At 39.3% G+C, this 144,179-nt stretch overlaps 6 protein-coding genes and 1 non-coding gene across 20 annotated transcripts in view; 4 read left to right on the plus strand and 3 right to left on the minus strand.

The window, feature by feature from the left end:
- Positions 1-5,444: 5,444 nt before the first annotated feature.
- Positions 5,445-9,999, minus strand: ACTRT3 (actin related protein T3). The gene is made up of 2 exons (XM_019735557.3): positions 9,268-9,999; positions 5,445-8,688 (listed from the first exon to the last, which is right to left on the minus strand). The coding sequence occupies exons 1-2, from the start codon at positions 9,465-9,467 to the stop codon at positions 7,770-7,772; spliced, it is 1,119 nt and encodes a 372-aa protein (XP_019591116.2). The 5' UTR covers positions 9,468-9,999; the 3' UTR covers positions 5,445-7,769.
- A 1,000-nt stretch (positions 10,000-10,999) lies between these two features.
- On the plus strand, positions 11,000-11,072 carry TRNAV-AAC (transfer RNA valine (anticodon AAC)). Its single transcript has one exon. It is a non-coding gene; the product is annotated as a tRNA-Val (tRNA).
- Positions 11,073-12,190: 1,118 nt separating this feature from the next.
- Positions 12,191-27,432, plus strand: MYNN (myoneurin). Of its 4 annotated transcripts, XM_019735543.3 has the most exons (9): positions 12,361-12,462; positions 12,584-12,724; positions 13,567-13,863; positions 17,822-18,615; positions 19,362-19,521; positions 21,380-21,558; positions 22,407-22,490; positions 23,687-23,773; positions 25,830-27,432. In XM_019735543.3, exons 2-9 carry the CDS (start codon positions 12,603-12,605, stop codon positions 26,090-26,092), a joined length of 1,986 nt encoding a protein of 661 aa, XP_019591102.1. In that variant the 5' UTR covers positions 12,361-12,462; positions 12,584-12,602; the 3' UTR covers positions 26,093-27,432. The 4 variants fall into 4 exon arrangements, with proteins under 4 accessions (XP_074183745.1, XP_019591095.3, XP_019591076.3 ...); XM_019735517.3 differs by having other exon boundaries at positions 12,244-12,724; XM_074327644.2 differs by lacking the exon at positions 13,567-13,863 and having other exon boundaries at positions 12,191-12,724.
- On the minus strand, positions 24,498-58,552 carry LRRC34 (leucine rich repeat containing 34). 8 transcript variants are annotated; one of them, XR_016019795.1, is made up of 15 exons: positions 51,609-52,052; positions 48,775-48,798; positions 48,377-48,497; positions 47,761-47,879; positions 47,599-47,663; positions 46,537-46,620; positions 41,875-42,003; positions 39,040-39,135; positions 36,596-36,750; positions 36,035-36,190; positions 35,285-35,411; positions 34,148-34,333; positions 31,404-31,487; positions 30,756-31,093; positions 24,498-24,751 (listed from the first exon to the last, which is right to left on the minus strand). XR_016019795.1 is itself a non-coding variant. In XM_074327679.2 (14 exons), the coding sequence occupies exons 1-14, from the start codon at positions 51,709-51,711 to the stop codon at positions 30,992-30,994; spliced, it is 1,551 nt and encodes a 516-aa protein (XP_074183780.2). In that variant the 5' UTR covers positions 51,712-52,052; the 3' UTR covers positions 30,594-30,991. The 8 variants fall into 8 exon arrangements, 7 of the variants coding, with proteins under 7 accessions (XP_074183780.2, XP_074183808.2, XP_074183788.2 ...); XM_074327679.2 differs by lacking the exon at positions 24,498-24,751 and having other exon boundaries at positions 30,594-31,093; XM_074327707.2 differs by lacking the exons at positions 24,498-24,751; positions 48,775-48,798; positions 51,609-52,052 and adding an exon at positions 58,425-58,552 and having other exon boundaries at positions 30,594-31,093.
- Positions 57,718-77,069, plus strand: LRRIQ4 (leucine rich repeats and IQ motif containing 4). Of its 4 annotated transcripts, XM_074327665.2 has the most exons (6): positions 57,718-58,765; positions 60,981-61,154; positions 62,407-62,545; positions 63,579-63,775; positions 67,619-67,793; positions 76,958-77,069. In XM_074327665.2, the coding sequence occupies exons 1-5, from the start codon at positions 57,746-57,748 to the stop codon at positions 67,769-67,771; spliced, it is 1,683 nt and encodes a 560-aa protein (XP_074183766.1). In that variant the 5' UTR covers positions 57,718-57,745; the 3' UTR covers positions 67,772-67,793; positions 76,958-77,069. The 4 variants fall into 4 exon arrangements, with proteins under 4 accessions (XP_074183766.1, XP_019591045.2, XP_088650551.1 ...); XM_019735486.3 differs by lacking the exon at positions 76,958-77,069 and having other exon boundaries at positions 67,619-67,926; XM_088794425.1 differs by lacking the exons at positions 63,579-63,775; positions 76,958-77,069 and having other exon boundaries at positions 67,619-67,926.
- Positions 68,501-89,001, minus strand: LRRC31 (leucine rich repeat containing 31). The gene is made up of 9 exons (XM_074327652.2): positions 88,466-89,001; positions 83,165-83,308; positions 81,298-81,465; positions 78,624-78,791; positions 78,226-78,393; positions 76,965-77,132; positions 75,047-75,214; positions 71,357-71,524; positions 68,501-68,832 (listed from the first exon to the last, which is right to left on the minus strand). The coding sequence occupies exons 1-9, from the start codon at positions 88,653-88,655 to the stop codon at positions 68,501-68,503; spliced, it is 1,674 nt and encodes a 557-aa protein (XP_074183753.2). The 5' UTR covers positions 88,656-89,001.
- Positions 89,002-123,225: 34,224 nt separating this feature from the next.
- Positions 123,226-144,179, plus strand: part of SAMD7 (sterile alpha motif domain containing 7) — a 21,110-nt gene continuing 156 nt past the window's right edge. Inside the window, exons 1-8 of the mRNA XM_019735016.3 lie at positions 123,226-123,328; positions 125,416-125,542; positions 127,159-127,283; positions 130,614-130,692; positions 132,422-133,053; positions 134,603-134,724; positions 138,625-138,735; positions 142,816-144,179. The exon at positions 142,816-144,179 is cut by the window's right edge and continues 156 nt beyond it. Coding sequence (XP_019590575.3) covers positions 123,226-123,328; positions 125,416-125,542; positions 127,159-127,283; positions 130,614-130,692; positions 132,422-133,053; positions 134,603-134,724; positions 138,625-138,735; positions 142,816-143,010 — 1,494 coding nt within the window. The 3' untranslated portion in view covers positions 143,011-144,179. The remainder of the gene's footprint in view (positions 123,329-125,415; positions 125,543-127,158; positions 127,284-130,613; positions 130,693-132,421; positions 133,054-134,602; positions 134,725-138,624; positions 138,736-142,815) is intronic.

Consider the following 144,179-nt stretch of genomic DNA (forward strand, 5'->3'; position numbering starts at 1 on the left):
TCCACAAGAATGCCCTTACTTCACACACCAGCCACATGTTCGGGGGTCCACAGTCTACCTTTGCTTCTGACCAACTGGCTACAAATTCAGAGGTTCCCACTACCCCCCTCAGGTTTGATAATTTACTAGAATGACTCACAGAATTTAGGAGAGTGTAACACTGATGATTACAGTTGTATTGTAGCAAAAGGATTCAAATCAGTACCAGCCAGAGGGACAGATGCATAGGGTGAGCTCAGGGAGGGTCCCAAATGGGAAGCTTCCATTGTTCTCTCCTGTGTCCTCAGGGACACATCCTCCCAACACATTGATATGTGAGAATACAGAGTATTGCTAATAGGGAAGCTCATAGATTTCAGTGTCTAGTTTTTACTGGGGCTTCATTACATTGGCATGATTGGTTGAATCATTGGTTGAATCACATAACTCAGTTTCTGGGCCCCCAGGGAGTCAGAATGATAATCCCATGTTTAGTGTTTCTGGTGTGACCAGCCCCATCATAAGTCATCTCATAAACTATTAGATGTAGTCTGAGGGGCCCACCATGAAAAAGAAAGGCACTCCTATCACTGGGGAAATCCTAGGGAACGGAAGCTACTTCCCAGGACCCAGGACGCAGGAATGACGGCCAGCCAAATTCTTTACTATAGAACCACACAATATTCAAATTTTAGCTCACATTAGCTACCAACATTTAAAAATCGGTGTTCACATAAAAATCTAAGCTTTTTGTCTTCTCCTTTAGTACTGGCAATGTTAGGCCTCCATTCCCACAGGCTGCTTCCCCTTTTAAAGGGACGCTCATTCTCTCCACTGTCTCCATCGTCTCTGTTCCTTATTCTTGGTGTGAATCCTGCCTGTTTCCTTCATGTCCACTGCAGACATTTAAATTTCTAAACCCTGGCCTAAGCCTTCTGTATTTTTGCTGTTTTTACTTCCATCACACATTACTACCTTAAAAGAATAAATGGGAGAAGGAATGACAATTACCTTTTGTCATTTTCATTCTCATCTTAGTTTAGAAGCACTCTTCTTCCTCTGACACTTTGTGTGAGCGGGGATGAATGTGTGAGACATGTATGCCTGTGCCATCTGTCTCTTCAATCTTGAGCCAGGCTCGTAAGAAATTTTTGACTGCAGAAGCAGGACAGGCTGAATTAAAACTCATGTCATCTTCAAAGTCAGGAACTACAGCCAACCCAGCACTGTAGAAAAAAAGCCTCTCATTCTGAAGACAAAACAAACTTGTGTCTCAATATTTTTAAAGCTACAGCTTCCATCATAAGCCTAAAATTCTCACATTCTCTTTTGTTAACAGAAACTCAACATAAGTAACACAAAATAATTGGGATAAATATTGTTATTTTCAAACTCCATATACCCCTTCTCCCATACACTCTTTCGCAAATCACTTGTTAAATAATATAAAAGGCATGAAAGAAGCCCCTACTTCAGGGACCACGTGGACACCTACAGGCGCTCTCAGGTACAGGTGTCACATAGACCTGGAAGTACAGATCCTCAGTATTCATGGATTCCGTATCTGTGAATTCACCTACTCACTAAAATTTATTTATAATCCCAAAATCAATACCTGCAATGTTTTCATAATCATTTATGGACATGTGTAGAGCAGTGAAACATTTGACTCACCTGATATGAAGGTTGCCAGCTGAGGTCAAACAAGGTAACACTATCTTCCTGTTCCAAAAAAGAACACTGTAAACAAGTGCCCTTTTTGTGGTCTGTTTACTGACTTTTTTTTTTTTTTTTTTTTTTTTTGCATTTTGGTGCTTTTTGTTGGTGATTTTGCTGTTTATAATGACTGCCAAACGCTGAAGTGCTGTCTGGTGCTCCTAAGTGCAAGAAGGCTGTGATATGTCTTATAGAGAAAATACTTAGGTTAGAAAAGCTTTTAAGCTTTGTAAAGGAATGAGTCATGCTGTTGCACATGAGTTCAATGTTAATGAATCAATAATATATATTAAATAAGGTGTCTTTAAACAGAAACACAAATAAAACAAGATTATGCATTGATCAGTTGATGAAAATGTGACCAGAAGCTCACAGGAACATAATTCTGTATTTCCCCTAGGAGAAATGATTCAGTATTCACTCACTCAGTGTTTATTGTGACTTTATAGAACATAACTACCACAAATGGCAAAGATCAACTGCCCTTTTAAAATAGTTAAAACACACATTGGCCTTTCCAGTATAAAAATCACAGCAAAGAAGGTTGTGGAGGCAGGAGGGAGGGGTTTGGGGATCGAAGCTAAGCTCACAGGCAAGTAACCATCATAGATGTTATTTTAAACCAGAAATGATGGAGTTAATGTTAGTCATCTCTCCCAGGCAAATCAAAGCAGCATTAAGGTACCACACAGTAAATAGAACCCTGGACTTGAAGTTGGGAGGTCTTGTTGCTGGTTCCAACTCAGCAAATAATTAAGCAAGTCATTTAAACCCATCTAAGCATCAATGTATTCATCTGTAGAGGGATTTAAATCTTGTGGTAATAAGAAGTTCCATTTGCCATAATTCTTTATTATCTGCAAAAGGTTTTCATGTAAACTACCTCATTGGGTGAACTTGAAGGCCTCTCCTTTCTCCAAAATTATTTAACTTAAGAGAATAATTTTGCCAAAACAGAATATATCAAATGTTTGTAATGCTAAGAATTTCCCTTTGTAATGTTTACAAGACAGAGGGAGGATTTCAAACATAAGAACTAGACTACAACTATGGGCTTATTTTTTAATTGTATTTATTAAATCACTATTTTCTTTTTAAAAATGAGGAAAGTACTCCCAGATGGCCATCCTTTGCCTCAGTCCCCACACCATCACACACTTTCCAAATGCGGAGAAACAAAAGTACCACTAGATGGAGCAGGAACAAAAGCCATCTATTTGTATTTCAGGGAACCCTGGCAGTCTTCAACAGATCTCAAAAGATCACCTTCTGAGTAAAAGGAAGTTTAGTGAAGCTAGTTACTTCAAGAAACTATAACATCAGAACTAAAACTTCATTCAGTTACCCCATGCTCTTTCCCGCAAAGCATGCTGACTGGGGAAATTCTTTTTCCTCCTTACTGAGAACATTACCAGTAACCATTCATGACTCAGGCTGGGTATCACCCTGATAATTTGCCTTTATAATGCAGGCGGCGGGCTACTCTCAACAACTGCCCCCAGAAAAGCTCCCTTAAGGACGTGAAAGCACTGACTTAGGATGTAGCCACACTAAGCCTGAAGCGAGGTTTTGGGGATGAGTGGGCAGAAGGGCCTGTGGGTTGTACCTAGTGAGCCATCAGTTTATTTTCTGAAAGGAAAAACCAGACCCAATTCTTTGGGGCTAGGGGTATATATGTTTCCTTGTAAACTTATTTTATCTGACACCACTTAGTACTTTGCGTCCAAAGGCAAAGATGAAAATCAACGACCATTAAGAAACAGTTTTCAGTTTTGAGAACACACTAGACCTTCTAGTTAACGAATACTTATGTTTAATTGTCTCACACACACACACAAAATCACTGCTCTTCCACACACGATTCAGGGGACTGGTCAGGATCTACTTTGCGAGCGGCAAAAACCTAAACAAAATCCCCAGAACAGGAACTGATAATATGGTTAAGAGGCAACAAAACCAGACGAGGGGGATTAGGAAAACAAGCCCCATGTAGGACCGGTGGCAGGCTACTCAGCTCAATTCACTGCCGATTCATTTGGGCCAATTTGGAAGTACCCTCACGTGTCCTCCTGCACTTTGCACGCACCCAGGTCCCATCTGGGTCCACAGGCCCACCGCTGACGGTGAAAGGAAACGGACGCGCACAATCAGAGCTGCCTTCCAGTGGGAAAGCCGACTGCGCACCCCCCCCCCCCCCCCCGCCCCGCAGCCCCTCAGCAAACTCCGTATGTTTGAGCTCAGTCCCGGATGCAAATCCCACAGCTCAGGGAAATGCACCACGCGCGGGGACCCGCTCCGTTACTCTCCCTGCGGCCAGAGCCTCTCCCTTGGCCCCCGAGAAACCCGCGGCTGACAGAGTCCAACTCTTCGCGGCGGCATCGGGAACATCCGGGGAAGTCCCAGGCCGACCGCGGCCTCCAGGCGGGGCGCGGGGACCGGGCAGGCGAGCACCACAGGTTGCTGGGAGGGGTGAGCTGGCCAGCCGCTGACATTTTTTTGTTTGATCTAGACTGCATGGTGGACAGGGGTAGGCCAAGGCTTTTCCGCCCGCTGAAAGTCAGCGAGAAAAACAACGGGCGGGGAGCAAAAGCACGGCGCCTACACCCCTCTATACTAGGGTTAGGGACAAAAGACCTTCACCCGACCCAGACCAGCCGCGCACCCGCGGCATCTCCTTATAAAGGAGCGGCTGCCGCGGGAGCCGATTGGCCGAGGTCCCACCGGGGCTCTCGCGATATCTGGCCTCTCAAAAAGTTTTTTTTTTTTTCCTCCAAAGTTCTATTTCCGGCCATGAGGTCAGTGGCTGCCCTTCCCCCACGTCTGTTTAGGGGAGCCCTTGGGTCTCCCGGAGTACTTTAAAGGAAGGTAAAAATTTGATTTGTGCTTCAGAGTTCCCTTTTCCATACGCTATGGACCAGGCGCGGTGCACTACGTTAAAAAAAAATGGAGTTCACAGAAAAAGTCTTCGGCCGGGACACAGAAGTGATTCTCAACTCTGATCGTCACAATTGCTAGAGAATTTTACAAAAATAAATTCCCCGGCAGCACTGACTAAATCAGAATCCTGACTCGGCTCGTTGGGCAGACTCCGACTTCCTGACCTGCTCCCTTCTTCTTAGAATGCATTCTCTTCATCTCATTGAGAAGAGGATGGGTTTTATTCACTCTAACTACTGCATTCTTTATCTTAACCTGAAGAACTGAATCTACCTTTTAGTAGGAAAAAAATGTTCACAATCGTTGGCTTTGCTTTAATGTGTCGAGATTAGCTTTTTTAAAAAAGGTACAATCTACCATAAATAGTGGGGTTTTTGTGGGGTTTTTTTGTTTTAATAATGGCGGGTATAATGCTGTTTTACATATAACTGGCTGATCTTAATCAGTTGGGTGAACTCCGCGGAGTTGCTATTGGCGCCTCAATCTAAGAGAAAAGTAAAATGTTGGGGGCGGGGGGGTTCTGATGATTGTAAAGGCAGTGAAAATATGAACGGAATTTTCACTTTATTCCCTATCCCTAGATTACCTGAAAAGGATCATCTATGACCTGATGTTAGAGGCTGGAGTCTGTATAGGATGTTCCTGGACGAGTGTTGGGTTAACTACCTAAGAGACAACAGTTAAGGATTGTGTGCCTGCCTAATCTAGCAAACTACCTGGGAATCACTTAGACTTCAATCTCTTAACCTGTTTACATCTCAATTTCTTAATTTGTAAAATGGGAATAACACCTGTCCATCTTTCTGGGCTCATGTTTAAATTAGATAAATATACGGTTAGCTCTATTTTTCTTTTAGGGAAAAAAAGCACTTTTGTTACATAGGACAAGGGTCTCAAAAAAGTCTGGGCAGTTCTCATTAAATGCTTTTTTTGCTAAATGTTAAAATGTAGCACAGTATTTTGCAGAGGCAGCTATAAATAGGATGAGCACAGGAACCCAACCGGATTAGTGTAGCCAAACTGCAAAAACCAAGGGATTAGTGTAGCCAAACTGCAAAGAAGAAATCAATATGTAATTAACCAAATAGTCTATGTAAGCAGTGGCTAAAGCTCCTTTCTGAGACACAAAGCTCTCTTTGTGAATCAGTTGTCTCCTTTACTTGCTGCAAGTAAATAAAACTACTTCACAACAACTATGTCTCCCTCTTGAATGGGACACCCCAAGTGGTGAACCCCTTGAGTTCCATAACATTTTAAGAATTCTAAAGTGAGGGGTTGGGATCAATCTCTCTACAGTGCTTATGAATCTATTGAGTGCATGATCAATTCAAACTGCCCTCATTTTCTACACCTTATCCGATCTTGTCTTGCTTTACAATCACTAAAATGGGAGACACATGCCAAGGAGTGAAATGCACATCTTCACAAATGCTTGACTCCGGCCAAACTGAGTTACTTACTGCTACTTGTATATACCCATTATTTTTACACCTTGGAGCCTTTCCCTAATGTTCCCTCTGCAGGAATATGCTTCTGGTGAAGTCTCCATACATACCTACTGGGAGTGCACCATAGAAGGCATCAGGGAATGGGACAGAGATGAAAAGGGAAAGCCTCAATCCCTGTCTTCTAAGAACATATCTAGTGAGGAATAAAAACAAGCAAACCAAATGGTAAGGCTGCATAAATTAAATGGCCAATAGAAGTACAAGGAATATGTGCTGGAGGACATAATTTAAGACTCTATGGAAGAAGTAGCACCTGAGCTGGACCTATGAATTCTCTAATTCTATAAGCAAAAGAGTGCCTTAGGGACATTATCTCATTTAAACGTCACAATGACATTGTGAGACAGGTAGGGATTAGCAATCCCACTTCATGGATGAGGAACTTGATTTTCAAAATGTTTAAACAATGTGCTTAAATCGTGCCCCTGGTAGGTGGCAGGGCCTGCATCTAAACTCAGATATGCTGCTCCTAAATTCAGGGGGAAGGGCACTCCATTAGATTTAAATTCCAGGTGTCCTTCAAGTCCAGCCCCAAAGCCAAATCTATCAAAAAGTCTTTCTTGAGCCCTCAAGGTATTCTTCCTCCTAGGAACCCCTATAGAAGCATTTCATACTTCTCTTAGGACACACTCATTATCTATGTTGTATTATTGTAATTAAGGTATGAATCTCACCACTTATACTAGACCGCTGGCTTTCCTTGGGACAGGATCTGACTGCTGACTTAGCACTCAATTGCTCTTAGCACAGTGGTTTGCACAGAGCAGATACTAAATACTTTGAGTTATATCAATACTGCCATCATTCTTTCAATCACACAGGTCATTTCAGACCCTTCTTTCCCCCTTCACACCTATCTAATTAGGCACCAAGACTTGTCAGTTTTTCGTAATTTCTTTATAATTCCTATTGCCTATAATCTCAAGTACAAGACTTGACTACTTTATGTCTAGACTAATAACTTTTTAACTGATCACCAAATCTTCGGGGCCTTCCCAGTACAATTTATCCTCCAAACTATTGCCACATTAATTTCTTTATATCTCCTGCTTTTAAATCTTTAATTGTTCTCCTTTGCCTACAGAACACTGAACACAAAGCCTTCCATTCCCTGGCCTTAATTTATCTCCATACTACTTATTGCTCTTAGTCTATTCCATATAAGCTCTTCATTTTAACAAAACCATTCTATTGAGCATACCTTGGCTATGCTTTGTTCATTTTCATCTCTAGCCCCTTGCTCATTTCCATTATGCTTTTCTGGATATCTGCCCTCTTCCCCTCTCCCTCTACATATCCATGTTGGCATACCTCCACTATGAAATCTTTCCTCATAGCAACCTTCTTTCCTTAAATGTTATCAAACTTAAATCTATATCACTCATTTGCTCTCACTCCAAGGAAAATGTAAGATCTACAAAGTCAAGAATAATGCTTCCTCTAGTATTAAATTTGGTCCTACTCAAGAAACATCTGTTTGACTGCTTCACCATTATTTCCCATTACAGAAATGCAACAAAGATATGGACATTCCACTAATTGAAATATTTTCTGTTCGCCCAGAAACATAATATCCAAAGTTTTCTCTCCCATACTCAAAACATTTTCTTCTAACCATTTTATCTGTATTCAGAAGCATCTTTGATGTACGATGTTGGGTCCGACTTCTTTAAATTCTGCAGCAGTGATCCACATGTCCTGGAAGGCAGACAAGGATGCAAGAATAGAGCCTCCCATCCACACCGATATTTTCCTTTCTGGGGGAGCTATAACCTGCACAGGGGTATTGGCAGGCACCACCTTTGCTATATCTTTAACTAGTCGCTTTTCTAAACCAGAGAACAAGGTTGATCCCCCAGCAAGGATAATATTGGAGAAAAAGGAATTCCTCAGATCTGTATCACATTGCATTATGCTGCTGAAGCACATCTTATCAATGCCAGGAGTTGCAATGTTCATGAGAGATGGAGAGAAGAGGGCCTCCGGACACTGAAAGAGCTGGTCATGGAGCTTGATCGTCTTCCCATCAGGTAGTTGGTAAACTTTCTCTATACTAGCAGGTTTCTTGGCCATTTCCTCCTCATAGTTCATTGCCACATAACAAGCTATTTCCTTAATGTCTGCCACAATCTGTCTGTCTGCAGCACTAAGCAGCATGATTCCATGGTCCTTCAACAGCAACATGAGGTGGTTGGTGAGGTCAAGGCCTGCCAGATTTAGCTGCTGGACAGCATGAGGCAGACAGTAACCTTCAAAGATGGGCACACACTGGGTAACTCCAGCACCTGCACTCATCACAAAGCCAGTAGTGAAGCCAGCAGCAAAGAGAGCCAGCACCCCCTGGATGGACATATAGAAGGCAGGAACCTCCAGGTGCTCAAAAAACACTTCAGTGATCTGTTGTCGGTTGGCCAGTGGGTTTAGTGCTGGTTCTGTAATCAAGACTGGGCCATCACAGGGCTTTAGCTTCAGGTTATGGTCATAGATATGTTTCCATGTGATTTCCATGTCTCTCCAGGAAGTAACGAGACCACGCTCCACTGGGTAGCTGTAGGAAGAGCAATAACATAAATGACAGCTTTAATTTTTCCAGTTTCTACCCTTCAAACCTGGGTTTATCTCCATATTTATTACCAGTATCCATTTATGGGCAGTGACTGCCTCACAGAGAAGGTAACTGCCAGCAAAACTTACCACAGCTACCTTCCTCTGCAATTTTTGTTTCTTTCCACCCCCACCACCCTCCTTGGAAGACCCTTTGTGACTTTAAAAAAATTGGGGGTTAGGGTGGGGTGAAATCTTCACATAATAGTTTTAATGTCAGTTAATTGAAGAAAAAAACACCCAAATGACAAAGGTACCATAATTAAGTAACATCCTTAAATGAACGTGTATTTTCTGAACGATAACTTTACACGTTTGAGTACATTAGTGTAGTCAAAGAGCAAGTGATATTCACTCAGATGTTTGGCACCCTCAGAGATTTGTGGCCCACGCGTTTGCAATAACGTTGTCCTGTAGAAACTTGCCTGGCTTCCTTACCCTCTCTCTCACCCTGGCATCCCCCATCTGGGCTTTCCCTCCTTCCCCTCCACGCGGGGTCCTGCCAGCCGGAAGAAGGCGGTACCTGATGGACAGAGAGCTTCTCCTGGCCTGCGCTTGGTGGCCCAAGCACAGCTCCCCCGCGCCCTCGGCAGCACAGCTCCCACCCTTATCGCGGCCGATAATGTTTGGGTAGACAAACTGGGGCTCCCGGGACCCAGCCAGGCCCGCCTTGATCACTCCGGAGCCGTTGTCGATCACAACCGGTAGCTGGTAGTAGCTCATGCCGCCGCCGCCGCCTCTGGTCCCCCGGCCGCTCGCGCTGTCCTCGCCGACCAAGGAGGGCGCACAGTGCGCGGCGCAGCCCCTGGGAAGCCTTACAAGGTTCCAGTGATGCGCGGGGGGCTGAGGCCTGGACGCCGCGTCACAAAGGCCCCCTCATGGCCCCTCGGGGACTGAGGCCAACTGGTACGGATCGAGGCAGAAACAACTCAGGGCCCATAGACTCTCCCGAGGCTCGGAGCGCTCCAAACCACCGCCGGTCTTTGGGTCTCACTGGGCCGGGTGACTCCCTGCGCTCTGGAATCTCCGAATGCCATGATCAGGAAAACCCGACTTTCCTCCCTAAAGATACAAATCTAACCTTTAACAAAAGGCTTTCTCTGATACTTCGATGAGCTATGAAAATTGTATTTCCCAAAGCCATTGGTTGAATTCTGGTTATTACAGGTGTCTGTTCAAGGACCTGCAGAAAACTCTGGAATACGCCCTTGAAATTGGGAAAAGGTGGAGATTTGACAGGGGAAAGTTGTCGCAGAGGGGAAGCACGGTCCGTGCTTCTGAAACCCTCGTGAACTTCTGAACAGAAGGGGGAGGAGGTAGGGAAATGCTAGGATTTAAAGTAGTTTTTAAAAAACTTTTATCATTGTTTTTATGTAGTGGACAGTACTTTGTCGTGATTCTTTCCTGCGGTTTCCATGCAAAATGTATTCAAAACCAAAATGGTAGGATCTCGCTTTTTATTTATTTTAGCAATCTCATCAGGTTATCTCCCGGGGTAGTATGGAAGCCCATTCTCATTCCCTAAAAATTCTTGATTTTTAGGCCTAAGAATGTGTCTGCTTCTTTGCAGGAAAAGTGATATTCCTTAAGTCATAGGAAGTTCAGGCTTAGAAAAATTTAAGCACCTAAAAATTTAAGTGCCAAAACGTGCATCTTGGTGTGTGGTTTTTTTACCTTCTCAATTTTGTACACCTTGTAGAGCGAATTTTAAAGTAAGTATGCAAATTAGAAATTCCTGGTTAGTCTACAGAAGCAGGGAAAGAAATTCAAAAACTTATGTACAAGTCCCTCCACCAGGGGCTGGAAGAGTCGCTTTCTTGCTGACTAAAACACAGTGTTGGAGTTCGGTGTTGCGAACCGAACAGGAGCCGCTGCAGGAGCAGGGACTCCAGGATCCGCGAGCCTCCTGCTCTCCTAGGCCCACCGAAGCCCCATAACTCGCCTGAGATTCTCAGCAGCGCGATGCGGGTGAAAGATACATAATCAAACACTTCTTTCCCATTGAAGAAAGTGTACCCCAACGAAGGGCAACTAGCGGGTGGCTGGTTTCTACAGCAGTACCTACGGGGCTTTGAAAAAGTCACGCAAATTCCAAATTTTGATATGGTAGCACTACTTAATTGGACATACGTTATTTTCCCTTGTCTGGGTTTATTTTTTCTTTCTGTGCGAAGGGACAATAATCTTAACTTACAGTTCATAAACTGCGTGTTACATCTATATCTAGGAGTTTCTGAAAAGCAGCCACCAGCAAAGTTTCCGTAGTGTAGTGGTTATCACGTTCGCCTAACACGCGAAAGGTCCCCGGTTCGAAACCGGGCGGAAACAAGCTTCATTTTCTTTCTTAAAATGAATTCTGGCATTTTAAAAGATATAATCTTGATAATAACTTGCCAATCCTTGGAAAATTGAACTTTCAGTTTGGGTGATATTTTATTTGTTCACCAAATGTTTTTACTGACGGCTTGCCATGTGCAAGAAGTGTTCCAGAATTAAAAATTTTTTTGAGTTCAACTTACAACCTGATATTGGAAAAATGTGATGTACAGCCTGGAAGGGGATATCAAATAGTGTAAAAACTCAGCCTGTGTCCTCCTGAGCACTGTATTACAAGTCATTTGATTCTCCATTAGTTTTCCCTTGAAATTGCAGATTTCTCTAAACGCCAGAGACCACGCTTTATTCTTATTCTATATACTTAGTGTCATGCTTGGCACCTGGTACTCATAAATTTGTATTTCTGAATTAATAAATTACCTAAAAGGGTTCCGACAAAAAATGAAACTGGAATCAGAAAGAAAACTCAGAAATATGAAATCAAGAAAGAACGAGCCTCAAATGTTTTCGTTATAAATAAACAACGGCTTTATGCACAAATGTGGTTCTTACTGAGTAGACAAATAAGTTATAAAAAGAGCAAACGGAATCTGGAAAAAAAATCTCAGGAAAGAAGAAACGAATAAATTCAAGTTGAGATTGTCCTTTAAAATAAAGTCGCGAGTAAATTTCCTATGATCCTGACATAACTTCTATCAATAAAAAATGTTGAAGTTTTGGTTTTCTGAGATTTATGCTGTCCGCGGGCACTAGGGAAGAATCCACCCTAACATAACACTGCTTATCTTATCTTATTGTTCCTGCGCCTCTTGTATATTACGCAGCTAACTGGCGTCCCTTTCCTTCACCGTACAAAACCTGAATTCATTGTAAATAATTGTATTAAAATTTTTCGAGTTCAGACTTAGAACCTTTTCGGTACAATGACCGCCTGCCTCCAACGTTGCGCATGCCCAGCTAGCCCTATAGCTTTGCTCCGCTTTAGTTCATTAGAGGTCTGTCACCAGGTTAAGAGTATCCCGGAAACTGGGCTATCGTTGGCTGATGCAAACAAAACCCAGGGAGTCCCAAGAGCTTTCGAGCATGTAAACTAAAAAGGGGTGATCAGTCTCAACTCAAAAATTCCCGATGGCGGAGAGCCCGAGTACACGTGCAGCTGTTTCCACTCGTGGGGTCCTGAGGAAGGGGAGGATAATGGGAGAAGACAAGCAACTACAAGCCCCAGGATGCAGTGCGCAATTTGGCTCTTGGAAAGAGGCCTGCGATGCAGCGCTACCTGTCCTGAGCCCAAAATGCGGGCCAAGCGCGAGACGCCGACTGTCGGGCGATCAGAATGCTGAGAATGAGGAACACAGGCGGGGCGCTGTGAGCGAGCCCTCAGGTCTCGTATCTTTGACGCTCGTTATTTCGGGGGGAGAGGGTGCTTGGCATGCTAGCGAGTGCAGTCTCTGGGGGCCAGTCTGTTCAGCCCAGACTGGCGCTGGACCTCCACGATCCTATAGCCTCCAGGGTTACCTCTGGATGCCTGGAGCCGGATGTGACGTCGTCGTGGAGGACAGGAGGGGAGGAGCGTGGCGTGGTGACGTCCTCCCAAGATGGCGGAGAGAGAGTGAAGAAATTGTGATCCCCGTTGGATTGTTTAAGTGAGTTCTGTCTTCACTCCCAGCGCGCTATCCCGGCACTCTCCAGACCCTGGGCCATTGTGGGGCGCGCACCATGACGTTCGAGCGCGGGTCGGGCGACGGTGTTAACGTGGAAGGCTTGTGCGAGGCAGCCCTGCTGTTGGCCTTGGCTACAGCCTCTGTTGTGGGAGTTCGGGGGAGTAGGAGCTGGAGCTGGGAGAAGGGCAGGGCGGCAGAAGCCCGGAGAGACTGGCTTTGGTTGCCACTCTCCGATGCCAACTCTAGTGGAGAAGGGGAAAGTGAGGGGGTGTGGCCTCTGCGGGGCGAGGGACGGAACCTTTGACAGCCTTTGGCCCTGTTCATTCTCCGTCCCCTGGACACACGCCTTGCGTTTCGGAGCAACTGTGTGCACCGCGGAAGCTAACAGGTTTCGGTGATTTGAGAGCAGTCTTGAACTTGTACCGTGTTTTTCCTCCATGTGTCCCAAGGAATCTTTTCTGTTTTTTCTTAACATCTGTATGCCTACTGAGCATGAAGGTCTGAAGGTTCAGTTGGTGCAAAAGCATGAAATTTTGCAATGCTTTTTTCAGCTTGTGGTAGTGTTTTCACTCATCGCTATTTATTGATGTGTCCGAAGGATTGTGTTAATTGGCCAAGATGAAACAGAGATAGAAAGGCACTCTTCTTTTCAGCATTTTTAACCATATCTGTTTGATAAGAATTTTTTTTTGGGGGGGCAGGATAAAATCAGAACTCTTATTCTTGTTTATGTTACGTCCTACCGGTATGTCCCTTCTCCCCTTGGGTGAAACGTTTGATGGAAAGTTAGGGTTACTGATTTACTATTTCTTTTTGTCTTTTAGAACAAGGGTAAAATTCCATTCTGATATCAAAATGCAGTATTCGCACCACTGTGAGCACCTTTTAGAGAGACTGAACAAACAACGGGAAGCAGGTTTTCTTTGCGACTGCACCATAGTGATTGGGGAATTCCAGTTTAAAGCTCATAGGAATGTGCTTGCGTCGTTTAGTGAGTATTTTGGTGCGATCTACAGAAGCACTTCTGAGAACAATGTCTTTCTTGATCAGAGTCAGGTGAAGGCTGATGGATTTAAGAAACTGTTGGAGTTTATATACACAGGAACTTTAAATCTTGACAGGTAAAGTACACATTTTATTTTTAAAAGCTAGTCAATAGTCTTTGGAGCCAAAGGAGATTTTTCAGCCCCTGAACTCAGAGTCTTCAAATATTGATGTGCAGTATTACTATTTTCTGTTTGTTTATTTATTTTAAGGAGTCAGTATCACTGATTTGGGATGAACAGACTACAGTTTTAAGCACCAAAAGAACAGAGAAGACCAATAAAGCCTTGTTCACTCACATTTGATTTACCTAGTGAAATGAAGTCTGTGATTTCAGTTATGTAAACTTGGAGATCAAGCACAATGAATTCTAAGTAAATTCCAGTTTCTCCTGCTTCTTGGTCTTTATATTCCTCAGGTCTTCTCTCCCCCTCACTCTCTGTCCCCTTCCTCATAAGGTGTTTGGGGTGAGGGAGTGTAGATGGGAGAACAAAGGAAAAACCTGTGTTCATTTAATGGTGCTGCTTATAGTTGGAACTAGGAATAGCAATGTTCAGGGCCTCTTCCTGATCTTGATTCAGGAAAATAATGTCATGGGAGTGTAAATGGCAGTGACTCCTGTTACCTCTCTAAAGTTACCAATACTAATGTTTAAGTTAGGTTCAAGGTGTTAGAATGCTTCTCGAAGATGCTTAATGCTGTCACTGCACTAACAAGAAGTAGGTTCTGAGGAATCTCACACATAATGAAATATATAATTAGCTTAATACAAATGCATTGGGGGAAAAATAGGGAGGGGATAAAAGGAAAGAGAATCCACTCAAATTACCCGTCTTCTTTCTTTATTATGAAAGTGTGAACATGAATAGGTCATAATTTTCTGACATAGAAAGATTATGGGCTTTAGAATTAGATCTTGCCTGTCAGTCACTTTGTCTCTTTGAGCAAGATGCAACCTCTTTGGGCCTCAGTTTCCCCATCTGTAAAAATGAGATGGTAATAACTACCTTGGTGTTACTATTAAGTTTAAGGATTTACTTGAAGGCCCATCTCCCAATGAACATTAGTTTCCTTTATAGTCTCTTCTGCACCCTCCTCTCCTGATTAATTCCACATTTCTTGGAGAAAAATTAGAAAAAGACATAAAGGAAACACCTGAAATTCTGCCACCTACTGATAACCACTGTTAACATTTTGATAAATATTCTTTCATTCTTTTCCAGATGATCTCTAAGATATATGCACATGCACATTAAGCAAAATCCTCCCCTCCCTTTTACATTGCAGCTTATCATGGAAATAATTCATCTTTAAAAACCTAGAATCATGATGTTCCTTATTACTTTTGAAAAGCAAACATGCTGTTTTGGAATTGTTTTTTAAATGGTGTAATGCAATCTTTGAATCAGTTCTGTATAAGTTGATTAAAGGAACGGAGCAGTGTCATAGATTAATCTCACATGATAAATTATTTAAATTTACTGAATAGTTGACTATACCAAATGACTGATTAAAAATTCAGAATACTTAATATAAAATAACCACAAAACCAGTAAATTTTGGTTGCTCTTCAATTTAGTTTTTTCACTTTCTGAATTAACTTCGCTGGGAAAATCTTGAGTTGATCTCAACACACTGAGGAGCATCTTACTTTGAGCTTTCATGCAAAGAACCAATGTGAAGAACAGCCAGATGTTTTGCTCAGTCATTTTTGGTACATATCTTTTCTGGGGAGCTAATTGAGCCCAGCCACAAATAGAAGATTTATACCAAAAATAGAAAGTCTGTGATTTAGTGATTAAGAAAACAAAATAATAGAGAATTAAGTAGACCCAAGAGTTAGATTACCTTGGCCAAATTTTAGTTCTAACACTGTGATCTAGGAAAAGTTATTTCTTTAGCCACCCATATATCTGCAGTTTGTAATTAAATGACTTTCAATGACTGTTCAAAAGGTAAAAGCAAGTTTTCATGCACGGTAACTTCATGGTTATAAACAAAAGCAGATCATTTATTGTCATAAACAAATGCTGATTGGTTTTTTTTAACTGTAACAGATTATAGGCTGTCTATGAAATAGATAAGTAATTTATATGGATTGCTGTTTTAGTACTGAACAGTTAATTAGTGTGTGACTCAATGCTAGTTTATATTAGTCTTAAAGACTACCTGACCTTGTTATCTGTTTGATGGTTCATTTTATGGAGCACTAAGCACAATTATAATTTGAGACCTAAGTGTAAAAAATGATAAGAGTAAATTTGGCTTTCATTCTAATGGTGTCTCATTTATTGTAACTTAATAGATTATGTAACAATTAATAAAAATGCTTAAGAAATATAATGTTTTTAGAGAATGATAACGCTATATACATGGAAGAAACATACAAAAGATGAATAAGATTGTATTTATATCTTGGGCATTTGTGCTATATCTTTGCAGATAGAGAATTAACTTTTTTACAGAGATCATTCATTATATATATTACAAAATTAAGGCAAGGGCCATAAGAAAAGAATATCTTAAGTAATGTTTCCTTACCTAGGGGAAAGAACAGATTATGTTCCAAAAGTTTATTTGTAATATGTTTAGGAACTTGGGATGAATTTTCCTAGAGAATATAATGTTCCTTAAACTGGTGTTTAGGTTTCCAAACTAGCCTATAAATCTATTCGAGAATCAGCTGAAAATGATTATGTTTATAATAAAAGACAAATTTTTAAAAGCCATTGTAATGCTAAATTTAAAAAGAGGAAACACAGGTGGTACTTGAGGAAAAGCAGGTTTAACTAGATGAGAAAATGGGTAGAGATTTATAGATACTATAGTGTGTATATATGTATACGTTAAATGACCTGAAAGATACATGACACTGGTTATTTTTTATTTCATTTCAAATTTTACTCCTTTTTTAATAAAGATGTATTAATAGCACTATATATTATTAGCTATGATTAAAACCCTTTTCTGGTTCATACATATGATGAATAGTGAAAAGAGATTTTTTTCCCCCTGGAAAATTGAATATGTGGGAAAATGGCAAGTAGGAAGGTTACTTGAGTGAGAGGTGTGTGTGTGTGTGTCCTCACTAATTAAAAGGGTCATATTTTTAGTGGTAATAGCAACTCAACTTGCTGATTTTACAGCTGAGAAAATTGAAGCATCCAAAGTATGGTGACAGCCAGTGCTAATCAGCGTTTCACTACATCGTAAACTTCTGGAGCACAGGGACTGTTTGATGTTTCTTAATATCCCTCTTAGTACCATCCGTGGTAGAGGGTCAGTAAACGTTGACTGGAATGTTGCTCAGGTGACTTAAGTTGTTCTATATAATTGTAACACGGCAAACTCACCAGTTAACTTTGGTTGATATCACACACACACACAAAAGTGGGAGGGTTGCAAGAGAGAACTTAGCACATTCTAAAACCTTGTTCCTGCAAGAGTGATGATGGACCAAGCAACATTGGCCACACCGGGAAGTGCGGTAGAAATGCAGACATTCACCACAGAATTAGTGAATCTCACATTTCACAAGATCTCTTGCTGATTCACATGCATAGGAAAGTTTGAGAAGCACCGTTAAAGTCCCTCGCAGAGGGAGGGGAGCACAGGAGGACAATAGGAAACAAGTTTTTTAGACTCTTCCTGTTGCCAGTCCAGAAACTGGTTGATATCTGAAGAGGTCTCAGGATGAATGGGAAGAGGCAGTAAGTTGCCAGTAGTACATTTGTGTTCCAAGAGTTTTTTAAAACAGGTGGAAACTTTAACATTTTATTTGTCTGTAGTAGTACATAGGTAGCTGTGAATAACCATTATTTTTCATCTTTTCAAGTTCTGTAAAGGGGGGAATTTTTGCCTAAACATTATTGTGAGTGAATGAATTTTGTAAATTTGTTATTTCTTTTAGTTATGCCTTTTTCATCATTCTGCTTTGTTAGTTCTTTAAAAGATTTTGAAATATATGTGCAGCTCTGTTTCAAAAACAGTTTTTCTTTGATCAGAATATTGTAATTTAGCCTTGTTTCCTTACAGTTGGAATGTTAAAGAAATTCATCAGGCTGCTGACTATCTCAAAGTGGAAGAGGTGGTCACTAAATGTAAAATAAAGATGGAAGATTTTGCTTTTATTGCTAATCCCTCTTCTACAGAGATATCTAGTATTACTGGAAACATTGAATTGAATCAACAGACTTGTCTCCTTACTCTACGAGATTATAACAGTCGGGAGAAATCAGAAGTGTCTGCAGATTTAGTTCAGGCAAATCCTAAACAAGTGGCTTTAGCAAAGAAGTCATCTCAAACTAAAAGGAAAAAGAAGGCTTTCAATTCCCAGAAAACAGGGCAGAATAAAACAGTGCAATATCCCAGTGACGTTTTAGAGAATGCATCTGTTGAATTATTCCTAGATGCAACTAAATTATCCACACCTGTGATAGAACAGGTTGCACAAAGAAATGATAATTCAGAACTCGAGTTGACATCAGTTGTGGAAAATACTTTTCCAGCACAAGATATTGTGCAAACTGTTACAGTGAAACGGAAACGTGGAAAATCACAGCCAAACTGTGCTCTGAAAGAACACTCTATGTCTAATATAGCCAGTGTCAAGAACTCTTATGAGCTGGAAAGCTCTGGGGAAGAGCTGGATCAGAGGTATTCCAAGGCCAAGCCAATGTGTAACACATGTGGGAAAGTGTTTTCAGAAGCCAGCAGCTTGAGAAGGCACATGAGAATACATAAAGGCGTCAAACCTTATGTTTGCCACTTGTGTGGAAAGGCATTTACCCAGTGTAACCAGCTGAAAACGCATGTAAGGACGCACACAGGTAAGACTGGTTTGTGGGAGATATAATTTTTGTTATACTGTGACTGAAATAATACTTTTCTAGAGAACATATTAATATACAGTGTTGACTATTTGTGACCAAAATTTGATCCATACTTGTATTCATAATAGAATTTAGCATGTTAGACTGTTGAAAATTTCTTTGTAATTGGGACCCAGTATTTAATGGCTGTTTTATTGTGATAAGTACTCTCAAGTCCTAATACATGAGCTCTTTATACCATTTTCTGTCATAGTTAAAATAAGCATAAATTTGGTTCTAGCTTACTATTTAACAGAGAAAGATACTAAAATTGGTGAAGAGTAAAAGTAGTTACAACCCAGGCCAATTCTCAGCTTTTGCCAACGTATCTCACCACCTGCTTCCTAGACTTTGTTGACTTCTAGAACATGTTTGTTAGCGTTACACATACATTCCTTCCTCAGCTTCTACATTTACCTTTATTGGTGTACTTACGTTTGTACTTTTTAAGATGCAATGTGTATTCTTTCCTTGATGACTTTTCACTGTTACAAATTGAGAAACACTCGTTTCTTTTAACTCCACCAGTGTTTTCAATAGTCAATCAGGAAGAAGCGATCCTATTTGCTTTTTTCTAGCAATTGACATTTTCTGAACACCGAAACTAGTACTGTTGAGGAACTCTTGTGAAAGCTTATATGGCTTATGCAAATAAAACAGAATATTTGTTTCTAAACATAGATTTTATTTACTACTTCTTTTAGGTGAGAAGCCATACAAATGTGAATTGTGTGATAAAGGATTTGCTCAGAAATGCCAGCTAGTCTTCCATAGTCGCATGCATCATGGTGAGGAAAAACCCTATAAATGTGATGTATGCAACTTACAATTTGCAACTTCTAGCAATCTCAAGATTCATGCAAGGTAAAAAACAAAAACAAGAACTGTTTGATCTCTGAGTCTGGCATTCATCATAGTCTTATGAATAGACTACTGTATTAGAATTCAGGGCAGTAGCGTTCCAATTGTGGTTCCACCAGCCAATATTCTCAGCACAGTCAAGGAACCACAAGGAGGGAGGCCATGGGGGCTGGAGGGGAATGAGTGAGTGAGGGAATAAGATCAGAATGGTGATAAGGCGTCCAGATGGTGTAGGGTTTTGTAGGCCATTATAAAGCTTTCACTCGTGAGACTGAGAAATGAGTGATGTGATCTTGCTTGCCTCTTCAGAGGATGACTCTGGCTGCTATATTAGGGAAAGATTATAGGGTCACAGAGTGGAAGTAAAGTTACCAGTTAGGAAGTTCTAGATAAAACACAAGTAAAAGTGATGTTGGTTCAGCCAGAGAGGTAGCAATGGAAAAGATAAGTATTAGTCGGATTCTGGACATATTGTTAAATGAAGGACAAACAGAATTTCCTGCAGATTGGATGGGGCGTATGAAAGAGAAAAATCAAAGATAATTTTGAGGTTTTGAGCCTGGCCACCTGAAAAGATGGTATTGCCATGAACTGAAATGGAGAAATTTTGTGGATAGAGCAGTTTAAGCAGGAGTACAGGAGTCATTGGAGTTCTGAATGTTAAATTTGAGATGACTGGTGGAGATCTCAGTGGAGATATACAATAGACGGTTGGTTCTGTACATCTGGAGTTAAGGGGGCTGCTTTGAGCTAAAGATATAAATTTGGGGGTTATCAACATACAGATAATATTCAAAGCCGTCACACTGGATGAGGTCACCAAGAGAGTGATTGTGGATAGAAAAAGAGATCAAAGGACTGAGTCATGGGCATTCTAATTAAGAGTTCTGGGAGATGGGCAAGAACCAGCAGAGGTGACTAGGAAGGAGCAGCCAATACAGGAGAAAATCCAAAAGAGTGGGTTGCCTTGGAATCCAAGTGAAGGAAATGACTCCCGAAGGGAATGATCAGCTGTGTCAAATCCTGATGCCAGGGAGATGAAGACTGAGAATTGACTTGGATTTAGCAAAGTGAGAGGTCGGCAGTGCTCTTGATGAAAGCAGTGTTTTAGCAGAGGCGAGAAGAGAGAAGAAGTGAAAGTAGAACAGTTGAAAATTCAAGGTTTTGGTAAGCAGGAACAGAAAAATGAAGGAGCAAGTGAAGTCAAGGGTCTGTATTGTGTTGTTTTTTTAAGGTGGGAAACATCAGTATATTTGTATGCTACAATCCAATGGGGTGGGAAAAATGGGTGATGGAGAATGGAGGAAATTGCAGGAGTGATATCACTGAGTAGGCAAGGGGATAGTGTTTTAAGTATACAAAATGGGAGTAGTTGGATTCAGATGAACTGTCACCCTCAGAATTAGCAAGAAGGAAAGTAAAATCTATAGGTACAGATGTCTAGATAGAAAGTTGTGGTGATAGGAATTTTCTGATTGCTTGAAATTTTTCTCAGTGAAACCGGAAGCAAGGACATCAGCTAAGAGAAGATGGGTGAGGAGGTGCTGGAAGTTTGAGGGAAGAGTTGTGAAGAGTCAGTGAATGCACAAGCAAAAATAATTGCCTGCAGTATTAGGGATGCACTTGACAACCATATAAAGATGATGGCAAAACTTTTGGAACTGGTCTCAGAGCTAACGTTTTTATAACAACCAAAACATTTATTTTTGACTGTATACATCGAAACTTGGTTTTAAATACATATGCTAGATCTGTTAAGATGAAATGAAATAAAATATTGTATGAAAAATGCTTGCTATATAGACTGACCTCCAAATTGTTTTACTTACCAACATAAAACTTTATATTTACCTACTAACAGGAAGCATAGTGGAGAGAAGCCATATGTTTGTGATAGGTGTGGACAGAGATTTGCCCAGGCCAGCACACTGACCTATCACGTGCGTAGGCATACTGGAGAGAAGCCTTATGTATGTGATACTTGTGGGAAGGCATTTGCTGTCTCTAGTTCTCTTATCACTCATTCTCGAAAACACACAGGTAAGAATTTGACATGGAGAGACTGCTTAAAATAAGGAAAGTTGTAAGAAAAAGAAGTTAAGCCTTTATAGAAAGTATATTGCAGACTTTGTAGTTACATATCTGTTGTGTTTGCACTTCTTGAATCTTTTTATGTTTATGATTTTCAGATATATATTAGATTAAAAAACAGACTTATTTCTAGTAGGTGAAATACATGGTGGGTGAAATTTTTTATCATATAACTTAATTTTGATAGTGTATAAATTTGAGATATTTTATGACCTTAGACAAACTCTTAGCCTCTTGAAGTTTCATTTTCCTTAGATAAAACTATGGGATGAAATTAAGGGGTGGGGGTGGGTTTGGGTAGAACACTGATTTTGTTATAACTTCTTAGGACTTTTCATACAGACATTCTAAGATTTGCAAATTAAACAGATACTTCAAATGCTAAGTATCAGTTTTGAAAAATTCTGTTCAAAGATTCTAGCTTTTTGTAAGGTACATTTTTAATAGATTTATTCTAAATGAGTTTATTCATCTTTTAGTAATATAATAGACAGCAAGAATTGAAATACGGATCGATGAATGTATGTGTTTTTAATCATATAAAAATCAAACTTCTTGCCCAACTAGAAGGACATTTGCAGAAATAAAGTTTTATTATATTAAAAGCATCAGATTACATGAACAGGGTAAAATAATTACTAATATTCATTTAGGTTGGATCACACTGAAAATACCTCTGAAGTACAATATAAAGAGGTTTTAATTTAATATTTTAGAACAGCTTACTTAGATATTGTAATTGATAAATATTATATTGGTATAGTACACCACTTCGCTATCTTTTATTTTCCATCTAGGTGAAAAACCATACATATGTGGTATTTGTGGGAAAAGTTTTATTTCCTCAGGAGAACTCAACAAACACTTTCGATCCCATACAGGTCTGTGTTTAGGGAGAACGTATTATTTTTTGTTCTCTCTAATTTCTTTTTATGTAAACCTTGACTTTTAAACCATTTTGGACTATATGGTATCTAGTCACACTCTATCTATATCAATATTTTAATGTATAATATCAACTTTCTATTTGCTTCTTTAGTTTTTTTAGTTGTTTGGAGTGTGAATTAAATTTGGTTGAGAATTTTGTAGATTTTCTAAGAAATATGCCAGATTATCAGTAGTTTTTAAAAATGATTTGGATTAAATTGCACAGATATAGGAAGAAATGAAAAGGAAAAGATAATAACAAGATAATATTAGATATTTTTAACAGTGTTCAGTATGCAAGTTTTAGGAATAAATTTTAATAGTGACATGTTTATTATAAGGTAATAAGTAGTATGAAGAAAATATTGAAGGTAAAAAAAATTTTAAACAGGAAAATGCCACTTTGAAAATACGTTGTTTTGACTTTTCTTTTTAAAAATTATTCCTCATAATTCCTATCTAGAATAGTGTGAGCACCTAGGAGACATTTGATAAATTTATTGGCAACTTCTGTATTCTCATGCTCTTTAGTTTGCATTATAAAGCATTGTTCTTATTTCAACAGAATTATGTTGTAGCATTTTATTCTGTCAGTATTTTTTAAGGATTTTCTAATTTGTAATCCTCCTGAGAGCAGAAACCGTAATTATGCTCCCCTTCTCCCCCCCAGGTACTGTGTTTCCCCAAAAATAAGACTGGGTCTTACGTTAATTTTTGCTCCAAAAGACGCATTAGGCCTTATGTTCAGGGGATGTCATCCTGAACAATCATGCTAGGGCTTATTTTCTGGTTAGGTCTTATTTTCGGGGAAACACAGTGTATCTCTCATCCGGGTCTGGCATATAATTGGCACTCACTAAATGTCTGATAGAAATAAAATATTATTCTTTTAGTTTAAAATTTCTGTTAATAAAAATGCTCGGTTTTCCCTGAAATGGCGATACTTTATGTACTTTATGTAAAGTAAAGGAGTACCAGTGTATGTAGAAGTTTTCATTTCACTACATTAAAACCAAGTGATTAAAATGGTAATATGAAACTAAATCTAAACAGTATAGTAAGGTTTGCAATGTGTTCATAAACGTTGATATTTTTGTCTTAGTTAACTTCCAAAACACTGAGGTTTTAAACTTTTTAACTTGTTTTTCAGGAGAAAGACCATTTATCTGTGAATTATGTGGAAATTCTTACACAGATATTAAAAATTTAAAGAAGCACAAAACAAAAGTCCATTCTGGTAAGTGCTTATGTTTCTTAAAACATTTGGGGCTCTCATGTTGGTGCTATTTCTTAAAATGTTGAGATGCACATTATAACAGTTTAAATTAGATTTTTTAAAAACTAGATATACATATGAGGAAGGTAGTTTTATAATTTGCACATAAGTTCACTCTGAATTTCTTTTCTTATTGACCTTCTAATAAATAATATTAAAATAAGGAAATATTTTGTCCTTTAAATATCTGATTTATGAACAGTTTCAAAAATGAAGGACTGTATAGGCAAACTGTGTATCACGTTCCCCACACCAGAGTCTGGGTTGCCTAGAGTTTACTGTGGTTATATGAAGAAGGGCATCGTGAACACTAGTCCAGAAATATATCAGAGGAAATAAGGAAACGGGTAGTCCCAAAATGTTGTAATATATAAAAATAGAAAGCCAGACTACAAAATTTTAAGTCTGTTGCTTAAAATGAATCCTTGAAAAAGTTTCATTGTGTTTACCATTTTCTTTCATCATGATTAGGAACACACTTCTTTAGTGTGAAGAGAGGATAGTAAGTCTTTGATAGTAAATATAAATATAAAGATTTAATTAGTAACATCTGAAAATTGTATTGAATCATTAATTCAACAAACATTTATTAAACACCTGTAGTGTACACATAACTGCAGGGTATATGAAGTTGAATAAGGCATAGTCCTAATCCTCCAAGAATTTATAATCTGGTGTGGGAGAACAGAAATCTACATAAATATGATTACAAGACAAAATGTAGGATATAATAGAGACACAGAAGTGCTGAAGAAGAGATTAAGTACTTCTGAGACGAGTATTGAAAGTCTTAATCCTGGAGAATTTGCAGGACGGAAAAGAGTTCAGAGCATGGAAATAGGAAAGGAAGGGTTCCTTCCAAGCAAAAAGGACATTGTGAAGAGAATCACTGGGATGAGAAAGCGCAGGCTATATTCTTGGCTGGTTAAACTGAAAAGTCTGCAAGAACAGAGAGAATTACAATTTTATGAAAGCAAATCACAGTTTTGTCTAATGAGGACAGTGAGATTGAAATGTCAGTACTTTGCAGTGTCAGGAGTATAGTAAAGCTAGTGGAAAATTTGAAGGTTGTACCTTTAGTCAGTGTGATAACTATTCCTTTAAGTAGAGCAGAATTTGTTACCTCTGAAAATATATGAAAGTGCCATACCTCTGAACTTGAACTTAGAGAATAGTATGAACAACTCATTAATACAGTCAGTGAACAAATAGAGTATTTATTAAGTGTATAGCACTCTTGGGTGCTTTGAAGAAATTAGAGAAGTGTAACTTGACATTTACCCTCAAGGAATTTACAGTCTAGTAACTGTAAATTCAGGGCATACCTGAGTGTTAAAGAGCGATGAGAGAGAGAGAGAGAGGACCAGCCCTGTGGCTCAGGTGGTTGGAGAGCTGTGCTCCTAACGCCGAGGTCACCAGTTCGATTCTCACATGGGCCAGTGAGCTGTGCCCTCTACAGCTAAGACTGTGAACAACGGCTCTCCCTGGAGTTGGGCTGCTGTGTGCTGCCATGAGCGGCCAGTGGCCAGCATGAGTGGCCAGCAGCCGGCGAGAACTGCCGTGAGCTGATGACTGACGACTGGCGACCAACTGCCTCAGCCTGGGGGAGCGCAAGGCTCATAATACCAGCGTGGGCCAGGGAGCTGTGTCCTACACAGCTAGACTGAGAAACAAGGGCTTGAACCAGAGTGGAGGGGAGACGGAAGAAAGGTGGGGGGGAAGATATCACAAGGCACTATATGAAACATTGACAAATGTGTGACAAAACAGATGAGAAACAGTTCACCCTGGTCTAGAATATTAAGTCCATTTTTATAATGGAGCTGGTGCTTGAACCTAGTCTGGAGGTCCATGTTAGATTTGTATTGGTAATGAGGAGGGCAAATCAGCAAAGAGAAACAGCATGAGTAAAAGGTCTGGTGGTTGGAGTGCAAGTTCTGGGAATGGTAAGATTCTACCTCAAGGTTTTTGTTTTGTTTTTAAAGATAATACAGATTTTTTTCCCCTTCCATTTCAGGGGCAGATAAAATTCTAGATTCTAGTGTAGAGGATCATCCCTTGAGTGAACAAGATTCCATACAAAAAAGCCCTTTATCAGAAACTTTGGATGTGAAGCCTTCTGATATGACTTTACCACTAGCTCTTCCGCTTGGGACTGAGGATCACCACGTGCTTCTGCCTGTCACAGATAACCAGTCTCCTACATCGGATACATTGTTGAGGTCAACAGTGAATGGATATTCAGAACCACAGTTGATTTTTTTACAGCAATTGTACTGACTTTGTGAGGATTTATGGACTTGCTAAGACATCTCTGGTAGTAAACAAATATTTCTGGTAAAGTGCATATACTCAAATTACCTTTCATTTGAGTTGTGACCATTATTTTTCATTCACTGAAGTAAAAGTACCTGATGCTGCATCATAACTGTGCAATGCCTGTTTTGATTTTTGGCTTTTATGTCTAGCTTATACACACAGCTTCTTAAGGACTGAATTATACTACAGTAGCACTATTTTAGGTGGTTACGTTTGATTTTCTCTTAGAGCTGCCTTAATTCCATTTTTATTTTGCGTTTTACAATTGCCTTTCATTTATTAAAAGTGGAACCTGTCAGTTGATACAATTCAGTTTTGACCTGTGGCATTTAAAATTTTTCTTCCCCTCAAAATTGAAGCAAAATCCATGATGGTATCAGTCCAAGAGTGTTGCTGTTACCAAGCCCCATAGACCAATAATGTAAACTATGAGGGAAAATATAAAATTTCATATTTCTGCCTAAGAAAATTTAGGTACTGAGTAAGAATTGTGCTATTTCGCTATTAATATACTTCATTGAAGGTAACTTTTCTAATGAAACAAAAATATGTGTTTCTCTTACAAGGTAAAAAAAGTATATAAAAATTTAGAACTCAATATTCTGGAGAAAACCAGTGGTCAGTACTTTTGATTTGGGTTATCTGAAACTACATTTTCAACATGAATTTAAATAGATATTTGGTGTTTTTACCTTGTTAAAAGACAGTTTCAAAATTTGATCAGTTTTCTAGATTACGGAAGATGAGGAAAATATACTAAGTTTCTAAAAATTTTCATAAGCCTCTCATACCTGTCATGCACTTTTTAAAATATTAAATTCTAAAAATTTAATATTTTAAATATAAGTATATTCTAAATATAAATTTAATGCATACCATGAATCACTTGGCTTCTGAATTTGACACATTACATAGATTTAAGAAATTAATTTCAATTACAAGTAAACATTTGAGTTATCAGAAAGCCAATTTATTAAACATTTTATATTTATGTTTTCTATAAGTTTTGAGTTTTAAAATTTTATAAATTATACCACATTTTGTTGTTGTTGTAGTTTCACAGTAGTCCTTTTCCTTCCTAATGAACGTAGAAAATTCAGTATTGTTCTGGTATTTCCCCATCCCATTTTTCCCACAGACTGATTTATTTTACTGCCTGATCTTTGGACATTAAATTATCAGTTCCACAAAGTCATTTCTACTGCTGATCAAACTCCATGGTGACTCTTATTTCTGCCATGCATTAGTTATGACTTGTTTTTTGTTTTAAACTACACCTGTAATAAAGTTAATGTATTTTCTATTGGTATTGATTTCTTTAATTGTATTTTCTCTGAGGTCCTAGTCATAGGAGCCAACTAGAGGACATAATAAAACTACATAATTCTTACAAACTAGAGAAATCGTCACCATATCACAGCACACTCAACATTTTCACAATAAATTGCCACCAGTGGGATAGACTTAATTGAATACTTTGAAATATTGCCTTATATTTCCATCAAACAGTATTATTCATATAAGAAATCTAATTATGCATGTGTATTAATACACTGGGTTTAAATACAATTTATAGTTATAAAATGTTCAACTAATCTATTCTGGCTTAAATTTAATAGCAACTTATTGGAATGTGAAGAAATTAAAGAAAACTAAAGACTCAGCCTCTTTAAGAAGACTGCTGAAATGGAGAGGTTATATTTAATTCACATCTTCATTAATCCAAGCATCTAATGAACAAAATTTCTTTTTAAAACTACTACAGTGATGCCATAATTCTATGAGAGCAGTAGTTACCAAATTTCCTCTAATATGATGGTAATTAGCATTTTGCCTTTGTATAGATTAGCCTTCAAATCTATTTTTAGTATTATTGTATTGGAGTGCCTAAGGTTGATTTACTGTGCTTTTCTTCATCACACCTGCTTCTTAACTACAATAATTTCATTTTTAAATTAACATGGCTTGATGCTCTTCCAGAATGACAGGTAAAGAAAGACTGAAGACTGAATATCATATCTTGTCATTCTTCTCATAATGCCATCCTATTCTTTATCATAATATGCATATATTTTAGTTGTATCTGGTATCATTCTAACATTCATACTTATCATTTTAGTTAAGGCCATCATTAAATACATTTGTTATAATGCAGTGTTTTGAGAAAGTGATAAATAATTAAGAATCGACCTAAGTTTTTTTAGTGTTTAGGATGCTGAAGATCTTACTGAGAAACAAATTGTTTTCTAAATTTTGTTTTATACTTGTATATTTTTCCTACTGTATTTGTTAGAGATTAGACTTTTTAAAAAGTCTAATGTTTTAATGCAGTTTCTGTTATTTTCAGGGAAACATGGTATATATGCTGGCAAAGCCCCACGGCCAATTTTAATGTATGCCACACATTGAGAACTATTATCCTAAACATTTCTTGATGTTCTTCCTTTGCCAAGCATTTATAAAATGAAGATCTTGATAAAATTTTCCATCTTTACTCAGAGATTTTAAGTCTTTAGAACTTAGCTAGAAATACCACTAAGTAAAAAAGAGATATGTTTTAATGCAGTTTCTGTAAATTCTACATTTTTACTCATTACTTATGAACAATATTGGGATTTTGTTATTGGATCATTAACTACTTGAGACAGTAAAATGGTCTGACCTTCTGTCTTCGGCATCCCCTACATGCATTCATTCTAGAGAGATTTGGTGTATTTATTTAAGGAATTAGGTAATTATATAAATATAGTAAACATCCAGAAATATGGTATTCAGTTTCAAGAAGAATATATTACAATAAACACCATCGTTGTGAACAGATACTTGGATTAAAATACCTGGTATTTCAAATGCTAGGAAGTTATTGTAATAATACATAAAGCTACAAAGATAAATACAACAAATTTCACCTGTAAGTTTACAGTCAAATGGGAAAGACAAGCCTGAATGTAACTTGGAATAAAACAAGTCAGAATGTTCAGTTATAGGGAAAGAAGGCAGAAAGGAAATGCTGAGCAGTCAAAAGGAGTTGAATGGACAAAGAAAGGACCATCGTTCTCGTGGATAGGCGAACCAGATGGCTGATGGAAGCAATTTGCACACAGCTGACTGAGACAGGCAGAATGGAAAGTATGAAACGGGAAGGAGAAGGAAGCCCAAGGCATACCCAGCTCTCTATCCCATCATACTTGAAATTGTACTCTACCCTTAGCCCATGCTGAAGGAATGGGATTAGATAGCCAAGTTTATAACTTATGTTCGCACACACCCACCCTGAGCTAGTTAGGTTCTTTCTCCAGAATTTGAACTATGAAATTCTGACACTTAGGTATACACGTAAGTGAAAAGATCAGTTAGAACTGGCCCAGAGTCAGTGAAGCAAGACAAAGTCTAAAGGAAATTATGAATTAGCAGAGAAAACTGATCTATAGAGCAAGGAGATGAAATAGGTTTGCAGAACCAAACCTATTTCAAATTGAGGCCCTGTGGCCTGGGTTTCTAGTTTTGCAGTCCTTGAGGTGGCACAGCTATGCTTCATTTCTTTGTCCCTGGATGCCACTGATTTTTATTTTTATGTATTTATTTATTTATTGCCTGTTAAATCCTTAGAGTAAATCCCCTTTTTCCAAAACAGGCTTGAGTCAGTTTCTGTTCCTTGCAGTTAGACAGCCCCAACTTAGACACCTAAGTTTTGATCCTTACTGAAATGATGCCATTACTGTGATAGGGAAGATGAGGAGGAGGTTAATGGAAGAGAAGACTAGAATGGACTGAATTTGGTGGTGAGATAGCCACGTGAAAATAGTCTAGCAGAAGTTGGAAACAGGCCTGAAACCCAGGAGAGGTTAACACGAGATACAGATCTTGCAGCATAAGGCTAATAAGTATTGAGAAGAATTATTAAGGCAGGCCTGGGAGCTGGTACAGAAGAAAATAAAATGATGAGAACAAAATCTTGGGGGAAATGCATTTAAAGAAAAGCAAAAGAGAAAAGGCGATGGAAAGTGATAACAGGAAAAAAAACAGGGTGGTGCAAGTTTCATGAAGACAAGTGGTTTTGTACTGGTCACATGGTACAGAGAAATAGACGCCAATCAAAGACAACATTGTGTTGGGTAATGGGGAGTAGAAGCTAAGTGGGTGTGGTTTGAGTAGTAGATAAGACATAATGAGTACTATTTAGTTTGAAAAGCAGTGTGTGGTGCGAACAAGATTATTTTATCAAATATCTAAAAAGTATAAACCACTCTATATCTTGCTTTTTTGCTTTCAAATTTGAAACACTGTAAATTGACCATAATGTGATCTGCAGCACTGCAATACGACACTTGGTTCTTAAAGGATGATTGCTAAGAGGAAAATGGAAGGAAACAACATATATAGTTGCATATTTACTGATTACAGTTCAAATGTACAAAGGAAACGGAGTTTTGCTTCTTGAGCTCCCACCAATGGGAAGTCTGGGAAAAATTAACTTTTAGTCCTAACCACTTTAAAACCCAGCCTGATACATAGGAGACATAATTTATAATATAGTAAGGCAATGCTTAAACTCTTGGAGTGTTGCTCATATTCCTGTGCTTTGTCTTCTAAAATGGTGTCCAGCTATGTGGAGGGGGCTTACCTGACATAATGGCACCAGGGAAGTCTGTCTTCAGCTCTTTCATTCTCTGGGCATCCTATTGGCCTCATGGTTCTCTTAGGTGTAGAAAACTCAGACTTCTGCAACTCTGTCTCAAGCAGTCCAATGTAGGTCAGGTTACAGGTTTAGCACATGCAGGGTCTCTGGTCCCGCTCCCGGCAGTGGACACAATATGGTGAGGCCAAAAAGGAACAACAGTGGAGCCATAGATAGGGGAGTCATACCACTATATTCTCGATGGCGGCTGGTTGAGACACAAATCCAAACATCCGCCAGTTCCCCAACGAGGGGTCTTCCTGCACCCCAGTCTTGCTGGTGGCCTGGCGAGACACAGGAAGTAGGATCAACATGGTCTGCAATCCACAACCCCCACTTGTTAATTGCAACCCGCTGTCTGCTTCTCTGCCAACCAACCAACCCACCAACGTAGCCTTGGCTGTTATATTAGTGGCTAATGGCTAACCGGTAACAGCTGGTGCCCACCTAGCCACAGCGGATGGCCATCTGATCACAGCTGATGGCCATCCAATAATTGAGCGAGAACCTTTCCACATGAGGCCAAGAGCCTGGAAACCACTCTCTGGGACTTAGTCCCCACACCACCCCACTGCAGGCTGGAGGCAAACCTACTTGCTTCCTGATCTTCCGAGTCTCCTCTTGGAGAATGGGAAAATTTGTGGGTCCCCTCCACAGCACACAGGACCAGAAAGTAGCCTGGAAAAGCCAGCTGCATTACTAAGCTTTACATTGGTCTGACAAATGAATCATACTCATATAATGTTGCGCAAAAGAAGTCAGATACAAAACATATATACTGTTTGATTTCATTTATATAAAATACGAAAACAGGCAGAACTACTTTGGTTTTAGAAGTCAGGATAGTGGTTGTCCATTGGAAGAGGGTTGGAGGAGCTTTTGGGAAGCGTGTGGTATTTACTCTCTCTGTGTTATACTCGTCGTAGGTGGGTAGCTTTGTGATAAGTCATCTAGCTGTTCACTTAAGATTTGTGTTCTTTTCTGTATGATGGCTATACTTCCATTTAAAACAAGTACATGTGTATATTTAAAAAACCAAAAGTTTGAACAATGAGAAAAACAGAGCACTGGTTCTTAAACATTAATGAGATTAAAGATGGCCTGGATTGTAAAAATGCAGATTCCCCAGACTGTGCTTAGAAATTTTGATTCAGTAGGTCTGACTCTTAAGAATCTGTATTTTTAACATTTGCCCCAGGTGATTCTGATACTCCACACTTAAAAAGTGCTGATTGAGCATCTGTAGTTCTGACAAACTATCCTAACTCTGGTTCAGATATAAGAAGTTTGTCATATTGTTATTCAAGCTTGCATTTACTACGTAGATCTTTAATTGCTAGGAGTAGCGTTTCCTCACTAGCTTAATGTTTTTCCAAATGTAATGACAGTTTTTTTAAATGTTTATATTTTTTTCTATAGCATGGTTTTATTGCGTCCATTGGATTCTGCAGTTTTTCAGATTTAATTAAAAAACAAAATTTTATTCATTTCCTGTTGCATTTTTAATATTACAGAGACATTGACTTTTCTGGGACATGCAGCTTTTTAGATAGATATTTAGATATATATAACATGTAGTAATGTAAAAGAACTTAGTAAAAAAACAACTAGTCTATATCTGCAGAGGAGAGATCTTAAAATGGAGAGAAAATAAGCTTTAAAACATGTAGAGGAGAACATTGTCACATAAGGTTTGATAAAACCTAATAACGAAGAGTAAAATCAACAGCTAGTAAAATCAGTCAACTTAAGTGTCAGGATACATAAAGTCATTTATAGAATTCTGTGGTCTCTACAGTTTTGTTGATTCCATTGTAAACATTCGTTGATAGCAAATCTTCAATAAGTTTTTCTTACATCAATGGAAGGTCATGTTATTTCTAAAATTCCATTACCAGATGATGGTAGTTTTCTTTAAAATAACATATAAACAATATCTTAAAAAAAAAAAAACACCACCTTTTCACATATTTGTTATTAAACAAACTACTGAGTATTTTTCAACCAATCCCAGATGTTTTAAGATTTTGCTTTTCAGCACAGACTCAACCTGATAGATTCAACCATCTATCCTGGATGATTCAAATACATCTCTGAAAGCATGAGAATGGAGTTGGGAAGGCATTTAGGTCTTTCCTAGCTCAGTGACTCTAACAATTAAATGAAAATAATGCCTTACATAATTTATTCAAATGTTTTTCCCATTTTATACCCGCCCCCTGCCCCCTTCCCAGGGAGTATGGAAAAGTGGTATTAGGTGCTAAATATAAGGAAAGACCTGTTAAACTTTAAAAATAACGAAATAATAGGGGATATTTGTCTTAATTGTTTGATAAAGGAATGGGCAATGGCAGATGTTTATATTTTTTAATGTTAAATTTTTAGAATAAATACAGCTGCTATTCGAGGAATTCACAATCCTTTAAGTGAAGGTCAGTATTTTGACAACTATAAAGCTGATCACCTTGATTTCACCTCTTTTCTCAACATTTAGAGATAGATGGTATTTTAGACTGCAGAACCTCAGCTTAATTTTTAAAGTACCTTTTTAAAACTGTTCACATATTATTTTTCACACTTGGCCTGACTTGAGCAGTAATAAGTCACTCAGATAAGCAGCCTCTTCTTGGTATGTATGAATTCATAAATTTGTGAATATAGGTGTGTAATCGAAGTGTCATAGTGTCAATTGCCTCTTAGAAATCTTTATTTGCAAACACAATTGGCTGCAGGCAACAGTCATTTGTCATCAAATCATTGAAGTGTTACTGGCATCTTCCAAAAGAGAGATCTTACAAAGTCCCCTGGCAGCACTGACTTGTTTGGAAAGTATACTTTTATATTTATTTGTATATGTCTATTTTATATGTATTTGCCTGTATTTGTGAGAGTGTATCAATACCCATCTGTAATACATAAATAAGACATAAAAATTTCAACCTCTAAACCCCTTGGAATTCCCTGGGAATCTGCCACCTGAAACCTTTTTACCAGTTCATGACAACTTTCAGTCAGTATATCTGTAATGACCTTTCCTTGTATACTATTTTACTACTTGGCTATATTTTCTTTATAAAAATAAATTAGTTTCTTGATTTCTTTCTCCAGGGTTCAAATTTTAGTCTTTGTTTTGTAAAATTTCTTCTAAAAACTTACACTACTCAGTTTTTCATACTGGACAGTTTATACAAAATTTCATATATTATGCATTTGACTAAAATAACTTGTTCTAATTTATGAAAGAAAAAATAGGCAATAAAATATTAATCTATGTGAACGTAGTAAAACAAATATGTAAAAATTATTTTACAGCTTGTTTTTCATAGATGTTCACCTACTGGTACAAGATTAAAACCTGCATTAGCTGAGTGCATGCAAGCTTCTCCATAAGTTGGTGTCCAGTAATAGTGCTTTTTAAGGCCATTGGAGACTTCTGCAAGATACACACGTCCATCCACCACATATGGTTCCACATCTGTATTGTCTGGTTTTAGACAGCCCATTTGAATTAACTCTGAATATGCCTAAGATTTTTAAGAAAAGAAACTATATCATTAAGAAAATATTCATTTTACAGTGCTTAAACAAATTAGCTGTGCTAATTTGCAGTCTAAAATAAAATATTCTGAATAACATTGCTGAATTTTTTAAATATTTTCCAAGTATTGTGGTTAGGTTTTTATTCATTTAATTTCACACAATGAAATTATCATCTTGTAAAACTTATTTCTAATATATTAGGCATGTTTTTCTTTTTTTTTTTTAATGACTCCCAGAATTAACAATTCTCTGTATTACCAATTTTGTAAACCAAAGGTCCCAAGGTCAAAATTTTCAAGTCCCACAGAGGTTCTTAAATGACGGGGGAGGACTATTGTACATGCTCTTGAAGATCTGATGATAGCCAGGGACCCACTTCTCAGAAGAGTAAACAACCACAGATTTTGCAGACAACTGTATGGAGTTCATGAACCCCCTGAAGCTGACCTACAGATTTAGGCTCAGAGACAATCCCATAGTATTTGATACTATCTTGGCTGGCTACCTAATTATTTCTTCATTGTAGACATTTCTTTGTCTATGTTTTATGGATCATTGGTACCTATGTGTCATACAAACATGTTATACTTGTTTGTCAGTAAGGTTGCAATTATAGAGAAAGGCAAAAATTTAAACAGTAAAAGATTTAAAAGTCTAGTTGCTTTCTGCTTTAGCTTGTCATATTAGTTCTACACTCAACTTACACAGCTTCTAGTGTGTGACGTTTATACTCATATGTAGTATTTGGTATCTTTTGCTATTTCAAACATAAAACTTTCCAGTAGCTAAATTTTAGGCCTTAATGTGAAGATTCATCAAAACTAGTGTTTCACTATGCGCTAATCATTCCTAAGGCACTTGTCAATGATTGTAAACAATGTCTGACGTTATGGAGAAGATCCCAGGAAATACCTTCAGTGAAGAAAGAAACTTACCACACATGTAGCTTCGTCCAATTTGTTTCCCCAAATGTAGATGTTAGAGAGAGTGAGATTTGTTTTCACTGACTGTGAAAGGGCAACAAGTCCTTCGCCCTCTATGTTGTTGCTGACTACGGACAAACTATGGAAAAAGGAAAAGTAATAACCCTGGAAACCAATACTTCCACAAAGAGAAAATGCGTAAGTTAGCAACAACATTTATTACATTTTATTGTGTAAAGTCTTCGCATTATTTTTAAATATATTTAATGTAGTACTCAAAATATCGACCATGTAATTCTTAATATCCACATAACAGTTTTCGAATTACATGCGTCATATACCTGTGGCTCTACCTACACTTAAATCAACTTTCATTTTATATTCAGTAAATATTTGGGGGTGTATTACACATACATTTGTCAAGATAAAGCCATCCTACTAATATTTTCTTCGATTCATTTTTATTTTTAAGTCGGTCACACTGAATGATTATGATTTTTCTATTAGAATTCAGGATAAGTAATATAAGAAAAAGAATTTTCTCATTAATCCTAAGCAATCAGCTAGCATCAATCTAATTTTTAAAAGATACTACTTTTGAAAAAGAAAAGGGAAATGTTTACTGTAAACTTAATATTATGTCAGTTTAGAAACTGAGTTTTTATATTTCATCACAAATCTTAAGAGTTAAGGGGCGTGAGGTTAGTATTCTAAAAATGTAAGTTTTTCTGTTATTTTGGTTAAATGTAAAACCATACTAACGCTTTGAGACTCCTGTTGTGTGAAGTGAGAGTTTCACTGAGACACTTTGCTCCTGCAGTTTCTATTCTGTTAAAAGAAAGATCTATTACTTCCAGGGTAGTATTGTTTTTCAGTACATCAGCCAAAAACACCATTCCATCACGAGTGATTTTATTGCTGGGAAAGGAAAAATATGTAGTTATATTTGAAAATATGTAGCATTATTTTATTCAGAGAGCTAGCATGCTTAAAACTGTTATATAGTAATAAACAGTACTTTCTATTTTAGTAAAGACTTATTTTAATCATTCAGTTTCCAAAAAAGTTAGTGAAAATTTGCCATAAAATGTTGTTTCCATTCTGGTTTACATAATTAAATTGCTCATTCAAGTTAATACAAGATTAGTATCAGTATAAACTAAATAAATTATAAGGCTGAGGATAAAAAGTTGACAACAGTGGTTGCGTTTTCTAATCTTTGGAATTAGTCTCTAACAAAACATCCTATGTACTATGAATATTTATGTAGATTATTCCTATGATTTAACTTCTGAATTACTTTATGTCCAAATTATCACTTACCAGCTGACATCAAGGTAGCGCAGGCTTTTGTTCAGATACAGAGCGTCACATAACTGTTTTATACCACCGTTTCTCACGCCATGCTTACTCATGTGCAGTTCAACAAGGCAGTGATTTTCTTTTAACATGTGGCTTAGATGAACTGTGGATTCTTCCTAAAAATAAAATATTTTTTCTAAAATATAACTTTGAAGCAGTACATTCCAAACATGCTAAGTTGTTTAAATTAGCTTTTTAAAAAGATTATATCGGTTAAGATGATTAGTCTACAATTTGCATTTGTTTGGCCTGGCTTTTAAAAAAATATCATTTTTGCCATAAATGATATCTTTACTGTCTTAGAAACAGGCAACAGGCACTTGTAAAAGGCCTAAGTGATGTAAAATGCCGAAATACTGTACAAGTACTTTGAGAAAAACTAATAAAAGTTCAGTGGAACCACACAGCAATAGCAGATAGTAGATGAGCTTTATAATTAAACTGTCCAAATGCTAACTTTGCCTTTTACTAGCTATATGACTTTGGGCATATTATTTCATCTGAGTCTCAGTTATTTTTCACTGTAAAATAGGTGAAATTACACTTCCCTCAGAGAATTAAATAAAAAAGTACCTGGCACAAAATAAGTGTCCTATGGAAAACTAAAAAGCATTTATTGTAGTTCAGTATTCTATAATCCTGTATCTGATATGTTTAAATTATTGCTTTGGCAATGAAATGTATACCCAAAAGGAAACTAGTGTGCGATCTTAACAAATGCAAACTGATCACAAAAGGAGACCAGTATTGCTCTGCATGGTGCCTGGAACAGAGAACATACTCAATACATATTTGTGTTTTACATGGATGACAGTTTTAGGTCAAGAAGTTTGAAAGAGGGACCATGCTTATTAAGGGAGAGAACTAGTGTCAAATAGTGAAGGGACTTTTTTTTTTATTTTTTAGCTCCATTCACTTATGGAGTTTATGACTTAATTTATCTGGCATCGTTACGTTTCCAAGCTCCCCAGATAATGAACAGTAAAACCCTTAAATGGAATCAGTGTGCAGGGCCACATCTGAGGACAGCAAAGTATGAGAAAGCACACAGGATTCCTGTCCACGGCTACTGAAGAGAATGGTACTCAGTGATAGAGGGTGGGGGCCACCTGGGGGAGGAAGAGAAAGCCGGCTGGAGTTTAGCTGACTGCCTAGAGCACACGGCTGAGAACGAGGGCCTGGGCCTGAGAAAGAGCCTGGGCTTTTAATAACTATTCTCAGGCGGATTTGGGAATAATGACACCACTCAACATATTGAAGAGAGGAATCGTGCTTCTAGTGTAATTTCATATAGCTGAACATGCTTCCTCATTTAACCCGGAAAATGTTTATTTTAGCCTTCACATCTCCTGTGATCCTCAATCTGAGAAGCTTACCGGCCCCTGCATCGATTGCAATGCCCTTCCTCATGCCCCCAAGGCTCCCTGAGCATATCACCCTCCAAACTTGTTGATCTCCCTCCAAGTGGACTGACAGCTCCTTGAAGACAAGGGCCATGTGCTTTCTGTGACTCATCTCTAGCACGCAGCATTGCGTCTGGTCTAGGGCTGCATTCAAGTATGAATTAAGTGAGTGAATCATGAATGGGGCAATCACTGAACGCTTACTTTGAGCCAGGCATTTTGCTGGTCTTTAAAGTAGGGCTATTGTATTCGAGGATTCTGGGTGTCTTGTTGAACAGATTAGATTTATGTGCATGAAACAATTAACATAATGTAAAATTCCAAAAATTTTGATACAGAAAAGTGCAGAGATAATTCAAAGGGAGAGATCTATGTGGGCAAAGCATGCAAAACACTTGTGAATATGAAAACCACTTTAAAAATATGGTTAATTCTCAATTACTACTAGGGAATAGTGAGGTAGATAGTTTAAAGATTATATAAAGTACTTTGAACCTTTTTTAAAATAGTAGATAACTCTGTTTTTCTTTAAATCAATAAAATGAGATCTTATTCCTTAGCTTTTTACAACTCATAAGAGAAAAGCTACTTAATGTTAAGGAGCAAGGAGAAGCCTTAAAAGTAAAAATCATTTCAAAGATACAATGGTTCAGTCACATCAATATAACAGACACAAGAAAACAGTTCATACCATGTTTATTATCCAGCCTGTAAAACTTTATGTTTTCGTCGTAACTATTTTGCCCATCACAGGTTTACTCAATGAGAATTTGAGTTTACGAGAAAAAAATGACATGTTTACTGCTTAAGTAAACATCTAAAATCATATTTAGTTATAAAACTCTTATCATGAAGTAATTTTCCTTTCAAAGTTTTTCTTTGTAAACAGTAGTTTACAATTCTAAAACTACAATGCATTTGGGAATCTTGACATAACATTAAGTAGTACCTTTGTTTTATTCACATGTGGTAATATTAACTACTATCACTTTAAATACATACCTGTTCACCATACAGTATAGGTCGGTTCAGATTTATTCCTTTAATTTTTTGGTTCTGAGTTAGGACTGTAGCAAATGCTATCACACTTTGCATTCCCTAAAAACAGGTAAATTCATTAAGGAAACCGGCAAATCCTATAAATTAATCTCCCTACATAAATATTCAAGATTAGTAATCTGGAATCTGATAAATCAAAATTGTGTTTTTAAAAAGTTTAAGCATTTCCTGCTCTTTCAATTGTATGTAGGTTGATCAAATTCAGAAATGAATTGTTACTGTGTTCTTGTCTCCCTGCCCTAACATCTATTTACAGCATGCATGGGGACTTTTCTTAAAGTTTCAGTATCCATTTCCTAGGGTGTTTGCTTCTAGGTTTGCTCCTAAGCCCTCAGAGTTTTATATGATGCAGACCTCAGATACACACACTTGTGGATCCCAGCTAGGGCTCTATAGTACTGAGAACACATATCCTTATATTCATACTTGTACTTTAAGTGTGTGTGACGGGTAAGGGTTACTAGTCACATTTTTCACAGCTCCCACAGACCTCCTTCTCTACCTCCCTGAAGAGCCTAACCTTCCCCCATCTCAGTGATGGATACCACACCCAGCTGTTACGCCAGAAAGCCTGTGCCTCCTCTCACCACGCAAGTCCTCCGACTTACCCTCCCATACAGTTGATCAGTAAGTCTCACAGCCTCTGCCTCCAAAAGATGTCTCAAATTAGTCATCTCTATGGTCACCACCCCACCCCCAGTTCTCATCGCCCACATGAACCACTGCAGCAACTTCCTAAGTGGTCAGTGGGCTTCCTCTTGCAACCCTCTAATTGCCCACAAAGAAACCAGAATGATGTTTTAGAAGCACCAATCTCATCATGTCACCCCTCAACTTAAGGCCTTTCCATGATTTGTGTTTATAACAAAATCCCCTCTTCTTCCCCTGGCCCATGACCTACACCCACACCCCACACAGCCTTGCTGGATCTGGCCTCTGTGAACCTCTCCACCTTCACTGTGACACACTCTTTATAACTTCCTCTGTCCAGCCACCTGGCTCTTCAGTTCTTAAAACCTGCCAGACTTGATATTATTCATGTCCCTCCCTCATGACTTTTGCCTATCTGAAAGCAGTTTTACTATTTACCTAATACTTTTCCATTAAATCAATTTACTTTCTCACTTTATTTTAAAATTCTGTATCACTACCATAAATGGAAAACCATAATCTCTTGAAGTAAACAAAGCAACTACACGAGTATTAAAATCATGTCAATCAAAAAAGCAGAGAACCATGTGATTTCACTGATATGTGGTATATAAACCAAAAACAACAAAAGAACAAGACAAACAAATGAGAAACAGAAACTCATAGACACAGACAATAGTTTAGTGGTTGCCAGAGGGTAATGGGGGCGGGGGTTGGGGGGGTGGGAGATGAGGGTAAGGGGGATCGAATATATGGTGATGGAAAGAGAACTGACTCTGGGTGATGAACACACAATGGGATATATAGATGATGTAATACAGAATTGTACACCTGAAATCTATGTAATTTTACTAACAATTGTCACCCCAATAAATTTAATAAAAAAAAAAAAAAATCATGTCAATCTGTATCAGTAACGGTATCCATACCACACTTGGAGAAGCACTGTCTTAGAGTCTGTACCTGGACCCCTTGCCTAGAATGTTCTGCCATGGACCCTCTCCAATGTAGTTTTTTCTCATCCTTCACGATTCCTAGGTATTACTTCCTCAGGTCTTAGGCAACCATTCTATCATGCAAATTATCTTCTCCCCATTATCAGAGTACTTGGCCATCTGCAGTGCACTTTATTTGTTTATTGACCATTTTCCCAACTAAATATAAGCTTTGCAAGGGCAGAGCCCACATCCGATGCACTCCTGTATCCCTAGAATCTATATCCCTAGAATCCAGGATTGTGACTGGTATGTATAGACAATACATATTGAATTAATGCTTTCCCAGACCATCATGGATGCATCTACTACTATCTTATTTTTTAACTTTTTATTTATTTTAAGTGTGTTTTTCCAGGACCCATCAGCTCCAAGTCAAGTAGTTGTTTCAATCTAGTTGTGGAGGGCACAGCTCACAGTGGCCCACGTGGGGATCGAACCAGCAACCTTGTTGTTAAGAGCACCTTGCTCTATCCCACTGAGCTAACCGGCAGCCACCAACTACTACTATTTTAAGCTTCAGGACCTATTACCCCAAAGAGCCTCCTAGTCCATCCTATTGTTTGCATGTCCCATCGATTTTGCATTAATCTATACAACAGGTTCCCAACTGGCCTCAAGGTTTGAAAGCATGCTGGAGAAATTGAAGCCTGGAATTTAAAGACATGCAAAAAACACACACTTCTCATTATCAGGCCAGATGAAAGCCCAGAGCAGCTTTTAGCATCATAATTTTAGGTTTGTACGCTACAATAACTACTACAAAATGTTTTCAAAAGTAAACAAATGTATATTATACTAATGAAGTAGTATTTGTTTAATTAAAATGAACACAATCTTTTTCCTTTTAAAATGCCATACAGGTTAAGAAGCATTATGGATGGACATTTAGAAAGATTTTTATTATGCTGGATAGTCTATAGTATTATTTACTATAATCTGATTTTACTAACAGTCACCATTATTATGCCTAGGTTAAAAAAAAACAACTTTTCCTCTGATATTAGACATTTGAGGCAAGCTAAATCATTCATAAGGCTGTCATTTAGCTGGACTCTAACAATTCTCTGTAATAGTTTCTGGGGAGAATGATCCACTATCTGGGTGATTTTCTCATAACCAATTTACTCACCAGATCACAGTCACCCAGGTCTAACTTCTCTAAGGATGAATTAATTTGTAGCATTGCAGCAAAAGACATTCCACCTTCATTTTCAATCTTGTTTCCAGTCATTCTTAGGTGTTTCAGAGTTACATTCTTCTGAAAAGGAAAAGAATCATAAATTGGCTAAATTTTTCATCCACAGAATTCTCTTTAGATTACAGTAGTTAGGTGACTATATTACTATTTGCAGACTCATCAATTTTTCATGGAGATAAGATATATTCCTCAAAGGTAACATTCAATTTCCCAAAATAGATAAAAATCTAGTTTAATAGTTTAGTGGAAAGAATGTCCAGGAAACATGCCCAAACAATGACCTGTCAATGAAGCAGATTTTTAATAAAATTTCCTTTCATTGGAGAAATCTATAAATTTCTCTTCTAAGAAAATTATACCACTGTTTTTTTTATTGAGATGAAATTCATATAACACAGAATTAACCATTTTAAAGTGTACAATTCACTGGCTTTTAGCATATTCACAATGTTGTGCAGCCATTACCTCCAGCTGGTTCCAAAACATTTTCATCACCCACAAAGGAGACCCTGTACCCAATTCAGCAGTCACTTCCTATTCCCTTTATATTACTTTTAAGGAGATATTTCTGAGACATTTGCAGTTTAACGCCTTCTCTTATTCCATTATTTGAATAAATCTTCCACAAAGAAAATTACAGACATTTTATTGTCCTAATGAATAAATATTAGGGCATGTAAGTTTAAATAATTATCTTTAAAACTAATTCAAACTCCTCTAAAAGCCGAAAACAGGCAAGGATGTCCCTTTAACTCTTCTATTTAACATTGTACTGGTGGTTCTAGACAGGGCAATTAGGCAAGAAAAATAAACAGACAAAAAACAGCATCTAGATTGGAAAAGAAGTAAAACTATCTCTGTTTGTATATGACATGATCTTACATGTGGAAAATCCTAAGGAATCCACCAAGGAAAAAAAAAGCTGTTAGAACTAATAAACGAGTTCAGCAGGACACAAGATCAATATATATGAGTAAAAACAACTGTATTTCTTCTATACACTAGTAATGAACAATCCAAAAATGAAATTAAGAAAATTCCATTTACAATACTATCAAAAAGAATAAACTATTAGGAATAAATTTAACAAAAGAAGGGCAAGAATTGCACACTGAAAACTACAAAGCATCAATGAAAGAAATTAAAGAGCTAAATAAATGGAAACACATCCCATGTTCATGGATCAGAGGACAGTATCATTAAGGTGGCAATATTCTCCAAATTGATCTAAAGATTTAAAGCAATTCCCGTCAAAATATCAGCTTCTTTTCTTGCAGAAATTGATAAAATGATCTTAAAATTCATATGGAAATTCAAGGGAACCAGAAGAGCCAACATGATCTTGAAAAACTAATTACAGAACTATAGTAATCAGTGTGAGACTGGCAGGAAGACAGGCATATAGATTAACAGAACAGGATGGAGAGTCCAGAAATAAACTCTCATATTTATAATCAATTGATGTTCATCAAGGGTGTCAAGAAAATTCAATGGAAGAAGAATAGTCTTAGTAAGTGGCATTGGGACAACTGGATATATCCGCAGGCAAAAGAATGAAGTTAGGCTCCTAGCTCAAATCTTATACAAAAATTAACTAAAAATGGATCAAAGAACTAAATGAAAAAGCTAAAACTATGAAACTGTTAGAAGGAACTTTAAGTGTAACTCTTTGTGACTGGAATAGGCAAAGCATTCTTAGATATAACACCAAAAGCACAAACAACAACAAAAAACCCTGAACTTTATCAAAATTAAAAAAATAAAAATAAAAATTTGTACTTCAAAGGACACCATTAACAAATGAAAAGGCAATCTACAGAATGAGAGCAAATATTTGCAAAATACATACTTGTATCCAGAATATATAAAGAACTCTTACAACTCAAAAGGACAAATCCAATGTAAAAATGGGAAAAGCATTTGCATAGACATTTCTCAAAGATACATAAATGACTAAAAAGCACATGGAAAGGTGCTCAATATCACTATTTATTAGCAAAATGCAAATCAAAACTACAAAACCTCCTCGTACCCACTAGGATGGCTAAAAATAAAAAAGATAACATGCTGGTGAGGATGTGGAGAAATCGAAACATTCATAGATTGTTGGTAAAAAGGGACAGCCACTTTGGAAAATAGCTTAGCAGCTCCTCAAAATATTAAATAGAGATGAGGGTAAGGGGGATCGAATATATGGTGATGGAAGGAGAACTGACTCTGGGTGATGAACACACAATGGGATTTATAGATGATGTAATACAGAATTGTACACCTGAAATCTATGTAATTTTACTAACAATTGTTACCCCAATAAATTTAATAAAATAAAATTTAAAAAATATATATTAAATAGAAGAAAGCCATGCCTATATGGTCATTTACTCTATGACACTGGAAGCAAGATTTTACATTGGGTAAAGACACTCTATTTAATAAATGGTGCTGGGAAAACTGGACAGACACATGCAAAAAAATGAAGCTGGACCACCTTCTTACACCATATACAAGAATAAATTCAAAATGGACTGAAGACTTAAATGTAACACCCGAAACCATAAAACTCCTAGAAGAAAATATAGGAAGTAAATTGCAGACATTACCTGATATATCCCCTGAGAACATTATGCTAAGGCAAGGGAAGCAAAAGAAAAAATACTGATGATTTCCTTCACAGCAAAGGAAACAATCAATAAAACAAAAAGGCAGCCTACTGAATGGGAGAAGATATTTGCCAATGATACATCTGATAAGGGGTTAATATCCAAAATTTATTAAAAAACTCATACAACTCAACACCAAAAAAACAACCCAATTAAAAAATGAGCAGAGGACACGAAGAGACATTTCTCATACAGATGACAAAAAGACATATGAAAAAATGTTCAACATCACCAATCATTAGAGAAATGCAAATAAAAACCACAACAAGCACTTCACTCCAATCAGAATGGCTGTCATCAATAAACCAACAAGTGCTAGTGTGGATGTGGAGGAAAGGGAACCCTCGTGCACTGTTGTGGGATTGCAGATTGGTGCAGCCACTATGGAAATCAGTATGGAGGTTCCTCAAAAAATTGAAAATGGAACTACCTTATGATCCAGCAATTCCACTCCTGGGTATTTAGCCAAAGAAATCCAAAACACTAATTCAAAAAAATATATGCACCCCTATTTTTATTGCAGCACTATTCACAATAACCAAGACATGGAAATAAACGAAATGCTCATCGATTGATGACTGGATAAAGAAACTGTGGTACATTTATACAATGGAGTATTATGCAGCCATAAAGAAGAATGAAATCTTACCATTTGCAACGACTGGATGGATCTAGAGAACATTATGCTAAGTGAAATAAGTCAGACAGAGAAAGACAAATACTGTATGATCTCACTGATATGTACAATCTAAAGAACAGAATAAACAAACTTAACAGAAATAGACTCAGAGATATAGGGAAAAAATAAATTGATGGTTGCTAGATGGGAGGGGGGTGGGGATGGGGGAGAAGGTAAAGGGATTAGAAAGTACAAATTATTAGTCACAATATAGCCACAGGGATATGAAACACAGTTTGGGGAATATAATCAATAATGTTGTAAAGATTACGTAAGGTGCCAGACGGGCACTGGACTTATTAGGGGGATCACATCATAGACTCTGTAGATGCCTGATCACTGTCCACTGTGCTATACACCTGAAGCTGATGTTGAAAAATATTGAATGTCAACTATAATTAAATACATATGTGTGTGTGTGTGTGTGTGTGTGTGTGTATTCATTCATGGGATGTGGAGTACAGCATAGGGAATATAGTCAATGGAATTGTAACAGCTACATACAATGTCAGAGGGGTAGCAGAGTGGGGAGATTATCACTTTGTGAGGAGTGTATAAATGTGTAACTATTACATTGTTTTGTATACCTGAAACTAATAAAAAATATATATATTAAATAGTTACCAAATGATCTAGCAATTCCTCTCTTAGGTATATGTCCAAGAAAATAAAAAATGTGCACACATTTGTGTGCACATATTCATAGTAGCATTACTCATTAGAGACAAAAAGTGGAAACCCAAATGTCCATTAACGATGGATGAACAAAATGTGATATACCCCTACAATGGCGACGAAAAGGATAAACCTTGGAAGCATTAAGCCACATTTTGTATGATTCCACTTATATGAAATGTCCAGAATAGGCAAATTCATAGATGAAAAGTAGATTAGCAGCTGGGGAGTGATGGAGAGAAGCAAGGAGAGGGATTGCTATTGGGCACATGACTTCTCTTGTGGATGAAAATGTTCTAAAAGCTGCGAGGGGTGAATTCATTTATTTATTTATTTATTTTTGCAAGTGGTGAATTTAAAAGGCTAAATTTTGTATATGTGAATTATGTCTTAACAAAACCATTTTAAAAAGTTCAAAAGTGCTCATGTAATGTCGTTTAATGAATTGAAGTGTAATAAAAATATACATTCCTACAATATTAAAATAAGTTCACATTAATATTTGATTCTGTTGGTTTCAAGCTATCAGAAGTTAAAATTCCCAAATGCAATGTTAGTTTGAGGTATATAAATACTTACATATAGTGCTTTCGCAATCAAGTCTCCACCTTCAGGCCCAATATCATTAAACATAAGGTTTAAGTAAATGAGATTGTATTGTTTCTATAAGGAGAGAAAAGAAACTATTACAGATGTATTAGAAATCAATAAATAATATATGAACTGCTTTATTTAAGTATTTATCTCCAAAAAAAAAATCTTTGTAAACCAGAAAATCTGCAAATTTAGCAAAAGAAACTACCATTAAGGAAAAACATCACTATTCCCATTTAAAAATAAATATAATTGCAATCTATATGAAAGAAAAAGACTATGTTTAGTTTTGACCAATGATTCAAAGTATGGCTGTGCTTTATGTATTTAACCATAGTATGTACAAGTTTGCAAAAGATACGTCGGGAGTTCTAGTTACCAGCTCCACCAAGACCAAATGCACAAATGGATTTTCAGTATAGTATTTTAAGTATAAATATAGCATAGAGTCAGGACCCTTGACATTCTGCAAAACTAGTGTTTTGTCTGTGCGCCATTAGACTAGTTGGTTTCACTGTAAACAGAACTAAGAACATTTTGATGATGATTTTTGCAGCATTTTTACTTGTTTGCTGAGAATAACATGGTTACTTCATTTTTTTTATCTTCACTCCGCCCTTACATTGTGCACCATTTCATGAATATGAGAATTTTAGGATCATTTTAAGCTCATTCGAAGCACTTTTAGCAGGAGAGATTTGGACAAGTAGTCAGGAAATTAAAAGCCAAATGCACGGGAGGACTCAAAAGAAAAATGACATATGCTGCATTAAACATTTTAACTGAAAATACAAACACAGATTTGTTGATCTTCTGAGGTTGAAACAAGGCCTTTTCTTTAAGTACACCTTCTCTGATTGGTGTACTTTATTTCGTGAAAAATGCAACTATAATGCAGCATTTCAGCTTGGGTGTCTCTGCAATAAAGTGTGAACTTAGGCTTAGCACGATCAAACCCTGCACATTCCAAAGAATGGACTGGCTCTTAACTGGCTCCTGGGAGGGAAAAAATGAAATGACCTAAAACATTTTGTAGTAAAATAATACCTGAAGCAGTTTTGCAGCATAGTATGCGCCAACATCACGTAGGACGTTATATCTAACATCCAAACCTGAAGAACACAGATGAAGAGAAGCTGATATTCCTTATAACGGATACTTAAAATCAGGAAAATGAAAGCAGGAGTAATGATTTTTAAGGAGACATACCATTAATATAGGGATTCTTCTCCAAAACCTTGGAAAGAATCCAAAAATCATCCCCCGTTACTCTTTCCACTGGTATTAATTGATTGTTACCAGCAACGTTTAATGTGATTCCTTCCAATCTGTTAAAATACGAACAAGAAACCCAGTAAAGAAATAAAAGTTTTTTTTTCTTCATGTGTAAATAGTAACATCACGGATAGCATGTACCACAATAGAGAGTTACATCGAGTAACTTAAAACTACTAAATACGTATATCGCAAATTTTGCAAAACACTTTAACATATACTATATTATCTAATTTCTCTCACACACACAAAAAGTATCCCCACTTGATAGAAGATTTCAGTGATTTGTATAAACCCAGCTCACAGGAGGCGTTAAGGAGAAATCCAGAGTCCAGATTTGAAGGCTGCGGGTCTAACGCCCTTCCCATTGTACTCCACTACCTCTAAGACCTACTAACAAGTGTCAGTCATCTACTTCTCGGAATCAAAAGGTATGTCCATTTTACTAAGCATCTGCGAATGGCTTTGAAATCACTCAGTGTTCCCGGATTTTCACACAGATGAACATCAGTGAACATTACTGATATAACCAAGTATTTGTCTTCCTTACCCCTGTTCAATTTCTTCATCCACTCCTTGGAGTATATGGAATATAAAAGGATTCATTTTCTTGGACTTTTCCTTACATAGATTATTATAATGTTCCTGGAGACTGCCAATAGGTTCTGGAGCTTTTGAAAAATAAATGCATTACCATTATCCTTCATCATACATAAATTACCCCAGGAACTTCCCCCCTCCCTCAATTACACATCTTTCAAAGATATAAATGTGTGTATGTGTATAGAGTTGGGGGTGGGGAAGAAAAAGAGACAATTAAGAACAAAGAGGAGAAAGATAAACGGAAGGAATGGGAGAGAATAAAAATGTTGTTTGGAGAACTAGAGCCATGGAAGCACCCACAGAGGGTGACAAACACTAACTTGGAAGAGACATAAAAGAACTAACCTCCATATGTAACAGGCCTGGCAGCTGAGGAAAATATCAGAGAAATTAAATATTTTGTCCAAACTTATGCAGTTAATAAGGGTACAGTACAGAAACAAACTGACTGCAAAGCTTCTTTCCACTCTGCCACATTGGATTAAGGTGACTCAAGTTTTCTATGATGGCTTCAAATAATGACAGTTTTATCAGAGAATCTAAATTCAAAAGGAATCTGAAAAATCACTAAGTTCCTTTGGCATCTTGAATACACTTGCACCGTGCAGGCTGATGGCATCTTTGAATACAGTTCTATTGGTTCTTCCTAACACTATGCTGAGGCCTGGTTCACAGACGCCCTTCACCTACCCTGCCTTCTAGTTTCTCTTTCTATAGGTGATTTTTCCTTTCAGTCCTTAACATAGAAGACAGAAAGAAAGCAGGAGTTGAGATCTCCTTCCTCTGTTACAACCTGCAGCTCTCTTTATGGTTTTACTGTTGGGATATTACTTTAAAAGCATCTTTTTTCAATGCCCAGGCCTGCTGGGGTGGAAGCTGCCTCCCACTATCTTTGTTTTGTCCTACCTTTTGTGTATGTGTCTTTAAAAATCTGTGCTCAGACATCTCACTACCCAACTAGGCTGGTATTTTTAGGAGCCAGCTTCTCTAAGTCTCTACATCTCAAAGACGTCCTTTGCTGAGTGGATTCTGCACTATATGAACCAGAGTTTGCTAAACAAATTTGCAAAATAATATTTAAGGTGAGTAATATTTATACTAAAAATGACAGCAAATAAATTTTTCTTAGTTTTTTAAAATAAGCTTAAAAAATAGTAAATAACCCACACTTATTCCAGACAACTGGCAAATTTCAGTATCAAAAATCAAATAAACATTCATAAGCAATCCCACTACCAAGGAACCATCAGAGTTGAGGTCCGAGGATATTTCCTTATTGTTTTTCTTTTATATGTATTTTTAAAGAAAATTGGAATATTTAAGTATAGCTCTGTATCCTTTTTGTTTTCAGTTAACATATCATGAGCAGTTTTTCCTAGTTATTAGATATTCTCTGAAAAATTTTAATGTCAGTATAATTTCTGTCTCGTGGATGTATGTACATAAGAAATCCTTCACTTATTTTAGTAAATTTTCATGTATTTAAATAATATCTTAGCACAATATTTCCCCAACTGCGATCTGCATCTTCAACAAGATGATCAGAGATGTTCTAAATACAATGGGTTTTATTGTCAAATAAGTTTGAGAAGTGCTGAATTAAACAAAGTCAAAGAGATTCCTATCTACAACACTTCTCAAGACATTTAAAAAACTCAGGAACAAAGATTCTTCAAATTGTTGAGCCTGGAGGGGAGGGAGGATAAAAATGCTCTATTTGCCAGACATACAAGTATGTGACCAGGGTTCAAATGGAAGGCAATCTAGAAAATGCTACTTCAGCATCTCAGACAGGAAACAAAGCAAGTTTACTTGTTGGAGTTGGGCTTCTTTCCTCCCTTCTGGATACTACCTTCTTTGGTATTAAAAATTGAAGAGGATTGCCCTGAAGTTCTGAGGTTCAGTGCCTGCCCTCAGCTGGGTGTACCACACCCAGGATGTGAAGAAATGTATCAGACTCACAACTTACATTTTTGGGAATGAAGGAATCTTCAATTACAAGAATATTTATTTACCTGGCCATGGCTTTCAAGTGTTTAAAAGTCTACTATATATTTCTGCTATCCTTTTAAAATTCACCTATGTATTGTTTCAGGATTTTATGGCACCAATAATTTATTTCTTATACTTTAGAAGTAAAATAATAAATCAGTCTTCAAATTGTACAGCAAAAACTAGGAAAAACCAGCTATGCAGGTAAATGTCAAGAATCTAACCCAAATTTCATTTTTCCTCCACGCCTAAGCCTTGAATTCCAAACAGTTTTTCACCTAGCAGCACGTTTTATAATTTCTAGAGACAGGGCTCATTGGGAGGTTCCCTATGCCCTCCTATGCTGGAACAGCCAAGTACTGGGAAATCCAAGGGTCAAAAGTAAGTCAGACTTGGGTGCCTATGTAACTTTGAACATGTTACTTAAATTTTCAGAGCTTAAATTTCCTCTTTATGCTAAAGTCAGAGAATAACAAAGCCCATCTCACGGGTGCAGTGAGGCAGACGTAAGGTTTCTAGCACAGTTACATTTCTACAAGCACACACTTTAAAACAAGCATCCTCGATGTCAGAGGGATAGTAGATGTGGGGAGGCGGGTTCATACAGTGTGAGGGATATAAATGATAAACGTCTAAGTATTATTTTGTCTTGTGTACCTGAAACTAATAATAATAATAATTAAAAAAAACAAGCATCCAAAATGTGAACTGTAGGGGAAGAGGGGCGTGCAGGCTGTTTCCTCTGCTATTGATAATTCATGGGTGCAGAAATATTTAAAACGGAGGTGGCCTAGAGGTGCAAAGTCAGAATGGTCTCAAGACCCTCTTGCCCACCTGGGCCCTGCTCTCTCCACAAAAGGGGGCCCGCGAAGAGCACCCGGTCATCCTTCCGAGAGACCGGACCGTAAGAGCAAAGCGACAGACACATCTTCCTTCAGGACAATCTACCACCCTAAGGGAGGGGAATCCCTCGTGGGGCCCTGGGGCTCTCTTTCTGCCTGCGTTTGGGGGGTACCCCAAAGTCCCGGCCACTGCTGGGGTTCACAGGACATCCTCCCGCCACGCTGCCTCGGACCCCCAGCCTACTCGGAGGAAACGGCTGGTGAGACCCCGCAGCAGCTCGGGCTCTGGCACTCCTTGCGCGTTTTTTCCAGGCCCGGCGAGCACTGAAGGTCACCCTTTCTTACCCCTACGGTTCGCTAGGACCCAGGCCGGCCTAGGGCTCGGAGTGGGGATGCGAGGGGGAGCTGAGGACTTGGCTGGAGCGGCACCCTCCCGGCTGCGCCACATGCTCCTCTGACGCTACGGCCGAGTGGCCGCGTTGTCATGACGACCAGACGCATGCGCGGGCCCAGTCTCCTGAGCGTCGCATCCAGTTGGCTGTGGGATTCCTGCCATTACTCACATGGGCCTTGAGGCCTGAGTGGGCAGGACGTAACTGCCCCTGTTGTGGCGGTTCCTTAGTCATCATGTCTGGGTCCAGATCACCCTGCCCGGTGTTAAAGACACACGGAGGGTGGGCGACCAGCTCCTTTGCAGGGAGTTTTCCAGATTTAGGACACATCCCTGTTGGGCCTGGGCCGGGACTACAAAGATGATTATGACACAGCCCCCTCCCAAAGTGTGCACACAGCTGCGGAGGCCACATGCAAAAACAGATGACAGCACTAGCACAGATAGCTAAGGGAGCATAAAGGGGCATGTAGATCAGTCTTGGGGGTGAAGGGGCATAAGGGAAGGCCTCTTGGAGGAAGTGACATCCTGATTGGGTGAATTTGCCAGAGGGTGGAACTGCTTGGTGCCTTTTGGAGACAGGCAGGTACGTGGGTCTGCTCAGATGAATTCAGAGTTGGGGGACAGGCAGGGCCATAATCCACGTGGAGCCCAGTGCATCCTCTGAGAAACACAGATGTTATGGGGTAGGATGCTAGGAGCCCAGAGATCAGGAACAGCTGATAGAAAGTGGATTTGACAGCCCTTGGGGCAATGAGGGCTGAAGCAGCTGCAGCAGCCGGGAAGGGAGAATAAGGCTTTAGCTAAGGCTGAACTTAGGGGAACGAGAAGGGGACAGAACCCATAGTTACAGAATAACAAGATCAGGATTTGGTACTTGGACATGGGAAGGAGAAGAGGAAGGAGTGTAGGAGAGGCTTTCTGTGTGGGGTTACTATTGACCCAAGAGAGGCAAGTCAAGGGCCCTGCAGAGGACTCTGGAGCCAGCCCGACACCCTCGATGTGAAACCAGGTTGTTTATTAACACAGTTCAAAGTGATGTAGAATATTTTCTTTGTGAATGAGTGCCGGGATCGTGTCTTGTGAAACCGAAGAATGGAAGCAGGGACCAAGGAGAGGCAGAGTTGTAAAAGAGGATAGTTTATTAAAAGTAAAGGGTTACAACTCCCAAGCGGGAGGGGTTTCCAAATGTGATGCCCTGTGACTGAGGCAAAAGTTCTTACTTTTATACCTTCCCTTGCTTGTTTGGTGAAGGGGACTGGCCCCTTCTAATAGAATTCATCTATCAGGTTTGTCCTGGTTTGCCCACCTTGAAGGGATTAACGAAATAACCCATTCCTATGTATCAGATCTGCTCCGTTTGGCCAAAAGGAATTTATGAGATGACTTATTAACCTCAGGGCTACTTCAGAACCTGGAATTTCAGGATATGGCTGTCTTTTGTTTATTCCACCATAGACCTTTCTGTCTGCCTAACAACATGCTCACTAACCTGTCTCAAAAGGTGAAAAATGTCTGAATCCTGTCTTCCTCATGCTACCCCACTAGTCAGCAACCCACTGCCAAGAAATTGTGCTAGGTAAGGCAGGGGTCTCTTGACACCCGGCGTAGCCCACAGATTTTAAGCATCACTTGAAATATTTCTTCGGGTTAAACATTATGAAGATAGAAAACAATTATGTGTTCATTTACCCCATGTTCTACCACCATGAGAAGATAGAAGAAAGTAAAGAGAGGTTGAGGGTTAATTAATTACTGCTCCAGGGCAAGGGAGGGATAGTCTGCCAAGGGAGCAAGAGTTCAAAATCAGACTTTTGTTTTAGAAAGTGACTAATAAACAGGGTCAGAACAGAATAAACAGAAATGAGCTGCTTTAACCAAATAGCACCTACAGCACTGTTCTCATTCACTATCTGCCTTAACAAAACCAAAAAAGTATTTACACAGAAATACAGCATGTTATGTCAAAATGCATATCAAATATATGCTCAAAAAGACTGTCCATATGTACAACTCATTTCCATCAGTATATTTCTCATTATCCCCAGTGATTTCCAGATGGAGGGATGTTGTTTAGAAAGCACCCCTCCCTTTGAGAACCCTGGAGGATGGGGGCAAGGGGAGGGGGTAGATATTGCTGAGCTGGCTTCAAGGAAGCTTAAAGTGAATTCACTGGGTGCTTATGTGTCAAGAACCCAGAGAAAAGGTCTAACTTGAATCTGAGCTTTCTACAAGTCAGAACCAAAGAGAATATACGAAGTTATGTAGTCCCCTTGCTTAGATAAAAGGCAGCATTTATATTTATCTGGCACCTTGTTGTAGGAAGGTTTAGTAGGTGTATCTTCATGTAAGTAATTTAACGAACATGTCTTTGACTGTAGTTTTGTAGAAACTCCCGAAATACTACTCAAATGATTGTTTCTTTTATTGTAACTATTTAAAAAACCAACAGCATGGTGTTTAATTATGTATGATTTAAGGAAGTCATGTCTTAAGGAAACAAAGATAATAGGGTCTTGGTAATTTTTTCTTGATAATATGGAGCTAGAACTTAAAGGATCTGGGGGAATTAATATTTAACATATCCATTAGCTATTTTTTCATGGCTATCAAATGGCTTAACTGAAGCGCTAGCAAGTGCTGGAACAGTAAATTCCTGGTTGGATTTTCTGAGAAGTATCTGAAATGCTGATTTCTGCTGCTCTTCGTGTGTGAATGTTTAGGTACTGAATAGGCAGATGGGAAAATTAGTGTTTTTGTTATTTAAAAAAATGATTTTGGCCCATGGGTAAAAGAGTGAGTTGCATAAAAAGTTCACATTCTTATTTTCTGATGAGAAAATATGGCAGGGACTAATGTTGGACTAGTCCCCGAAGTCTTCCTGCAAGTAACATTTTGAATAACCAAATTCTAAGAAAAGAAGAAAAAAGAAAAAAAAGCTTTGTCAACGAATTACTAGATCTAAAATTTGGTGGTAGAAAGTAAGGCAATGAGGGTAAAAACATATTTTTAAATGGATAAGATGTGACTCTTGAGTCTATTTAAAGGAAACGAGTCCTGAGAATCTATTTCAGATCAGTAATTTGGTGACATTGTGAGCTAACAATTCTGGCAAAAGGATGTTCTGCTCAAGGCCCTTTTCACCTTTAGATGACTGGTCGGAGATTCTCAAAAGGACAGGGTTACTGGATCCCAGCTTGGTAGAACACTTCACTCTACAAAACTTTCAGAGCTCATTATCATATTATAGATTTTGTTTTTCCTTCTACCATTTCCCTTAAGAAAACAAATCAAGCATCTCAATATCCCAGTACAAACTATGATCAGTTTCTAATCACAGGCTACTTTTAACACCAAATGTATGGGTTTTCCAGAACAAGCCGTTCTCCAGTTCTCTCCAGACGCCAACGAGGCGTCCTACAATTTAATGCCGACACTACCCAGTTAGCACAGAACCCCCAGGTTGACTGCTCAGTCCCACAAAACTTCTTCCCAATTCAGATGCCAGTCACAAATTCCAGGTTTGTCACCTGTACTTCCACCAATAGGCTATAAATCAGGGGTTCCCATAACTTCCTCTTCAGGTTCCGTAATTTGCTTTAATGGGTCACTGAACTCAGGGAAACACTTTACTTATTAGTACCTGCTTATTACAAAGGATACAACTCAGGAACATCCAAATGCAAGAGATGCATAGGGATAGGTATGGTGAAAGGGTGTAGAGCTTCCATGCTCTCTCTGGGCACACCACCCTCCCAGCTCCTTGATGTACTCACCAACCTGGAATCTTTCCAAACCCTATTGTTTAGGGTTTTTATGTAGGTTCCATTATGTAGGCATGACTAATTAAATCATTGGCCATTGGCGATCAACTCTATCTCCAGCCCCTCTCTCCTCCAGAGGTTGAAGGCTGGAGCTGAAAGTTCAATCCCTCTAATTAAGTGGCTGGTTCCTCTGGCAATCATCCCCCATCCTGAAGCTCTCAGGAAACTGACAAGAATTACCTCATTAGCATAAATTTGGGTGTGGTCGAAAGGGGGCTTATTATGAATAACAAAAGATGCTCCTATCACTCCAATCAGAAAATTCCATGGGTTTTAAGAAGCTCTTGTGTCAGGAATTTGGGAACAAAGACCACATATGTAGTCTTTCATGCCCGGAATCTGCCTTTATTGTTGACTCAGCTGTTTAGATTCTCCCTTGCCCCTGCCAAAAATCTAAATTTGCTTGCTTATAAAAAGTTTTCCACTGATGTCTGAAGTTTATATGGGACTTCATTTCAGTATTATTTGACAAAATTTTTTCAAGGGATTATACAGTTTCCCAGAAATTTTTATCAAAGCAAAGGGTAGTGTTACCATTACATGATTTTCCAGTCCTAGGTCAATTAAGGCTACTTTGATCTGTATTAGAGGGAAAAGAAGGTAAAGTGTTAAGCAAAATCTTGAAATTATTTTAACTAGAATGTAATCAGAGTCACACACCATATTAACCTCAGGATCCTAATCTTGTCTATCCAGTTTGTGTGTAATTAGATATGGAAACAAAAATATCAATGTAAATTTGAGAGGGTTGATCATTTTCCTAAATGGTTTTGTCAGGCTTTAAAGTTATATAAAGAGGGGCTTGGGGTGGCCGGTTAGGTTAGCTCAGTTGGTTAGAGTGTGGTGCTGATAACACTAAGGTTGCTGGTTCGATCCCCACTTGGGCCACTGTTTGCTGCACCCTCCTTAAACATGGGCCACTGTGAGCTGCGCCCTCCTTAAAAAAAAAAAAAAAAAAGTCTAATTCTTAAACTGTCCAACTCTGGCTCCTTAAAATGAAGACGCAACAAGTTATTCCACTTAGAAACTATACAGTAATATTGGATTGCAATAAATTAAATTGACCATGTTCAGGTAGCACTTTCTAGGAAACAAATAGCCAATAAGGAATCAATCTTCCCCAGCCTTATTTACAGTGGTTGAATTACTGGCAAAGCTGTTGCAAATCCATCCTGGCTGTACAACCTCCTTTATTAACCCCACTAACAGATATACGCTATACATAGCTTTCAGAGGGCCATCAAATTGGTTCCAGACACATGTGGAATATCTGGCTAAGGTGAAATAATATATATACACACATATTCAGACATTCTAGGTAGGTCTCATCATGGAGCAAGATGAACGTTAGTTTTTTTACGTGTCTGGAAGCCCAGATGCACTTGTGTTAACTAACCCTAATCAGCATGGCTGGTCCATAGGAATTTCCCCCAGTCGACTCTGTTGGAAGGCTGTGAAAGACAGTCAAGCCTAAAAATCTCTCACCCAATAATGATTCTAATAAAAATCAGGCTTCTTGTGAACAAAATCTCTTTCTGCTTATTAGTCCAGCCTGTAACCTTCCCTAAAACCACTGAGTCGTGGCAGTCTAATGGAGGACAACCAGCTCGTGGGGAGAACTGACTCTATATGTACTTGAGGCTCCCCCAGTTTCTAATCCACAATGCAGGCTCACACATGGCTGTTAAACGTTTGGCTGCTTTCTCCTTGTCCTTTGCCTATGACTTTGGAAGGCTTGCTTCTCTATCTGCCAGTCGCCAAACTTGAAAATGCCACCACGCAAAGTGCCCACTGGTCTCTACTTATTTAGGAAGAAGGGCTAGTGTAGCTCTCAAATTTAATTCTCTTGGCCTTCTTTGCATCCATAACTCTGGTGGCTTTAAGGAAAAGTACAATATTTTAAAATATTGTTTTTTCCTAGTGTTTTCTCAGTGTTTACGGTAAGAGCAATGATCTTTTGCAAACGTCTACATTCTACCTAGAAATAGAATCAAAATAGGCATTTAAAAAAATGGAAATTAGACAATCTTTGTTTGGATATTAGTCAATCTATTAGGAGGAAGTGGAATGTACACTTTAATTCTTCTCCCAACATGGAACAAAAAAACCTACATTTTCTGTTGTGTCATAATGTGAAGCACTAAATCAACTAAATTTTAATTTTATCTCTCTTAAGGATACCAAGTCTGGTGACAGGTAAACTGATTTTTTCTTCTATCTTTTCACTGTATTTCAGGTTTTGAATATTTGAATTTTCCATCAAAATAATGTCAAACGACATCATAAAATTAGTAGAACATTCTAAAACACATCAGAAAAACAACCCACAGCAAACCTTTGATAGAACATTTTTCATTGATGCTTCTAATCAGAGTTTGACTACCATTCCACTGAAGATCTTAGAATTAAAAGAATTAGAAGAAGTGCATCTGGAAAATAACCAGATTGAAGAAATCCCCCAGGATATTCAGCATTTACAGAATGTCAAAATCCTCTACCTGAACAAGAACAAGTTGAGCAAGCTGTGCCCGGAGCTGGGGAATCTGAGCAATCTGGAGGGCCTGGACCTGAGCGACAACCCTCTCCTCTCCTCCTCCCTTCAAGTTCTCAGCTGCAACCGGAAGCTGCGGGAGCTCCGCCTCTACAACGTCCACCTGGGGGAGATCCCCACCGTCATCTGTAAATCCCTGCACCATCTCGAGCTGCTCGGGCTGTCCAAAAACCACCTGAAGTCTCTGCCCACGGAAACTGTGAACCAGACCAAATTGAGGGAGATCTACCTAAAGCAGAACCAGTTTGAAGTTTTCCCGCCGGAGCTCTGTGTTCTCTACAACCTGGAGGTCATTGACCTCGATGAGAACAAACTAACGGTCATCCCAGAAGACATTGGGAACCTAAGGGGGCTGCAGAAGTTCTACGTGGCTCATAACAGCCTGCACTTCTTACCCGAGTCGCTGTGCCAGTGTAGCAAACTGTCGGTGCTGGATTTATCCGACAACCGCCTCCACTCCCTCCCGCACACCCTGGAGGGGCTCTCGGAGATGACGGAGGTTGGGCTGAGTGGGAACCCCCTGGAGAAGATGCCACGTCTCGTCTGCAAGTGGACCTCACTGCACCTGCTCTACCTGCGTAACACCGGCCTGCTGGGGCTGCGGCGCTCGCTCAGACGGCTGGTCAACCTGCGCTTCCTGGATCTCAGCCAGAACTATCTGGAAAGCTGCCCGTTGCAGCTCTGTGCACTGAAGAACTTGGAAATCCTGGCACTGGATGATAATAAAATACGGCAGGTACTGATTCCCTTCCTGGCTGTCACTATGCTCTCCTCAAGGTCTCCTAAGTTGGTGTGGTTCTGAATCGAAGCATCAGCACATTCGAGCTGACTTTATGGATGAAAATCCAGCGTTAACAAATATATCCAAGAAGATGATCGTTTATGTTATTTCCCCTAAAATAACAATAGTAATCAAATAGTAGCTAATGTTTATTTATAAATAGTTCACTGGCCAGTGTTTTACACATGTCATTTAATCCTCACAATGACTTTTTGACGTGGGTAATATTATCCTCAGTGACATATGAGGAAAATGAGGCACAGGGAGCTTAACTAACTTGTCAAGGCCAGAATTCCCTCCCAGAGCTGCTGGGCTCCAGTATCTATATTCTTAACAAAGAGCTCCTCCTAATAGGATTTCCTTAAACAGCAGATTTTTCTGACACATACAACCTTAGGCCTTAATGTTTCATTCATGGGAAACTGCAAAACCAGATTTATCCCTAGAGAAGCTTTCTCCCATGCGCTCAGGGTGGCGTGTTCAGAAATGTTCATCATAGCATTATTGGTAATCATGAAGTATGGGAGACAATCTAAACGTCAGTCAGAGGAATCAGCAAATAAGTTGTGGTGTATTTGTAAAATGGAATATTATACACTAATCTAAGTGAACTGGAGCTATATGTGCCAGTGTGGATAAATCTCAAAATTGTGACGTTTCCTAAAAACTAAACACCAAATTGCAAAACCCTATGATACCATTTGTAAATTTTTAATCACACAAACATACATATATACGCAACACATATTTTATGGATATTTATATGTTATAAAAGTATAAAAATATGAACTAGAATAACTCACTAAATTCCTAATGATGGCTAACTCTGAGAAGAGGTAGGTAGTCAAGGAAATGAGGAGGGGATTGTAGAGAAACTCAACTTTAATTGCAGTATTTCATTTTATTAACAAAGATTTGGGCAGTGGGTACACATGCATTTATTACATTTTAATATTTGAAAGTTAAAAAGAACAGATTACTGTCAAAAGCAAAAGACAACTGTAGAGGAGAAAAGTAACCAAATAATAGGGCTGTCTTTTCTGGCAGTAGACACCAGTCTCATGTGTTCACTATACATTATAAAAGTCCTAGGCCTGAAAGGTATTTTTTATTATTTTTTTAAAATCTTTTACTTGATTTTCAACTTCTAGAACTTTGTGGGGAGTCTTTTGTTTTCCTAATTGCCATCGAGTTTTAAAATTGTTTTTAAGATGTAAATATTTTGATGGTAACTTTAAGATTTAGGAAGAGAATCTAGGATTTAATGTCTACTTAGGTAGCAACTGGCCTTGGAGGTTTTAGACATTCCTTGAGAAGCCCTCCGCTAACCCTAACCATTCCATCACTGATGTAAGAAATTCCTTTTATAGTGGACAAAGTTTGGCCAGAGGGCCAAAAAGACCAATAGGTGACATAACAGTGACACAGATTTTGGCTTGAAAAAAAAAAAAAGGAAATCTGATGATTAGAGGTCTCCATCTCAGGTAATGAGCTTTTCATTCTAGCAGATGGTATTTAACTATGGACTGGATGGTTAGCTCTGAAAACATTCAACCACCATAGTAGAGGGTTAGAACAGAGGACCTTTTTAAGGCTTTCCAACACTGAAAGTCTGGGACTCTGTAAAATACCCATCTAAAACTTGCACAGGGCACATAAGCCTTGGTATTCACTGGAGGGAAGAAATAGGACAAGATTTAATAGTCTTCATTGTTTGCTTCCAACTTTGATTTCAACAGAAGTTTCAAAATTGCTGAGTTAAAAAGCCTTTTAGGGTGAGAGGTCATGTCATTAAATTGATCAGTTCTAATGACTGAATTAATTATGGGTAATTGCAATATTACTTTAGTTCTTTTTCTTTCAGCAGTGTCAAGCATTTACTGCAATACAATTCAAAAATTTGCAATAAAGTATGTTAAAAAATCGCCCCAATTTAAAGCAGTGCATAAAAGTGAAGAGCAGAGAGTCTCCCAGAAAAACTGGAACTTCAGACAGTAGATCTATATGTATAAATACTATATATGCAAATATATGTGCAAACTTGTCATCAGTAGGAATTGCTAAATTGCTCTATTACTTAACAATCTGCCTCAAAACTAAAAGCCCAATTTATTTTCTTATTGTTAAAAATAATCTTGACCTGAAACTTATCTTTTTGGAATACTTCTAGTTACCTTCAGACTTTGGCTCACTTTCAAAACTGAAGATACTTGGACTAACCGGGAATCAGTTTGTTTCATTTCCAGAAGAAATCCTTTCTTTAGAGTCTTTAGAGAAATTATACATTGGGCAAGATCAGGGATCCAAGTTCACCCATGTGTCAGAACACATTTGGAGACTACAGGTAAGCCTCCCCAAATGAGCAGGCAAAGAAATACTTGTCTACTCATTCCTTAAGATGGCTGATCCTGAGAAAACATGGCGGTATCTCCACAGGCTGCATATGGAATCAACCATACTAGACTTCCAGCTCCAAACAAGCAGTCATTATTACACTTTGAGGTTTCCACTGTTTTCCTGAACACCCACCCCAGACTTATACCCAAAGAAAATTTTACTGTGATTGCTATTGGCTATGTCCTTTCCATAGTATGGTTTGGCATGTTTTATTTGCAGAAATTGAGCCATACTGCTTTCCATTTAGTTTCTATCCTCTAAAAGGAGCCCCTGAAAACTGTACTATTTTGAAGTTAAAGTATCGTACAGGTGACATGCCTGGGAGCCTGCATTTTGGATGGGCCAGTGTGATCTCCCGCCCTGCACGGTGAAAGGCACATCATGGTTTATTTCACTCTTGTACCAGGGTCGCTGAAGACGGGTCCACAGCACTGTCCTAAATGCTGGCAAAGCAACAAAATAACTTTATTCAAAGTAGCCATACCAGTGTGTTTTTATCTAGACACATACTTGAAGGAATTGTTACTTTTTTCATGTTCCTGGTACTGCACTCTTAATACTGATAAAATAGGTGTGGGCCACTGCGTAAGCCCCAGTCATGGACCTGAGTGATGGTGCGTACGCACAGCACAGATAACTTCTCACCTATGACACATGGTTCCTATTCCGAATTTTCCATTCCTTTGACCTATGTTCATATAACTCTGTTCATCATTGTGTTTCTTGTATATATCATGCCACACTCCAAAATCTTAGGGTAAAATGCAAACAAATTTTTGCCCAGTGAATTTGAAAATAGTTAATTATTTGTACATTTTGGCTACTCCCCTTGAGCGCTATTGGATTGATATTTGAGGAAATTACACTTCTATGGCAACTGCCACAGTCAATTAGCTATTGAAAGGAAACAAAGGGTATGTGTAGTTAAATGATCCAAATTATTTTTCCATAAAGTTCTTATGAAACAAACAAACACTAGAGTCCCATGTTCTCTTTTCCCCCTGCATAAATGGGAACCACATCTAATAGCTAACTCAAAAATAATTTTATGTTTTTGATAATGGTCTTTAAAAATGTTTTCCCCTTTATTCCAATACGTACTAACCCTCATTGAAAGAGCATGGGAACTCACAGGTGATTCTGGTTATTATAATTCATGTATTGTAAGGATCATTATGGAATACTCTATGTTGTTTCAGAATCTTAAAGAGCTGTACATAGAGAACAACCATCTGGAGTATCTGCCAGTTTCCTTAAGGGCATTGCCTAATCTGAAAATTCTTGATTGCCGCCATAATCTGCTTAAGCAGCTTCCAGATGCCATCTGCCAAGCACAAGGTAAGGAATTTTAGTAGATCCGCAGCCTAGTCGTTTGAGGCCAGCATTTCCCATGATGAGGGCTTTCTTGCTTTACTAAAGACCAATCTGCTGTTTAGAGAGCTTGGACCTACCCCAAGAGCCTTGCAGGGTTAGTGATGTGGGGAAGGCTGGGTACCTGACCGGTACAGCCAGGAGCCTCACAAAGGCAGCTAGATTGTTTATTAGGAATTGAAAAGTAAATAGCCACTCCTAAGGAAATTAGCTTTCATCCATAGTCATCACACCACCAACAATAAGTTACTGAATACCTACTACATGCCAGAATTTGGATTTGGTGGTCCGGCAGTGCGTTTGTATTAGGTCACTAAGTCACTTGAATAAAAGGAAAAAATATTTTCACCAGAGTGGTGAAATCAGCAAGGGGAGAGAGGCTTTTAGAGCTACATCATTGACATGAAAAGTCATACATGATTCATATTTAAACACGCAAACATTTTCCACGAGGCTAAATCATTCTTTTCTTGTACATCCATCAATCCATCCAGTCACTTAAGCTTTTTCTGAGCTCCTACTTGGGTCAGAACAAAACAACTTTTTTGCCATAATATGCTGAATCTTCAGGTTTATGGATGTGTTTTAAAACTAGGACTATTCTTTAATGAAAGGGAGATGCAAGAATATGACTGGAAGCTGTTGCCTACCCATAAGACATTCAAAGATGAGAGGCTGGGGAGTGGGTATGCCATGCTTCTCAGTAATGCTCCTGACCGTACATTTTTATCCTGTCCTTGGTCCCTGGAGGAACGAAACATTCTCACATTTTTTTAGTGTTTACTATTTTCCTGTCCCTGATACTTAGCCTTTACACCAGCTCCAACAACTTTGAGTTGTTATAAAGAAGAGAACTTGGGTTTGCCTCATTAAATCTGATATCTTTTGTAACATGGCACAGTAGGAAACAAACATTTCAAAGTGATTGGACTAATGAATGCACGTTTTTAATTTTGCCTGTTTTTAAGATAAACCCATCATTTAAAAAAAAAATTTTCAGCTTTGAAGGAATTACTGCTTGAGGACAACTTGCTCACCCATCTTCCGGAGAATTTAGATTATCTAGTGAATCTAAAGGTTCTGACACTGATGGACAATCCCATGGAAGACCCCCCAATAGACGTGTGCACCGAAGGCAGAGAGGCTATATTGACATATCTCAAGGAGAAAAGAAAGATGAAAATAATGGCAACAAAGGTAAAAACAGCTAAAAATCTGGATAATATATTCACAGTTGCTTTGGAGAGGGGTTAGTGTTAAACACATTATAGGTTACCCAGTGGGGCTGCTTTTTACACATCTCTACCTTTTCTTCCTTGCAAGTAGAGGCTCTTATTTACTTTTATATCCCCAGGGTGAAGAGAGAGAATTATTGAACATCATCCTAGCATTTTTGTCTTTTATTGTTCCCTATCACTTTGTCAGATAAGAAGCAAACAAAGAGACAAGAGAAGCAAAAACTTCAAATTCCAAAACGATGTAAAATTCTTGGGCTATTCACTGGAGTAAAGAGCTGAGATTAACAAAGTCAGTAAGAAAAGGCTGAAAAATTAGAAATGAAAGCATTTACAAAGAGCCGTGGTCTAAAGACTAGAGCTCTGCTCCGCCACTAACTAGGATCAAAGGGCTAAGAACCCTATCACTGCCCTCCTTGCCCCGCAAGCCCATGGAGACATGAGGAAACCCGACACCTACCGGGAATGTGTCCATTTCAGTAAATGGTCAGTATTCTTTACTCAGTTGGCCCACTGCCCCCCGCATCGTCTCACATATCGTGTCACCAGATGACTGCATGAGTCTTCTCACTAGTGTCCCTACTTCCACACCTGCTGTCCCTAAAATGTACCTTCGACTCGATAGTCAGACTGAGGCTGTGAAAACATAGGTCCATCAGTTGCTCCTGTGCTAAAATCGACACTTTCTCCATTTTCCCTGGAGTAAGGGATAGTCTTTGTCTGCAAGACCCACTATCAATGGTGCTCAACTGCATCAGACTCAATGCCCTCCCTTTTATGATAAATATTATGTGATACCTCTTTTACTTTTCTGAAATTAAACTCATAGACAATACCTACCAAAACCACATAATTTTAACAAATGAAGATAATGCCTGTGCTGTAACATAAAGGAAAAAGAAAAGGACACTAACTTATATTAAAATACTTATTTTAATATGTATATACTCAGGAATGACTACATTGGAAGAATGAAAATAATACTTTTTGGAAATTTCTTAAAAGCATTTTGAAAAAACCATGTATCTTGCACATTTTAAAGTTGATATTTAAAATTTTTTGCCACGAAGTTTAAATCATTGCAAAGGATTTACTTTCCAGTGAATTTTAAGTATTGACAGCTTCCAACAGAGTTATTAGATCAATATTTTAAATATATCCAATGGGATCTAAATACCATTTTATTTGATATGTCAGTCAACATCAATTTACAAAATACTTGAACAAGCTCTTATTTTACAGGCAGAAATGTTGCCATATCTTTTTCTTTTTGATATGTATTTCTGTTTCATTTGCCTGTCAGAATTGATCTTAATGTTTTTTTTAAATTTATTTTATTATTAATTTCAGGTGATCTTAGTGTTATGTATATATATAATTCTAAGTCATTTATAGATCACCTTTCATACTTCTAGGCAACAAAAATATTTATATAAATAACATTTTAAAATTGAAATTTTTTTCTGTGACCACAGGGTTTTTAATGTTCTGGATTATTACATTTTATTAATCATATTGCAATTATTAGTAGTATAAAATTGACCAAAACAATATAAAATCTATTGTAAGTTTTGATATTTAATTATTAGACCTATAGGATTTGGGGGAACTACATATACAAATGAGAGAGACTTTTTCACAGTTTACATATCCTTGCATAAATATTGCTTATTGCTAGAAGGACAGGGTTTGATATCAGTTCTATTCCCGTTTTTTGTTTAATAGATGAAGTGCTGAGAATCCTTGTTCACATAGATAAGTTAATAAGAATGGCAGAAGCCTTGTTTTCATTGTCTATATTTTGTTTTAAATGACAATGCCTTACACATCTCTTGAACTTTTTCTAGATGTATACCCCCCAAAACAGATAACAAGCTCTTAGTGGACAAATCAATTTTCCTTCAATTTTCTTGAAGGCGGAGTTGGAAGGCAAAAGGATTGGTTACCCTTTCCTTAGAGCCAACATCAGTAATACTATTTTGAATTGTTCCCTCTTTTGGTGTCCCCGAAGTTTTTGGAGTCCAGGGCAACACACTGCAGTCAGATTGGTGTGGATGAGAGGTGTGCCAGAGGGAGAGTTGTGAAATGGGAAGCGGGAATGGAGAATTAGCAGCTGTGTTCCTAGGCAGATACATTTTAGGAAGGGGTACATATGGAAGTGGAAGCTCTGGAAATGGATTGCTTCCAAACTTTCCAAGCCTGCACAGCCTTGGAAAAGCCTTTGTGGACCAGGCATGTGATTGAAGACTGCTAAACCTTAAAACAAAAAGCCCTGTAAATTTCCAGAATACCTCTAGAGGGCAATAGTGCTCCCCTGGAAAATCATCACCCTAACTGATTTGCTGCTTTCACTCCCGGTCTCATCTTTCCCATTTTCACTTTACATGAGTCACAGACAGGATCCTTGGTGTTTTTCCAAGGCCCAAGCATGCTCCTGCTTCAGAGTCTTAAAACTGGCTCCTCCGTCTGCTCAGATATGGACAAGACTCTGCCCTCACTTAGTTCAGTCTCTGCACAAATATCCTCATATTGGCTCTTGATCTACCTTATATAAAACAGCATACCCCCAGCAACCTCACTCACTCACTCACTCACTCACTCACTCACTCACTCACTCACTCATTCATTCATTCAACAGATATTTATTGAACTTCTACTATGTACCAGGCACTGTTCTAGACATTGGAAATATAGCAGTGAACAAAAGAGAAAAATATTTCCTCATATCACTTAAAGTCTAGTGTGATGGGAATAAAAACATGAAAAATAAAACATAAGATTATATACTATATTAGAAAATGATAAGTGGTATTGGAAAAAAGTTCAAGCTAAAGGGAAGAGAAATTGCCAGAGGTTGTGTGTGTGTGTGTGTGTGTGTGTGTGTGTGTGTGTGTGTTGTGGGCAGTTCACTCTAAATGAGATGGTCAAGGTGGGGCTCATTGGAAAAATGACTGCCTTAGTTATTAGCTCATGAGACCATAACAACATACCTTAGACTGACTTAAACAACAGAAATTTATCTTCTCGCAGTTCTGGAGGCTCTAGAGCAGGGGTGTCCAAACTGCGGCCCGTGGGCCAACTGCGGCCCACAATCCATTTTTAATTGGCCCGCAGCAAATTCCAAAAATATATTTAGTTTACTTAAATAAACCAGGTGAGGCAATACGTACCCCACCTCGAGTGAGTGGCCCGGCTGTTTGTGTATTTTACCGCATATGGCCCTTGGTGAAAAACGTTGAAAAAAGTTTGGACACCCCTGATTTAGAGGTTCAAAATGTCCACTAGAGGAGGGATGTTCCTGAGTGTGTGGGAGGAAATAGGATCAGGTAAGGACCAGTGAGGACTGGCTGTAGATAGGAGCACAGAACGTCCAGTGACACGAGGGAAGGCAGGGTAGAGGCACCTGATTCCCCTTCCTGTGTACTGTCATCTCCAGGGCACGTAACACCATCTATCAAATTATACATTCATGTGTTTATTGTTTCTTCCCCTCACTGGAATGCGAACTCTATAAAGTCAGTGATATCAGTAGTTAACTGCTGTTTCCCAAAGGTCTAGAACAGTGACCGTTGCATAGAAGCACTAAATACTTTTTTAAAAATTTGCCTCACCCCAATAAATTTAATTAAAAAAAAAAAATTTGCCTGGATGACTGGCCAATTGAGGAAAAAAACAGCCAAGGTTTAGAGTTCTAATCATATTGCATTCTCCACATCTTTAAAACCACATGTCAGAACAAAGAGATGTAACTAGCCCAGCCTATAGTGAAACCAGCTGATGCTGTTTGGGTTTATCTCATTTTCAGATTCAGGCATGGTGGCGTGCAATGATGGTACGGAAAGGACTTGGGAGATTTGAAGAACTGGCAAAATTGCGGAAGAAAGGAAAGGGTTCTCCAAAAGATAAGAAAGGAAAGAAGGATGTGAAAGAAAAACCTGTAAAGGGAAAGAAGAAATAATTCTATAAATGAATGACTTGAGGTAATGAACCCTGATGGATTAAGAAGGCAAAATGCATAGGAGTTAGATGCCTACCACACTAAAATTATTCATAGAATTATGGTTATGTATAAAAATAAAGATTCTTTTACTGAAACATTTATGGATAAAATGATATGATGCCTGGGAATTGCTTCAGAATAAATCAGGGAGAAGTCCGTGTGGGGGATCAAAATGAAACAAGGCTGGCCATAAGTTAATAACTGCGGAAGCAGACGATAGGTACGTGGAGACTCTTTATACTATTCTGTCTGCTTTAAAAACTTTTAATTTTGATATAATTACATATTCACGGGAAGTTCCAAGGAAATGTACAGAGAGGTCCATGTACTCTTTACCCTCCCTTAGTGTTGACATCTTGCATAACTATAATACAATGACAAAACCAGAAAATGTACATTAGTATCATCAACAGAACTTATTCAGATTCCATCAGTTGTATATACACTCATTTGTGTGTTTGTGTGTGTGTGTGTAGGTCAATGTCGTTTTGTCACATGTAGCTTTGTGTCGCCACCACTATCGAGATACAGAATTATTCCATCATCACAAATCTTTATTGTGTTATTCCTTTTAGACACACCTACCACCTACCCCTCCCCCAATCCCTAAGCTGTTGTCCATCTCTATAATTTCATTTCAAGAATGTGATATAAATGGAGTCACATATGTGAACTTGGGAAATCAACTTACTGAAAGCCATTGTGGTTAAAGTGAATGTTGCTTCTGTGATCTTGGCCAAAGCATTCTAGTTCTTCCCCCAGTGGAGCTGGGATGATCCATCTTTTCATTCCTATTTCAGTGATCTCAGGGAGTTTGGCCACGGCACAAAGCAAGTGTCTAAACCATTGCCCACAGTCCCGAGAAGTTGATGGCCGAAGGCTAATATCCAGCTCGGTTAACTCCTTGAGGAGCCCCAGGTTTTGGCAGATGAGGGCCCATCCTGCATCACAGATGCTGTCATTATAGCTCAGGTCCAGCTTCCGCAGCCTGGCCAAATGACCGGTCTGTATTACCAATGCTGAAAAACAAAATCACTCTAAATGCTAAAATACAAGAATACTTTCTACCATGGCGGTTCCCACTTCCTATAACACAACACTAGCTCCAGGATTAGTAATAACAAGATTGGGAATTAGTAACGATTTGTTATTACCGTGTTTCACGGAAAATAAGGCCGGGTCTTATATTAATTTTTGCTCCAAAAGACTCATTAGGGCTTATGTTCAGGGGATGTCATCCAGAAAAATCATGCTAGGGTTTATTTTCCAGTTAGGTCTTATTTACAGGGAGACACGGTATCTAGCAGCTTCATTCAGGGCATCTGAAATGATTTTAGTAAAAAATTTCCTCTCTGTACATCTCACGTACAGCTTGAAAATGGTTTTTTTCTCTTTCCAAATCCCAACCCAGAGAATATCTTTTTGGTCAAGCTTCTGCTCTTTACTCCACCGGGGTCCCAGCTCTAATTTAACCTCTAATTAAATGTCAGAAGTGATGGCTCATTGGCTTTAACTGAAGACCATTAATAAATAGTCTTCTTGCTGCTTAATATTGTTTAATTGTTCATTGCTCATTCATTCTGTCATTCTTTAGTCAATGATTATTTAATTGAGCACTCTCCATGTGCAAAATATACCTAGATAATTTCTAATTCAACTGAGATAGCTCTAATACACAGAACAATTTTCCCTTAGAATAGCACATATCACACAGTATTACCTACAATGGTACTTAATAAATAATAATTAACGATGAAGCTAAGAGAAGATAACTTCTGTAGGAACGGGTAGGGGAGACAGGCAAGACAAATAGCACATGCTTTCCTTTTCAGCCAAAAGTCAGAATGGATTACAGAGTTGAGATGACTAGTGCAGAAGCTGAGTTGCAAGGGACCCTGGAGATCTCTTCATTCAACCTCCAGACTAAGAAGAATTCCTTTCACAGTTTCTCTGTGGTGACCAGCCTGATTCTGCCTGAAGCGCACTTTCAGGTTGCCCCAACAGAGTGAAGCAGCTCCCAGCAGGAGGAAGCCCTTCCTTTGGGCTCCCATCTGCCCCTCTGGTGACTTTCCCCCATTGCCCGCCTCAGCCTGCTGGAAACCTCAGCTTCTGCCTCGTGCCAGCCCTGCACTGTTGGACAAGTTTGGTCCTCTCAGATTTTCCCCCTTTAGGATTAAATGTGCCTTAGTCTTTCAATCATTTTTCATATATCATGGCTTCCAGACCCATTGGGATGCTCCATCCCCATCACTGTCACTTGCAACAAGTTTGATTCTACAGTGCACTTGAGAGCTTAGCAGTATGTATACTCAACAGCTGCACTCGGTCCCTAGCTGTCCATATCGATGGCTGTTTCTTTCTGTCTGTCTGGCAACATATCCTCAAGACCTAACTGTTAAACACCATATGCATACTTTTTCTCTTTAGAAACTTTTCTATTATGGGAATTTTCAAACACACAAAATGTTGACAGAATAGGAGCGTGAACCCCCGTGTCCCCAACATTAGCTTCAACAGTTACCTTCATTACACCAGTCTGGGCTCATCTAGTCCCCTCCAGTCCCCTCCTCTCTGCTTGTTTTTCTTTTTCTTTTTTAAATATTTTAAAGCAAATCCCAGACATCATTTTACATTTTCTATACAGTTTGACTTTTCCAATCATGCGAGTACCTTATGAGGTCAGACTATTAAGTTCGCGAACTCATCCTAGAAAAAGTGCTACATACCTCATTGCTGAATATCACTACGGTCACCTTCAAAGTACTCCCCTGGGGAAGCTATGCACTGATGCCAGCACCTAGTCCACCCTTCAAAGCAATTTTGGAACTCTTTCTGGAATGACCATCAGAGCTGTCGTATTACCCTTGATGTCCTGAATATCATCAAAATAACTTCCTTTCAATATTTTCTTTATCTTCAGATAAAGAAGTCATTGGGGGCCAGACCAGGTGAGTAGGGAAAGTGTCCAATACAGTTATTTGTTTACTGGCTAAAAACTCCCTCACAGGCCAAGTGCTGTGTGAACTGGTGCATTGTTGTGATGCAAGAGCCATGAATTGTTGGTGAAAAGTTCAGGCCATCTAACTTTCATGTAGCCTTTTCAGCACTTCCAAATAGTAAACTTGGTTGACTGTTTGTCCAGTTGGTACAAATTCATAATGAATAATCCCTCTGGTATCAAAAAAGTTTAGCAACATCATTGCAACAAGTTCGCGAACTTAATTGTCAGGCCTCGTAGATGACGAAAGTTTGGTTAACACTGAGTTGGCTAGAGAACACCAAAGGTTCTCATGTATGGGATTGCCCCGCAGGAATCTCCCACCATCACATCTATGTCTGTCTTCTTTTATGAAACACTTTCCACTGTCTTTTCAGTTTTAAAATTCCCCTGATTTGTTTTAACCAGATCTCTCCTAAGCAGCTGCTGAGCAGAGGGCTTAGTTCCAGGCCTCGCTGCCTTCTCCACCTCCCTCCCCTGGGCTTGCTGGGCAGGCACACTGGGCTCTGATTGCCAGGACAGCTTTGGAAGCCAGAGATACAAACCCAGGAGAGCCACATCCTCTGTCACCAGGGAACAGCTGCTCAGCCCCAGCACTTGAAGGGACATTGAAAGTTTGAGTGTTTCCAGAAGCAGCTCCAGGTTGCCACCAACACATTTATTCCAAGAAAGGTTGACTACTTCCAGAGCAGGGAGGTGAATGGAAGCTTCAGCTAAAATGATAGCAATGAGAACAGCAATAATTTAGGCTTCGTTAGAGGTCATAAGCTTTGAATTTGGGGAACCTAGGCTAGGGCAATGTACTGACATAACTCAGGCTGAGAAAGTCGCAGGGACCCTTTTCTCCTGCCTGAAATTCATTGCCTCAATTTATATTTCTATTTGGGAGAAATGTCAGAAACCTTAGAAAATTAAGACTTGATGAAATGGAATTCACTATCAACTGGGACTTCTTTCTTTCACATTTAAGAAGGAGAAAGAGGAAAAGAGTTTGTACAGATAGTCAAGATTTCCAGAGTATGTCCCACTTTTACATATTCCACTGTATGGTCAACGGCTGTAATTCAGAGATAGGACCAAACCTCTCTAGGACTAAAACACAAAAATATATTTATGTTTACTTAACTGCAGTTACAGAGACAAAAAGAAATATTATAGTTTGGAAAGTTGTCTAAAAGGAAATTAAAATATTTTTCTGCTTAATTCTCAGTTTCCCCTAACATTAAAATTAATCAGAACAACTAATTCACAAGGTATAGTAGTTAATTACACTTTAAGTTACTCTGCCTTCTTTCTAAAGAATAAAATACATTCAAGGGCAAATATATATTCTTTTATAATATCTAGTAAGAAAACCCCTTCCAGTCATTTGGTACAGAGACCTGTCAATAACAAATGGAACTTTTTTTTCCTTCTAAAAGTAATGTAGAGAAATATATATTTACTTGACTTACTTTTTAATTCAAATTGAATGATAGATTTTTGTTAGATGATGTAATTTAGTGTAATACCTGCTTGATTATGATTGATCCATTGATTGTACAGCTATAATTGGAAAGAGCTGTGTCTTCTGATGATAGAAGACACAAAATTAAAATCCCAATTTTCTAAAAAAATATTAAACATTTTCCAACTGGGAAGTAAATCTATGAAACATTATATTGTCTCCAAATTTATTTTTTGTGGAACTTTTCTAACTGAACGTTAATCTGAGCAATGGAATGTATGGTGGTGGTGGTGGTGGTGGTGGTGGTGGTGTGTGCTTGTGTGTTTACCTAACCATTTTAAGGATTACAGACCCCTTTGAGAAATTAATCTGTCTATCTATGCATCTACTTATGTACTTAACTAATATGTCAAAATACCTAAAAAGTGCTCTGGATCTGCAGTGAAGAATAAATACAGTCTTTGCCCTGAAGAAGGTTACAGTCTGAGAGAAATATGGACATTGAAAAACCACACAAATAAACACATAATTATAAATTTTGATAAAGGCTGTAAAGAAGATACAGGGGCTTCTAAAGTCTTAGAAGGAGGTGTTTTAGAAGGGGATGTTTACACTGAGACCTGAAGTCAGCGCTCCTCAGGAAAGAATGGGGGTTGGGGTAGTTAGAGGCAGGAAAGAGCTTGGTGATATGAAGGAACTGAGAGAAATCAACTAAGGCTGAGTTCAGGGAGCAAGGGGGAGAGCGGCTGAGAGTTTCTGGGGCCAGATCATCTGGGCCTCTTAGACCATATGAAGGAATTTGAATTTTACCAGAGGTGTTACGGGCAGCCATTGGGTAGTGAAAAGATCCAATATATTTTTTAAATGGAATTTATAGACTCTCTCCCCATAATAATATCAACAACTAACACTTATTGGACATTTACTATGTGCCAGGCATCTTTCCATGAACTTTACATGCATTAACCTATTTAATCCATACACCCTATGAGGTAGGATATTAGTATTTCATTTTACATTTTCCTGACAAGGAAACCAAAGCACAGAGATGTTCAGTACCTCAGGTCTCAAGAGCCAGTGCCAGGATTTGATTTCAGACAACCTGATTCCACGTACACTGGAGCCAGGAAAGGTACCATGCACTCCCCCCATAAAATAATTGCAATCAATTTTAGGGAGTTCACAGCCCTCTTCCCCAAGTATAATTATAGATTAACTACAGATTGACCTGGGTGGGGGGTGGTCCATGGTCTTCACATTAAGAACTCCTGATCTGAAAGGTACATATCTGCAACTTTGTGTCATCCAGACGTGTGGACAATGAGATGAGCAAAGCTGGGAGCAGTACGTGACAAAGACCAAGTTTTTGTGGGCTGAAAAAAATATTTGGGCTGAAAATGGGCACAAGAGTACCTTAAATATAGAGTTCTTAGAATTTGGGATAAATTATATGCATTTATTTCTATCAATAGATATTAATAAATAGCTACTTATTATAGAATACATTTATTTCATTAATAACAGCCCTTGTCTGGCCCATGGTACAATTTTTAAGGAAGTGTCAACTGACAACACTTCGGGAGGTCAAAGGGAAGGACTGTTTTCATGATAATCCAGGAAGCACCAGAATCCAACCACTCTAGTCTTATGCAGATGTGTAAAAAAGAGTGAACCTACCAGGCCTGAGACTGCTCTCCCTAGAAAGGCTGACTTGCAAGGTTGGCCCTTCGGTGACATTTGGGAAATTGGAATTTGGAAGTGTTCCCACCATTCCCTGAATAAGGGTGGTTCACTGTGCCTAAGTGTCTGTGTACAAATAATTTATGCTGAACGTCAGCTTTCTTTCTGTGAGTCTGGAATTTTGGTATGTGCTAGGCAGAGGGTGCCTGTGTGACCAACCCCAATACAGACCCTGGACTTGAAGGTTCAGGCAAGTCTCCCCAGTAGACAGTATTTCACACATATCATCACAACTTCCTGGAGGAATGGAGTGTGTCCTGTGTGATTCTACTGGGAGAGGACTTTTGGAAACTTGTGTTTGGTTGCCCCCAGACTTCGCCCCATGCACCGTTCCCTTTGCTGATTTTGCTTTTTATCTTTTCATTGTAATCTCAAAAGTGGTATGACTATACGCAGAGACCTGTGAGTTCTTCTAGTGAATCACTGAACGTAGTAGGGGAACCCCCCCCCCCCCATCACAAGGTACCATGTGCCCAAAGTGCTGGCTGCCTGGATAGTATATTTGAGGAAATACTGCAATATCCCTTTGCCTCAAAAAGACTCTCTCTACTAGCTGGCGATGCATTTGCTCCTGACTAGGCAGAAATGTCAAATTCATTAGACCCTTGAGGTAAGCTGGGCTGTATCCATGACCTTCAGGCATGCCCAGAGCCCTGAGAGAACAACAAATCCTGTTGGGAAGTCGATGCTAGGCTTACACACTAGTAATTGCCTCCCTTTTCCCATCAGACAGCAATTCCAATTTATATTGGTGCCTTATTGAAATTACAAGTTACCATGGACGTGGTTCTCCAGAGTTGGTTATATACACTTTAAATTTTAAATGCTCAATGTGCAAATGCCAGTCATTTATGTGCCCTTCAGAAGGTCACTTTTACAAAAGCATATTTACTGAAAAGAAGACAAATTAGTACTTCTCACCTTTGCCTACGGCTGAGTCTTGGAAAGAAATTGACATGTAGGGAAAGAGAGACCCCGCCCCCCCCCCCCCCCCCCCCGCCCCACCCCAGGTGTTACTGTACTGTGGCCTCCTGGGGAATTCTCTTACCAAGGGCAGTAAAAGTCTCCCTTTCCAAAGCACAGTTGTGGATTAGTAATGACTTCAATGCTGGTAAAAATCGGAGCCTGCTGAGTAGGTTTTCAGAAGAGCTGCCCATGTTTTTGTTGGTGGACAAATCCAGTTCTTGAAGATTCGAGAGTAAAGGGATAACCTGGGCTGTTAAAATAGTAACAGTGACATGTTTTAGGTACCATCTCACAAAGAGTCTTCTGGGTGTTTGGTTCCCACAATGTGCTTGATTGGCAAGCCCAGCTCTCCCTGGCCTGAGCCCTGCCCTCCCTTATACAGTCTTACACACCACAGAAACCAGCCCTTTCACTATGTAGAATGAGCAGATAGAAGAATGTTTAATTACATGACATAAGGTATTATGTACTTAATACATAATACATCAACAGGATGTATTTTCATTTCCATCTTTTCAAAATTAAGCAGAAGGAGAACAGTGCAATTTGCTACAGTTATTAAGTAATCATTAGCTTTCCAGGACCATTCACCCATGTTGGTGGCTGTGAATGGAGATGAGAGGCTAATTCCGCTATTACACCAGAGGTAACAACTGAGGTCCTCTAGCAGCCTAATGTTCCTCTGAGTAACAAGATGAGATGTGATACTCATGTTATTCAGTTGTACCAAGGAAAATTCATTATTTGGAATCTGGTGAACTGATGACTCAGGAGTGTGTCCCCCGGGTATGACACTCATAAATAAAGGGGATAATGATACCCCAACAAAACTCTACCTGGAGCTCAAAAAAGGATTGTTTTGTTACTTTAAAATCTTCATGAACAGCTTGAACACTTCTCATTTTCCCAAATTGAGGAATAAGAGCCTAAGAAATAACTTAGCAGGTCTAATAGACAGATGTTAGACCTAAAAACATATTTTACTGTTTTCTTCCCCAATCTATACTAAAGACAACTTAAAAATTCTTTTCATTCTTGGCCATTGAGTCATTCATTCAATAGCATATTCAACAACCATTTACTTACTGGGTACCAACTCTGTGCCAGCCCCTGTGCTTGAGCAAAGGAGAGATGCTGAAGGAGACGCACCCCTACCTGGAAGGAGCACATGGTCTGGAGAAAGCTCAAGAGCAAAGGCCTCAGGGACAGAGCAGGGCTAGTGTGCGGGAGGATTGGCACAGAAGGTGTGGCTAGAGTGGTGTCAATGAGGGGAACGGGTAGAGAATGACGTCAGGGTGATAGAGGAAGAGGGTGCCCATTTGGACTGTCGCGATAATCTAGGCATAAAATGACCATGGCCTGAGCCAGGGTAGTAGAGGTCGAAATGGTGAGCCGTGATCAGATTCCGAATGTATTTTGATGGTTCATTGTGGCTACAGATGGAATAAAACGCTTAATCTCAAGGCTATGCTTGCTGTTTGTTACGGGAAACTGCATTTATACATCTCATATTATTGTCATTACAGGACTACATCTGGGGTAGAAAGTGTAGTTACCTAAAGGTTTAATGTACCCCGGTTAAGCACCACCCCAACTGACTTCTTGTGTAACTTAATTTGTATCTAAGTGGCTCAACTTCACTTATTAGTCAGAAAGCCTCAACACCCTTCATACTGGCTTTCTCTCTACATCCCTGTTTGTAATAAACTTTGTGACACCAACAGATTCATTTCTGAACAGCAGCATAAATTTAAAAATTTACCCTTCAAGTGCCACACTGATCATTTACAGATCTGTGCCGGAGTAATTCAGACTCACTACCATGTACTGGGCACTTAATACATGCCAAATACTCTACTGCGGGCATTCACAGAACTTTTCTGATCTGATCCTCCCAGTAATTTCATAAACAGTAAGTTTAAGGGCACATCTTAAATTTGCCACCTTTCCAAACATATGCCAACGCTCCAAAACTCTTTGCTTGGCCCTGCAGCACCTACTCAGTGACATCACATCGCCTGCCGTTAGTGAGCACCGGTGAAGATCCAGGACTTCCAGATGCTCCAACGTGGCCAACTGAGCTGGTGAGTCTTCAAAACCTCCACCTAGCTCCTTGTTGCAGGAAAGGTCGAGGTTCCTCAGCTCACCCAAGTATTTAAAAGCAGCATCTACAAGGAAAGTAAAAATCCCACTCTGACATATTACAAGATGGTAGGAAAGTGTGGAGCAGGGGAGGGGGCAGGTGTGCAGAAGGAAGGCTGAGAAAATACGCCATGTTTACAAAAGCCAGGAGGGAGGAATAACTGTAGACTTCCTACCATCTAGTCCTCTTTGGACCTGACATGGCTTCAAACACATAAAAGTTTTGACCGGTATCCAGCCACTGATGGCTCTCTTACTACACTTGAGCTTTGGTGTTTTCATAGAATTCTAGATTAACTCAAACTGCCAGTGAGAAGGATATTACAGGCCCTGTAAATTGAAGGGAAAAACACAACTTCATTTCATAGTCTCCCTTACTGTGGATGCTTTATATAGGGAAATAAGTTTTAACTACAGATGCCACTGAAGCCGTTGTTTTTATTAGTACAAGTCCTTCCTACTACTGAGCATAACCTAATGCTGATATTGTCAAAAGTAAGAGAAAAATGGAGAGTGTTAATAGCACAAACTTATTTTACTGAGTATCTATCTCAGGCCTAAAATATCCTGGTCTTTTCCAATTCAGCCATTTTAAAAGGTTATTTTATAATAATGAAAGTATATGCTCACTGTAAAAGAAAATAACACATAAAGAAGATATAAATTACTTATAATCTTATTCCCCAACATAACTACTATTTACATTGTGTTGTATTTCCTAACAGTTTAAAAAATTAAATATGAAATAAAATTGTATATACAATTATAAAATAAAATTATATATAAAATAAGTTTATACCATGTTTCCCCGAAAATAAGGCCTAGCCAGACAATTAGCTCTAATGCGTCTTTTGGAGCAAAAATTAATACAAAACCCAGTATCATATCATATCATATCATATCATATCATATCATATCATATCATATCATATATCATATCATATCATATCATATATTATATAAGACCCGGTCTTATATTATAGTAAAATAAGACCGGGTCTTATATTAATTTTTGCTCCAAAAGACGCATTAGAGCTGATGGTCCAGCTAGGTCTTATTTTCGGGGAAACACGGTATATATATGTATATATACATAAACTTCAGTCATTGCTAACTCACCCAATACTTTGACACTCTTTTGTGATAATCCACATGAATGTAACTTCAATACTTTCAGATTTGAGGTACTTTTTAATCCCTGAGCAATACTGTTTAGACTGCCACCGATGTTTCTGTTAATGGAAAGATCAAGTACTTCAAGACTTTGCAGCATAGGTAGCAACTGACCTGGAAGGAAGAGAATCGGAACAAACAGAGCAACTCAGTAAAAATGCAGGGTGTGCAAGCTGGGGCAGGCAGGAGAGAAGTGCAGCCTCGTGTGACCTGGGATGGAGTGAGTGAGTCACTTTTTCAATTCAGGGTAAGAGAAAACAGCCAACTCTGACTCTCAAGCTATCCAATCATGGACATTTTTGTATTTTTTTTTTCTAGAAAGGACTCTTCCAAACTTCACTTACCCACAAACACCCCATCTTCTGTTGTGAGGGCACAATCCACAAGTTCCAGCGTTTGTATCTTGCTCCCTTCTTGGAAATTCTGGAGGATCAGAGGCAAGTTTCCTCCCACCTTACTGTTCCAGGACAAATTCAGCTCTTCAAGTTCAGGTATCGCTTTAAGTGCTTCTCCTGTTACAAAACGGCGCAAAGATTGATCACTAGTCCGCAAGCAGGGAGTTCATTTCAAAACCAGTCCAACCATTATTTATGGAGAATGGAAGCTTGGCCAGGTACTGGTTAGTTGCCAAGGAACAGAGAAGAAAAGGACCCAGTTTCCACCCGCTCCCAGCAGGGGGAGCCTTGTATTTACAGCCACAATATATCTAGTCCCTCCAAAGATCTGAAGCTATGCTTACGTAAAATTATTGTAAAAATTTATTGTAAAAAATAATCCACCTGTCAGTAGGGTGGTTTTACTGAGTTTTTGTGGTAGTAAACATTTGATTAGTCCATCTACTTTCTCTCATCTACCCTCTCTGGAAGTGGCATTGCTGAGAAGCTTAGCCAGAGGTAGAAACGAGGCAAAGCCAGGCCCTGGCCCCCACGGGGGTAAAGCTCACTTTGACGTCAGGAATGTCACATACAACTGAACTGACCAGTGCAGAAAAGAACTAATAATAGAGCATCAGGCACTAGCAGCTCGTAACAGCCATGAAGACTTTGGGGGTAGAGGAGGGTGCAGTGAGAAAGAAGGAAAACTTGACATTTCTGAAATCATTTCACACAGGAAAGTATCCACGGGCTATAGAAAGGAGGCTGGGCAAAAACAGGGGAGGTGACAGGGGAGATCAGCCTTAGGAATGATTTTCACTGCCTTGGGGAGAACAGGATGGGGAGCCACACACAGAAAATATACTTTCCAATGTGCAGAGTCAATCTTAACACCAAACAAGAGTGCTGGACAGCCCCCTGCATCCAGAAGCCTCTTTACACTGTCTGCTACTGGGCTTGGACTCCTACCAGTGCTTATTCATTGTATGGATTAAGGTTTTAGGAGTCCAGGAGCCCCCTGTTAATATAAGCATTCTCCCAGCACAGGTGTTCATCGCCAGTCAATTGGGGGTGGCTTTCTATAGGCCTGAAGTGTCCCCCAGGAACAGGGAGAAAGAGTGTAAGACTGATTAGCTATGTCTGCAGTGCTCATGGTACTGGAGGGCTATGCATTTGCCGTAATGCACTAAGCAATTGTAACAAGTGTAATAATGTGGAAATGCCCCTGATTGATGTTCTCCATCAGTACACCATTTATTATCCCTGTACCCCATCCGCCGTGAAGGCTAAAGAAAGCTGCTCTGAAATGAGAAGATGCAGAAATCCTTCCAGAGAAGCAAAAAGACTCTGGGAGAGGGCAAAGGACACAAGACATCAGAGTGACAAAGGTGCACAGTCTCTTCTGGACCAGATTGGTTTGGAGTGTGTCCCAGGGCAGACATTCCAGTTCCTGGTTTCTTAAGGATAGAGGATCATGAAAAAGATTAATCAAAGAAAATAAAGAAACTACATTTTCTTTTCATGCCTGAGTAACAGTGTGTTAAATTTGTGACTCTGCTACACGATAACCAGCTGTTAACCAGCTAAATTGCTCAAGTGAAAACACAGAAAGGTCATTTTGGATGAGGGAATAGGGAAAGGAGCAACTATCAATTACTAAGCACCTATTATGTGCCAGGTATGTGGTAGGTGATTTAGAGAAATTATTTAATCCTCACAACAATTTTTGGAGTTGGATATCACCCTCATTTCAAAGGTAAGAAACCTGAGGCTCAGAAAGTTTCAGTAAGTTGTCCACTGTCACAAAGCTAGTTAGAAGTGGGACTAGGATTTGAACCAGGATCTGGCCAGCTCTGAGATATGTTTTTCTCAGCTATAAGAAGGGTGGGCCTGGAGTTGTTCGCTGGCCCCCATTTTCTATGGAAGGTCATTTGGATTTCAACCAAGTCTTCCAATTGTACTATCTTGGACTTGCCAATTACAGAGAAGACATTTAGTATGAATTATGTTGTTTTTACAGAAATTTCTGCAGAGATGTAAATGATCAAAATACATCATCGAAAGAAACTTCAGATCAAAAGAACAAAAAAGTATTAATGACATCTAAAACCAGCAAGCATTTTAGTAAAGCAGTTGGGTTAGTAGCATGACAAATTTTATCCTATGTTCTGTGTTATTTTATGTTCGGCATATAAACTAACTTAATTGAGGTTCTATTTCCATTTAAACCATTCCTTTTAGTTGAAAAATAGTTTTGATCATTATTTTACATGGGAGTAGAAAACCATAGGAGATGATTTTGGAACTGGAAAAGAACTTAATCATTATCTACCTCAACTCCTCTATTTTACGAAAGAGGTTAACAGAGTGAGCAAGTTTTACACTCTCTCCATTTAAGCTTCCTGAGAGCAGGCTCCCAGTCAGTTCTGTTCCCTTCTCTGTCCCAGGGCTTAGCACAGTGCTGGGTACAGGTTACAAAGCACTTGAGAAGTGGTGCTCCTTCCTGCTCCACACCGCATTGCTTTGTGTGCAGTACTCTCATCCATTAGCACCCAAAGGGGTGGTGACCCAGATGGTTTGCCCTTGAGAGTCGGGCTGCAAAGGTGCTGTAAGTGAAGTGTTTCGTGGGAAGCATTCATCATACCCAGTGCTCGAACATCATCCGTGGTAAGTCTGCAACTACCCAGCCTCAGGCTTTTTAACTTGCAGACAAGATGTATTTGCTCGGTGATTGACTGGAGGGTTCCACCTACGAAATCATTCCAGGAAATATCCAGTTTTTCCAAGTCTGGGAGAGAAGGCAGCAAAGCAACTAGACACGAACAAAAGAAAATAGATTTGCATATGTAATTTGTGATGTGTAGTAAATAGGATTCATTGCCTACACGCACAAGATACAGTTTTGCACTGTAAGAGGATAGAGGGGCCATAGGTATGTGGACTTTCAGCAAAGCAAGGATCTCTCAGCCTTGCAATTGGAGAGACTGGGACAGTTCCATTTCCTATTTCTTAGGGTGGTTTTCCATTTCTGCCAAAGAACTCCATTCTGAAAATGCAGTGGTGTCTCCATAAGATTACATGGGACTTCCATCATTGTCATGGGAGTGGTAACCCCATGATTACTGTCATTGTAAAGTGTATCTAGTGCTTTTATTTTGCAAAACCCTCTGAGGTTCGTCACCTGTCATCCTATTGGATGTGCCAGGATTGCTGAGATTGAGGCTGCCCGTTACCTTTTACTTTAATCTGGATTACTTGGGTATCACCACCTTAAAAAGCTCCTGTTATACTTAAATGGACCAACATGTGGAGGTGTAGACAGGCACAAAGCCTGATTGGAACTTTCTCTGAGTCTCTGCCATTGATCATAACAAGTGAAGTTCTTCTCTGTGAAAAAGATTCTCAAAGGCCATCTTTATCTCCTGCAGCAACGAGACCATAAGAGTGGAAATGCCAACATAGAGAGCATAAGGCGTATTTGCTTTTAAATATCTATCTTGAATGTTAAAATGGTGACAGCAGTCAGAAAACAGCAGTTCGTTAGTTACAGGCACAGCAACTCCCGGCCTTCCAAAATTCTGAGGCCTTGCTTAGGAGTGAAAAATTGTTTTCTTTTCAGTAGCATTCAAAGCACGTTAGCAATTGCATCTTTTTCACCACGATCCTAACTTGACAAAGTATAAGTCTATTGAATACATTAAGAAGGAATAAAAAAAAACACCAGGGTTCCTGGGGCCCACTCAGAGATTCCGATTCAAGGGATTTGGGTTGGACTCAAGTACCTGTGTTTCCATCAGCTCGACAAGTCATTCTGACACACAGATTTGAGAACCACAGGCATGCTGAGAGTTCCCCATCAGAGAATTGTCCAAAATATAATGGCAGGGATTTTAATGAAAATAGTCAAGTACCCCTCATTCAAAATACAGTTTTTTGATTGCTTTCTGTTGGTAGACACATCTTATTTGTTTAAAGGCTTAATTTAAAGTATCTGAGAAAAAGTGAGGCAGAAAGGTGACATGGTGGTGTGGGCTGGGGGTTCTTCACAATTAAACTCCTGCTTAGGTGTAACAAAGGGTAGTGATACTTTTGTGTACAAAAAGGTATAAGCAATCATTGCTGGTAGTTGTATTATTCATTCCACAGATAAACAACACAACACCCTTAAAATTCCCAAGAAGCTTCAGTTTTATGGCTGAGTTTCATGAGTTTATATCATATGTAAGAACAGATGTTTTTCAGGGAGCAAGAAGCAATCAGTAGGAAGGTAAAATTGCTCAGGAAAAACAAACAAATGACTGTTCCTCCTAACCTCAGCTCAAATCTTCGAAAGTGGGGGAAGGATGAATAAACTTGTTTAAAAAATATTATTGGTGCAGCTGCTGTGCCTGAGTTGTCTGGGGCCACCCTGCAAACCTTGGGTTATGAAATAAGTAATGAGTGTTTTGCTTGCTCATCTCAACCTTACGGCCCTGTGTTGTTCCTTAGTGCGAAGTCAACTGCATACACACCCACTTCCCGCACATCTGCTGTTGATAATCTGCTGTTGTTCAGATCGAGACACTTGTCCACAGCCTTTTTGCCCAGCTTCTGCAGGAACTGCTCATTTTTCTCCAACCTGGGTCCCAATTCCATTTCTGAAGTGAGAGGCTTAGCTAGATTATAAGAACAAAGAAGAATTTGCTGTTAATGACAGATAGTATTGAAGATGCATAATGATCACAAACAACAAACAAACAAAAAACAAGAAGACTGACAACAACCCTGAACTGGTCCCTTGGGAAACCTCAACTCAGAAAGGAAAGCATTTACCAGGGACAAAATCTCCGTTCCTGCCTCCAGGTGCTCTACCCCGGCCAGTCCCGTGATCCTTTTCTTACAAAAGAGCCTGAGGAACTCGATGGTTTTTCTTTCATGGTCTGACCTGTGCTTCTCAGCGTTGAGATGGCCTTGTGTTCCTGACCAAGAGGTAAACTTGTTAGCACAGCGGTTAACACGAGGAGTGCGGCTGGAAGGGAGCAGAGATCGCTCTGGTGGATGCAACTGCTGGCCTGTGGGCAGGTGTGTGGAAGCACAGGTGTTTGCCTCCTAACTAAATAGGTGAAGAAGGGGAAGCATTACAATCACTGCGGATGAGCTACAGCGGATGAAACACTTGCTGCTCATTTCCTGGGCTATTCATTAAATTGACAAATCCCAAGAGAGTAGTGGCTGCACACCTTTTGTGTTCTCTCAACGCCTGCCAGAGAATACATTCAGAGAGTCTCATTTGTCCTCTTGTTATTAGCGGCTACTTGTGTGGCACCCTCACCTAGTTCCTCTGTAGTAACACTATACTAACATGATATCATTAAAATAATTTTTAAAAACCCCTATCATTTTTTTGAGCACCTGTTATGTACCAGACCTTTACCTAATGTTTGTGCCAGCATTTGACACATAAAACACACCATACTTTTGTAAGAAAAAATATATATGCATGTATTGACAGTGACATTAAAGAGGTTTTGTAAGTGGAAACATAAAATTTGAAATATACAAAGAGTATGCTGGAATCCAATAGGAAAACATGTTACAAATGTACAATAATGTCCTAGTACCTTGACAAAAATGTATAAAACCACATAGCTAATATATGTATTTATATACATGAAAATTAAAAGATAGTGGAATGACGGTAGTAATAAATTCAAACTAAAATATTAGCAGGATAATAAAAACTCCACCTCTCCTCCACAGGGTGCCTTGTGACTTGCTATTTTTATGAAAACCATCCATAGGGTGTACATCTTTACTGGGATGATTGGTGTTGCCACATTCCACCAGTAGGAGGCAACACCACCCCCATTTTACCTCTTCATTCTGGACTTCAATTTTATCATGGCACATTGAATACAAGACATTTTATTTTGGGTAGGGTTGCCAGATCTAGGAAAAACAAGAATAGCACGTCCAATTAAATTTAAACTTTGGTCAAATATATGGTGATGGAAGGAGAACTGACTCTGGGTGGTGAACACACAATGGGATTTATAGATGATGTAATACAGAATTGTACACCTGAAATCTATGTAAATTTACTAACAATTGTCACCCCAATAAATTTAAAAAATAAATTATAAAAAAAAATTTTAACTTCTGGTAAACAAGGAATTGTTTAGTTAAAGTATGTCCCAAAAATTTCACTTATTTTATGTGGCAACCCTAATTTTGGGAGTGTTGTGGGTGGGAGATGAGGAGGGACTGCCCCTTACTCACCAGTGAGTACAGAGCATTTTGTGTAAACTTAAGGAGTCACAATCACACTACTGCACAGATTCGGAAACAGAGACTCAGAGAGCCTGTTAATTACTAAGTCACCGAGTCAGAATTTGAACCCAGAACAGTATGCTCCAAAGCCCCTTATGTGTAGGTTTTAAAATTTTTGTGTTTAAAAAAATTTCTCTGCATGACATCTTATTGTGTTTTCTCTTTTGTTTTTAAGCTTTTTATCTCCAAAAGTTCAGCCTACAATCATGCTCAAATTCCAGCCCCACCAAAACTTTTTCCTTTGTTTTCTCCTTAAGCCACTGTGTCATCAATCATCTTCTTTCCTGTCAAGTATTTGGAAATAGTTGTTTGAACTTGCTCCCCCCCCACTTCTTCATCACATTTACCAATTAACCTTCCGCATTCTGGTTGCCATACTTACCTATCCAGATAAATTTTATCTCAAAAGTCACCAACAATCACCTACCAATTGACAGACTCAGAAATCTCTTCTCAAATTACATTCTATTTGGGTGCTCTGTGATGTTTGATATGATTGGCAAGTCCAAGACAGCACAATTGGAAGACCTGGTTGAAATCATGGGTCCCTCAGGTGAGCAAGTCACTTAATTCTCTGAGCCTTGGTTTACGCATCTATAAAATGGATACTATAATTCCTGCCTGGTTCCTTTCTCAGGAGTATAGTGACTTAAATTTACTGGGGCCATCCAAGGAGGTGGGACTCCACAGTGTCATCTACATGACAGGTGCTTGGTAAATATTTGTTGAATGAACAAATAATTGAATGAATGAATAAATATTAACTTTATAGTTTTTCAATTACCAAAATAAACCTACATAATAAATCTTTATCAAAAAAAAAATCTATGTATAAATATGGGTACCAATTTATGAGACCCCGGGATATCTCCTCCCAGACCGTGTATTTCAGTTTTTATAAGTCTATGAAACCCTTTCTTTGAAGGATGTTTTATGTCACAGCTCAGTATATAAAACCGATGAGTCCGAGCTGCTACAGGTGGGCTGAGGTGGGAAGGCTGGTGCTCTGTGGTCACACATGATCAGTTCTGTGGAGTGATTTGGGCCTTTTCCTGGCTGCTCTATCACTGAACCAAGCTCTTGCTTCTCCAGGCAATTCTGTGAACTAAACAGTATCTTCTCATTAAGTTATTTTCCAACTTAAATCTGGAAGGATTGGTTTCTGTTGTTTATGACCAGGGATCCCAATGCTTTCATAAAACATCCTTACATGTTTGTAACTTGGGTGGTGCTATACAGGGAACCAAGATATCAAGTTCCTGTTTGCAAGGAGCTGCCTGTCTGATGGAAGAGACAGACAGGAAAGCCACGGTCATGACACAGAGGAGAAGTGCAATGGTCGAGGTGTGCAGAGGGTGCGTGGCAGCACACGGTACTGACAGGAAGTTCCTCTGGTCCGATGGGTAGGTCTTGGCAAGCTTCCAAGAGAAAGTGGTGCATGAATTTCACCTTAAAGAATGAGTGAGATTTAGCCACGTGGGGGCATGTGAGGGAGGGATAAATAGTAGAGGGGTGCAAAGGGAGGACGGTGACACAAAGGAAGGTTTTCCTAGGCGTAGGGAACCACTTGGAGAACGTGGCCAGTTTAGGAAACTGCAAGTAAATCAGAATGTCAGTAGAGGATGAACGTGAGGTTGCGGGAAGGCCAAAGTCGTGAAGAGATACCCAATGGGACATGCATGCCCTGAAGACGTGCTTGGGAGTGTAGACTTTCTCTTCAAGGCAAGAGGGACTCAGTAAAGGATTTTAAGCAGGTGAGAGACACCACATCTGTTGGCAGTGTGGAGGACAGGTTGGCAAGTGAACAAGACAAGAAGGGGAGAAACCAGTTAGGAAGATGTGGCAGTGGTCCAGGCACGAGATGAGAGCCAGAATAGTAACAGAGGGGAGGAACCAAGTCCCAGCATTAACACGACACCAGCAGCCACTGACTTTTGAGAGAAATGGAAACAGAAAAGCCAGTAATGGCTTGAGCAGCCAATGTTGCCCAGCAGGGATAGCCCGCTGCCTGGTTTTGCACTTTTAATCCACTCATCATTACAGGTATTCATTAACCACATTCCTAACGCTCCAAAGCAGACTTTAGAACAAATAGTAACAATTTTCTTATAGAGATTGTCTACCTTTAAAGTACATTTTCACTTTCTATTTACAAAAATATATTTAAAGTACATTTAATCTACTTACAGGTAACATGATATTATTTTTGGTGTTTAATGCAAATAATCTGATGGAAATGAGGGTAGGTATAAATGAAACAAGATTGGCCATGGGTTAATAATTGTTAGAGAGATGTAATCATGGGGACTCATACTATTCTATCTACTTTTGTCTGTTCGTATAAAAAGTTTTAAATGTTTTAAAAATACATTTAACTTAATGGCCTTGTATATGGCATGTAACTTTGGAGGGAGATTTCGCACTTTTTATTTTCATAACCCTTGAATTTGTAATCTCTGTTCTGGGAACTTACACTAAAAAGAAAAGCTGAAATACCGTGAAACAGGGAATAAGGAAGAGAGAAAGCCAAAAATATTCATTGAGGGGCAAAAAAAAAAAAAGATGTATTAAATAATTAAGATATATACATACAATGGAATATTATGCAGCGGTTAAAACTATTCTTGGGAACATCATGAAGCAATGTGGGAATTGAACAGCATAATAGTATGTCACAGAAGTAGGATCACAGCTCTATGTAAGCTCAAAAGGGATTTGTAAGTTAATGTATCTACAAAAGGTGCCTGTCCTGGCCTCCAGCGATGTCGCTGACTTGTGTCCTGTTACTCTCTTCTTCTCCTCATCTGTCACCGTGCTTCAGCATCCCAGACCTCCTGGCTCCCTCTCAGATACTCCAGGCTCAGTCTCATGTTGGGCCTTTGCATGTACTGTTCCCTTTGTCTGGAAAGCTATTCCCACAAATGCTTATGTGACTGGCTTTATTCATTCGTTCCATGGGTGACTTTATTCAGATCTCTGCTCCAGTGCCACCACACGGGACGCCTTTCCTTCAACCCCATCTAAAATAGGCCCTCCATCTTATCATTCTCTACTTAGCCCGCTTTGCTTCTTCATATCACTTATCAACACTGCAACTGGACCTGCATTTGGTTCTTTGTTTACATTAGATCCTGGTTTTCATGGCTGTGTTTTGAACATGCAAAAATACAGTGGCAGGAACATAGTAGTCACTCAGTCAATGGTTATGGACCAGTCAACTGAACGTAAATACATGCATATGGACAAAAGACTGAACAGAAATCTTGTAGAAATGATCATTTGTGTTAGAAAGAGAGGAAATTATATATTTTCGCTACACCTTTCTGTAGTATTATAGTACTTTTGATAATTTAAAAGTAAAATTAACCATGTACTTAAAGTATTTATGTAACATAATAAATGTTGAGACAGAGACTCATATTAGGTTTAGTTTAGCCCAATGATCTCTTTAGGGGAAAACCTTATTTTAAAAAATAAACAAATAACAGCAGTCAGAAGTTTACCGGTGTCTACAGTGGGAGTCTTCTGTGTCGCATCGCTGGGTTGGAAATCAGTTGTTTTAAGGTCATTGCTCTCTTTCCTGCTTTCAGCTTTGGAGGACCTGAGTTTTGAGCCCCTGAGAAATTTGTTGACAAACGAAGTCTGGGGTTTGGTTTCTTCATTTGAGGAAGTTTTCTTCCTTGTTTGACTCATGGTCAAATTGAAAGGGGGTCTTTCTGAATGAGATGTGTTCCTGTTGTTTTCCGTTTTCTAGGATTTCTGAGAAGGAAAAAAGACTCTGTCAAGCCTGGGTGAAGTCAGAACTTTCCTACACAAGTTTTTATTTCCCCATATCCTTCTGTTTTTATTACTGGTAATGTTTAATGTAAAAATAAGAATGATGTAACTCAGGATCCGGGAACCAACAGATGGTAACAGAGGCAAATTTGAGTTTTTAACTTTGCCCTATTTTATTGTGTGAGATACAGGTTATGAAACACCACTATGGCAAGTGCCTCAAATGTGTCCACACCTGTTAAATTTCAGGAGTCAATTAGAGTTCCCTTCTAAGAGAGGTAGTAAAAGAGGATTTAGCATGCGTTTCAGCGGTCTCTGGACCTTTGCAAAACTGTCACCCAGAGGAGTTTGCCTTCAGTGATACCAGTCTCTTCTCTTTGTATACTGCTTTGTTCTCTCTTGGCATTTCTACTGTCTACTCCAGCCCTGCACCACCACCCTATTAAAAACACATTAACAGTAAAGAATTCATTCATTCCCCAAACAGAACCTCTTATGGGCCAGATATTGTTCTAGATGCAAGAGATTCAGTCAAGAACAAGATATAGCGCATGTCTTAACCTGATAGGAAGATAGACCTATATGCCAAAGATTACACGTGGCTAAGACCATCAGGGAGGAGAGGACGAAGTCATCAGGAACCCACAGTTGGACTAAGCCTGCCTTCCTGGAGAACAGACTTTGAGCAGTGAGTGACATTGCCTGTGTTTTTAAAGCACTAGGAGTTAGCTAAAAAGAAAAGAGAGGGGAAAGTGTTCCAGGCAGAAAAAAACGGCAGGCTCAAACATTTCCGGGCATAAAAAGCCTAGTGGTTGGCTCCAGGAGTTAATTCTAGTTTGCCTGTAGAAAGGGATGTGTGGGGGGGAGGTGGGGAGGTAAGGGAAGGTTCTGGTGTGATTTAAGGCTAAAGATGCATGAAGGTCAGTCTGTTATCCTTCCTGGGATTTGCTTACATTTTAAGTGGAGGTTAAAGATTTAAACTGAAAAAATGAGACTGTAAATGGAATTTCAGATTCTGTTAATAGAATTTACATCCTGTCCTTGGGGCCAAAGCCCAATAGGTATTTTTGAAATTACAATATTCATGGCTTCCTTCGTATAAAATAGATCTTTCTGTCATATTATGTTCTAGAATGGCTCCAGAAACATTTTGTATGGAGGCTCTTAAAAACGACCTCACAACCCACCTTCACCCCTGGGGGATGGAATGTTCTATACACTTAGAGTACTATTTTAGAAGTTACAAACGGACATCGCTTTTGTTTTTTTCTTAATTTTCTTCTCAAATTAGAGTAGGGTCCAGCTCAGATTTACCCAGGAAGAGACAGCAATAGAACCGGACATTTTCCCCACACCACTGCGCCACAGCTGACCAGAACCTCAGTGGGTTAGGTGGCAAAGAAAGAAAGACCTTTAGTTCATGAATCCAGCCACAACCCGCAGCTCTGGCTGCCCATCCTGATTCCACCACCACCCATAGGACCTTCTCCCTTTGCCCCCAACCAAGACTTACCTCCATGGTCATTTTCACTCAGTTTCACCTTTTGGAGATTTATACAGAGCCACTCTCTGGAGAGCCATCCCAGTAAATGGTTTCATTTTCCCCTAAAAGCCCTAACTCTGAATCCCAAGTCTTAAGAAAACACTGCTGGATGGTGCTCCAGGATGTGGTAATTTACCCAAGTGAAACCCCACCCAGCTTGTGAGGGCCTGTCAGTTTCTCTATGCAGATGAGTCCACTGCAGGGCAGAATGGGAAGGGCCGGCAGCCAGGGAAGACAAGAACAGCACAGGACCCTCATACCCACGGCCTCCCTAGGGTCCCAGGTGGCAGAATTACCCAGTCTTCAGGGCAGGATAATCTTGAGTGTGGCTTCTCCACAGCCCTTAGCACTCAGCCCCCCATCACCATACGGCTATGCATCCCTTACTGTGCAGTGAGTTATCACCAAGGATGTGATAACAAGCCTGCCCATGGGAGCTTCACTCCCATTTTGGAGATATTATAGGCCTTGAGTTGTTTTCCTGCAGTGAACTTATCTCTTTATTGACAAATCATAACATAAGGAACATGTAACCATTTGAGGTCCAAATGTCCCTGATGGGTTTAGATGCTCCGAACATTTTCCTAACATGGAAAATGTGCCTAGCACCAGGAGAACATCGAGACTCACACAAATCCTGAGAATGCGAGGTCTATCCAGACATATCCTGATCACCAAAGCAGCCTAAGATAAAGAAAATATAAAGAAAATTAGAGAGCTATAAACTCACTGTCCAATTAGTCCCAGAAAGTAATGGTTTGAGACATCTACCCTCCTCTGGTCCCTAAGCTGGAAGATCAATGTAGCTCATCCCAATTGCTTTGCTTACTCTACCTTTTAAACCTTCCCCAAACAGTGTAGAGCAATGGCCTTAGAGAGGAACTTAGTAAGACAAATAACGTCTGTGTAATCAGCATGTTTATGTACATGACACAGTGCTAGGTTCTGATAAAGCTCCTCTGTGATGGAGAACTTGCCTCTTAGAGCTTTTAACGTTCCTAAAGCAAGGAACAGATAGACAGAAAGGCACATACTTAGCCACCTGCAAAAGATGTGGAGACACACACTTTTATAGTGGTTTTATTCTTAACAGGGGGAAAGGCAACAGAAAGATAGGGAGAGTGGCAGTAGATGAGAGTAGGGTTTTAAAGAGCTGAAGTGAGAATTTGAGTACTCTCAAAAGCAGGATCTCACTTAACTTTGATTTCCTGACGTGTGGTGTGATGAACACCATGAATTATACACTCAAAATCTCTTTCCATCCTCTTCCCGCTTGTTTTCCCTACTGCAGAGACTACAAAGTTAAAAGAACTTCCCAGCCTCCCCTGAAGCTGCGTTCTGGGTGTGATTTAGGTCCCGCGGATCCCTTGCATTTGTGCAAGCCTTGAATTTGCAACTGAGGTCCACGGGGAGAGGGGTAGGTCATGTGACATCCAATTTCCTGATGTGTGTGGTTTCTAGCCAGCAGCTGTGACAGCTGCTTCCAGTTTCACCAGGCAGTGTCCTCATCGTGACAGGACAGCTGCTTTCTTGGTGGCCTAAATGTGTGTGGTGGCTTTGAGTTCTTCCTGGAAACACCACTTAGAATCCATGTCTCCAAGATTCCATAAGCAATTTAATACCTGTAACCAGTCCCTTTCTGTCAATCTGGCTAGAGCAGACCCTGGGCTCTTCTGAGGAACCATGCCTCTTACCCTGGGATGGCAGCAGGTGGTGATAACCTTGGAGAGGTGGGAGACACACCACTCAGTGACCTCATGACAGGGCTATGTGCTCATTTGCTCAAGTTTCTCCCAATAAGGAGGAATTCAGTGCCACTCCTCAAGGGCTGCTGGGGTAAAGTATGATAGGAGGGTCATAGGAGGGTGATACGTGGCCATTAATTAATGAATTGTTCATTTCGAGAATGCACTAATAAGTTTTAGAAAAAGAGCTTGAAATCTTTAACAAAACCCACACGATCCGTCCAATGTGGTTTCTACATGTTTCACAAGGCTGATAGACTGTCCCCCAGTTTTCTTTAGTCCAGCCATGCTGGCCTTTTCTTCTTCAGCTGCACTCTGCCCTTCTTATGCCTCAGAAACCCAGCCTGGAACATTCTTTAGTTGGTAACTTCTACTTGTTCGTAAATCAACCCTCCCATCAAGTCTCAGATCTCAGGCTGTCCACGTTATGGGTTCTCTTCACGTGTCCTGTCTCCCTTCATAATATGAGTCACAACCATAATGAAATACTTACTTATGTAAGTTAAAAACAGATGTCTGCCTTGCAGACACAGGAAGTCCATGAGAGCAAAGACTTCGCCCTGTGTTCACGCATATCTCCAATGTCTAACAGTGCTTTGCACATGCTTGGTGTCCAATAAATATGGTTGGAACGAACGCACTGTATCTTCCTGCTCCAATTTTATTGCATCTCAATCTGAATACCTACTCCTATGATTATTGCCCCAAGGAAAGAGAACTTGGAGAACTGGCCACCGGTTCTGAAATGCTTCTGCTTAGGAGTGACACATATCATATCCACCAACCTTTTGTTGGCCAAAGCCTGTCATGAGGGCACCTACATTCCAAGGGTGATCTGGGAAAGGGAGGAGAACTGCAAACACTGGCCTGCTGCAGCCCCCTACCCAAGAACCTGACCTAAACATTAAGGTTGGGTTAGAGGGAAGTATTGACTATTCTGTAAGTGACTTGAGTTTTACTTCGCAAAGCAAGCACATTGTATTCTTGGCTCTAAGAAATATTTTTCCCATTTCACTTTTATGGTCACGTTCTTTACTGGCTAATGTGCATTCTTACCTTGGCAGTTCTAAGCTCAGGGCTTTACCAGAAATGTCCCTGTGAAAGTCAACAGCAGAATTTGCTTACCCAAGCTGGCTCGTCATCTATTCATTGCCTTAACGAGGACAAGCAGATTTAGTCCCTTTGTTACATGAGAACCCTGGGTATGCTGTTGGTCTCATCCATTTGCCTTGAAATTAGCTGTAGTTGAAGCTTTGCAGAAATGGCCTGCATCAACACTCAACCACACATTTATTTAATGTCTGTTGCCTATACTTTCTTTACCGGGAATTGATAGGTGCAAAGAAATACAGTTCATGGCTCTTGTCTTCAAGGAAATAATCTTTCAGATGAGAAAACAAGATGTAAACCCCCCAGTATTACCAAAATTCATGGCTGTGTATGTTTAAATACAGAATCAGTGGTCAGACAATAAAAGAATTTCAGAGGCAAGAAAGCTCCTCCTGAGGGGTGTAGTTCAGGTCTCTGGAGGATGTGAAGAGTTAGCAGGGCTTAGGGACTGGTAGGTGTCAGGGAGTGGAGTGTGGATCTCCCTCCTGGGCCTGGGCTGCTCTAGGGAGAGCCTGAGTGAGGAGTGAGAGGAAAATGATCAGCCCTAGTGTTGGAGGAGAGAGCATCAGTGGACGTGGGGAGGGTGCTGCCAGAGTGGCAGGACAGAAAGGCTGAAGGCTGGGAACTTAGCTCAGTGGCGGCCTCCCCTGGCTCCAGTTATCTCAGTTCTGACTTCCAGGTCTTCTTCAGGTCATAATTGTACCTGGGATTCCAGAAATTTATGTCTTTCAGGAAGTTCAGCATTTGGATTATTATCAGCATCCCACTCCACCAGACAACTTTGTGTCCCGTCTGACACCCTTGTAATTTAATAAACGACTTTAGTGATCTTTTCATATTAGCACACACATATCTATCTGAGTTTTAAAATAATATTCACTGACTGGAATATCGTAATTTATATAATCAGTTCTCTATCCTCTCTTACGATAAATACTACAATGGCCATCTTTATGTGTATATGTATCTTGTTTTCCGAACTGCCTTTAACCTTCATTTTGACGTGATTTCTCCTGACCAAAATGTTGCGAGAAATATCCTAGCCTGCACTTTTTCAGGATAGGCCAGGATTGATGGACTCCAGGCAGTAAAGCTGAGCTGGTAGGGGCTTTCGCAGGACATACAGATGAGCATTTATACCTGTGAGAGTTTAGCCAACTGAGAAGTTAGAATAAATAGTCCGCACAAGACACTACCCTCACTTCTGACATCACTTGCAAGTTCAGGCTTCCCAAGACCACCCTCAGCTTTGATAATTTGCTAGAATAACTCACAGAACTCACGGGAAGGTGTTATGTGATGGTTATGCTTTAATACAGCTGAAGAATACAGATTAGAATCAGGCAAATGAAGAACATAGGGCAGAGTCCAAGGAAGTATGCTATCCTGAGCTTCTGCTGTCCTCTCCCTATGGAGTCCTGACACTGTCACTTCCTTCACATTGATGTGTGACAATATGCATTGAGTATCACCAACCAAGGAAGTTTACCCAAGCCTTGGTGTCCAGAGTCTTTATTGGGGCCTCATCCAGGATGATCTCAGGTTCTAGCCTCTCAGAAAGTCAACTGATACCACATGACTCAAAACCACCACCTACATCACTTTGTAACTGTCCGACTAGTCACAAAGCCCCTGGGCAAACAACGACACTCCTATCAGGAAGCCAAGGACAAAGGCCAGACCTCTTTTTGTAATAAACATTGGATTCTTCACTACACAACACCAAAACCAGAATCAATTCCGTTCAATTTTTCTAGGGAAACATCTAATTAATAATATCCTATTTCTTTCCTGAGAAAGTTATTTAATCAAATAAAATGGGAATAACTGTCAATTTGCTCAATGGCAAATGGTGTCCTTGACAGCAATGGGCTCAGTCCTTTAGTTCCAAAGTCCTGTACTGTTGGTTTGAGTAAAGCCCTCAGGAATAGCATTCTATACCTATTAACCACGTCTTCTGCACCACACGTACAGGATGAAATTACACATGATTGGATGGAAACAGAAACAATCTGAAAGAACTCCCAGAGTGTGGGAAAGGAAGGATTTTGCCATAGGGAGTTTGTTTTGCTTTTTAAATGTATTTTATTCTTTCCCCACTGAGAAAGTATGCAATTAACCTCAAGACCAATGCACAGCCAACGCCTACTGACATTTTTTGTTGTTGTTCCTTAAATAGACTTTATGTAATTTATACATTCAATGAAGTTGGACCATTTCTGGAGGCATAATCATCACCAGTTCCCAAATTATGTGGCTAGGGAGCAGTATCATTTACACACAATACTGAGTTTCTTGCTATATAATTACATTAAATTAATCCACTGGTTTGGCCATGACTGGAAAACTGTTCTGCCCAAAAAGAGCCCTTAAAGACTAATTGTTGTTGTCCAGGAAAACAATGGAAACTATTGCCAGCCAAGAAAAATGTGGCCAGGGCACTGCTCCCTTGATTGCTAAAGCAACTCCAGGTGTTTTATTTCGTGAGTCAATTTTCAGAGCAGTCTGGCCATAATAAAGATTTTTTAAATCCAGTCTTAGATATATTGTTTAAGGCTTTAGGGACAAATATTAATTAGATATATAAACATTCCTTGAAATCTTTGGCCTCATATCCATTTATTTTCCAGCCAATCATTTCGGAGACTCCAGCTGCTGTATCTGGTAAATAGTTTGTAAAACTCAAAAGTTGTTGACTCTTTTTCAATGTGTCATGCAGGGTCTCAGCTCCCGCTCCCCACATAAGAATGCAGGACACGATGAGGCCAAAAAGGAACACCCACGGAGCCATAGATAGGGGAGTCATACCACTATATTCTCGTTGGCGGCTGGTTGAGACACAGGAAGTAGGATCAACATGATCTGCAATCCACTATCTGCTTGCTAACCGCACTTGCTAGCCACAATCCGCCATCCGCTTCTCTGCCAACCAACCAACCAACCAACCCCCCAGCGTAGTCACGGAAGTTATATTAGTGGCTAATGGCTAACCAGTAACAGCTGATGGCCACCCAGCCACAGCAGATGGCCATCTGATTACAGCTGATGGCCATCTAATAACCGAGCCAGCACCTTTCCATGTGAGGCTGAGAGCCTGGAAACTGCTCTCTGGGGCTCTGTCTCCACACAATGGTACTCGTAAAATAGGATAGCTGTTCAGCTGTGTGCTGTGACTTAAGTGCGGTCCTACTGTGGGCCAACTAAAACCCTTTCACTGAGTTCCTTGAAGGGAAAACAATTTCATAGCAATACTAAGATGTTATTTATTTTATCCACTGTCACACTGTCATGACTGTACAGTGGCGTTCTCCAGAGGCTACATGACATCTGATGTCACAGCAGATTACATGAAGAAGCAGGTAATAGAACCAGCTGTCTTCTTTTAAGCCAGTGCTTGGATTGGCAAAAATGGAAAACAATGCCATTCTTTTCATTAAATTTTTTTGGAAAATATATTTTCCCAAAAAATGTGTTATTTATATTAACATGCAATGGATTTATTATTTTAAAAAATAATTGATATTTTTTAAATTCTGTGTTTTAATTTCTAGTACAGTAAACATTGGTAGACATACCCATTTAAACCAAAGTTTTCTGAGACATTCTATACATTTTGAAGAGCAAAATGGAGCTTGAGACCAAAAATGTTTGAGAATCAGTGTAAGGGTAACAGCAATGGCTTTGAATTGGGACATTTTTGCCATACTAGCCACCTTTCCACACATTGCCCTTCAAAGAGCTAGCGCGTACACACACACACACACACACACACACACACACACACACAATCAAGCTCCTTCTCATGTCCTACTTAAGAAAAAGAAACCATTTTAATTCAATAAGTATTCAGTGACTCAACAAGGCAATTAAAAGAAAAAAATTATCCAACTGAATAATGAAGATGGAAGAAACCAGAATGTGTCACACCAAAATATAACTTTTTGACAAAATTACACATATTGAGCTGAAAGGCAGTTAAGAAGCAGCGAGCACAGGAAAAGCTCTCTGCCTTTTCTGGACAAAGACAGGACACAAATTCTCATTTACTGGAGATGACTCTAGACTCTTACCAGATGGCACCAGAGGACCCTGCAAACAAACCTTACTCCATTAGTTCCCTCCCATAGATTTACCTTCCCACAGTTTGCTGCCATTGGAAGCCTAAAACTGCTTTCCTTTGTCCTGTCATTTCTCTACAAATTCACTGTTCTTTGTTGAAAATGTATAAACAGGAGTTCTAAGCCACCTTTTTTAGTTACTCTTTCTCTTTCCCTGAGTGTCTCCCATGTGTGTATGAGATAACATATTAATAAACTTATGTGTGTCTTTGTCTTAGTAATCTGTCTTTGTTACAGGGCTCCAGCCAAGAACATAGAAGGGTAGAAGGAAAGACTTTTCCTCTCCTGCAAACATACTTAGTTTGGATATGAGAGCAGGAAGGAAAAACACAAAAATAAAAACTAAGTGAAAATGATTTTTAGATTATTTTGGTTTTTTTTGCTGTATTTGCATGAATACTCAAAATTAACTATATTTGGACATTAAAAATTTTTTAAATTTTCTATTAGTTTATGGGTGGTTTAATCTTTTTGTTTTGAATACATACAATTATTTTCTTTTTTCTTCTCCAATTTTTGAGGTATATTTTATTATATTAAACTGTACATATGTAGAATGCATAGTCTCATGAGTTTTGACACATGTATATACCTGTGAAACTATCATAAGATAATAAACAAATTTATCATTCCCCCCAAAACTTCCTCATGTCCTTTTGTAATTCACCCCTATACCCCCTACTTCCATCCTCAGACAAACATTAATCTACTTTCTTTTCACTATGGTTTGCATTTTCTAGAGTTTTATATAAATGTAATCATATAGTATATACTCATTTGCAACATTATTTTGAGATTCATTCGTGTTGTATTTATTATTAGTTTATAGTTTGCCCGTTTTTATTGCTCAGTAGTATTCTATTGCATAGATTTACCAAAGCTTATTTATTCATTCACTTGTTGCTGAACATTGGCTATTGCAAATAAAGCTGCTATGTACATTTGTGTACAAGTCTGTGAGTAAATATGTTTTTATTTCTCCTGGGTGAACACTCGGCAGTACAATGATTCAATCATACGGCAGGTGTGTGTTTAACTTTATAAAAAGTTGTCAGATTGCCAAACTGTTTTCCAACATGATCACAACATTCTACATTCCTATCAGCAGCGTGTGAGGTCTCCAGGTGTTGTGTGTCCTTGGCAACACACAGTACGGTCAGTCTTTTCAATTTTAGCCAATGGACGGTATGTAGTGATAACCTATTACTTTTGCTCTAGCTCCTGAGAGCCCTATAACACCACTGTTTTCCTAATTTCCTAAATATTATTCATCATTCAAGGCCAAGAACAATATGATATGGCCTTCAAAGAGATATTTAAATAAACAAACAAACAAACAAACAAACAAATTCTCTATTGGTGCTGATATGGAAAATCTCTAAGATATACTAAGTGAAAATAGTAATATCTAAGCTATATTACAGTGATTTCTACAGGCCAGGCACTGTTCTAAGCATTTAATATACATTAGCTCATTTAATCCTCACAACAATCTTAAGAGGCAGGTACTCATAATTTCCTCCATTTTAGAGGTCAGGAAACAGCCTCAGTGACCTTTGCCCAAGGTCACACTAATAAAAAATGACAAAGTCAAGACAGGCTCCCGAGTCTCAGCTTTTAAGAGTTCTACCACACTATGATGGCTCCATGTGTCAAGGCATAGAGCAGCTACCATTTGTAATTCTAAAGGGGGAGGAAATATCTATTCACATTTACTGATGTATGCATAAAATATCTCAGAAAATACACAAACAGGCGGTAACATTGATTACCATTGTGGAGGGAAGTTGGAGTTGAAGGACAGGGGAGAAAGGAAGATCTTTGGAATTTTGAACCTTGCGAATACATTATTTACTCAAAATATAAAATAAAATTTAAGTAATAAAAATACAACCCACAAGTCCAACTTTTAGTTCAATGTCTTTCCAAAGTGCCTCCCAGTTACTCAGTTCCAGATCCATGTGGCCCATCAACTGACACTTGGTTGCTGCTTCATTTTTATGTAACTCATCTTTCTCTACCAGAATATAAACTCCTTGAATGAAATACCCGCTTCATACTTATAAGTCTTGGAGTTCCTTACAGTACTTAGCACAGTACTGGGCATTAGCAAATGCCTAATAATAACTTGTTTATTAACTGGTAAGCCTGTTCCCAAGGGACTGCAATCCTGGCACTGAGCCAACTTTATGTAGCAAGTTGTCTTTTGTTGATGAAAATGTGGGACTGTCAGCCAAGAGGAAAACCAGCCAGGCGCAAACTGATCAGCAAAAGACAAGCACCAAACAAAAAAACACCTTTAAAAAAAAAAAAAATTGTATTTGAAAAAAAAAAAAATTGAAGTAGTCATCATGAGAAATATAAATTCTTTGCTGGATTCTCTACAAGTGTTTTATAATTTGGAATTGTTTTTACTTGTTTACCTGATAGCAAGAGCCCTGTCATCTTTTCAAGTCCACAGGGCCTCTTAAGAACTTAATCCAGCTGGGAAATCAAAGGGAATGGGAGATTTTTCCATGATGATGTAATCTATTTGTGTCCTTTTTTGGATCGTTTGCTGATGCTGAACATTTGCAGAAAAATCATTTAGAATCCTAAGGTATTTTATAAATGCAGCACAACCGTGGTGGGTTAACACCACATAATTGAAGAGCTAGCCAGCCCTTCTTTCAGGTGAAGGTGATGGTGATAAAATAAAGGCTCTTCAGGTTTCAGCTCTGGCGCTTTGTTTCCAGTTTTGAGAACTGAACATTTGGGATAAATCTCTACTATACATCCTAAAATTGGTGAGATTTTATTTTTCAGTAATGATGGGTGGCATTGCAAAAACAGGGCTTAAATGCTCATATTGAAGAAAAATCAGTAGGCAGAACAATTTCCCTTCATTTGAAGAGGCTGTTACCCCCAAGTTGCAAAGTTGCCTGAGTCCCGCCAGTCAATAGAAAAACACAACTCATTCACCCAAAATGTTAGCAACACGATGTTTTGCTTTCCAGGCATATTTACGTTTTTCTAGGGTCAGCTGTCCTGAACTCACTGGAATGACTACCTCAGAGTAAACTTCCAAATGATGAACCATTTAGAAGTTTCTATTTCCCTTTAAAGATTATCTACTCTCTCAGGTCCTTGCTACTATTAACTTTCTTTGCTACAATTGCAAATTATTAACAAAATGTCATGTTTAAATTTAGAAACTGTCAGAAGAGAAATTTTTATTTTATTCAGATTTGCTTTTAAACATTTTGCAAAAGAGAGACAGTGAATTGTGGACACCATTTCAAAAGCCAAATGCTTTTCTGACTCCTTTATTGTTTTGGAGAACAAAAGATTGTTTTTTTTGTTGGAAACATCAGAGTTGGTTTTATGTTCAGATACACAGAAAGGATAACAACAGGTTCCTTGCATAAACCACCATTACTTCCAACACCAGCCTTTCTTTCTGATGTTTCATGATTTTCTAAACATGTTTCAGAGTTACTGACAAACACAAAGGTTTGCAATTTAGATAGAAATCAAAACAATTTGGCAGCAAGAGTGTCCTTACATTTTAAAATGAATGTCATAAAAACACAACCGAGGAAATCTGCTACTGGTGCTGGACCAAAATCTTTACTTGAGTCTTCACTGGACAGTTTGTCTCAACCAGGTTACTTAAGTCCTTTCGCTTAGCAGCCTGAGTCATAAATATTTGTGTATCCTCTGACTTCATTTATCAGCATAGAAAGGCAATGGAAAAGTACTTTTACAGTAACTTGTTTTATCAATTCTTTTTAATTAAAGCTGATTCCCTTTTTAAAGGGAGTCACCCTTTTCTAACTTCAGATCTTTCCTTCTCAGAGAGAAGGATGGTTCTGTCTCCACATCTATAAAGCCAGCCTACCGTCTCCTCTCTAGAACATTTACCCGACTCAGGCCTGCTCTCCAGATTGTTGGACGTGGAAAAAGCCTGGTGGGGTGCCAGGACACTTTAGGAATCTCGGCAGTTCTTCTGGCCAAACTGTTGGCAGGACACAGGGCTGAGCTCTCCAGGCCCCAGTGCTGGAGGCCAGCAGCCTGGTCTCTTTTAAGATGCCTGGCTTCTCTCCAGGCAAAGGTGGAACTCTCTGCCATTGCTGAGATTCTTCCCTACCCTCTGGTGTGTTGGGTAAGAAAACTGTGTCCAGTGACTTCCTAGGTGGCTATCATTTTTAAAACATTGTTTATTTCAACTTTTAAAAAATTTATCTTAAGATTTTTATTAAAATATAGCTAATGTACAATATTACATTAGTTTCAGGGGTACATCATAGTTATTCAACACTTATGTACCTAAAGCAGTGACCACCTTGATAAGTCCAGCAGCCATCTGACACCGTACCATGCTATCACAATATTATTGACTATATTCTCCATGCTGTGCATTTTATACCTGGAAATTTGGACTTCTTATTCCTCTTCACCTTTTCCCCCCTTTTTAAATTTTACAATTACAGTGGGCATTCAATATTATTTTACATTAATTTCAGGTGTACAGCATAGTGTTTAGACATTTATATAAATTAAAAAGTGATCCCCCTGACTTGTCTAGTACCCCCCTGGCACTACACATAGTTATTACCATATTATTGACTGTAATCCCTGTGCTGTATTTACATCCCCATGACTATTTTGTAACTACCGATTTGTACTTCGTAATTCCTTCACCCTGCTCCCCAAACCCACTCCCATCTATCACCACAACAAATCTGGTATGTATGTATGTATTTATTTTTGTGGTATTACATGAAGTCATACTGATTCTTTTTTTTTTTTTTCTTTTTCAACCAAACTTTTAAAAAAATTATGACAGAATCAGGGCAACTTGAACACTGACTGGACAATAGATGACATTTAAAATTGTTAACCTTTTAGGTTGTCTTTCTAGTTTCATAGTAATTTTTTTAAAGATCTTACTCTTTTAAAGACACAAACTGAAATATTTGTGGATGAGATGATATCATAGCTGGCATTTGCTTCAATATAATCCAGTGTAGGGAAGGAGAAGCAGAAGGCAAAAATAAAACAAGAGTAGGCATGGGTTTATAATTGTTGAAGCTACATAATTGGTACATTCAGATTGATTGTTCTAGTGTGTCTCCTGTAGTGTGAGTTTGAAATTATTCATAATAAAAAGCTTTTTATTTTTATATTTTTTAAAGATTTTATTGGGGAATGAGAACAGGACTTATATTGGGGAACAGTGTGTACTTCCAGGCCTTTTTTCCAAGTCAAGTTGTTGTCTTTTCAGTCTTAGTTGTGGAGGGCGCAGCTCAGCTCCAGGTCCAGTTGCCAGTTGCTAGTTGCAGGGGGCGCAGCCCACATCCCTTGTGGGACTCCAGGAATTGAACTGGCAACCTTGTGGTTGAGAGCCCCCTGGCCCATGTGGGAATCGAACCGGCAGCCTTCGGAGTTAGGAGCACGGAGCTCTAACCGCCTGAGCCACCGGGCCAGCCCCCATAATAAAAAGTTTTTAAAAGGCTTTTGTCCAACCACCATGCTCCTTTGTCTTCCTAAATTACACACCAGGGACAATGTTCCTCAAAAACAAAAATTTCAAATGCTCTAGTGGAATCAAGCAAAATCCAATTGCACCTCTAAGGAAAAGCCAAGAAAACGAGGCCATGATTATCTCGATCATTTTTCCACACAGGATTTCCACTCTAGAAAGGGAAATCCTGTAGGGGTTAGTGCTCACAATTAAATATTCCATACAGGAAGCATAAAGCATTGTTGAAATAAATGAAACCTTGATTTATGGCCCCTTGTGCTAAGTCAGTTCTCCTCTCCACCCACCTTACCTCTGTAGAACTGACTTAGGCAGCAGTGCTGGAGATGCGTTTCAACGCATGTGTCCATTAAAGTATTTTTAAAAGGAGATGACTGTTTAATCCAATTTTTATTTGTCATATGTTTTAAATCTGAAAGGTTGCTGGGCATATAGTAGTTGCCTGTAAGTGTTCATTGAATGAACATTTGTGCATATAGTGTTTCGTAGGATTTACACTAAGACAGGACATTCTAGTCATTCACTAGAACATAGCCTGGACAGAGAGCACGATTTAAGGGGCATAACCTCAGCATGATAGTGGGAGCGGCCATCCTTTCAGTTCCCTGATATTATAAGTAAAATGGTCCAATACCTGATGCTCTGAAGGCTTTACTGGGTGTTATTAGTTTGCTAGGGCTGCCATAACAAAGTATCACAAATGGGGAGGCTTAAACAACAAAATTTTATCATCTCACAGTTCTGGAGGCTGGAAGTCAGAGATCAAGGTGTTGGCAGGGTTGGTCTCTTCTGAGGGCTGTGAGAACAAGTTCCATGCCTTTCCCCTAGCTTGTGAGGGTCTGCTGACGATCTTTATCAGACCTTGGCTTGTAGGAACATCACTCTGATTTCTGCCTTCATGTTCATATGGTGTTCTCCCTGTGTGCATGCCTGTGTCCAAAATTCCCTTTCTATAAAGACTCCAGTCATTGGATTAGGACCTACCCTAATGACCTCATTTTAACTTGATTATTTCCATAAAGACCCTATCTTCAAATACGGTCACATTTCTGAGGTACTGGGGGTTAGGACGTCAACATTACAATTCTGGGGTGGGGGGATGCAATTCAACCTATAACATTGGGTGACCTTTATTTCCCCAGGCCTCCCTTTTCCTGGGGGATGATAGCACTACCTTGGACTCTGAATTTTCCAAGGAAATTGCTGGGCTACAAGGTCCCAAGCTCTCCTCCATTTCCTCTTGGCTCCAAAGCAGCCATCCAGGTCCTGCTCCTGGAGCTGTCTCCACATAGCTGTGTTGATGTTGTCTATTCTGGCTCTTGGTGGCCTGGTTTTATGGCTGTTACTTCCCTATCGCTGAAATATGGTTCTCATCTCTCTCTTCTTTCACTGCAATAATACTTAAAGCTGAAGAAGAGTTTCTTCCCTGCCGGCAAACAGCTTTTGGGGCTAAATTTCCATTGGCCTGGCCTGTTACTGCTATTATATTCTTTGAGCCCTCTTCAAAAGGTAGCCTGCTCCTATGGGAGAAACTGGGATATATTTCTCAGATCTAAAGAAATGTGAGCAGGTAATACTGTGTTTCCCTGAAAATAAGACCAGGTCTTATATTAATTTTTGCTCCAAAAGATGCATTAGGACTTATGTTCAGGGGATATCCTCCTGAAAAATCATGCTAGGGCTTATTTTCCGGTTAGGTCTTATTTTTGGGGAAACATGGTAGAGTATTTCTTCCCTAATGCCCTTGAACCTTTCTCCAGGGATCGGTTTCCCTTCTCTCATGCAATATATTGTACATTCTCTGCTTTTCAGGGAACTCCAGAACCCCTAAATTAAGCGCAGCCTTCATCAGGTGTTTGAGATTCTTCGTCTTGATGTTCTAGGAGTTTGTAACTTCCCAATATTCACTACCCCATTTTCCCAAGACCTTGAGGCGCTCTTATGCAAATAGGAGTTCTAGTCGCCTGCCATCATACTCAAGATTTCCCATGGCCAATGTGCAAAGGACTCAGTCTAGCTCTCACTATATGACAAACACCTTCACCTGTTTTGAAACCTGTGCCCAGAACAAGCAAACAAAGGAAAGCCTTACCCTTTCAGATATGTAAAGTAGACTTCCAGCTAGACTGGATTATTAATCACGGCGATTCCAAAATTAGAGCTAGAAAATTAGCAGCTCCTGTTCCCTTAGCTACAGAATGCCAGACATCGTTAACACAGGACTTTAAGACACTTATGCTCTCTCTGTGTTTTGTAAAAGTGGACAGTTATATCCCAGGTCACCAGACAAGAGTAATAATTGTATGCTGAGACCTCGGTGGCAAGGAGAAGTGAGTAACCTGGAGAGACAGGACCAGGAACAGGAGAATCAAGAAAAGGTCAAGAAATTCCAGTGGCACATACCTGGGGTGCAGTGTAGAAGGAAGTAAGTTCTGTTCCAGTCCATTAAACTCTGACCTAAGGCAGTGGGTGCGGGCGAGAAGCTTGTGAAACTGACAGATTTGGGTTCAAATCCCAAATTCCATCTCTTACTAGTAATGCGAGCCTAATTGTATCTTTGCCTTAGAATCTTCATCTGTAAAATGTAAGTAATAATACTTGCCTCACAGTTCTGTTGTGATGAATACGTGAGATACTATGTAAGAAGTACACAGCATAGGGCTTAATACAGAGTAAGCACTCAGTAAATGTCAGCTGTCGTCATTGTTATTATATTAAGTCTGAGGTGCCCTTGCGTTCTAAAGCTCTGTTGTGCTCAAGGAACAAAGATAACTCCGTTGGCCTTAGCCACCACATTTATGGATGAAAAATTCCCACTCTCTAAACTCATTAGCACCTTCAGCTCAGTGTTACCCTATGAAAAAATATGCTGGCACGTTTCTCCCAAAGGCCAGGGCAGAACTACTGAATGTCTTTGGCATTTTGTAAAGATGGAGCCTCATTTTTCCATCTTACAAAATTACATTTCATAATCACCCTCTCTTCACATCTTCAACAATTCAATAGAATGTGGCTAGTTCGTCAATCTCACCAAATAAAATAAACATCCATACAAATGGAATTGTGTCCCAAAAGGCATGGCTGGAAGGACTCGAATTCAAAGCTTTCTCTGACTTAGGCTATGACATGAGCAGCCTTTTCCTCAGTGAATAAGAAGGGTGAAACTCTAGCTGCAGCTGCCCAGGTCAAAAGGCTGTCGCCATGGTTTCTGAGACAGGAGTGGAGACAGAAATACCATTTTTGCACTAATGGGAAAGATAAGATCTCACTCTTAGTGTGTCTTTAGAAGGGCAACAGCAGGTGAATAGAAAATAGGACATACTAGTGAGAAGAAAAGCTAATGTGTTAACCCTATGGACAAAAGAGAAACATTACTTATGTTTCTGTTATGCCTAAATATTCATCATTCCTACCAGAAAATCACTTGACATACCAGCAGTTGCTTGCATTTGCAATTAACTTCTCTTGTTGACTAACTGGTTTGGGCTCACACGGCTGGTCCCTGATTGCCCCTCTCTTTTGGGCACTCCCTACATGGGTGAACTGGGGGATATCGTGCTCCTTGGTTAATCAGTGTGGTGACCCGCTGTAGCATGCTTTCCCTCTGAAGCCTGTTTGCTCTTCCAATTGAGAGAACCTGGGTTTACGGTCCTCAGGGTGTAGCACAAAGCACATATCTTTGATCAGGGTTTGTCCCTCTTACGTCAAGGGTGATTTTGTTTAGTTAGATTAGCTAATAATAGTGGGGATATTTGATTATTAATTTTTTGTGAATCTCAACTGCAGTTTTGACCAGAGACCTAAGAGGTAGACACTACAAAGTGTTGCCACGCAGTAGCCGACCCATCTGTCTCCTTGTACCTGCCCCTAAAGAAAGGAGAGTCTGTGAGATGGATCATTTCAGGGACTTTGCTTTACCTTTGTGCTTACACCTTATGTGGGGACAGAGCCAGGAGTGCAGTTTCCAGGCTCTCGCCCTCACACAGAAAGGTGCTGGCTCAGGTAGTAAATGGCCATCAACTGTGATTGGATGGCCATCAGCTGGGGCTAGTTGGCCATCAGCTGTAACCAGTGAGCCATTGGCCATGATATAATTGCCACAGCTGGGCTCGTTGGTGAGTCGAGGGGAGTCGGTGGGTTGGCAGGCAGAAAAGCAGATGGCAGGTTGCAGGTCGTGTGACTCCAGCCTCCGGTGAGACTATAGTGCCACCAGTGAGACTACAGTAGTATGACTCCCCTACCTATGGCTCCATGGGTGTCCCTTTTTGGCCTAGCCACATCCTGCATTCTTGTGTGGGGAGCAGGACAAGAGACCCCACAGGCCACCTCGCACGACACATGGTGCAGCGAGCAGGGTCTCCCGCACAACAACAAGCAACACTAAAATTTAGCTTAATTCCCCTGAGGTCGGCACTCCAGTTCTTAGAACTACACCTAATACCAAGATATGATTTCCTTTTGTCATTATTGTCCTTTCCAGACACCATCCCCATGAGCATCTTTAAAATGACATTCTAAGTGACATGTAAATCAAGCTCTCGCTTTATTTGCCCAATATTTCTCTGCAGTTTGCAATCACTATTGTTTCGACATCCATGTCCTCACATGTTAGTACCTGACTTCAGTGTGCCAGCACTCTGAGATTCGAAAGAACACAGACCCTGGCCCTCCAGGGGAACAGACGCTCTCAAGGAGGGCAGCGGGGTAAGCAAAAACCCCCCAGCAATGAAACAAGGGTTGAAATAGAGATAAAAACCCTCTTAGTGATTTCAGATCCCCTTAGTCCAGCAGAGCGGTTGTCATTCTCCTCTGACCCAAAGCTCTTTCTCATAACAAACGTTTTGAAACACCCCCTTAACTTCCTGAAGTGGAATTTATAGATACAGTGGTACCTTGGTTTTCGAATGTAATCCATTCAGGAAGACCATTCGAGTTCTGAAACGTTCGAAAACAGCCGACAGCAAGGCCTCAGGATTTTTCACTCAGCAGAAGCCACGTGACATGTTCAACTTCCGAGGCTATTCGAAAACCGAAGCATTTACTTACGGGTTTACGGCGTTCGTAAACCGAAATGTTCATCAATGGAGACGTTCGAAAACCGAGGTACTACTGGAATATGACCTGTCTACACACTTCAAAAAATAGGTATAATGCCGTAACTAATATAAAGGAGAAAAGCAAGGAAAGTTATCTAGAAAATGTCATATGTATTTTAATACGCAAATATCCCCACACAACTATATTGAGATGTATGAAAAATCAGCTGCTTGTACCTACTACATTGAAAATATTTAATTTTATGTGTGTTTATATTACTTTAATATTTAATTTATTATACATCAAAATATTTATATTGTATTTAATATAGTAATGTGTTGTTATTTACTGTCAATGGAATATTTTTTACTTTTAAAATATTTGAAATCAGGACTAAATTAGTATATTATACATGCTGTGAGATCTTATATAGATAGATAGATAAATATAGATGATGACCAAGAATGCAGAATGATACAGTGTGTTGATTTGTGACTCAAATAACATGAATGGCTTTGTTGTCCATGATGTAATTTTTTTTTTTTTTTTTGTCATGATGAACAGCTCTTAATAAAGCTTGGAATATAAGAAAGACATTTTTCTTCAATTTATATCGTAGTTGAATACCTGGAAAATTCAGCGTATGCCAACAACCACACAAAAAAAAGCTTTGTGCTTCATGTAAAGTTCAGTTCTAAGCTCTGCCAATTATAATTCATCTTCATGATTTCCCAACGAAACACTTTAAAATTGTATGTGAGGCAATACACTTCTTTGTTGAGCAGGAGGACGGTGCACACATTGTAGGATGTCCCCTACCCTATAACCATGCATATACATCCCATAATATTCTCTAAACAAGTGAGCAACCAAAAACCCTCCACAGAGTTCAAAAAGCCCCTGAGGAGGCACTACTGTCTCCAGTGAGACTCGCTGGTCTAAGATTCCTGCTGGCTCTGACATTCCGTGGTTCTATTTCTATACTTCACCCCCAAACGTAATCTAATTAATAATTTTTAATGCCTAGTGTGTGCCTTGTCATTGAGGTAGGCAACAATAAACTTGTGTCTTCTTCCTTTAGGAAGACTTTTACAAATGTAGCCCCAATGCCTAGTACAGACCCTGATACATACTAGATGCTCAATAAATATTTTTGAATGTATAAATACACATAGGGAGGATACTCAGGAAGTATAAAACCTGAGTGTTTCCCTTACATTCTAATTGGAAATGTCATGCCTTTCCAATACATTCTAATTGGGAAATTAAGAACAGGATGTGACAACAAAAGATCAGTACATAATAATACATCATTAAGGAGTGCAACTTATGGTAGAAGCAGTATGTGTCATAATGTGGTAAGAGAGATTACTGAGGTACTCAGAGAAGGTTTTGTAGAGTCATTGGAATTGGAGCTAGACACTGAAGCAAGGTGTGGGGACAGAGCCCCAGAAAGTAGTTTCCAGGCTCTCGGCCTCACATAGACAGGTGCTGGCTCAGGTAGTAAATGGCCATCAACTGTGATGGGATGGCCATCAGCTGTGGCTACTTGGCCGTCAGCTGTAACCAGTGAGCCATTGGCCACTAATATAACTGCTGTGGCTACGCTAGCAGAGAGAAGAGAGGAGAAGAGAGAGAAGAATGGGGGCTAGCAAGAAGATGGTGGCTGGGCTGGCAAGTGTGGATGGCGGTTTGCGGACAGTGTGGATCCAGCCTCCAGTGAGAGTATAGTGCCGCCAGAGAGAATATAGTGGTATGACTCCCCTACCTATGGCTCCGTGGGTGTTCCTTTTTGGCCTCACCATGTCCTGCGTTCTTGTATGGGGAGTGGGAGCAGAGACCCCGCAGGCCTCCCCGCATGACAAATGGCGCAGCGAGCAGGGTCTCCCGCATGACACAAGGGTTGAACTTGGGTGAGAAAGGGGTGGAGGCTTCCCAAGAAACTGGGAGGATGCAGGACCCAGAATCAAGTATGAGCGAGGTCTGTGTGAGGAATGGGGCAGTGAGGCACCTGGCTTGACTGGAAGTGCAACCAGGTTCACACTAAGGAGATGTGGGAACTCTGTGGTTAGGTGTGCAGGGCTCAGGTTTAGAAGGACTTCAAATACCAATTAGTTGAGACTCATGTGAAAGATTTTAAAGGAAGGCCAAAGTTAGACACTATTTTAGAAACCCAAGCAAAGTGCTTACATTGTTGAGGGTGTGGATGGCTGAGGGCAGAAGTGGTCTAAGCAGTGATGTGCTGAGGCCAGCTTGTACCAACACACAAGAGCTGATGATTAAACTTTTAGAAATTTTGCAAGTCAGTTGTAAACAAAGCCATTATTAAAAATCAAGTTATATAGACACACAATTGAATCAATTATATTAAAAATAAAGGTAATGTATACTCAAAGCTCATCACTTTCTAATTGTTTTACCACATTTCACTGCTTTTTATGCTTTTGAGGTTATTTACATCTACTTATCAGAAGGGTAGAAATGATGTATAACATTGTGCTACTTGCTATGTGTCTCTTTAGTGATGGTGAAATCAGCTGTGGTGGAAGAATGGACACCACTGAAATCTGAAAATGCTTTGAATCAGAGCTTGACTTATTGTTTTGTTGATTATGGACTTAAGAAGGCAATGGAGAAAAATGTTAATAATCTAGATGAAAACTTTAAAAGTGTGTCATGTCTCTAAGCTGTTACTTAGAGAATAGTACAAAATAATTAAGGAAATATTCTTCCAATATTTATAAGTGTTTTTCAGCTTTATTGAGATATAATTAACAAAATTATAAAGTGCTTAAAGTGTACAACATGATTATTTGATATACGAGCACGTATGCAATGTGAACATATTCCCTTATCAAATTATCCATCATCTCACATATTTGCCTTTGTTTAGGGAAAATATTTAAGTTCTACTCTCAGTAAATTTCAATTATGCAACACAGTGTAATCAACTATAGTCACCATGCTTTACATTATATCTTCAGACCTTAGTCATCTTATTGCTGAAAATTTGTTCCCTTTGACCAACATCTCCCCATTTTCCCCACCCCCAGCACCTGGTAACCACTCTTCTACTTTCTATTTCTATGAGCTCGACTTTTTTTTTTTTTTAATTGGGGAAGGGGAACAGGACTTTATTGGGGAACAGTGTGTACTTCCAGGACTTTTTTCCAAGTCAAGTTGTTGTCCTTTCAATCTTAGTTGTGGAGGGTGCTGCTCAGCTTCAAGTTGTCCTTTCAGTCTTAGTTGTGGAGGGCGCAGTTCAGCTCCAGGTCCAGTTGCCATTGCTAGTTGCAGGGGGCGCAGCCCACCATCCCTTGCAGGACTTGAGGAATTGAACTGGCAACCTTGTGGTTGAGAGCCCACTGGCCCATGTGGGAATCGAACCGGCAGCCTTCGGTATTAGGAGCATGGAGCTCTAACCGCCTGAGCCACCAATCCGGCTCCTGTGGAATTTTTAAAGATTCCACAAATAAGTGATACCATGCAGTATGGGAGAAAATATTTGCAAATCATATATCTGATATGGGGTTAATATTCAGAATATGTAAAGAACTCCTACAAGTCAACAACAAAAAACAAAGCAACGTAATTAAAAAGTGAGCAAAGGACTTGAATAGGCATTTCTCCAAGGAAGATAAGCAAATGGACAACAAGCACATGAAAAGATGCTCAATGTCACTAATCATGAGGGAAATGCAAATCAAACCCATAATAAGATACTACCTTATACCCAATAGGGTCACTGTTATCAAAACAACAACAACAAACCCAGAAAATAACAAGTGTTGGCGAGGATGTGGAGAAATTGGAATCCTTGTGCACCGCTGATGAGACTCTAAAATGGTACAGCTGCTGTGGAAAACGATATGGAAGTTCCTCAAAATATTAAAAATAGAATTATATGACCCAGAAATTCCGCTTCTGGGTATATACCTAAAAGAATTGAAAGCAGGGTCTTGAAGAGATATTTGCACACTCATTTTCATAGTTGCATTATTCACAATAGCCAAGAGATATAAGGAACCCAAATGTCTATCAATGGAATTTTACTCAGCCTTAAAAATGGAGAAATTCTGACACATGCCACAGCATGGATGAGCCTTGAGGACATTATTCTAAGTGAAATAAGCCAGTCATAAAAGAATAAATATTCTGATTCCACTTACATGAGGGTGCCCAGAATAATCAAAATCATGGAACCAGAAAGTAGAATGGGAGTTGCCAGGAGTTGGGGGTATGGGGAAAGGTGAGTTGTTTAATGGGTATAGAGTTTCAGTTTTGCAAGATGAAAGAAGAACTAGAGGTTGCATAACAGTGTGAATGAACTTGCTATTGAACTGTACACTTTAAAATGGTTAAGGTGGTAAATTTTTGTTATGGGTATTTTACCACAATTTTTTAAGAAAAGATATTTCATGCCATGTGGTATTCATAAAAGTGATTCATTATTGAAGTATAAAATATTGACATTTGAGATTGCTTTGAAAAAGGATACTGCTCATGCCAGGAGTCAGAGCGTTACACTGAGGGGTGAGGGAACCTGAGGCCACTTCTGATCTCATCAGTGACCCACCGTGTGTGAAATGCAGTTATTGTACCTTTTGAGGACTTGATCAAATGCTATTACTGCCTTCTAAAAAAGAAAAAGTAGATGTTTCAGGCATGGATGGGGTAATATTTGTAAAGCTATAGAGGCTCTTTACCAAAAAGAAGACTTTAAGTAAAGAAAAAATACATTATCGTTAGTATTATTAAGCTACTTCTGTAAACATTGTTACATTGTTCAAAGGAAATCTGTCCACTTCACTGGTCTGGGCTAGGTAGTTATTAATGATAGACCCTTTGTCACAGCAAGTAATATTTAGTTTCCAGAAACCAATCTTTAAAAGCCTGCTTTGTACAACTGTTGAAGTCTATCATTACAAGGACTTATTTTTGGCACTAGGTCCTGGAGCTTTGGGTAATGGCAGTCAACTGAGGTAACTCTAGTTTAATTTTGCAAATGTTCTAATGGCAGTAAAAATATGTTACCCATGAATCAAAATGACACTCAGGAGAAGAGCTCAAGATTTTATAGAGCCATAAAAGCATGATAGCTGTATTTCCCATTTTTATTATTTTTATTATTTGGAGAAATGCAAATAATTTTGGGGAATCAAATTCCATTATAATTAATACCCACATAACAAAAATGTGTTCAAATTCTAGACTACTTGGTCACAGAAGGAATTTTTATCCTGTACCAAAAAAAAAGAAAAAGAAAAAGAATCACCTAGAAATTTACAAGTGCAATTGTTTTAATGATCCTTTAAAAATAATTTTCCTGTTTGAAGATAAAACGTCATGTCTTTTTGTTTCCCAGTCTAATTTATTTCTATAGCTTATCAATTATTTTTCATGCTTAGTTCTTATGCTGTATCAGTAGTGAAGAGGGAGGAACAGGGGAATCATGTAAAAGAAACAGGGGTCTTTTGCACACACACAAAAAAACCCACAGATTATAAATTAAAAGCCAGACCCATGTTTTCAGCAATTAGTTCTCATGGGCTCAGCATTTCATGGCTATTAAAATCAAATGTTGTTTTAAAAGCACTTTGCCATGCAAGAAATAATTTCAAATATTATTATTTTCAGGGTTCATGGCTTTCTAAATCTTAGTAAGATTTTAAGTGATAAAATAAAAATAATAAGTAATCTTACTGTTGAATAAAAACATTAAAGAAAGTGAGACTTTTTAAAATTAAGAAAATTAAGGAAAACGACTATTAAAACTAGTGTCTAAAAAAAAAACTAGTGTCTAAAGAAATAAAAATCTCTGTTAATTGTCTTTCTTATCTTACTATTCTAAATTATTGTCCACTTGTATACTGCATATAAACAAGAGATGAACCAAAGATCACTGATTCAATGGAATTGCCATTTTAACAATATAGTAATATACTTCATAGATATAAATATATGCAACAATTTGCAATAAAATAAGTTTGTCATTTCCAATTCAATTATTTGTAGAAGCAAATACTTTAATTCATACAAGGCTTGTACCAAACACAGTCTTCTCTTAATTGTTAGAAGCATTAAAATAACATGTAACAACTAGAAGAATGTATTTAATGCTGCCATATTTTTAACAAATGAATCATAATTGCATTAAGCTAGAGATCCCAAGTTTTTTACAATTTCCTTAGACCAGGAAATAATTATCATCTACATTCTGGTCAAAGGAAGGGAAGACAGATGAGGAAGGAATATTCCCTGTTCTTTCTTTGGAAGGCTTTTGTTTACATGAAAAAAGTATACTTAGAATAAATGCTATCACACTCCAGTTTTATATTTCCAGAAAAAGAGCTCTCAACACTATAGGAGAAAATAATTTCAAGTGCATGGTGGATCAGAAGTGTGTCAGTGTCAAAAACAAATGATGTCATAAAGTAGCTGAAAGCAACCTTTATTTTTCAGTGTACCCTCGCCACACTCAGAGAAGTCACTGATGTCAGTCAGTAAGAACTTCAGTAACAAACAAAATTTTTTTTTTTAGTAATAAAGAAAATTTGAAAGCTAACTTTATATTCTCTAAATAGATGGGGATGATACAAAGATGTGAAGATATAAAGGCAGGAGCCACTTCTTAGGCTCAGAGGTGGGGCTATGAAGCTTATTGCAGCAGGAAGGGAGGGGTGAGAACTTTCGTCATCCGCGAGGCTGGGGTAGACTGGCTTTGAGTCTCACACTTCCTTTCTTCACCTCCTTAGTTGGGACATTTGTCCTTAAAACTAGATTTTGTGCAGAGAGAATGGGTAACCTAATTCCAGATCATCCCCATTGGTCAGCATATCAGGGGTCAGGTCTGGAGGACCTGCTCACAGTTGTACATCAGGAAAGTTCCAGAAAGTCAAGAAGGCGGTGGCCTACACTGTGATTCCGGGGGCACGCAGGGTATCACAGAGTCCAGGAGAGGGGTGCTGTGTAGATGAGTAGAGGGACGCTAAGTACAAAAGGACTCTTGCTGCACGTCTCGTTTGTTTTCCTGGAAGAAGACTTCCCAACAGAGGGCTGTGGTACAACCTAGGATTGCCAAGAGGCCAGGCAGAGAGAGAATCTGAGTGAGCTTTCTTGAGTGACCCTGAGAGGTAGGGGACGAAGGACTTAGAAGTGCCTGCATCCTCTTGGGTGATGAAAAGAATAGCAGAAAATCTGCCTGGGTTGCTTGTTAAAGGTGGTCATCAATGCCAGGGAAAAAGTAGCTCTGTGGTCAGGGGGTACAGGGAGGACCACATAAGCCAGGGAATGAATAACCAAACCTCAGGGGCTCTTCTCTGTTAGATGCTGAGGCAACAGGAAAGGGCCTCCTGCGAGCAGACTATGCGGTGATGTCGCAATGGGAAGCCAGCAGAGCCCCCAGCCTGAGGCAGCACCAGGAAGGAGAGCCGAAGGGCAGTACGTGGTTCCTCCACATGCTCCAAGATCCCCTCCCTCCTTCCTCCCCCACAAGGACCCTACAAGTTGTCCACCCCTCAGCTTACGTGCCATCTCCAGGAAGGAAAGGAGATGGACAAAAAAACCCAAAGGAGGCCATTTAATCGCAGAGTAGACTAAGTGACCTGAGAAATACTGATACTTTACATTGTTGGATAGGTGTGAACTTACCAGATTGAACGAAACATAGTTTCTCACCTCTTATACAGAGAGTAGGATCTTTGAAGCAGACTAGATCAGCTGCAAGAAAATAAAGATTTCCTTGTGCTGAGTGTAAGTTGCAAATTTACAACACCGATGAATGATTAATAAATAACACCCAAGGCCATTGCTGGTCTCTCATCCTTCCCTGTTCTTCTCTTCCTGTGGAGCTCCTTCCGTCCATTCCCAAAATAGGGAGGGCCTGTGAACCCTCCACTTACTCTCCTTTGGCAATCATCGCTTTCAGAGAACCCACTGCTTCTCAGCACTGTGATCTTTCTCTCTCATTCAGAGGCAGTCACTCCCAGTACGGACCAGTTTGATTGGATTTTGGCTGAGATGATGGAGTGAGGACCTGCAGGCCCCCTTCTGTGTCAGCAGCTATCTCTTTAGATGCTGTACTGTGGGGTGGGGTGTCTCAGAGTTGATGCTGGAGCAACTGGATTGGGGGCTCAGGGCAGTGGCTTTTTCCAACCACAGTGGGATAATTTCAGTATTTTAACAATCAACACAGCCAGGATACCAGAAGCTTCTATGTCTTCTCTGCCACTTCCAATCAGAGCCCAGATTTTCCAGAAGCCATTGTTTCTTCTACTCCTCACATGTCAGGCCTCCTAGCCTCCCTTCTTTCTTTAATGCAGTCTCAGCCCCACGCTCATAGCAGGAGCTGGTGTAAGAGAGTAAGAGAAGTAACAACTGCAAGTGGGGATCTAGAAACTCATCCAGGGTTGAATCAGGAGAAACCATGTCATTCATAAACCCCATGGTACTCTGATCACATTTCCAAAAGAACAGAATGATAAATGGTAGCTCCGTATTGAAATGAGGACTGCTGTTACACTGTTAGATGAGTTCTTATGGGCTGGCCAGGAAACTAATTACCCTTTAGCATATTGCTTGTATGAAAACGATGAATTTATATGTTCTCGTTGAGCAATGTATAAACAAACATTTCAGACACAAGCTCGTCTAATTTGAGGACTACCAGAATGATGAAAATCTCCATGCGTTTATAATTGATTAGCAGAAACTTCAAAGTGTACATATAATACAATAAGAGAGACAGTTTAGTAAAGAAATCATGGTGAAGGGAAAATAATGTTGGGAAAATAATGTTAGGAAAAACAGTATGAAAGCATAGATAGTTTCTAGTTTTAAAATGCATGCCTAAAGGCAGGTCGAGCTTCCAACTAGCCAATGCAAAGAAAGAAATTCACTAGTTATATGATTCCTGATATTTTGTTTTAGTCTGATTTCTCTGGAAAACGTCTAATTACTCCTAGTACTGCAGGCAGAGAAAAATTTTCCCTATGGATCCTCAAGAGAGGACTCCATGCAATGTAGTTATCTCACACAACAGCTAACACTTAATGGGAACTATCCAAGTACTTTGTCTACATTGTTGCCCCCACATCTCAGAAAAACTCTATGAGGCTCTTCTGAGATGAGGAAACCATGGCTCAGAGAAGCTCAATAACTTGACTAGGTCGTACTGCTCCTAAATGGTGGGCCTGGGACTTGACTGGGTCTGTTCGTCATTGAAGTCCCTGCTTTATGAACAACAACCTCAGCGTGAAATCAGTAAGTTCTATGTAGCATTTCTTATAATGACCTCAATAGCCAATAATAAAAAGGTGTGTCAACAAAGGAACAAATTATCTTCAAACTACCGTAGAAGTCTAAAACAATACTCGTAACACAAATTTAATTTTGTATATTGAGTTCTTATTTTGTACTTTCCACTGGTAAATTACTAGGAATAAAAAAAAAAAGAAATTTTTTTCAAGGCTATAAATGATTTCTCTAGTAAATAAAACAGGCATATTTTCAAAGTTCCATGTTTTCTCTTTTATACAGATTGTAGCTCTCACATGGACTATGAAGGGTTTTTCTCACTGTCTTTGAGAATTAAAGTACAGTTGTCAATTCTAGAAGCTTCTTCCTTAAACAGACTGCCATCTTTTGTTTAATTTTGTAGCTCTGTGGAAAATAACTTAATTTTTTTTTCTACTTGCAAAAGGAACTTTTCCACTCAAAACCTGTTGGAAATATGAAATAGTTTATATTTCTATCAAAGAAAAGCTTATGACTTATTCACGTAGTATTTACCCTTCTGTCAAATTGAAGAGTGGCATTAAGTGAATGCCCACAAAGCATCTTAGAGGCTAAGAAAGGATTAAACTAAAGGCTAAATTCTGAGACAGGTTTATATGTACAGTGTAGGGCATTTCCTGGGGCGTAATGTCTTTTTGTCTCTCTGTAGAGGCTATCAGAGGGCAACATCTCTGTCATGAAATGGGACTAATCAACTTAGTTAAGTTCGTATGTAAGGCATGGTGAATTAATTAAGACAGTTTCCAAGACAATTATCAGATGTGTTTTTCTATCTGCAGCCAGAGAAGCTTCTGCAACGGAAGGACAGAAAGTCTTTGGATGGTTTTTCCACGAGCAATGTCAAAACCAACACGTCTTCACAGAGGCTGTAAGTACACACATCTACACATTGATGAGTCCAAACTGAGGCTAGTTACTCTTACTAAAATATTTGCACAAATAAAATAAAGGGACAATTTTATCTTAAAAGGAATACAGTCCTAGGGGTCTAATGAAAAATGCAGGAGTAAGGAAATAATCTTGTGTAAATACCATCAACAGCATTCCTCCCAAAATCGCTGGGTGGGTACAATATAAAAATAAAACACACTGCACTTTGGAAAAATTAATTTTTATAAAGATTTATCTATAAATTTTATTGGCTCCATTACTAACAGTATGTTAGCTAATAAATTCATACTTGGCTGAAGTTACTAAAGATAATATACTGCTTCTGCCAAATAAAGAAATAAATACTGCCTTGCCTTAGCTTTTTTAAGTAAAAGTAAAAGGGAATTTGTTTTAAAGATAGTCAGTTCAAAGTTGCATATAAATTTATTGTTAAATGGTGTATTGTCTTCAAATAAGTTAAGTACCTGCCTCAATGTGTTAGAGCTCTACATTTATTATACATTATTATTTTAATGGCCTCCCATTACTGCAGATAACTATATTCCAAAAATTATCATGATGTATGGACCATGAAATGTCAGAATAGAAAATTTCAGAAAGAAACATGGAGGTGAAAAAGGAGAAGGGATTAAGAAGTACAAATTGGTAGTTACAAAATAGTCATGGGGATGTAAAGTAAAGCATAGGAAATATAGTCAATGATATGGTAACAAGTACGTATAGTGCCAAGTGGGTACTAGTCAAGGCAATCACTGCATAAATTATATAAATGTCTAACCACTACGCTGTACACATGAAACTAATATAAAATGATGTTGAATGTTAACTGTAACTGAAAAAAATAAGTAATTTTTTTAAAAACATAGAGGAACAATCAATGATAATCATGAAAAAAATCTCATATTAATATTTCTTAAGTCATTATCTAAAACTATCTAAAATGCCTAAAATTCAGTTCAGTTATATGAGTACTGCTAGAATTTCACTTTAGTCTATGTACAAATGTATATATGATAGGTTTTACTTCACAGTCTTTTGAAGAAAGTGAACATAACTTGTGCAAACTGCAGTAGCACATAAATTATGTTGGATTCAAGTAGAAAAGAAATTACATAGTTTCTACTTGTTTAATGATGTCAAAGGTTTATCCCTTTGTGTTACAATGTTTGCAAATGTTCCTAGAGCTTTACATGTCACGAAGGCATGGATGGATCTAATGACAATGAGCTTCTAGAGTGAAAAGAAATAAGAAGTGAGGGAATCATGCACATACCATCTGTCTTCTACAACACTTTCCAGGGTATGTGCTGTGACGTGATACGTTTAGAAAAGTGCTAAAGCATATGCCTTTAGTAAAAGTGAAGTATATTTTATGGCCACTGCCAAGTGCTTCTGTATTAACTGTCTTTGTTGGCAGTACTACAGTGCTAACTCATTCTCTTTTATACAGTGCTTGCATAACAGAAAAAGTGCTTATTGTTATTTAAAACCAAAATTAAGTAAGTGTTGCTGCCTTCTAAAGTAGGAGGTTAGTGGCATAATTCAAACCAGTAGAACAGAACTCTAAACTTTTTCCCTATCATGGACAAAAATGGGTAAGGGAGGGAGTATCAAGAGACTCAGAGTAGAAACCCATTGAGGACAAACTCAGAACAGAGTCTGGGAGAAGGTCTGAACAGATCTCTGCAAAGCAAAGTGGAAGGAATTGGTTTGGAAATCTCGAGATACCAGCTGAAAGAAGGTCAAGGAAAACAACAATAAGCCAGAACCTGACTTGTCAAAATTGCCCAAAGGAATATTTTAAAACGGAGAAGTCTAATGTTCAATTTTAAATTGTTTTTGACACCCCCTCCCCATCAATTGACCAAGACCTTACTAAAGTCAATTACACTCACTTTGGCTTGTATGAGTGGTTTCATGTGGAAATTGAGGAAAATGGACTGCATTGTGAGCCACATCCATGGGGTTGACTGGGAGCTCCACAGGAGCAAAAACTAAGAGCCAGAGTGCTCACGATGATGAAATTCCCTGGGATGGGCAGAAGCCTTGCAGATGTGGGATGGGGGCTGAAAGTGATACCAGCCACTCAGATTTTTTTAAATTAAATTTATTGGGGTGACAATGATTAGTAAAGTTCCATAGATTTCAGGTGTACGATTCTATAATACATTATCTATATATAACACTGTGTGCTCACCACCGAGTCAGTTCTCCTTCCATCACCATATATATATTTGATGCCCTTTACCCTCTTCAATCTCCTCCTCCCCCCTTACCCTCTGGTAACCCCTAAGCTGTTGTCTGTGTCTATGAGTTTTTATTTCTTTCTTTGTCTTGTTCCTTTGTTGCTTTTAGTTTTATATCCTACATATGAGCGAAATCATATGGTTCTTGACTTTTTCTGTGTGATTTATTTCACTCAGCATAATAATCTCAAGATCCATCCATATTTTTATACCAGCCTTTAGGAGCAATATCAGACTTTAAGGAGCAATATCATTTGTCCTATTATAATTGACCATGAAGCACAATTGGGTTGAAGATATTTTAAATGTAACTATTTCTTCCACTTGAAATAAGTACTTGGATAATTTTAGAATTCCCTTGTAATCTTCTCAGGAAATATGCATGTCTATAATTAGAACAGTCAAATATTTTATGTGAATTTATTGATCTAGTCTTATCTTAAATTTTATTTCAATTAACAAATGTATTTTGAATATCAATACAATAATTTGTGTTTTATATAATGTTTTATGTAATTTTTTAAAAACTTTATTCTTATTGTATATAAAAATAAACTTTTCACACTTCCAACTACAGTTATAAGAAATTAGCACGATCTCACTTCTCACAGTTAATTTTCCTGTTAGAAGTATTTGATGTTGAAATGCTTTGTGGAAGCTCTTTTAGGCTAAAAGCATTTCCCATTTATTATTTTAAGAAACTAAAATATACTTAAGGAAATGTGAATTATGCATTAGCATTCATATGCTTTTCAGAACTCAGACTAATATAGGACACCTAGAATAGTGAGTATGTAAAGATACTGTGGATTGTTTTATACCTAAACAAAAGACCTCTAATGATATCTCCTTCTAGCTTTAATTTAAGAATTTATATTTATTTTTCTCAGAATTGTAGAAACACTTACTGATCTGCCTTCCAAATGTAAAAACTTATCAAATACGAGCAGTTATTTTAAAATTAATTTATTTTGATGACCATAATTCCAGAATTCATGCATCACACATACGACAAATATTCCATATGTAATTGCTCAAATTCAGGATTAGCCATACTCAAATTGCACTGAGTTTAATGAATGGTCACGGTATCGCCACTAAGAGACTGAAATAGAATTGAACTGGCACCTGGCTACCGTGCACAGGCCAAGTGTTTGGCGAATATCTGCTGATGTAGCAAGGGCTTTAGTTCATGAAGTTCATGTCTTACTACCACTGCCCTAATCAGTTGAGACAGAATTAGCACTAGTTAAGTCGCCTGTGTGCTGTCTGAAGGGGTTTGTTGAGGGTAAGAATCTGAAGACAGAGATTAAGGAGTCCTCATCCTCTTAAATTGCTGGGCATCCAGGATTAGAGCTCTGGGTCAGAGAAATCCAGCCTGAATGCAAACCTAAGCACCCATGCCTAACGCATTTGGGCTTACCAGACACGCCCTGCATTTAAAACAGATACCCCAGTCTGCGCTTGGACTCAAGAGCATTTCATCAGCCATACCAAAGTGACCTTGGTTCACAATTTGCCTACACATATTTTAAATAGAAGAGGATACCCCCAAAATATGAAAGTTAGTATTTGAAGATTCATGGATTGATCCTATGACTCATTATCCCCAAGACTGTGTGTTTGTAGCTACATAGATTTGGAGCTTCAAGTGTTTACCTGGCTGATGAAGGGAAAGATCTAGTCAACCCCAGATACTTCCTTGGAAGTGTCCGGATAGGATTTGATTGAAAACATACTGTGGTTTAGGGCAGTGATACTATTCTTTTTGAAACTATAATGATTCATACATGTCATTTACATTTGTCCAAACCCATAGAATATACAACACTAAGTGTGAACCCTGAGGTAAACCATGGACTTTGGGTGATAATGATGTGTCCGTGTAGGTTCATTGATTGTTAACAAATGCCTCTCTCTGGTGCAGGATGTTGATAGATGGGGAGGCTATACATTTGTGGGGGAGAAGTATACTCATATAGCAACTCTCTGTACTGTTTTCTCACATAAAGTCCATAACAACATATAAAGTCATATATATAATTTGGGACAATCAAAAGATAACAGGCATGAAAAAAAGAAAAAAGGCCTCCTAGTCCATTCAGGCTGCTGTAACAGAATACCATAGTCTAGATAACTTTTAAAGACAGAAATTTCTCACAATTCTGGAGGCTGGGAAGTACGAGGTGAAGGTACCAGCAGATTCAGTGTCTGGTGAGGACCTTCTTCCTGGTTCATAGATGGCCATCTTCTTGCTATGTCCTCATGTGGCAGAAAGGTCAAGAAGATCTCTGGCATCTCTTTCCTAAGGGTGTTGATCCCATATACGAGGACTCCACCTTATGACCTAATCACTTCCAAAAGACTCTACCTCCAAACACTAACACATTGGGTGTTAGGTTACAACATAGGAATTCGGGGGCAGAGGGGACATAAGCATTCAGTCTATAGCACCAGGCAAGAAATTTTTTTAAGGAAAATTTGGACAGCAATAGATATGCGAGTGGTAAGTAAAGAAGCACTGGCTTACAAGTGCAAGGATGAAAAGAAACTAGGGCAGCCACGTGAAGCCCAGAACCAGAACCCTGAGGTAGGGCAGATGTCAATGACTCACTGTCCTTCCCAGGGACCTCCGTGACGTAAGGATATTTCCCTACATGTTAGAAATAGCTTACATTTTAGGTAAAAACTTGGTGGGTTGATTAAAAGATATTAAACTACCGTACTAGAAGAGTAACAAAATTTTGTAGATTGCGTTCAACCCCCTTGGCATTGCAAAAATAAAGCCACACCCAAGAACCATGAAGTCCAGAACAGATACGGTACCAAGAAGGGCTTTAAATTAGAGTTAAATTATAAGAAACTTGTCTCTGAGGCCTCATTTTTTCATATCCAGTGGCCTGATAGCCTTGAGTTCCCCTCTTATTTCACTGAACACATGACTAACTGAAAAAAATCCCGTTGTGTTGTTGTAGACAATGGAACCTACAGATCCTTGTAGAACAATGCCTGTACCCGGCAAACCTGGCAGCCTGGAAGAAAGGCCTCCCTGCCGATTATCTGGTGGAATGACATTGGAAGGTAACCACATTGCCTTAACAACACTAGACACCGCTGCTGTCCTACCCCATACCCCTTGGCCTACTTCTGAGTTCACAGGCAACGCGAAGGTTATTTCCCATCTCAAGCACCTGCATCTCTCAGCTTCTCAGTTTGAAGGCTTATTCCCGCACCATAGGAGTTTGTTGGAGCTAGCTCGGGCATAACCCAGATGCAAGAGAGAATTGTGCCCTCCACAAATTGATGAATAAATAGCCAACACTTTGTTTTTCCTTGGGGGCAATTCTGACACATGTACCACAAGGTTTCTTAGAGGGTCCCCAGAAGAGCTGAGCCCCAGTTGCCCACAGTGGTAACCCACACATTATCTCACCCCTTATTGGCTTTTCCCTTCTTGATTTTACTTCCTTACTCTCTCATGTGGGCTTCTTGGGATCACCTCCCAAATTAACGACTTGCACTTAAGCCCTTGTCTCAAGGCGTGCTTGAGGGGAATCCCAAAATAAGAATCTCATCTACTTTTGGTGACCAATCTCCATGGCATTTCCCTAAGTTGGCACGTGTGAGGAAGAGGGGTGGTCAATGTCTGGGCAATCCTTGCTCTGGAGGAATTCTGCGCTTCTCCCTTTCTTCTGTCTCCTTCCTCCCGATTTGTCTCAGGCATCACATAAAGTGCAAGATGAGTACTGTCTTTTATAATTTCAAAGATCCTAGCTCATGCATAACTTAGTTCAAACTTATGCCAAAGACAGTCAATTCATGGCAGACATCAAAGTTCAGTAATATTTCAAAATGAAACAAGTTGTGTCTCACAGTGTTCTGGGGTATAATAGACTAGGGGGAAGGAGTTGGCTGTGCATCACATCTCAGGTGGAAGACCTGAGATTTCAGGCACAGGACAGTGTCCTTGCCAGAACTGCAAGCTCCTGTCTGATGTAGACAGAGCCTGTGTGCTTTGTTGGCATTCTCACCATGGCTGGCAGGCGCCTAGCAGATATTTTTATTCTAATCCTAACTGGTCACTAGACTCGCTGAGGCCTCTGATAGAGAGGAAATTAACTGACCTAACAAAAATAAATTGAAAAAACAAATCAACATAAAGAGCTTTATATATATATATATATATAAATGGTGAAAGCAAATGTTAGGTGATTCATGGACGTTAATTTCCAATTTAATCAGTAGGTTTAGGTCTGAAAAAGAAGCTAAAGAAGTGATTGCTTGTTTAAATACCATTATATTTTTAGTTTTTGAATTAGATGAGTGTATTAATTATTTAAAAATTAAATCAAATGTATACACAAAAAAGAATGAATGAAAGATTGCTACTTCAAAAAGCAAAACATTTTCTTCCTAATTTCCTTTTCTTCATACATAGTTGTAGGTATCTTGGTTTCTTTTTATTTTAAAGTGACAGTCAAAGATAATGGAGAAGCTAACATGACCTGCTTGACCAGTGGTTGTATATTTAAAATTATTCAAAGCACATTCATAATTAACAAGAAAATGTAAGACAAAATATCCCTTTAACAATGAATGGTCTCTTTTTCTGATCAATACGTTCTGAAGATAAAGTTATGAATTCTTGAATTTATGTATGTTTGAATATAACTTGGTTACCTCTTCTCATTAAATACAGTCTCATGCTTTCACCCTGTATCTTTTCTAATTAGATATATTTTTAGCCATTAAGCAGATTTTCCCCTTCTTTTCTGTTTTAATCTTATCAACACAGGAATATTTTTCCAAAAACTGAACCTATGGAAGAATATATGCATTTGCACCTGTGGGAACATAAAAATCAAAATATGTTGTAAGAAAGGAAGTTAGTATTTCTAGAATCTTGCAAGGCTGGTTTAATGTTATTATTGCTTGTAGTATGTTATGCTACAGACTGTGGACTCTGCAACAAATTTCAAGGGCACGTAAATCAAGCACTGTGTTCTGGGTCTTACCAGGGAGAGATTTTTGTGTAACTGAAAGCTTAGTATAGCTAGTCTTCCCAAGTGTTGGGAAAATACACAAAGTATTCATTGTGTTTAAGAAGAATTCAAATGGTTCCCAAAAAGTAGAGTTATTTGTTAACATACCTATCTGGTTTTTCTTAGAACTCCGTCAGTGGCGAGAGGTATTGATGATCAATCCGACAATGGCCGTGAACCCTTTACTGACAGCATCAGGGCAGCAAAGAATCCCACTGGTTCCCTCACCATTTGAACCCCCAACTGTGGATAGGTATTTCTCACGAACATAATATTCTGGTCAAAGGAGAACATGGATAATTATCAAATTTTTGAATGATGTTAACCCCAGTGTTATTTTATTGCCTACTGTTGTTCAGCGAACTGTGGTACAGTAATTCACGTTAAAATGCTCTGTTGAGTGTGCCTTCAACACACTGCCCATCATTCTTCCCCTTTGAGGCCTGCTGGTCATGCTCATTCAGCAAATAGCTGACGAGCACTTACTATGTGACCGGCATTCTGCAGGTGCGAATATTGGTATAGTCTGGAACGGCTGCCATAAGAAAATACCACGGACTGGCTGGCTTAAACAACAATTTCTCTCTCACAGTTCTGGAGGCTGAAAGTCCTAGATCCAAGTGTCGTCAGGGTTGATTTGTGCTGAGACCTCCCTCCTAAGCTTGTAGACAGCTGCTTTCTTGCCCCCGAGTTTCCCCGAAAATAACACCTAGCTGGACCATTGGCTCTAATGTGTCTTTTGAAGCAAAAATATCAGGTATAATATAACACCTGATGTTATATTATATCATATTATACCCAGTATCATATCATATCATATCATATCATATCATATCATATCATATCATATCATATCATATCATATCATATCACATCAGATCATATCATATATCATATCATAGCATATCACACCCCATCTTACATTATATTAAAATAAGACTGGGTCAATCAGCTCCAAAAGACGCATTAGAGCTGATTGTCTGGCTAGGTCTTATTTTCCGGGGAAACACGGTATGTCCTCACATGGCCTTTTTCTCTGTGCATGCACATGTCTGTTGTCTCTTCCTCTTCTTATAAGGACACCAGTGCTGTTGGATTAGGGCTCCACCCTTATGTCCTCATTTAACCTTAATACCCCTTAAAGACCTTATCTCTAAATATAGTCACATTGTGGGTTAGGACTTCAACATATGGATTTGGGGGGGGGGTGCAGGGGAATACAGTTCTGTTCATAACAATTGGGTATCCTGGATTTTCTGTGACAGAACAATTCTTTCTTTTCAATAAAAGTGACATGATCAGTATTTAGCTTGCACCCTCTGACAGTTCCCTATCTTTTCTTTAGAATAGTTTGACATTTTGAGGAGAAAGTAAAATCTATTATTTATCCTTGTTCATGGAGTGTGAACAATAAATTTGGATTTCTACAGATCAAGTTTGGCAAAATAAATAAAGTATCTACCCAAGTAGTCAAACACTGATTCTAGATGGCAAAACCCAAGCCAAATATCTCCATTAAATGAGAAAAGAATATTGTGGCCAGAACAGTATGTTGGTCATGGAAAATCAGAGAGTAGTATGTGATTTGATTAGATCTTTTTTTCTAGATATCCCTGAAACTTTCCTTTCTTGTTTTCTCTGTTGTGTTGTCAGCTGGGTCAATCCATCCTTAGTAGAATCCTTCCTCCTAATCTTTCTTCCCATATTTCTACTTAAACCAGTTTTAAGAGATTGCAGGATTTTGTACTTCATTTTGGGAAGAGATGATAGAATCCTGCACAGTAATAAAAAGAATTCTCACTGTCTATGCAAGGGAAATTTTGTACAATTCCATCCTCATTTTACCTATTTTATATCTTTTTCCCCTAGAGATTTATTGCCTTCCACTGTAGCTCCAACTGACCCAAGACAGTTTTGTGTTCCTTCCCAATTTGGATCCTCTGTTCTACCAAATGCAAATATGCCGAACATGCTGTCCAATCGCGTCTACTCAGGTATGAGCAACAGATAGCTCTCGTCTGTGGAGCCCCTGTGAACTGGATGGCTGTGTGGAGTTTGCCGTCAAATTCACTGCTACATTTTGGAGGCAGACTGTATAGCAGCTATGCCTGTAATTTCTGCAGTTGCTACCCAGATTTAAATCATGGTTCCGCCACTGTGTGACCCTGTGCAAGTTGCTTAACTTCTCCAACCATTAATTTACTGATGAACAACATGAAAATCTGCAATATTATTGCCTGTTTTAGCTTACATGTAAGAAACTGACATGGTCATGAGGAGATGACGTCTGAGAATTAAATGGTCTTGGGGCAATTTATATGTGGCCTGATAGGTCATAGTGAGGATTTGCCTTTTATTTTGAGTAAGAGGGGGAAACTTTTGAGGAGTTTGAATGAAGAAGTGACATGATCTGACTTACGTTTTACCAGGATCATTCTGACAAACTTGATAGGATCAAAGTTCTGGGGATAAACTGATGGGAGTTAATGGGCTAACAGAATAGTTAGCCCAGATTGGCCCTGGGTAGAGAAAGTAGGAATAGTCAGATGTGGTTGGAGTCTGTAATTATTTTAAAGGTAGGAACAACAGGATTTTCTCATAATTTAGATATGAGATGTTAGAGAAGGAGAGTATGAAGGATGACATCAAAATTTTGATCTGAGCAATCAGAAAGGTGGAGTTGCTATTTACTGAGTTGAGGAATAGTGTGAGAGGAACAGAGTTCTTGGGGTAGGAGAGATACCGTAGGCTTAGTTTTGCTCATATTGCAATTAAGTTACCTAATAGAAAATCGATGGGCGATGTCAGGAAGGCATCTGAAGTCCAGGGAAGACTTTGAGATGCAACCTGGAGATATGATTTTGGGAGTTACCAGCATGTATGAGACTAGATGAGATCATCTATACAGTGAGTGTGGATAGAAGTTAAAAGGGTGATCCCTGGGACATACCAACAAGGTCAAGAAGATGAGGAGGAGCAAGCAAGGCAGAATTAGAAGGAGCAACCAGTAAGGTGGAAGAGAACCCAAAAGAGTATGGAAGCCTGGGAGGCAAGGGAAGAAATCGTTTAAAAAGAGATTGAGCAACTGTGTCAAGCAAGTATGCTACTCATAGATCAAGTAGAGGAGGACTACGAATATGTGATTAGCTTTGGCTATGTGGACGTCATTGGTGATCTTGATAAGAGCCATTTCAGTAGAGTGGTAACAGTGAAAACATGGCTGGTGGGGCTCAAGAGAGACTAGGAGGTAAAAATTTATTCATGATATAAAAGGTCAAACTGATGTATCTTATCTCCCCAAAACTATAGTCATGAGTTTCTGTTTGTCCCTGATTCTGAACTCCAACAACTCTTAATAGATAGGAACAATGTGAGTGAAAAGCCTGACTCAAAAAGAAATATGATTGGTGCCAGGGTCAGCGAAGATACCAGCTTGCCTGCATTTGAGCTATCACAGTATGTGGATCCATTGCAATGAGATTGGGCATCTGAGCGAGGGCCAGATATGAAACTAGACACCCCCACTGGAGTAGCCCAAGGACCAAATAAAACAGGTGCCACAGCTGATTCTGGATGGAAGCCCCATCTGGCAGCAAGAACCCAGTAAATCTATAGCCATGACTACAAGCAACAGATAAATAGATCAGAGACTCAGAGTATCCTTCTTAGTGATGAAGAATCCAGAAACTACCAATATTTGGATATAAACACACAGATTGATCACCTGTCCCAGGAACAGAGATCAGGTTTCCCACCTCAAGACGGATGTGTAGGAGAGTAAGTAAGGACCACGTAGGGCTTCGGTCCTATAGAAACTGAACTCCAGGTAAGGTAGCAAAATAGAAACTAAAACAGGGATCTATTGCAAAAATTGGGATGTGAGGTGGGGAGTGACTTATTTCAGCTTAGCTAGCACTAAGTTTCAGGTCACTTATTTGGCAAAGAGAAAGAAACTTGGAATAGGTTGGATGAGTCTAGATTTCAGAGTGTTCTAAAAAACAGGTGATTGGAATTGTGCTCTCTACACTGGACTTCTCACATGGACTTTCTCTGCATCCTTGGGGAGTACACCATGAGTTGGCACTTTCATGCATGTCCACTGTCTAAAGGAGAATATCTTCAAGCTACTGAACTAGAAAAATATAGAGAGCTTTAGCGTTAGAAGGATTTTTAGATGTCACCTCATCTAATCTCTGAATTTTACAAATGATAAGGAATCTCATTAAAAAAAGACGTAATATGGCTTATTTCAAGATAGGTTATTATTAATAGTTTAATGAGCTCTACTAGCTTAGTACAAAGCAGGTATAAGAAACAGTTGTAGACTTCATGATACTTATTCTCTTATTGGGGAGCACAGATTTACACTTATAAAACTATTGTTAGACAAAACTAAGTATAATAAGTACAATTTGTGTCTCTGTTATGGTTAGAGGGCGCTCTACCTGTGCTGTCTGTGAAGTGTTTGCACCAATAAATGCATAGAGTAAGGGCTTAGAAACCTTTATAGTAATTTGCCAGGGTGATTTTAGGTCCGTTAATCAAATATTTTTTAAATTGTGCTTGTATATGTCTTTGTTTTCATTTATATTTTATTGTATTTTTTAAAAGTGTTGGTCCATGATGGGTTGGAAAGTTTAGAAGAAAAAAATGCTCCTTCACTGTAGGTTGTTTGAGAAGCGCTAGTATGGACTCTAAGTGCATTAGGAGTGCAGAGAAATAAAAAAATGAATATAGCATGAAGTTGCCAGCCAACCTTGAATTCTGGTGAGGCTACCATTATTTCAAGACATTTTAGAGGGTGGACACGGACAAAGAATATAATTGCTGCCCCCTCCATGGAAATCATGGAAACATATTTACCTCAGATACACCAAAGTGTCCATATAGAGAACTTCGTATTTTCACAGCAAATCATGCTTTTATTCCCACAGATGTCAGTGCATCCAGAAACACTTAGTTACATTTCTTTCTTAAAGGTCAACTTATTCCTCTTGTAACAACAAAAACAACAAAAGCTATCAATTTTTCTTCAAAAGAAAGAGACCAAGAGACCCACAGTTCATCTTGTTCCTTTTGAAATATGTCAGGAAATGTCACCGGTCATGAGACCCACACTTAAAGAAAAAAAATTACCTAGTGTTATCATGCCATCACCAAAGTGACTCAAGATGCTGAGCAGCAAAGATTTGATACTGTTCCCAATATGGTGCTCAACTGGTGGTTTTGCAGATACTGTTTTAAATCATTGTATTTTGTTTCGTTATTTTCAAATGGATGTTGTTAATTTGTTTGTGGGTATAATGGTGGTTTTCTTTTTTAAGGTTGGGGCATTTTACCGCCTGAATCCATAAAGGCAATGGCCAGGAGAAATGAAATGATTCAAAGGCAGCATACTGCCAGGTAATGTAACAGTGATGTTTTATTTGTTTTCTATTCATTCACTTGTTTGTTTTTTCATTTGTTTTAGATAGAGAGGTAAATAGATATAGATATATATGTATTTTTATAGATTCATCAGTTCATTTATTATATTTGTGTATTGTTGTATTTGTGTATGTTGTTATATTTGTGCATATATACGAGTACGAGTTCTGACAATTAAGTTTGCGAAATTGTTGCAATGATGTTGCTAACCTTTTTTGATATCAGAGGGATTATTCATTATGAATTTGTACCAACTAGACAAACAGTTAACCAAGTTTATTATTTGGAAGTGCTGAAAACGCTGCGTGAAAGTTAGATGACCTAAACTTTTTGCTAACAATTCATAGCTCTTGCATCATGACAACGCATCAGCTCACACAGCACTGTCTGTGAGGGAGTTTTTAGCCAGTAAACAAATAACTGTATTGGAACACCCTCCCTACTCACCTGATCTGGACCCCAATGACTTCTTTCTTTACCTGAAGATAAAGGAAATATTGAAAGTAAGACATTTTGATGACATTCAGGAATCAAGAGTAATAAGATGATGGTTCTGATGGCCATTCCAGAAAAAGAGTTCCAAAATTGCTTTGAAGGGTGGACTAGGCACTGGCATCAGTGCATAGCTTCCCAAAGAGAATACTTTGAAGGTGACTCTAGTGGTATTCAGCAATGAGGTATGTAGCACTTTTTCTAGGATGAGTTCATGAACATAATTGTCCCACTTCATATACACTCTGAATATACATATATATGTATATACTCTGATTAAGTACAAAAGTACTTCAGGAATATTGCAAAAAGAAACATGTACAAACATGTACACAGGTTGGTTAAGGATAAAAGCAAGATTAGAAATTACATAGTGAAGCTAAATTTATAGGCCATAATAGTTTGTCAACGTCTCATAATTAAAATGCCTAACTGTGATTCCCCTGAAATTCAAATTCGCATTTCTGTCCTAAATGATTTCAATTTTGCCCAAACGTGGCAGCCAAGCTTGCCAGCCCCACTTCAGACAATACCATCAGAGTCCATGTTAACCCAACAGGAGCCTTCAGCTGTAGCAACCAGGAGAAAGAAAAGATAGCAGTAATGACTAGGGTATGCCTGGAGGGGGGAAGAGAAAGAATCGGAGGCAGTTTCGTCATTACTAAACCCTAAGCATCCAGGTGCCCACCAACTAGCAAAGAAAAGTAAGCAAACCAAGTCCTCCCTGTCCTTCCTCCCCCACCCCTGCTACTTGTATTAATTTGTAACAGTTGAGACTTGCACTGACTTACTACATTTCTTGAGTCCCACTAAAACTGTACTGCAAGGTTTAAAACCCTCTTCCCAGAACTTTAATTTCTTTGAGGATTAATCTCTGGCAAGAAACCAGCTTGTGCTGCATTATTAATTTATAATAAAAATGTATATAAATTTAACAGGTGAACCTATTAAATTTGCCAGAGGTAAGGCTCTAAAGTCTAGCCTTGGACTCCCTCGGTGAGAGTCTGACATACCCTTCACCCTCAGATCTTACCCCAAGCTATACTTCCCAGTGGCTTTGTGGGGGATTCATGTTTCCACCCAACAGACTTCAGCTAAGTAGTCTGAAACTCATGTAAAACAGAGGTGCTATCTTAGGGAAAGCAGAGAGCCATTAAAATTACATTTCTAATGGTTTGCTTGGGTTGTAAAAAATGTACTCTTCTGTTTTTAGGATGGAAATGGAAATGCATGCCATTTACCAGCAAAGGAGAATAGAAAAAGTGAATCCCAAGGGACTAGCAGGCCTGGGGATACCATTCCTCTATGGCTCCAGTATCGCATCTGGTCCAGCCCCCTGCCATCGCAGGACCATGCTCCCTGCCAGCGACGTGCATTTGCAGCAACGCTCCCTGAGAAACATTCAGCGCAACCCCATGCTGGTGGCAGCCAGTCCGCGCTTTCTAGAGAGCTGGGGTCAGAAATGTCGTCGTCTCAGGAGAGGTACAGGGAATCAGAAAGTTCTAGACAGTGATACTGAGAGTCCCCAAAGTCAAGCAGAAGAAAAAACCCTAGGTCAGACTCACGCGATTGCCTCTGAAGAGGATGAGTATGCAAAGGACCGAGAAACAGAAGCTCTCAACAATCAGATGTCAAGCGAAACCGAAGAAAAGCCAACTACAGCTCTTGCCAACACCTGTGGAGAGCTGGAGCTTACTCACCAAAAGCCCTGGGGAGGAGTTCGTGTTTGTCCCCTGGAAGCAAAGGCTTGGGACAGTGGGAAAGAGACGGCTTCAGAGCAGGCTTTTGCAGCCTGTGGTGAAAAGAACGGGGTTTACCCTCCAGTTCCTCAACCATCTCTGCGCGGTGGGTATCCGAGAGTGAATGGCCAGCGGCAGATTCTTAGAAACCACAGGTCAAGTCTTTCAGTAATTACATAGTGAACTATAACCATCATGCTTCTTTTTATCCTTCCTTCTCTTAATCCTATTTTGAATTACTGTATTTTGCCATATATAACGTGCTCCCGTGTGTAATGAGTACCCACGTTGTTGGCCCAAACTTTCAGAGGAAAAACATCTTTTGTTTTAATTCAAATTTTTATTTGTTTACATTTAGGTACTTGTGTTTTGTATTATAAAGGAATTTTAGCATTTAGTTTTTAACGTATTATGGTATGATAAATTTTATGTCACAAATAATTACAAAACACGAGGACAGATACAAGGTACAAGAAATTTTACATACTGGTAACAAATTTACAATATTTACACATCCTAGAAGTACAAGAACTCTTCGTTGTTGCAAATTCTTCCTAAGTTCAACAAAACCATGATCCCCTTCGAGGGTATTATTTTGCATACGGATATCGTTATTGATTTCTAGAGTTACACTTTTAACTCATAAGCATAAATAAAAGAATTAAAAACATTTATATAGACACAGAATTAGTACTACCCATGTATAATGCGCACCCTTATTTTTCCCTCCCAAATTTGGGCACAAAAGTGCGCATTATACACAGCAAAATACAGTATCTCTTCTTGAAGTCATTCTATTACATTAGTTCCAAGAAGCCACATCAGTGAAATTCATCTCTATTATTATATAGAGAATTTTTAGCAAAGTCTAGGAAGGCAAGTATGAGGAAGAATGGAGAAACCTACCAGAATTTTTCATTAAAATTTTAATTTAATTTTCTGTTAATTTCTTCAACACAGAATAGAAGCGCTTCTGGCTTAACAGTATGAATTCTATCTCCTCTGCATTTAAGTGTAGAAAAACAAAGACAATTAAACAGAAGCATTAACTTTCAGTGCCCGCTACTCTTAAAGATACCTTCTAACCTAAAATATTAACTCACTACCCTGCCCCCAAAAAACACTGAATAGTTTTCTAGGACTTCTTTAGATAAAAATATTTTAAAACACAGGGGGTTGGGAAGGAGTGTAATCTAGGCCCCAGACCAACTGCTTCCCTTACAAAGTGCTAATTTGCCATTTTGATGAAGGTGCAGCTACATTCTTGCATCACCTAGAGGGCATGATAAATCATGTAACATCACAGAACCTGGTGGAGTTAATCTGGAGAATGCAATCCACACCACCTTTCTATTGGAATCTAAGAGAAGCTGGAGCAGTTCGGGAACTTCTTTGTTTATTTAAGATAATGTCGTCATTAAAAATCCTTTAGAGGAAGAAAAGAAAAGAGGCAGCTAAGATTTTTAGAAAACATTTTTTTCAGTAACTCTTAATATCCTTGAAGGGATTTACCTATAGATTTATATATAAATGGACCACTCTCTACTAATAGAATATGAGGAAATTAATGTATTTATACTTAAAATTGTGCTCTTAGCATCGCCCTTTTCCCTGGAAATTTTACACCACAAAATAATTTCCTTTCCATTTTAAAGGAACACACACACTGGTTACCACTGGGGGAAATCTGTCTTTGGATGAAGATATTCAGAAATGGACCGTGAGTGACGTGCACAACTTTATCAGTGGTCTTCCGGGTTGTTCTGACTACGCTCAGGTGACCTAATATTTAAGTATTCTCATAAAAGTAAGACACTTTGACATATATTTCCTTCATAATAAGTGCTGTCAAACTTACACTTGGTCCCCAGAGAGGATTCCTAGTAATCGCCCCTTTTTCATGTCCTTGGCTGCCCTGGCACAGAAGCTCCTATTTGGTGGAGCTTGAGTCATGTGCCCACAGCCCAGCTGGGAATGCCAGTGTCTGGCTTTAGTATCTGTTCCGTCAGGACTCCGGAGAGATGGGGATTCTCCCCAAATTAGGAGATTCAGAGCCCGAAGATCCAAAAGGAATGAGAAATGTCTACTGCGTTCCCTACTTGTCCATATAACAAACATGTTGGGGGCATATACTTCTGTAGCAGACGTTTTAGGCTGCTCATAATAGGTAATGGAAATATGGACTTCATTCTTTAAAAAAAGCAAGAATGCAATAGATCTGAAAATGTGGAAATTAACTACTTTTAAATTCTGTATTTCTGCTGGGGCAATATACAAAAATGCATACATACATATAATTCAATCTGATAGATAAATACTAGTTTTTTAAAAAATACAGTGATGTCAGGACAGTTGGAATGAAGATTAATTTCACTCGTGTGGGAAAATTGGTGACAAAACTCATAAGCTGGCAAGTTTTTGAAGTTTATGTCAATGCTAACATTTTCATGCATGTAGTTTATTTTTTCAAGTGATTTAATATTATAACACAATTCCAAGCAACAATGTGCCTACTGAATCTGGTATTATTGTCTTTGATTTATATATTAAAGGAAAAGAAAGCAAAAAAAGGACGTTCTGAGGTAACATCATAATTAACTGATGTTAGAGATTACTTTGGATCTTAGTTTTGAAATCATATTTTTCTTCATGTAGTGCTGTTAATTCTTCTTGTTTCTCTTTGTTGTTGTTCTGTTTATGAAACTTAAGGGAAAGTGATATAAAGTTGTAATTAAGAGTATGGCTTATGAAACCAGAAAGTACAAGTTAGAATTCTGGCTTTTCTACTTTCTGGACATGTAACATAAGATAAGTTGCCTCTCTTCTTTGTGCCTCAGTTTTTTCATCTGTAAAATGGGATGGTATGATATATCCTCAAAGGATTGTTGTATGCAATCAAGAGTGCCTGGCACTTTGTAAGTACTCAGTAAATGCTAGTTTCATCACTGTCAGGCTCCTAGAGAGAGCAGAACCTCAAGCTACTAATGAGGCAAGTTGTAGTCTTCAAATCACCCACTTTGTCTTTTTGCATGCCTGATAAAATGTTTTGTCCTATTCTTTCCTATTTAATGAGTATAACCTTATTATTTTTTTTTATTAGTCGTTAACTATGGGTCAGTCACTTTTTAAATTTATCAGTGTCACTTATCAAGTGCCACATCAACCACTGGTACAGTAAAGTTACCCAATTCTGATAACAGCCAGAAACAAGCAACCTCGTGAATAACGGACGCGTGATTGCTAACTTCTGATGGATTGAACCCATTTGAACTCTCATTATTCGTAATCAGTTAGGGATCTAGTCATAAAAGTGCAGTTTATAATAGCTACTCTTGTAATAAATAATGTTACATGCATTTCATCCTTTATCACCCCAAATGTCCTCTGGCAGGCCCATAGGAGTGACATAAACACAAATACCCACTTCGCTGACTCATTATCTCTCAGCAACAGGATGTCAGTGCTCCATTCCCCATTCCAAGAAGCAGAAATAATTATTTCGAGGTATTTCATAAATGTGTTTGGGGTCAGGTCCTGCTCTTGTTTCCTTGTTAAAGCCTATTCCCTCCCAGTGACTACTGGCGAGATCAGCTGCAAGAAGGCAGCTGTCCTGCCTGGCACGGCCCCACCAGGCTCAGTGACAGTGTTCTGTACACAACAGGAGAAAACCCTGGATCCGACTGGGCACAGCCTGGGTGGAACACGCTCTGACGCAGCCTTGCTTGTGCACAGCCCTCACAAGAACGCTTGTCTTAAATGTCTCTTCAGCTTTCACTCACAGCCCTTGGGACTAGTTGGGGTTACACCCACGGTCCCCTACCTTCTTCTTCCTCACCTCTGCCTTAGATGCCTCCACTGCAACCTCCCATCACCTGCCTCCTATAGGTAGAAAAAGAAATTCAGAAAAAAACAACCACAACTAAAACCCAAAGCCCCTATGCAAAATGAATTCTTTTAGTTAGATGCACAGAGAGGATTGGTGGCTCAACTGTTAGGGACCTCCGGGAGACCGTGCAACACATTTTGTTTGCTCTAAGTAAGTGTCTAGTTCAAAGAACTGAGCAGATACAATATTCCCTCTCTAAACATAACTGAAATTACTAAAAATATGTGCACATTCATATGTGCTTTTGACCTAACCTGCTCTCCTGAGAAGGAGGCGGTGGGACATCTTCTGAGAGACAGTGGCATGTGTTGCATCCTTGCCTCAGGCGCAGGGTTCATCCACCATGGCTGAGCGTTTGGCCCTCACAATTGTCAGGCCCTGGCTGCCAACCTACTTCCATTTGAAAATTTATCCCTGTGGATTCTCTTTCTTTGATGCTCAAAAAGGGAGACCTGGCGGTGAATTTGCTAGCTGAGGGAGGAAGTGAGGCAGGAGAGAGGCGAAGGAGGAATTTCCAGGTGAGAACCAGGAGACAGAAAAAATTTAACATAGCTGGGATGTTGAGAGTGGTTCCTACTGGCACAGAGAGGGCCAGGGCCGAGGTGGGAGAGGTGAGAATGACCAGACCGGAGGCTGGAGTGGGAGAAGGGGCCAGGTCACAGGAAGCCTTGAAGACTCAGTGAAGGATTAGAACTTTATCCTGGAGGCAGCTGAGGTTTTAAGCAGGAGTAATATGATTAGCTTTTTATTTCAGAAAGGTCACTCAGGTTGCTTTTATGAAAAAAGGTTGTAGGTGGCAAGACTAGTGTGGAAGCCTCCTCTGACGAGCAATAATCGTATCTGATCCAAGGTAGGAACAGTGTGGCCGGCAGATAAGAACACTGTCTAAGAGACACAATTGGCATGATTCAACTTCTAAGTTAAAAATATACATATATTAGGGGACCTGCAGCATAGAGAGACACTGAAGCCAAGAGAGACTGAGACCAATGAGGAAGAACAAAGAGGACCTGGGTCAGAAATATAAGGGACTCTAATACATAAGGATGGATAGAAAAACAGTAGCCACAAAGCTGACTGTAAAGAAGAGGGCAGAGAGTACCCCAGAGGGAGAAGCCTCAGGAAGGCAAGGGAAGAACATCTTTCAGGAAGGAGTAGCCCAGTGTTTTCTATCCATCTCATATCAGCCTTTGGTCCACCAGCAGCCTTCCTAGTTTCTGAAAGAAAAGAAGGCACGGTCACATCCACTACGACAGTCAGAATGGGCCCTGCTGGGAAGGTCCAGCATGACAGCTCCCGTCTACATCTCCTCTCCTCCCTCCACCATTTAGCTAAGGCAGTGGACAGAGGACAGTGCGCCTGTAAATGTGAGAAATGACACTTGTCTGTCCCAATTTTTACCCACATCCCTTTACTGAGACTCTTTGTTCATTCATTGATTTGTCCAGCAATGTGGATGGTGCGCCTTCTGCAATGTGCCTGCCACTGAATTACGGGTACATTGGTAAATACGACACGAGTCTGCCCTCAAATATTAATTATTCCATGCTGGAATTGAGTTCTATAAAAAGAGAATCGCAATGCACTTCCAAGCTAATTAAAGAGCACAAACAATGTGCTACTGGAGCACAGAAGGGGGAGTAACTGAAAATAAGAAATTTTATAAAATTTTGTGTCATCCTCAAGCAGTCTTAATGTTTCCTCCAAAACAACTAACCAATATGTATGGAAAACAAGAATTTTCTAAAGAAAGATATGTAGAGAAAGTTAACATCTTTTGTATTTAAAAAGGTATTTAAAGATCATGCAATTGATGGGGAAACGTTGCCATTACTCACAGAGGAGCATCTTCGAAGCACTATGGGATTAAAGCTAGGGCCGGCACTCAAGATCCAATCGCAGGTATGGCGATTTCTCATAACTCAATAGGTATTGATGGTATAAAGCTTAAGAGAAATACGTTATACTTTTATCCTATTGTGATATTCATAATACCTATTTAAGCTATTTACTAACCTCTTTCCCCTCTGTGGGTGGGGACATGATAAAAGTAAGGGAACCTGAAAACATTGGATGGGGTAGTAACATACATTCCTAGGTAGAGTTAGGAAAGCACAAAGCAGTGGTGTGCTGGTAAATGTTTAACAACCAGCTCTCTTTAAAGACAAAATGAGCCCAGATGTGTAGCATTTGTCCTTTTCTGTAGGGTAAGTATTCCCACCATGGCTGTTGATGTAATGTCACTGGATACAGAATTGGGAAGATATTCACAGCAGCACCCCATTTCAGAGTATTTTTTACCATATGGATAGAATAGACACAAATAACCTCAGCAGTGGAGATAATGATAAATGATAATAGCAAAATAATTAGGTAAAGACAATTAGGAAGTGGTGAGTTTTGAGTATTTATTAGTTTAGCTTTCAACATAATGTATTTTTTTGGTCATCTGAGTTTTAAATTAGGATAAAAAAAATTAATCAATGTCTAAAGGCCACCCTGGGAGGGAATGTGAAAGCAGCAGACGGGGTTTGGTATTTTGGCTGGGGACACTGGAGGAGTTTTACACTCCTAACGAAACTACCCTGTTTAGTGATAAGACTGTTCATCTTTGAAACTTCGGTACCTAGAAAAGTGAGGTAATTAGGTACCTCAAAAAATGTTTCTTAAATAAACGAATGGCTAGCCTTTCTTTACACACTTTAATGATCAAAACGAGTGTATTATCCATCCTCAAGCACAATTTACTTGTAGACAATCGTTCAAAACCTAGTGAACAACCAAAATATCTAAGTTACAAAACATTACAAAGACTCGTAACACCATCCTGAAAGACAAATGCTCCGCACGAGTTTCAGTACAATGCGTTTAATTGTAAGTTTGTCTAATTTAACTTTTAATAATGGCATGTTTAACAACTGGCTTGCAAACTTCCTAAAAATTTAACAATTGGCTTTCAAGCTGGGACAGGCCAGCTCCAGCACACCACTTCTCACCTCCTCCACTGCTTCATTCTGAGGCGCCATCATCTCTCATTGGATTCCTGCATTAACCTTCTAGCTGTTCTCGCTGCTCTGCCCTTGCCCACCCAGAGCTGATTCACAAAGCAGTAAAGAATGATCCTGTCATGTGCAGCGTAAAGACAGGAATACGTTCTGAGAAATGCGTCATCAGGCAATTTCGTTGTTGTGCAAACATGATAGAGTGAGTGCACGGACACAAATCTAGGTGGTACAGCCCACTACACACCTAGGCTTTATGATATGGCCTATTGCTCCCAGCATGCTCTACAGCATGTTACTGTACAAAATACCAGGAGATTAAATCAAGCACAAGAGAAAATGGTGCAATCAGGGGACTTGGTGAACACGAGATGTATGAGGCTGCTGCCGGTATAACCTGGAACACTGTTTTACAGCAAACTTTGGCTTTTTTTATAAGTAGGAAAAGTACACTGTAAAATGACGATAAAAAATATAGTATAGTAAATAGATAAACCAGTGGCATAGTCATTTATTATCATTATCAAATATTATGTACTGCGCACATTACATGGGCTAATTTTATAGGACTGGCAGAGCAGCAGGTTTGTTTACACCAGCTTCACCACAAATGTGTGAATGATGCATTGTTGCTACGACATTATGACAGCTACTAGGTGACAGTCACCAGGCAATAGGAATTTTTCAGCTCCATTATAATCTCATTATAATGGGGCTACCATTGTACTGGTAGCTGTATTGGTGGGTTGCTGACCAAAACATCCCATTACGCGGTGCATGACTGTACATAAGACAGATCATGTCACTTTTCTGCTCAAAAGTCTGCAATAGCTCCTCATTTCATTTAGCTCAAAGCCAAAGTCTTACGTTATGTGCACGCCTCCCCACCCACCACCACTCTTGCCTTCCTCACCTCATCTTCTTCTCTCCCCCTCACTTACTGCTTCTGCCCACTCACTGGTGGATGCAGCTTGGGCATCTAGGCATACTCCTCCTTAGGGCCGTTCCCTCTGCGTGGGGATATCCTCATGCTGTGCTCCCTCATCCCCTTCCCCTTTGCTCGACTCTACCTTCCCCATGCGGCTTGCTCTGAGCACGCTGTTTAAAATTGCACACGGCCCAGCTCCCACGCATTCCACTACTACCAGTTTTTTCTGCTTTCTTTTTCTCATAGCACCTATCACCTTCGATCATACAATATAATTTATTTATTTTTATATTCATGTTTATTGTTGATTTCCCCCTGCTACCAATAGAATGCAAGCTCCATGACAGCAGAGATCTTTATCTGTTTTGTTGACTGATGTATCCTTAGAATATACAAGACCCATAATAGGTCAAAAATCATTTATTGAAAGAATGAGTTTCCTAAAAGTGAAACCAGGAAGCGTCAACTAATTCTTCCCAGAATTCATCCAGGAATGCACCTTTTTACAATACATGTTTATGTCAGGAGCTGAGATTTCAAAATGTCATTCAAAAACCATTTTTATCTGCCTAAATTTTTTAGGGTAAAGTTCTTTATGTCTAATGTAAGTAATTTAATATTTCCATTGGTATTCTTTTTTTCAGTGTCTTTTTTTTCCCCTGAATAATTTTAGATACAGAAAAGTTGCAAAGATGGTACAGAGAGTTCACCCAGGTTTCCTTAATGTTAACATCTTACCTAACGTGGCACATTTGTCAAAACTAAGAAATTAACATTGGTACAATATGGCATTCACTTTTAAATGACTTATTTTTCTTTAGTGAGGATACTATATCTCCTGGCATACTTACAATAACACTGCATAGTTTTTTCTTTGGCTCTGATTTATTCCTTTTGGCTTTTTTGTTTGTTTGTTTGACCTTATAATGGGACCAACTCCAAATCATTCTTAATCTCCTCACTTACTGTTAGCATTACCCCCCCCCCATGTCATTTTCACAAGGCTGTAGTCACTTGTCGTGCTCCCATCTGCTACGTATAAGTGCCTCCACAGGCCCAGCTGACCTGTTAGAGCCATGCCCCATCTGCCAGCATAACAGGACAGGGCCTCCACAGAAGCTGAGAAGGAAAGGTCCAGCTGATGCCAAGTGGTCAGCCAAGCAGAACAGTGGTAGAGCCCTTGGGATTGGGAATTTCCAGGGGCCCAGTTGAAGCAGCTGAATTGGAAAATTCTGAGTAACATGTGGTAGACCTAGCAGGTGAGCAGGCAGCAGTTCATCAGATAAGACAAGGTATCTTTGTGGATAAGATCACCAAGTCTCAATCTCCAAAATGGGATTCAAGGGCAACATCCCCTAACAGGGAGCCCTGTTAAGAAGAAGGAAACCTTTTCTTCAGAAGGTGGACCTGAACTGGGCATACAAAGAAAAGGGTCAGGGAAGAAAACATGACTAGAATTTGAGAACTCGAATATTATTAGAATGGAGGATGCTGGGTTTGAGCTCTGACAATGTGGACAACATAGACATTTCCTGGGTCTCATTCAGGTCAGGTCTGTGTAGGAGCCCAATGGTTAGTTAGTAGTGGGGCACCAAGTCCCAGAACAGCCCTGTTTATGTCTCAACACTAAGCCGACTGAAGGCCAGCTGTGTGCTGAGCTTGTCTAAAGAATTCCAGCCTTAGCCAGGAGAAGGACCAGCTAGCTGGGTACTGGTGAGGTGGAGTGCGGTGTCTGTGGGACCTCTTGTGGGACCCCTGGAAAAGGGAGAGCTGGAGTGAGCTGAGTGAAATCACTGCGTGCAGATGAACCACAGCAGAACCAGGTATGGGAATTGAAAAGTTACCACGACCTAGATATCTAGTTTTACAGCAGTGAACACTGTATGGGTCTGAGAGGAAGAAAAAGCCCCCCACATCCTAGAAATGTGTCCCTATATAGATGACCATGCCCGAAATTACCTCAGCCTCCCTGCCACCTGTAGATAAGCAGAATACACTGGATGAATGAAAAAATTCATAAATTTAATTACTATGCTTATTTTGTCTTCAAAGGTATCTCAGCAGGTGGAAAGTATGTTCTACAAGAAAAGTTTTTCACTTCCTACTCATACAAAACAAGCATTTGATCAGCCAGCAGACGCATCCCCTCTTCTGGATTTTAATTCCTGGGGTGATACATTGGACAGTCCCTATTCCCAGGATATAATAATTCCTAAAGGAATTGAGCGAGATAGGGTGAGAAATTAAAACCCTCAAGGAGCAAAAACAGTCTTAGTCAGTTTTCCAAAGAGTCTAGGATATTCTGAAGGGTGTGTGAGGGTTTCCCAGGACCTATGGAGACTGAGAGGGAGAGAAAGCCAGGCTTCCTGGAGCTGTCTTGGAGGAGGCCACGCCCGAGAGGCTTCCTGAAGAGACCTCAGCATAAAGTGGCTGGAGGCATATCCTTGGAAGCAAAAACTAAAGGAAGGAGAGAATTTGCAAACACCAAAGAAGCTTCGGTTGGATGTTTCCACGAGGAAATCTCTGAAGAAGCCAGAAGAGCCTGAATACTGAAAAAAAAGCTCCTTATCTCTCTTCTCTCATTTCCCATCCCCCAACCCAGAAAGAGACAAAGGCAGCCCAGTGGAACAGGAAGGAGGCACAAGAGAAAGTGAAGTACAAAGTAGAGAAATAGAGATGCTGACGATAAGGTCTCCAGCTTTTTTCAAATTGCAGCCTCCAGGCTGAAGGAGGCCCAAGCTAGGGAAGGGCAGACACTTTAACCTTAAAATGCGGAGTCTGACTATTATTCAGCATTTTCTTTCTGACATGAAACTATGTTATGACTGAAAATAACTGGAGGACTCCTCATTATCTGAGAGGGACATGAAAAGTCGTAATACCCACCTCAGATTTCACCCAAGGGGTGGAGGAGAGTTATCTCTGCAAAGCAGGTTTGAATTGGCAAAGTGGAGGGGAGAAGATTAAAGTGGCTTTCTGCTTGTACCCTGTGGAGTCCCACTCTGTCATCTTCACATCTAACAGAAAGCGTCTGGAAAGATCCACAAGAAACGGATATGAGTTTATTCAAGGAGCGCACTGGGTAGTAGGGGGTGTGAAGGAGACTTACCACACAGCCTCTTATACATTTTGAATTTCTAACTATGGGAATGTATCTTCTATGTTTAAAATTTACATATAAAATGAAGAAACTGTAGTAAACAGTCTCTCAGATGGTCCCAATTATCTCTGCCTCCTAGTGTTCATGCCCTGATGTAATCTCCTCGTTTGGGTGGGCTAGACTTACAGATTCGTTTATAATGAATAGAATATGAAAGACGTGATGGATGGCAGTTCTGTGGTTTCAGTCTGGGGTGCTCTTTCTCACTTTGTTTGGAAGCCTTGCCCTTGATTCCAGCCTGGCAGAGAGGCCCACG

Source organism: Rhinolophus sinicus, chromosome 17 (assembly GCF_057876585.1).
Source record: "Rhinolophus sinicus isolate RSI-liver-muscle chromosome 17, RSI-T2T, whole genome shotgun sequence".
In the NCBI taxonomy this organism is placed as follows: Eukaryota; Metazoa; Chordata; class Mammalia; order Chiroptera; family Rhinolophidae; genus Rhinolophus; species Rhinolophus sinicus.

What these genes read in the sequence shown, in the direction of transcription:
- ACTRT3 (XM_019735557.3), bottom strand. Translation starts at nt 9,467, where the DNA reads ATGAGCTACTACCAGCTACCGGTTGTGATCGACAACGGCTCCGGAGTG. An exon ending in AGAAGCTCTCTGTCCATCAG is followed by an intron (nt 8,689 to 9,267) that starts GTACCGCCTTCT and finishes CTCTTCCTACAG; the next exon opens with CTACCCAGTGGAGCGTGGTC.
- MYNN (XM_019735517.3), top strand. Translation starts at nt 12,276, where the DNA reads ATGGGAGAAGACAAGCAACTACAAGCCCCAGGATGCAGTGCGCAATTT. An exon ending in ATCCCCGTTGGATTGTTTAA is followed by an intron (nt 12,725 to 13,566) that starts GTGAGTTCTGTC and finishes TTTGTCTTTTAG; the next exon opens with AACAAGGGTAAAATTCCATT. An exon ending in ACACTTTCGATCCCATACAG is followed by an intron (nt 22,491 to 23,686) that starts GTCTGTGTTTAG and finishes CTTGTTTTTCAG; the next exon opens with GAGAAAGACCATTTATCTGT.
- LRRC34 (XM_074327679.2), bottom strand. Translation starts at nt 51,711, where the DNA reads ATGTGGCGCAGCCGGGAGGGTGCCGCTCCAGCCAAGTCCTCAGCTCCC. An exon ending in GATGAAGAAATTGAACAGGG is followed by an intron (nt 47,880 to 48,376) that starts GTAAGGAAGACA and finishes GTATTTTAACAG; the next exon opens with ATTGGAAGGAATCACATTAA. An exon ending in ATGCTGCAAAACTGCTTCAG is followed by an intron (nt 46,621 to 47,598) that starts GTATTATTTTAC and finishes CTCTCCTTATAG; the next exon opens with AAACAATACAATCTCATTTA.
- LRRIQ4 (XM_074327665.2), top strand. Translation starts at nt 57,746, where the DNA reads ATGTCAAACGACATCATAAAATTAGTAGAACATTCTAAAACACATCAG. An exon ending in TGCCATCTGCCAAGCACAAG is followed by an intron (nt 62,546 to 63,578) that starts GTAAGGAATTTT and finishes AAAAATTTTCAG; the next exon opens with CTTTGAAGGAATTACTGCTT. An exon ending in TGAAAATAATGGCAACAAAG is followed by an intron (nt 63,776 to 67,618) that starts GTAAAAACAGCT and finishes TCTCATTTTCAG; the next exon opens with ATTCAGGCATGGTGGCGTGC.
- LRRC31 (XM_074327652.2), bottom strand. Translation starts at nt 88,655, where the DNA reads ATGAGTCAAACAAGGAAGAAAACTTCCTCAAATGAAGAAACCAAACCC. An exon ending in AGCAGATGTGCGGGAAGTGG is followed by an intron (nt 81,466 to 83,164) that starts GTGTGTATGCAG and finishes GTTCGTGTCTAG; the next exon opens with TTGCTTTGCTGCCTTCTCTC. An exon ending in AGGCGATGTGATGTCACTGA is followed by an intron (nt 75,215 to 76,964) that starts GTAGGTGCTGCA and finishes CTATTTTAACAG; the next exon opens with CCCAGGTTATCCCTTTACTC.